This window comes from Plecotus auritus, assembly GCF_963455305.1.
Source record: "Plecotus auritus genome assembly, chromosome: 3".
Classification (NCBI taxonomy): Eukaryota; Metazoa; Chordata; class Mammalia; order Chiroptera; family Vespertilionidae; genus Plecotus; species Plecotus auritus.
The window spans coordinates 129,884,885-130,029,063 of record NC_137772.1 but is presented as its reverse complement, the minus strand read 5'-3'; the positions used below and the strand labels follow the sequence as shown (position 1 = coordinate 130,029,063).

The 144,179-nt window shown below is 44.7% G+C and overlaps 2 protein-coding genes across 3 annotated transcripts; one reads left to right on the top strand and one right to left on the bottom strand.

Annotated features, from left to right (window-relative positions):
- Positions 1–50,117: 50,117 nt before the first annotated feature.
- Positions 50,118–54,178, bottom strand: FBXL14 (F-box and leucine rich repeat protein 14). Of its 2 annotated transcripts, none has more exons than XM_080660822.1 (2): positions 52,129–54,178; positions 50,118–50,777 (listed from the first exon to the last, which is right to left on the bottom strand). In XM_080660822.1, exons 1-2 carry the CDS (start codon positions 53,325–53,327, stop codon positions 50,714–50,716), a joined length of 1,263 nt encoding a protein of 420 aa, XP_080516948.1. In that variant the 5' UTR covers positions 53,328–54,178; the 3' UTR covers positions 50,118–50,713. The 2 variants fall into 2 exon arrangements, with proteins under 2 accessions (XP_080516948.1, XP_080516949.1); XM_080660823.1 differs by having other exon boundaries at positions 52,134–54,178.
- Positions 54,179–62,270: 8,092 nt separating this feature from the next.
- WNT5B (Wnt family member 5B) lies at positions 62,271–140,963 on the top strand. Its single transcript, XM_080662915.1, has 5 exons — positions 62,271–62,409; positions 104,700–104,848; positions 106,808–107,055; positions 111,769–112,061; positions 139,502–140,963. Exons 2-5 carry the CDS (start codon positions 104,769–104,771, stop codon positions 139,958–139,960), a joined length of 1,080 nt encoding a protein of 359 aa, XP_080519041.1. The 5' UTR covers positions 62,271–62,409; positions 104,700–104,768; the 3' UTR covers positions 139,961–140,963.
- The last annotated feature ends 3,216 nt before the right edge of the window (positions 140,964–144,179 follow it).

Sequence of the window (144,179 nt, the reverse complement as noted above, 5' to 3'; positions counted from 1 at the left end):
GACTAGAGGCCCAGGGCATGAAATTTGTGCCCTCTCGCAGTCTGGGAGCCCTCAGGGGATGTCCAACTGATGGCTGAGGCCTGCTCCCCTAAGTCGGCAGTCTCACATCCTTAGCACTGCCACGGAGGTGGGAGAGGTTCCTGCCACCGCTGCTGTGCTTGCCAGCTGTGAGCCTGGCTTCTGGCTGAGCGGCGCTCCCCCTGTCTGAGCTCACTGACCACCAGGGGGCAGCTCCTGTGTTGAGTGTCTGCCCCCTGGTGGTCAGTGACATCGTAGTGACCGGTCATCCTGCTGTTCGGCCGATTTGCATATTAGCCTTTTATTATATAGGATAGTTGACTCCTTTTACCACTTCACCCTTCCCCCACTTTGTTTCCTTTCTGGAAACCACCATTCTGTTATTTGCATCTATGAGTTTATTTTGTTAGTTTGTTACTTTTTGCTTTATATTCCACATATAAGTGAAATATCCTGATGTTTTTATTGCACTTATATTAGGCTGATTGATATTGTCACTTACGTTCCTAAAATTTAGTTAATTTGTCTTTTCCTTCAGATTAGATTATTTTTGTTTATTTGTTTTTGTGTTAATCCTCACCCTAGGATATTTTTTCCCGTTGATCTTCAGAGAGAGAGAGTGAAGGGAGGTGGGATGGGGGGAAGAGAGACATAGAAAGAGAGAAACATTGATGTGAGAGAGGGACATCGATTGGTTGCCTCTCGTACATATCCTGACTGGGGCAGGGATCAAACCTGCAACCCAGGTATGGGCCTTTGACTGGGAATCAAAGCTACGACCATTCAGTGCGTGGGCCAATGCTCTAACTATGGAGCCACGCTGGCCAGGGCCCAGATTAGGTAGTTTTTATTGGTGTGTCTTAATGTTCACCAACTCTTTCTTCTACCATCTCCAGTTTGCTGTTAAGATTATCCAGTGAGCTCTAGCCAGTTTGGCTCAGTGGATAGAGCGTCAGCCTACGGACTGAAGGGTCCTGTTCGATTCCGGTCAAGGGCATATGCCCTTCAGTTTGCAGGCTGACGCTCTATCCACTGAACCAAACCAGCTAAGGCTCCCCTGAGATTCTTTATTTCCACATTAAGACCACATTTTTATTAAGTTATCTGAACATAGTTGCCTTTAATGACTTAAATATACTTATAGCTTCCTCAGAATCTTTGTCAGCTAAGTTCAGCATCTAGGCCATGTCAAATTTAGTTTATTTTGACTAATTTTTCTTAAATTTTCCCTATTTATTTTTTGCCTAGTGATTTTTTATTGAATAATGGGCATTGTGATAATGTATTTTAAAGATTCTGAATGTGTTGGTTCTTGTTTTGGCAGACAGTTAAGTTACTGGTTGATCACTTTGTGCTGGTGTTGGCTTAGTTTGACACTTGGATAGTGTAGATCTGTAAAAAGCACAAACTTTAACTTGGCAGGACTGACTCCATCTTTCCTGCAGATCTTGTCAGGGCTTGGTTTTCGTTTGTATGAAATTGGGTCCAGAAGAGGTCTTACTCAGGGGTATGGTCTTTTCTCCCAAGGCATGTCTCAACTGGATTCCAAGGATGGTAACTACCACTTACTTTTTAAATATATGTGACAGTTCATTGAGATTTAATTCACATACCATACAAGTCAATCTTTTAAAGTATATAATTCAGTAGTTTTTAGCATATTCACAGAGTTGTATAATCATCACAACAATCAATGTTAGCACATTTTCATCTTCCTAAAAAGAAACACTGGACCCACTGGCAGTCACTCCGTTTCCCCCCAACTGCCCTACCAGTTCTAAGCAACCACCAATCTACTTTCTGTCCCTGTTGCCTATTCTAGACATTTCATAAAAATAGAATCATACAATATGTGGCTTCTTTCACTTAGCGTAATGTTTTCAAGGTTAATTCATGTTGAAGCATGTGTCAGTACTTTCTTTCTTTTTTTTTTTTTACATCCTCACCTAAGGATATGTTTATTGATTTTAGAGAGAGAGGAAGGAAGAGAGAGAGAGAAACATGGATGTGAGAGAAAAACATAAATTGATTGCCTCCCTTATGTGCCCTGACTGGAGATCAAGCCTACAACCTAGGTATGTGCCCTGACCAGGAATTGAACCTGCAGCCTTTTTGGTGAATGGGATGGTGTTCCAACCAACTGAGCCACCTGGCTGGGGCTTCATTTCCTTTTATGGTTGAATAATATAACACCTTTTATTTATTCTTTCACCAGTTGATGGACATTGGGGTTGTTTCTACTTTTTGGCTATTATGAATAAGGTTGCTATCAACATTTGTGTCCAAATTTTTGTGTGGAAATATGTTTTCTTTTTCTTCGGCATATACTAAGGGGTGGAATTGCTGGGTCATTTGGGAACTCCATGTTTAACCTTTTGAGGGACTGGAAGACTGTTTTTCAAAGTGGCTATACTATTTTACATTCCCACCAGCAGTGTATGAGGGTTCTGATTTCTCCACATCTTTATCAACAGTTATTATTATCTGTGTTTTTTAATTATAGCCATCCTAATGGATATTGCTATGGACTGAAATACGTACCCTCTCCGCCCCCCCCCCCCCCCCAATTTACATGTTTGAGGCCTAACTCCCAATATAGTGGTATTTAGAAACGGGACCTTTTGAAGGTAATGAGGGTTAGATAAGGTCATAAGGATAGAGTCCTCATAATGGGATTAGTGCTGTTATAAAAAGAGCCAGTTTTTTCTCTCTCGTCTGCCGTGTGAGGACACAGTAAGAAGGTGGCTGTCTGCAAACTAGGTAGAGAGCCTTCACCAGAACTCAGCGATCCTCGCACATTCATCTTGGACTTCGAACCTTTAGAACTGTGAGAAAATAACTTCCTGTTGTTCAAGCTGCCCGGTCTATGGCATTTTGTTATGACAGCCTGAGCAGGTTAAGACAGGATGAGAAGTGGTATTTCATTGTGGTTTTGATTTGCATTTTCCTAATGGCTAATGATATTGAGCATTTTTTCATGTGCTTATTGGCCATTTTTATATTTTCTTTGGTGAAATGTCTATTCAGATCCTTTCCCCATTTAAAAAATTGGATTATCTGTCTTTTGAGTTGTAAGAATTGTTAATATATTGTAGCTAATCATATATATATATATATATATATATATATATATATATATATATTTGCAAATACTTTCTCCCCTTTTATGGGTTACTTACTTTTAGATGCATTGTTTGTGCCACTAAAGATGAACATTTGAAGCATGTTAAGTGGCTAATACAGGTCTCTGAGGCATCCTGCGTTAGGTATGGATAGAGGAAGTGACCTCAACATCTTTAGAAAATCCAGTCAAACCATGATAAATCGACAGACTATAAGTCTTCATATATTTGGTGTATTTAATGTTATTTTCTTGTATAATAAGTAGTAATTTTTACTAATTGATGAAGTACCAGGAGCTCAGAAACCCCTTCCTTTGGGACAAATGACTTGTGCATGCAAAACCCATCTGGCAGCGGGCTTGTTGAATGGGAACGTTGGCTGAGTGAGGCATCTAGTGGTTAGAGTTCAGGGATCTTTGGGATGTTCAAAGGCCATAGTAACCTGAGCTTTATGCCCATCATGTCTTTGCACAGTTTTAGAAGCTTAGGGGTGAATGAAAGCCCTCTGAAAACAGAAGTAAACTATTTGGAGTGGAAACGTGTATGTGTTGTGACAATTCTTCTCTCCCTTCTCCCAAGATACTACATGGTATGCCTTTCTTTTTCTTTTTCTTTTCTGTATGTTAATCCCCACCAATAATTTTTCCCCACTGATTTTTAGAGTAAAAGAGAGGGAGGGGGGAGAGGGAGAAACATCAATGTGAGAGAGACACATAGATTGCTTACCAAGAGAGGCCAGAGATCAAACCTGCAACCCAGGTACGTCCCTTGACCAGGAATCAAGCCCATGACCCTTCAGTGCACGGACTGACGTTCTAACCACTGACCAACACTGGCCATGGAATGCCTTTTAAATGCATGTGAATTGAAGTTTATTTAGTTTTGTATTTAATGATACTGCTTAAGATAATTGGAGATAACACAGAATTCTTACTGAATATTATCATCTTGTTAAGTATTCTGAAAAGTATTTCTAGGAGTGTTTCAGTGGCATGTCTGGCATTGATGGTGAGTCAGGTCTCCCATGCCAGGCTGTTCTTTCCATCAGCGACCAACCTTGTCATGGAAATCATTTCACCAGAGCAGGTGATAATATGATAATGCTTTGCATGTGTGTGTGACCTCAAGTAAATCACTTCATTCTGCCATCTGCCCGTTTGCGTGGTGGTAAGAATGCTTTGAGGTGCTGGATGAAAGATGAGGCAGATGAGTCCTGACTTGGGGAGATCTGGACTCGAGAACTGCTGTCTGATTTTGGGCTAGGGCCGTGGTCGGCAAACTGCGGCTCTTTGGCCCCTTGAATGTGGCTCTTCCACAAAATACCACAGCCTGGGCGAGTCTATTTTGAAGAAGTGGCGTTAGAAGAAGTTTAAGTTTAAAAAATTTGGCTCTCAAAAGAAATTTCAATCGTTGTACTGTTGATATTTGGCTCTGTTGACTAATGAGTTTGCTGACCACTGGGCTAGGATTTCCCCTTCATGAGTAACAGTTTCTTCAGGAGCTGATGTGGGCCTGCGACTTTAGTCAGGTGTGGTGAGGACCAAGGGAAATAGTAGATGTGAGAGACCTTGAAATTACCCTTGTTTCCACAAATTCAACAGATCGTAGGAGCTGCTGGTCGGGTGGAGTTTTGGTGCCTTGTAATCAATTGCCCACATCCGAATGGGCAGTAAGAGAACCAGGAAGCCTGGGACAAGGAATGTGGGAACTTCGCACTTGGGGCTTGTGCAAGGTCTCCAATCTGATGGTATGTGGGGGCCCCAGATAGTCTCTATACAGTCTTGTTTACTAAACTTTCTTCTCACATGTAACTTGCACCAATGACTTCTGTGGTCTCGGGAGATCTATGAGTCCTGTGTTCTTAACTTGCTGTCATTTCAGAACTGCCGGGCTTGTCAGCATGCAGCCTGGCGGATCCATTGAATCCTCCTGGACTTTCTCCTGGCTGTTTCCCTGGGGACACATTTTCTGTCAGCCACCCCATATTAAACATACACACATGCCTCAGGTTCAGGATTTAGAGGGTACGTGAGGTGAAGTGAATGAAATGAATTCCTGTGGAGAGACGTTTCCCTCCAACATACTCCGCACTTTCTCCAGAAGGGATCTTTCTCCAGAGGAGGAATAAAAACCCTTTTTAGGACAGATAACTGGGAAGTGTGGCTCACGCCCAAGCCATAGCTAAGTGTATACGATTGGGATTTTACTGTGGGTGGTTGTAACAGAAGTCACCCCGGGTATCCTGAGACACAGCTGGGCCAGTTCTGCACTGCCCTGCAGAGCTCCCGCCGTGAAGGTGCATGTGTGGTGGTGGTTGTGAAGGAAGCTTGTGTTTCCACAGGGTGAAGGGAATTCGCCAGTCACCTGCGCAGAGGCCAGGCTGCCGCGGCGGCGAGTCAGGGCGTTGGCTCTGAAGCAGTGACAGTGAGCTGCTGGCTGTCCCTGAGCCCTGCACCTGCCTTTCCCCGTGGGTGTGTTCGTTTCAGCACACCGGTGATTGACCCGTTTGTTCACGCTGCCTTCGCTTGCTTGGGCGGCTGGGGATGAGTGTCCTTGCAGAAGAGTTCGCCTTGCCCTCCAGAGCTGAGCTGGGCACTCAGATCAGTTTTTGCAAAGGCTGAAAGCTCAGCAGTAGCTTATTAAGTCTCAGACTTCCCCAGGGTGCTGATGGCTCAGAGGGCACCTCTTGGGTAACTCTTAGCCACCTCTGTCCAGGCTGTGCAATCAAGCATCTTTTCTTCTTTTTATTTCCTTTGGTGCCCTTTTCCTACCATTCTCTTCAATGTGGCAAGCACAGGGTTAGCTACTGAAAATGCCAATGATGCTGCAATGAGAGGGGTTCTTTGGTAGAAATTATTTAATTCAGGAACTATTTATTCACTGTTGATTTTGTGGCAGGATGCTATGTTAGGTTCTGCTGAATACACACAGGACTAAGGCGTAGTTCTTGCCTGTAAGGAGTTTATGTTCTACAGGAGATATAAAAAGAAAAAACTACCCAAATTCCTGTCCTATAGGGCAGAACCATTTACTAGCTCTGAGACCTTGGGAAAGTCACTGAACTTCTCGCTGCTTCAACGTCCTCATCTCTAAAGGGGGTTATGAAAGTTCACCTTGAAGAGTTACTGTGGGGTTATTTAAGAATGAAATAAAAATATTTTGCTTTCCATTTGTGTGTATCTTTTCAAATGGCTACTAAGTTGTTGGAACATAAATACTTATTAAGTAGTTTAGACTTGACCACTTACTAATTGGAACTATTAGGTATTTTTTGGCTTAGGGACCCTATGAAAAAATTGCTGAGATGTTAAGCTTGACATGAACAAATTCTTTGAGTCTCAAATGCCTTTGGTTTTATGCTATACTTTTATTTTCTATATGTAAAGAAAGAAAACACTGCTAATTACTTATAATACAATGCCTTTAAGATAGTCCTGTGAGCCCTGGCCGGTGTGGTTCAGTGGTAGAGCATTGGCCCATGCACCAAAGGGTTGTGGGTTCGATTTCTGGTCAAGGGAAGCAACCAGTCGATGTGTGTCACTCTCTTCTCTCTCTCTCCCTTCTCTCTCTCTCTCCCTTTCCCTTTTTCTCTTTCCTATCCCTCCCTTCCACTCTCTCTAAAAATCATTGGGAAAAATATCCTCAAGTGAGGATTAACAACAACAACAACAACAAAATAGTCCTGTGAAACATGAATTTATGCCAGCCTGTCTTTGCAAATTCTTTCATCTGTTCCAAGGAATTTGTCCATTTCTCTTGCCTCCGGTTACAGTCGTTTGTCCTGTGATAAGCGTATCTTAGCAAGGAGCACCCCTACTTCATCTGCCTCTGAGTATCTTCCTTTCTTTGCAATAAAAGATGGATTTTGGTCATTCCTCTGATGGACATTTTATTTACTAATGTAAAATGCATATTCTGTTTGCCTGCCTTTCTGTGTACCAAAAACGTGTTTTAATGCTAAATCATGGTGTCATCTTCTTAAAAACTTTTTACATGCCAATTAAACTTGGTGTGTGTAGTGCCAGCAATTACTCAACTGAAGTGACAACAATGTGAACAACTATGACCAAGTTCTTGTCACTCAGACGTAGTATGTCAGGACTGCATATTTGCATCACTGGAATTTATTTGGCAGCCAGCATTGACGTTGGATTCAGATTTCAGAGTCGCTAACTATGATGAAATGTATGCTTGAGTATCATCTTGAGTGTCAACTTTAGTTGCCTGATGGTGGCCTCTTAGGACTGTGTGTGTGTGTGTGTGTGTGTGTGTGTATATGTTTTTAAAAAAATATATATTTTATTGATTTTTTACAGAGAGGAAGGGAGAGGCATAGAGAGTTAGAAACATTGATGAGAGAGAAACATCGATCAGCTGCCTCCTGCACACCTCCTACTGGGGATGTGCCTGCAACAAAGGTACATGCCCTTGACCGGAATCGAACCCGGGACCCTTCAGTCCGCAGGCCGACGCTCTATCCACTGAGCCAAACCGGTTAGGGCAGGACTGTATATTTTGTTAAGAAGAATTGTGAGACTGAGTCTGGGCTCAGCATGTTTGTGTCTTTTGATTGCCGTCTAGTTATGTAAGAGGAAGGGGAGACCTGTGCGTGAGGATTTGCCCTCCGAGGAATAGAGCATGGAGGGCATGTAGAAGGCCACCGGAATAGGGGTCAGAGTGGCACAGATGGAAGAGACAGCACAGAGGCAGATGTCACAAGACTTGTCCCCTAAGTAGGCCTGGGCGGCGCTGTTGCTTTAAGTCTGGCTGACTGGGACATGGCTGTGGCACTCATGTGAGTAGGTAAGCTAGGGGCTGGATTGAAGGGGAAGTGGATGGATTCATTGTTGGATGTGGCAAATTGGAGGGTTCTAGTCTAACCAGGAAGTTGTAATTGTGGCACTGAAACGTCTTTCAGGCAGCTTGGCGATGAAGGACAGAAATTGGGTGGTAACTTGAGGCGGATAACAGAGCCATGGAAGAATTGAAGGTGCATTGGAAAGCAGTGCACATGCTCGGGAGAGGAGTGTGGTGCGAGCAAGGTCCCAGCAGCCTCGGAAGGGAAGGCATGGAGAGCAGAGGGTAGGTTGTAGATACTCATTCAGTCGGTGGCAGGGTAAGGTATTCAGTAGCCCTCCTGTTTCCTTCCTTGTCACCCTAAGGTTATCTGATTTTCCTCTCCTTCCTCCTGTGGTCCTGCTCTGCGTCCTCACTAGCCTCTCTTTACTTGTACTTTGTTAAGGTACCTTCCTGCCCGTGGCCCCTGAGGACACAGGTTTCTTTCACTTTGAGGCAGAGGCTAATCTCATGGCCTCCTGATCCCTAGCTCAACCTTTCCTGGTGCCTAGAGGATTTCTCTGAAACTGCCTCATACTTTCCAAACGTACTTTCTTCTGATGGAGGTTTTCCTGGCTTTATCTTTCAACCCCATTTTCCCTGCTCAGGACTACTTCTTTTTCCCACCCTGTGTTATTTCTCTTCTCACTTGTGGCTCTCTGGCCTCCTGCTTGACCCCTCATTGTCCATCCTTGTCATCACACCCTTTCATAAAGTCGCATCCCACTTCCAGTTTCATTATCTTCTTAGAATAAGTGGTAGTATCCATGAAACCCAATTACGTTGGTTCCTCTGGTTCCAGCTCAATGACTTATTTCCTATCCATAGAGCGATGAATGCAGTGGCTGAGAGGTGGGCTGGGAGTTGTCGAGTCCAGCACCTTCAACATGCGTTCCTCTCTGGAGGTGACTAGGTATTTGGTGAAAAAAAAGGAGTGAGTGATCAAATAAGTTTGAGAAATGTTGTTTTCAACCAAATTAAACACTTAGTGTGCGCGCACGTGCGCACACACACAGAACTTTAATGTTTCACATGCAACATAAATCCCCCAGGAGAGTGAGTGTTTCCCACACTTATGTGACTATGGAACCCTCTTTGTCAGAGGAAGTCACTGAGCTGATCCCTCTATTTAGTAGATGAGCAAACTTGCAGTACTGAGAACCCAGCGTCACAGAGGCCATTCATCTCAAATAGCCTCCCGTGACCACATGCTACGCTGTTGATGTTGTGAACCTTTAACAGTGCGTTCTGCCGTAGTTTTAGCTCTGTTGTGACCTGATGCCGAGGCAAGTCTGTTCTGAACTTTCCCAACTGAGAATGAGAATTAGATACAGAATCTGGTGTAAGACCCGTTTACAGGGGACACAGGAGAGCCACTGGCCCTCCTGAGTGTGGAGTAACGAGCCCTTCCTGCTCAGACTGCCCGGTGTGGGCTGTGGCTCATGCTCACCCTGCTGTTTGCACGGCCCTTTCACCTTGGGAGCCCGTGGGACAACCACATTTACTGAGGTTCACTCAGAACTGCCCTCTCTTCCTGCCTCGCTGACCTCCCTGGGCAAGGCTGCTTTCTCCTCTCTGCTCTCAATGACACTTACACACTAAAATTCTAACACACAACTACTACTTTTCTTCCATTATTGGTTTCGGTTGTCCTTCAACAGACTCAGTGAGGGTTGGCCTGAGTCTGTGCCCGTGGCAGCACAGTGCTTGACTCAGAGCTGGTCTTGGTGAGTTTGGTAAACGAGTGATCCTTCTCCGGTGAAACTAACTGGTCAGAGGAAACTGCAGGAAAGCCTTCAGTGTGGGAAGTCCATGCACGCCTTTCAGCCAGAAAGGGCTTTGAGGAAACACACGGAGGAAACCATCAGACTGACAAGGGAGGGAAAAACTCTTCCAGGTGCAGGTAGAGTGAAAAAGGAAGACATTAGAGACGTGACAAGGAAGAAAGGAACAAAGAAGGCAGAAGAAATTATTATCCTGGGCAGAGTGGGGAAGTGAGGGCAGAGGAGCAAAGGAGTGCAAAGAGGGGGTGGAAGGCTTTGAAGGGGAGATGTGGGGCGGGAGGCCTTGCCGGCTGGGGAGGCTCAGTGCCCATATGGCCTCCAGCTGCTGGGTGGGTCTCTGGCCAGTCCCTCACCCAGATGTTCGCTCAGTGCCCAGGCCAGGCTCTGGCTGGCTCTCAAACATTTTAGTAACGGAAACCATCTCAGAGGAGGCTGTATTTTCAGCCAGGACTCCGATCATCCAGATGGTTACTGGGCGGTGAGGCTCAGATGGCCAAGGAGAACCGAGTTCTAATTCTGACTCCCTCCTGACAGCCATCCTTCCAGGGCACATGGTGCTGTGTGTCCCGGGGGAGAATGGTAAATACTACACAAGGGGTTCCACTGAAAATCGGTATGCCCAAGTGTCAGTAGTGGTTCTTTCAGTGCTATTGCTTCCCATTTCTTAGTTGTATTTTCTAATATTTCTGGATGTGAACATGTAGTAAAGTAAAACATAAACATTATATTTAAAGATGCAAATGCTAATGAGTTATAATAAAAACTTTATTTTTTTTTGAAGTATATTTTTATTGATTTCAGAGAGGAAGGGAGAGGGAGAGAGAGATAGGAACATCAATGATGAGAAAGAATCATTGATTGGCTGCCTTCTGCACGTCCCCTACTGGGGATCAAGCCCGCAACCCAGGCATGTGCCCTTGACTGGAATTGAACCCGGGACCTTTCAGTCCGCAGGCCCATGCTCTATCCACTGAGCCAAACCAGCCAGGGCTATAATAAAAACTTGAAAATATGTAGTATGAACTGCAATAGCAACTCATACCTATTCTCTTTACTTGAATTTGACATCAACTTAATGACAGAATCAGTCAGTTAACTTCATATCTTTTCTGTGTGTTGTAAGAAAATTTAGAATGCCAGCTATTAAGACCAATGTTAATAGTTAATCAGCAGTCACATGCCATTTAAATGAAATGACAGGCTCCTAGCTGCAGTCTGAGTTTGGTCTTTCTGAGAGGGCTGTGGTGGGAGTTTTGCTTTTGTGGCAGTGACAGGGAGGGAGCCAGCAGGAGAGTCCTTTTTCCTCCCAGATGACGGGCAGTAATTCCTAAACCCCTGGGACATTGTGTCAGCTTCATTTTATCCCTGAGTGTCCAGCATAAGAACCTGCTACACACAAGTTCACAGTAAAAAAAGGCCTGCATGTGCCTTGAGATCTGTGGGGTGCTGCCAGCTGTCAAACTGGGCAGCAGAAAGCAGAACACGTCCCTTCCCACATAGTATCTGGTGGCACGAGAACTTGGCCATTCACTGAGCTGAAGGAGCTTTATGTTCTCACAGGGACTCATGGAAGAAGACCTTCAATGTTTGCAATTACCTGATAGGTTCACAAGCATTGTTATTTTTTCATTATGATAAAATGTACATGACAAAATTTACCATTGTAACCATTTTTAACTATGCAGTTCGGTGACTTTAAGTACATTCATATTGTAACCATCAATCATCACCATCCATTTCCAGAACTTTTCATCATCCCCAACTGAACCTCTGTACCTATTAAACACTAACTCCCCATTCTCCTTTCTCCTCTCCCTTGCCTCTGGGAACCAACATTCTACTCTCTGTCTCTATGCATTTGACTACTCTGTGTATCTTACATAAGTGGGATCACACAATATTTGTCCTTTCGTGTCTAGCTTATGTCACTTAGTATAATGTCCTCATGGTTCCTCCATGTGTCTTTGTATGTATGCACCATATTTGCTTACCTAGCACCCATCCATGGAATACTTTTTTATTGATTTCAGAAAGGAAGGGAGAGGGAAAGAGAGATAGAAACATCAGTGATGAGAGAGAATCATTGATCGGCTGCCTCCTGCATGCCCCCCACTGGAGATCAAGCCTACAACCCGGGCATGTGTCTCTGACTGGAATCGAACCTGGGACCCTTCAGTCCGCAGGCCAATGTTCTATCCACTGAGCCAAACTGGCTAGGGCTTTAACCTGTTTTTAAACTACCCGATAATGTGCCTGTCTTCTCCATTAGACTGTAAGCTCCTTGATGATTTTTTTTTAAATCTTTGTGCTTCTGATGCAGTGCCAGCTGGTGAATAAAGTATTGGATGAATAAATAAATGGATGAGCTGACTGGTGCTTTGATTTGAATATTTGTCCAAGAATCAGAACCCAGCTCTTCACCTGATTTTCTAGGTAAAATTGAGCTACAAGTCTTTATTTTTTGAGACTTTTTATTTATGACATTAGGGAGGTAATATTTGCTACTAGATTATTTACTTGATTCAACACTCTTGGAACTTTTTTTTTTTTTTTTTTTTTTAAATATATTTTATTGATATTTCACAGAGAGGAAGGGAGAGGGATAGAGAGCCAGAAACATCGATGAGAGAGAAACATCGATCAGCTGCCTCCTGCACACCTCCCACTGAGGATGTGCCCGCAACCCAGGCACATGCCCCTGACCGGAATCGAACCCGGGACCCTTCAGTCCGCAGGCCGACGCTCCATCCACTGAGCCAAACCGGTTTCGGCATTCTTGGAACTTTTTAGGTTAAGGTTGCTATTGAAACACTCAGATTAATGCTAACACTTTGCCCCAGAACCTTTACTTGCATTTAAGAAATTCAATTTGCAACAGCATGGATGGACCTAGAGAGCATTATGCTAAGCAAAATAAGCCAATCAGAGAAAAATAAATACCACATGATCTCATTCATTTGTGGAATATAATGAACAACATAAATGGATGAACAAAAGTAGATCCAGAGACAGAGAAGCATCAATCAGATCGTCAAACCTCAGAAGGAAGGTAGGGAAGGGTGGGGGTAAGGGGGAGAGATCAACCAAAGGACTTGTATTCATGCATATAAGCATAACCAATGGACACAGACACCGGGGGGTGAGGGCATGAGCGGGGGGCGGGGGAGCGGTTGGGGGAGCAATGGGGGTAAGGACACATATGTCATATCTTAATCAATAAAGAAAATTAAAAAATAATAATTAAATTAAATTAAAAAATGAAATTCAAAAGCTGCTCCATTTAAAACCATTCAAGATTTGTCATTGATTTATGTTAAAATAAAGACTCGTTATTATATGGAAATAAAATATCTTGAAACATGCCCAAACTGGCGAAGCTAGGTCCTCCTCCTCCTGGAACTCTCTCCTGTCTTCAGCACCACCAAACGTGTCTATGTTCCTCTCTCTTTCTCTGTCCTCCTCTGAGACCCTACATTACAGTGAGTCTGCCTTTACTTCTCTCTCTTTTCATGTAATTTTTCTAACTGCATTTAATCTGTTATCTCTACATGGATTCTTCCTAAAACTTAAACTCCGGCCCAGACTTCTCCCCCAAGTCTCGCTTCTGTGCCCCAGCTGCCTCTAGATGTCTTTCTGAAGAGGCTCACGTGGCTGAGACTGAACCTACATTTCCTCCCACATCCCACCTTCTCCCCAAGAATCGATCTTTACTCCTCTTTTTATCCCCAACATCTCATTAATTACTCAGCAAATGTGCATTGATACTGGATGACACTAAATGAGGTGTGTCAGGCACAGTTCCAGGTGCATAATTAGCTGGTGGATCTAGTGATTCAGAACATCAGTTGCCACGCCTCTGATACGCAATCTCTAACAGCCCTTTGCCTCTACTCCCTTTGCCATCACATTATGGATTAGTTTCCTAGGGCTGCAGTAACAAAGTACCACAAACTGGCGGGCGGGGGGGGGGGGGGGTAGGGGAAGGGGGCTTGAAGCAACAAAATGGATTGTGGCACAGTTCTGGAAACTGGAAGTCTGAAATCAAGGCATCAGCAAGACTGGATCCTTCTGAAGCTTTGAGGGGCAGTCTGTTTCAGGCCTCTGCCCTAGCTTCTGGTAGTTGCCAGCAATCTTTGGTGTTCCTTGGCTTGTAGATGTACAATCCAGTCCTCCACTTCACATGGCTTCTCCTGTGTCTCTTCACATTGTCTTCTCTCTGTGCATTCTGACTTTGTGTCCAAATTTCCCCTTTTTATAAGGACACCAGTCATATTGGATTAGGGCTCACCCTAATGACATCATTTTAACTCTATTACCTCTAAAAAGACCTTATTTCCAAATACATTCACATTGTGAATGAATGGATGGGTGGATGAAAGGAAGGAAGAAAATCATGAAGTTAGTCTCAAGTTACCTTGCCAAACTCATGTACCATCATTTTCATTCAAGCACTTTGTCCTCCTGTCAAATATCTGGGTTGTGTTCTCCATGCTGTTCCCTTTCTCAGTCTCCTCAAATTCAGATTTTAGCCCTCATCCAAGGCTCAGCTCAAGTTCCACTTCCATGATACTAACTGATGTTTGCCTTTCCTAACTCTCATTACATGTGACTGGTGCCGTTTCTGTGGCATGCTTGGCTTCAACTTTGTGTTACAGGAACTTATCACAGAGCTTTCCTGTTAAAATTGATCTTACAGATGCACAAAGACCAAGATATCTATATTTGACGAGTTGGGGACATCTTAAAAATCAGGACAGGCCCCTGAGCCCCACACTTGGAGATTCTGATACACAGCTGAGACTAAGAACCACTCATCCAACCCAGCCGCCTTATTTTACTTACGGGAAAACTGAGCTCCAAATTGTTATATGACTTGCCCAAGGTCACATCATTTGTAGCAGAGCCATCCAGTGCCATGGTTCTCTTACCCTTTCAATCAGATTTAAGCAGTTGAGGAACACAGTCTATAACTCACTTGTTATCCTTGCAACCTTATGTAGACCAGCAGTGTACTTCACTCAAGAGGAGCAATTCACAATGAGTGTTATTTTTAGTGACTGGACTAGTGGCCATACTGAAAGCTCCAAGAGAACAGGTATCAAACCTGGTTTTGCTCATTTTTATTTCTAGCACCTAGCACGGTGCCTTACAAATATCAAGGTGCTCAATTAATATTGGTTGAATGAATGAAACATCTACTGTGTACCAGACACTATAGTAGATGTTATACATATATCATCTCATTTAATTTGTCCAACCATAATTCTGTAAAGTAGGTCTCAGTATTCTCATCGTTTTACAGATGAGGAAACTAAGGACCAGAAGTTAGGTTACTTGGTCAAGGTTACGCAACAAATAATTTGCGTAACTGAGTTTTACAGTAAACCCCAGAGCTCTTTCTACAGCGCTGCAGGATTTAAATGCTTTCGTGTTTTGTTCAGAAAGCTGTAGGTCACTCCAAAACTAATAGAGTGCAGAGGTATTTAAAAGCCCCAGATGTTTGGTTCTCGACTCTAACTTAGCGTCACTGCTCCACGAGGTACTATAAAAGGTTGTTCTACTGGAAGTTTCATTGTGTATGTTATAGAACACGCAGTACTCTTACCACTTGCATGCTTATATGTATATGATGCAATATTGTCAGAAGCTTTCCAAGTATTTCATCCTCTTTTCCTTGTTTTTAAAGTGCCATTAAAGTCCCCCTCCTTTTGTGGGGCACAAGTGCCAGAACCGGGGCAAGCTGAGTTCAGAGAGTGTGCCAGCATGAACTATTCTAATACCATTTTTCAAATGTGAGCTAATGGTTGAGAAACCTGAGCAGGGGGTTCGAGTTGGCCCTACCCACCTAGCCCTCTACCCAGATCGCTGGTGCGGTGAGCGGGCTCCATTTGAACCAGAGGCATTGCATGTCAGGGACTCATTGTCTAGATATGACGGGGCTCCCATGCTAACTGTCAGGCATAAAAGGAGACCTGAGAAACCACAGCTCAGAGGCAGAGTTTCAGCTTTGTCATCTGAAATGTTTCTGTTACCTTTTTGTCTTTCCAATTTGATGTTTTGCTTGGATCCTGGCCTTGACTTTATACGCCATGTAGACAATTTCCTCGTTCCTGTGGCCTCCTTTTCATTGCTGTTGCTTCTGCAACCAGTCTTTTCTGAACCTCAACATCTCCCCTCCTCCCAGTCTCAGTGGTGTGGGAATGTGTAAGAGGGAGCCCCCCCCCAACAAGCTTTCACAGAGTCTGATACCTCTACCTCATCCTTCCACACCTGCTTTCACCCTGACCTTGAATTTTTCAAGTATGTACATGCATTTCTTTCAAGTTCTTACTTATCTTCCCTTATTTTAAAAGGCTTTGAACATAATTACTTTTTAAAAAAATATATTTTATTGATTTTTTACAGAGAGGAAGGGAGAGGGACAGAGAGCTAGAAACATCGATAAGAGAGAAACATCGATCAGCTGCCTCCTGCACACCCCCCACTGGGGACGTGCCCGCAACCAAGGTACATGCCCTTGACCAGAATCGAACCTGGGACCCTTCAGTCTGCAGGCTGACGCTCTATCCACTGAGCCAAACCAGTCCCGGCTGAACATAATTACTTTAACTAGAGGCCTGGTGCATGAATTCGTGCAGGGGTGGGGTCCGGCCAGCCCACCTCCATTGGGCAGATTGGGGCCGATTGGACCGGCCTGTGAGGGGACGCAGGAGGTTGGCCAGCTGGCCCGCCTCCGATTCAGGTGGGGGGGCCTATCGGGTGGGGCTGGCCAGGGGGAGGGGCCACAGGTGGTTGGCTGTCTGGCCCCGCCCTGGTCGAACTCGCTGTAGAGGGGACAATTTGCATGTTATATAGGATAAGGTCTCTGGTCTTATAAATAACCGAGGAGTCCTTACTGACCAAGCTGGGATCACAGAGTCCACTCCCTGGGGCTGTGCTGCCAGGACTTGTCCCTTCTCTGTGTCATCTCTGACTACCTGGTGACACTACAAGAAGTGTGGGAGTAAACTCCTCAAGGGTCTGGGGAATGGTGTCCTAGTTGGATTTTATAATATGGTGAGGGACTTGGAAGCCACCTACCAACTGAGTTATTGAATCTACCAGCATGAGGACAGTATAGGGAAAAATCTTTTTATAGTAAAATCCAAGACACTATCCAAACACTTTAGTATAATAAAACTCTAGCTGATTACATCGTACTGATGTAGACCTGGGTTTGAGTTTTTGGTTTTTTAAAATTATTGTCGTGATATGTGTTTAATGGAATCTGATCTATATTACTTCTGCCAAGAGGCATTCAGAATTAGCAGTTGGAATTAATGTGGTACAAAGAACTAAAAACTTCTCCTCAGGAAATGAACAGGAAGGAGTCTTTAATGAAAGCATAGAGTCAGTAATTTTTGTGGCTTAATATTGCCATATGTGATTCTATAGGTTCAAATAGATTCTCAAAGACAAGGTGTTATAGCAAAAAGAGCAAAGGATTAAGCATCAGGAAATGGTGTGCCCCTAACATGGAGGGGCTGAGCTAGATAAGTGGTTTTTAAGACAGAACTTTGAGACAGTTCTTACTTAGGGGCCAGGGTGGAGGTCCCTTTCCCTCCCCAAGTATTACTTACACAAATGTTTTTATTTCTTTTGTTTCAATATACAATTTTAATGGGAAAGCAGAGTTCTAGATCTTTGAAAAAAAGGTTTAAAACCACTAGACTAGAGAAATCACTACCCCGAAACGTTTGTGATTCAACATATGGTCTATGGTTTCCAGATTCAATCCCTGGCCCCAGTCAGGGTGTGCGTGGGAAGCAACCCATTGTTATCAATCTCTCTCTCTCTCCCTCCCCCCATCCTCTCCCACTCTCTCTAAAAATCAGTGGAAAAAACATCCTCAAGTCAGGATTAACAACAACAAAATAATCAATACAAGTTCTACCACTCAAATTGTCTTTCCACCGGATGGTGATCTTAGGAAGGCTCCCTACCGAGCCCAAGTCATCCAGGTTTAGCATGTAGGGAAGTTCATGCCCAAGGACCCTTATACTACAGGCCAAACCAGAAGGTCCTCTGGGTAATAGGGCGATGATTCTTATCAGTCTTTGGCTAAGTCTGGGCTTAGGCAACCGTTTCTAGAACAATCAAAAGAGACAAAGTTCTCCAAAACCTTGGCCTTCATGGCCCAATTAAGGCAGGCCTGGTAGAGAGCTTTGGAAGAGAAAATCAGATTCCATCTGCCTGGACTCCCTAAGCTGTATAGTACGGAATTCAGTCTCTGTGGCTATGAAATCGGGACCAAGAGAATTTGATCTCATCAAATAGACGTCGAGTAATTTGAAATGAAGCCATGAGAACTGTGATGGATGGGACAATTTCTGCTTGTTATCAGTTGACCTCTTCTTGATGTATGCTGTTTTTGTCCCCAGTGATTCTTCCTTTGTCCCTGCACAGGATGACCCACCACCAGGAATTTTCTTCCATACCGAGGAGGCGCAGCCATCACTGCTCAACCAGCTTGGTTTGCCTCCTCAGCCTCCTTCCATCTCTTATCCCCAGTCTGCTTTAAATCTTTATTCTTTCTTAAAGTATTTCCTGACTCATGGAAGTGAAATGAGCCAACTTAGTTTATGAAACCAGGAAATTATCCCTCTGGAATAGAGAGAAAGCAGACAAAACAAGAAACAACAACAAACCCAAACAGAATATGTAAAAGGAAGACATATATATTCTATATTGTTCCCATTAAAATGAAAACTCCCTGGAGAAAGAAGTTGCATCTGTGAAATGTGTAGTGAATTTCTTTCACATATGGACACTTGGTAAGCATTATTAATGAATGATAATGATTTGTCAAGTGATTGAAACTGTTTCTGGCAAGGAGCGGGGAATGAAATATGGAGACATTCCTACATCTCAGGGGAGAATTGCTGGACAGATCATCCAGATGTGTTTTCTTTGGGGAGCTGTGAATTCCTTGTGTGTCCAGCTATTGCTGTGTAATCATAGTTTGCTTTCTCAGAAATATATACTACTAGAGGCCCGGTGCATGAAATTCATGCACGGGGGTGTGTGTCCTTCAGCCCAGCCTGCACCCTCTCCAATCTGGGACCCCTCAAGGGATGTCCGACTGCCCGTTTAGGCCCGATCCCGGAAGGAGCGGGCCTAAACAGGCAGTCAGACATCCCTCTCACAATCCAGGACTGCTGGCTCCCAACCACTCACCTGCCTGATTGCCCCTAACCGCTTCTGCCTGCCAGCCTGATCACCCCCTAACCACTCCACTGCCAGCCTGATTGATGCCTAACTGCTCCCCTGCCAGCCTGTTTGCCCCTAACTACCCTCTCCTGCAGGCCTGGTCAACCCTAACTGCCCTTCCCTGCAGGCCTGGTCCCCCCCAACTGCCCTTCCCTACAGGCCCGGTCGCCCCCAACTTCCCTCCTCTGCAGGCTTGATCGCCCCCACTGCCCTCCCTTGCAGGCCTGGTCCCTCCCAACTGCCCTTCCCTGCTGGCCTGATCGCCCACAACTGCCCTCCCTTGTAGACCTGGTCCCTCCCATCTGCCCTCCCCTGCTGGCCATCTTGTTGTGGCCATCTTGTGTCCACATGGGAGCAGTCATCTTTGACCGCATGGGGACAGCCATCTTGTGTGTTGGAGTGATGGTCAATTTGCATATTATTATTTTATTAGATAGGATAGAGGCCTGGTGCATGGGTGGGGGCTGACTGGTTTGCCCTGAAGGGTGTCCCGGATCAGGATGGGGGTTCCCTTGGGGCATGGGGCGGCCTGGGCGAGGGTCCTGTGGTGGTTTGCAGGCTGGCCACGCCCCCCGGCGACCCAAGTGGAGGCCCTGGTATCTGGGATTTATTTATCTTCTATAATTGAAACTTTGTAGCCTTTAGCGGAGCCAAGCCTCCTGCTCACTCTGTGGCCGCAGCCATTTTTGTTGGGATTTACTTATCTTCTATAATTGAAACTTTGTAGCCTTAAGCGGAGGCCTGGGCCGGCCAGGGTGTGCGGAAAGCTTGGCTTCCTCCATTGCTTGGGAAACCCAAGCCTCCTGCTCTCTTTGTGGCTGCAGCCATCTTGGTTGGGTTATTTGCATACTCCTGATTGCCTAGTGGGCGTGGCTTGTGGGTGTAGCGGAGGTACGGTCAATTTGCATATTACTCTTCTATTAAATAGGATCATTATATATATCATCATTGTATGTATATACATGAACATACATATGCACATATATATGTAATTAAAGCTTGCTTCCCTGAGGTCTCTTTGGGCTGGATAGCACAAAGTATAGCTCTGAGACATACTTTTAATAATGTAGAATAATTATCTTGGATAATATAATCATAATAATTATCCTAAAACATTTTCATAAGGGTAGGGTATAAAGAATATATTAAAGCCATGACTGTTTGCTCAGTGGTTAGCACATCAGCCTGTGGACTGAAGGTCTTGGATTCAATTCCAGTCAAGGGCACATACCGCAGTTGTAGGCTCATTCCCCAGCCCCAGTTGGGGAAGGGGGGTTGGCATGTAGGAGGTAACCAGTTGATGTCTCTCTCTTTCATCGACGTTTCTCTCTCTCTGTCTCTCCCTCAGGTGAGGATTAACAACAACAACAAAAAGAATACATTAAAATTTTTACAGAACTATAAGGAAAAGAGGGGTGCATCTTTCTTTCATTACATGCTGATATAATCAGTGTTATCTTTATATGCATATGTATGTGTATTTCTGGAGACTGTATGATGTAAGTCACAGGAATGAGAACATAAATTCATCTATCTCTTTGTCTTGCCTTATCTTTCTTCTCCTTTTCATTTTTCTTTTGTTTCTAGGTTGAGGAAAGGGTGCTGGTTGTTTATGTAGATTATTTGTGAGGTGAGGGAACTGCTGGTCAGGGAGTGGGAGAGTGAGATAGGTAAGGGAAGGCAGCCAGTAAAGGGCTGGTTGCCAAGCCGGTTACCACTGGGACCTCAGCCGGGGTAGAACACACCCCACGGGCTGGAGTGGTTATATACCAACTCATCGGCTGAGGGCTGGCCCAGAGAACATTAATTCTGGTGCTTAATTCCTATCAGGATGAGCAGGGAGAGCTTGCAGAGACACAAGAACTGGTGTTAGAAGTGGGCTTCTGTGCTCTCAGTGGTGGCGATGAAAGGGTTTGGGTGGACACAACGGCATGCTCTACAACTGCAGAACATATTTGTTGAGTGGAGGTTTACTTCACTCCTTATGATTCCCTATTCTGTTTCTTGGATCTAGTAGCAAGACTTATGTCTAGTATTTTATCTAGTTTTCCAAGGGGAAAATGTGAGGCAAGGGATGGTTGGGTCAATCAAGCTAAGCCAAGGACTAAATGAACAAAGCAAGACAGAACCCATTTTGGGCCCTGGCTGGTAGCTCATTTGGTTAGAGCCAAGGTTGTGGGTTGGATCCCTGATCAGGGCACATATAGGAATCAACCAATGAATGCGTAAATAGATGGAACAACAAATCAATGTTTCTCTCTCAAAAATAAAAAATAAAAAAAAATAGAGCTCTGGCTAGTGTGACTCAGTTGGTTGAAGTGTCGTCCCATACACCAAAAGGTGGTGGATTCAGTTCGTAACCAGGGCACATATCCAGGTTATGGGTTAGATGTTTCTCTCTCTCTCCTCTCTCCCTTTGCTTCTTTAGAAAATCAATATAAAAATAAGTAAATTAATCTTTTTTAAAAAGGTAGAACCCATTTCCTACCATTTCTGCCTATTTTAGCCTGAGCAGACACTAAATATTCAATAAAGTTTTGATGATATGCATGGAGACCAAGTGGTATATTAATTCTCCTCGGTCTCCCTTGACGTTTTACCCTTTGGTGGTCTCCCAAGTGGTGGAGGTAACGACCAGAAGAGTGATGATGGCAGGGGGCAGAGGACAGACTGCCAGTGCCGCCTACCTCAGCCCCCTCCCCCTCGCCTGCTGACTCTTGTGTGAGAGGTCACTGCAAAACAATGGCAAATTAAATATGCCACTATTGTCAATAGTCTTCACCATGCGTGACATTTATCATTAATAATCAATAATTGCCATGACTATTTGACTAGACAGTGCTCTGATCACTATTTCAGAATCTTGCATATATCTTGGATTTTTAGCTGTACCTCCAAAAGCCCATTTTTGTATGGCAATAGTTGTGAAACAGTTTTTTTAATCAGCAAAGCTTAAGCAACATAGCTCACCAATTGCACAAAATGATATAATACTTTTTAAAAGGCTACCTGAAATATTTTAATCATATACACTGGCCAGATTATTATGATTTCTGAACACATAATAATCTGGCCACTCAGTGTATATATACTATATATTAGAGGCCCGGTGCATGAATTCGTGCATGGGTGGGGTCCGGCCAGCCTGGCCAGGGCGGGGGGTCATGGGCAGTTGGCCGGCCTGCCTGCTGGTCGAACTCCTGGTGGAGGGGACAATTTGCATATTAGCCTTTTATTATATAGGATATACACTGAGTGGCCAGATTATCATGCATTCAGAGATCATAATAATCTGGCCACTCAGTGTATATTGTTTCTTTGAAATGGTTACCTTGGGACAGGGACATAGCAGATATCAAAGAGTGACCTTTTAATAAACCTGGGTTTTTAATAGATTCATCACTTAGGTTAGTGCAAGATGTCCCTGTCCCACTTGGGATCATTATTAATAGCCCCTCTGCCTTCTTCAAGTAAGAATCACTGAGCCTAAAGGGCAGAGTACATAACTTCTAGTCCACCTGCTACACACCAAGCACTTCCCTGAGTGTAGGGGTTACCTAAATGAAGACAGTCCCTGTACTTCAGTCACTTGAGGCCTCACTACCCCAAGCCAGTATTTCTGTAAGTCAGAAGTTCCTAACTGCCAAGGGGATTTGAGACCTCACCATGTAGGATGGGGAGAGATGGCTAAGACTGTGGGAGATAAGAGAAATGGCCCCCAAATTTGCCTGGGGCAGTCAGGAAAGGTTCATAGAGGTAGAGAAGAAAAAAAGGAGGATTTACAGGCAGATAGCGATGGAGCATTTTAGGTGAGAGGATGCAAATTCAGTCAGTTCTGGTGGAGGGAACATTTTTTATAACAACTTCATTGAAATGTAATTTATGTGCAATAAACTGGTCTCATTTAAAGTATACAATATGGTGAGTTTTGACAAATGTATATCCCCATGAAATCATCCCCTTAATCAAGATACAGAACTCTTTTTCCTCCTGAAGAGTTTCCACCTTTACAGTCTGATGGAGGGAACATTTTATTTTTAAATGTATCTTAATTGTTGAAAGTATTATAGATATCCCCCTCTTTTCCCCATTGACCCCCACCTACCTTCCTAGGCCTTCACCACACTATTGTCTGTGTCCATGGGTTATGCATATATACACATAAGTTCTTTGGTTAATCTTTCCCCACCCACCCCCACCTTCCTTCTCAGATTCATCAGTCTGTTCCATGCTTCCATGTCTCTGGACCTATTTATTCTTCAGTTTATTTTGTTCATTAGATTCCACATATGAGTGAGATCGTGTGATACTTTTCTTTCACTGACTGGCTTATTTCACTTGGCATAATACTCTCCAGGTCCCTCCATGCTGTCTCAAAGGGTAAGAGATCCTTCTTTTTTTACTGCTGCATAGTATTCCATAGTGTTAGCTATTGTAAATTGTGCTGATATGAACATAGGAGTACATATATTCTTTATGATTGGTGTTTCAGGTTTTTTAGGCTATATTACTAGGAGTGGAATCACTGGGTCAAGTGGCAGTTCCATTTTTAATTTTTTGAGGAAGCTCCATACTGTTTTCCATAATGGCTGCACCAGTATTCATTCCCACCAGCAGTGTACTAGGGTTCCCTTTTCTCCACATCCTCCCCAAAACTTGTCATTTATTGAGAGAAACAAGATGGCGGCATAAGTAAACACCTAAACTGCTGCCTTGCACAACAATTTCAAATCTACAACTAAAAGACAAAACGGACATCATCCAGAACCACAGGAAGGCTGGCTGAGTGGAAATTCTACAACTAGAAGGAAAGAGAAAAGCACACTGAGACTCAGAGGAGCTGCAGAAGGCAGAGATATGGAGGCGTGCGCATGGAGAGGGCTGGCAACTGAGTGCGCGGCTGGCTTTTTCAACTGGGAGGGAGACAAAAGCTCCTGACTGCTCTGAACTCCAGTTCCAGGCGAGACTCTGGGGACCCAGACTCATTCGGGGAGAAACTGGACTGTCTGGCAGCTGGTGAAACTCGAGGGCGGCTTTCTCTCAGAGGTGCTTGCAGCGATTACCGTGGGACACTGAGACCCAGAGGCCTATTAGGGCAGGGCTGACGGAAAGCCATTGCTGTCTGCTCCACCCTGAGACTCCGCCCCATTCAAGCTGAGCACAGAGGCTTTTGCAAGTCTTGTCTCATAAGAGTGTCTCCAGCACAGAAGTTCTCCCAGTGTAGACACAGCTGATCCTCACAGCCAATTGGCCTGGAGGTCAATTCCTCCCAGTGATACCAACAGCAATCAAGGTGTAACTATACAACAAGACTGTGCACACAGCCCACAAAGGGGTGCACCAAGGGTGTCCACCTCAGGTAACTGGGGAGGCTGAGCCACTGGGCCCTATAGGATAGCTAGCACACAAAGCCACTCTATCAACTCAGGGAAGCAGCCAAAATGCGGAGACAAAGAAACAGGTCACAAATGAAAGAAATGGAGGAAAGCAAACGACTGGATATAGAGTTCAAAACCACGGTTATAAGGTTTTTCAAGAATTTTCTAGAAAAGGCCGATAAATTTAGTGAGACTCTCGAGGATATGAAAAAGGACCAACTAGAAATTAAGCATACACTGACTGAAATAAAAAATATTATACAGAGATCTAACAGCAGACTAGAGGATTGCAAGAATCAAGTCAAAGATTTGAAATACAAAGAAGCAAAAAACACTCAACCAGAAAAGCAAAATAAAGAAAAAAGAATCCAAAAATATGAAGATGGTGTAAGGAGCCTCTGGGACAACTTCAAGTGTACCAACATCAGAATTATGGGGATGCCAGAAGAAGACAGAGAGCAAGATACTGAAAACCTATTTGAAGAAATAATGACTGAAAACTTCCCCCACCTGGTGAAAGAAATAGACTTACAAGTCCAGGAAGCGCAGAGAACCCCAAACAAAAGGAATCCAAAGAGGACCACACCAAGACACTTCATAATTAAAATGCCAAGGGCAAAAGACAAAGAGAGAATCTTAAAAGCAGCAAGAGAAAAACAGTTAGTTACCTACAAGGGAGCACCCATACGACTGTCAGCGGATTTCTCAACAGAAACTATGCAGGCCAGAAGGGAATGGCAAGAAATATTCAAAGTGATGAATAGCAAGAAGCTACAACCAAGATTACTCTACCCAGCAAAGCTATCATTCAGAATTGAAGGTCAGATAAGGAGCTTCACAGATAAGAAAAAGCTAAAGTTCATCACCGCCAAACCAGTATTACATGAAATGCTGAAAGGTATTCTTTAAGAAGAGGAAGAAGAAGAAAAAGGTAAAGGTAAAAATTATGAACAACAAATACTTATCTATCAACAAGTGAATCTAAAAATCAAGTGAATAAAAAATCTGATGAACAGAATAAACTGGTGAATATAATAGAATCAGGGCATAGAAAGGGAGTGGACTGACAATTCTCGGGGGGGAAGCGGTGTGGGGGGTGCGGGAAGAGACTGGACAAAAAGCGTACACCTATGGATGAGGACAGTGGTGGGGGGTAAGGGTGGAGGGTGGGGTGGGAACCGGGTGGAGGGGAGCTATGGGGGGAAAAAAGAGGAACAATTGTAATAATCTGAACAATAAAGATTTATTGAAAAAAAAAGAAAGAGCTGAGAACCGAAAAACAATAATTATGTATAACAGGATATGTACAAATTAAATTACAAAATTTTTATTTAAAAAAAACTTGTCATTTGTTGATTTGTTGATGGTAGCCATTCTGACAGGTGTGAGGTGATACCTCATTGTCGTTTTAATTTGCATCTCTCTGATGATTGGTGACTTTGAGCATTTTTTCATATGTCTTGTGGTCATCTGTATGCCCATTTTGGAGAAGTGTCTATTTTTAGGTCCTTTGCCCATTTCAAAATAATAATTCTTTATTGTTGAAAGTATTACATATGTCCCCTTTTTTCCCCCATTGACCCCCTCCAGCCTGCCTCCCCGCCCCGCCAAGGCCCTCACTACCCCATTTTCTGTGTCCATGTTCCTTTGCCCATTTTTTAATTGGATGTTTGTCTTTTGTTAAGTTGTATTAGTTTCTTATATATTTTGGAAATTAATCCCTTATCAGATGTATCATTGGCAAATATGTTCTCCCATGCAAGGGGCTTTCTTTTCATTTTATTGATTGTTTCTTTTACTGTGCAAAAGCTTTTTATTTTTATGTAGTCTCATTTGTTTATTTTCTCTTTTGTTTCCCTTGCCCTAGGAGATGTATCAACAAACATAATGCTACAAGAGATGTCTGAGATTTTGTTGCCTCTGGTTTCTTCACATGCCCCCCGCCCACCCCGCATGTAGGCTAGTTCCTTTTTAAAAAAAAATATACTTTTATTTATTTCAGAGAGGAAGGGAGAGGAAGAGAGAGAGAGAGAGAAACATTTATGATGAGAATCATTGATCGGCTGCCTCCTGCCCCCTACTGGGGATTGAGCCTGCAACCTGGGCATGTGCCCTTGACTGGAATGGAACCCGGGACCCTTAAGTCTACAGGCAGACACTCTATTCACTGAGCAAAACCAGCTAGGGCTCTTCTAGGATTTTTATAATTTCACAACTTACATCTCTTTGAGTTTATTCTTGTGTATGGTGTAAGTTGGTGGTCTAGTTTCATTTTTTTTGCATGAACCTATCCAATTTTCCCAGCACCATTTATTGAAGGGACTATCTTTACTCTGTTGTATGCTCTTGCCTCCTTTGTCAAATATTAATTGAGCATAATGGCTTGGGTTGATTTCTGGGTTCTCTGTTCTGTTCCATTGATCTATATATTTGTTCTTGTGCCAGTACCAGGCTGTTTTGTTTACGGTGGCTTTGTAGTATAACTTGATATCTGGTATTGTGATCCCTCCAACTTTGTTCTTCTTTCTCAAGATTGCTGCAGCTATTTTGGGTCTTTTTTGGTTCCATATAAATTTTTAGAGTATTCTAGATCTGTGAACTATGCTGTTTTTATTTTAATCGTGATTGCATTGAATCTACTGAGTACTTTGGTAGTATGGCCATTTTAATGATGTTAATTCTACCAATCCATGAATACGGTATATTCTTCTACTTGTTATATCTTCCTCTGTCTCTTTTTTTCAATGTCCTGTAGTTTTCCAAGTACAAGTCTTTTACCTTCTTGGTAAAGGGTATTCCTAGGTATCTTAATTTTTTTTGTTGCAATCGTAAATGGGATTGTTTTTTTAGTTTCTCTTTCTGCGAGTTCATTATCCTATCTAATAAAAGAGTAATATGCAAATTGACCATCACTCCAACACACAAGATGGCTGCCCCCATGTGGTCAAAGATGGCTGCCCCATGTGGACACAAGATGGCCACCACAAGATGGCCAGCAGGGGAGGGCAGTTGGGAGGGACCAGGCTTGCAAGGGAGGGCAATTGGGGGCAATCAAGCCTGCAAGAAAGGGCAGTTAGCGGTGACCAGGCCAGCAGAGGAGGGAAGTTGGAGGCGACCGGGCCCGCAGGGAAGGTCAGTTGAGGGGGACCCAGGCCTGCAGGGGAGAGCAGTTGTGGGGGTGACTGGGCCTGCAGGGGAGGGCAGTTAGGGGGGACCAGGCCTGCAGGGGAGGGCAGTTAGGGGTGACCAGGCCTGAAGGGGAAGGCAGTTAAGGGCAAACAGGCTGGCAGGGGAGCAGTTAGGCATCAATCAGGCTGGCAGGGGAGTGGTTAGGGGGTGATCAGGCTGGCAGGCAGAAGTGGTTAGGGCCTTCAGGAAGGCAGGCAGGTGAGCAGTTGGGAGTCAGCAGTCTTGGATTGTGAGAGGGATGTCCGACTGCCCGTTTAGGCCCGATCCCGATAGGTAGGATCGGGCCTAAACAGGCAGTCAGACATCCCTCGAGGGGTTCCAGATTGGAGAGGGTGCAGGCTGGGCTGAGGGACACACACCCCCATGCACGAATTTCGTGCACCGGGCCTCTAGTTGGTGTATAAAAATGCCATCAATTCTGGGTGTTGATTTTGTATCCTACTGCATTGCTGAATTCATTTACTAAATCTTATAGTGTTTTGGTGGACTCTTTAGGGTTTTTTATGTACAATATCATGTCATTTGTGAATAATGAGAGTTTTACTTCCTCCTTTTCAATTTGCATGCCCTTTATTTCTTCTTCTTGTCTGGTTGCTGTGGCTAGGACTTCCAGCACTCTCTATCTATATAAAACCCTAATATGCAAATAGACCAAACGGCAGAACAACCGAACTGAACATCTGAACAATTGGTCACTATGATGTGCACTGACCACCGGGGGCGCACGTGAAACATGGTGGGCGGTGGCCATGGCAGGATGGTGGAAGTGAGTGGGGACGCCAGACCAAAGCAGGGCACTGGTTGCTGTCATCGGGGCAAGCCTCTGGTGGTTACTCAAAATTCTTTGCTCCCCTGCACTGCGGTCCTGCCCGGCACTTGCACCTGCTGCCGGCATCAGCCCAGCTCGCATCTGCTGCCGGCTCCCAGTGCTGGCCCTGGCCCTGATTGCCCCTGTGGGCTTCTCCACCTCCCCCTGTTCCTGAGGGGCAATTGGGGTAGCAGATGCCACTCACACCCGCTGATGGCGTCGGCCCCGCTGATGGCGCCGGCTCCAATTGCTCCGCACTGTCAGCGGGTGTGAGTGGGGCCAGCGCCATTAGCACATGGGAGTGGTGGTGGTGGGAGCGGGGCTGCTGGCAGACTGGGGACCTGGGGCTGTGGTGGGTAGGGCCAGGCAGGGGCGCGGAGGATGGGCTGAGACCCGCCCCTGTGCCCATCGCAGCCTTGCAACCCATAGTTCCTTTCAAGGTGCACGAATTCATGCACTGGGCCCCTATTGTTGAACAGGAGTGGTGAAAGTAGACAACGCTGCCTTGTTCCTATTCTCAGGGAAATGATTTTAGTTTTTGCCCATTGGATATGATGTTGGCTGTAGGTTTGTCATATATGGCCTTTATTATGTTGAAGTATGACCCTCTATTCCCACTTTGCTGAGAGTTTTATCAAAAATGGGTGTTGGATTTTGTCAAATGTTTTTCAGCATCTGTTGATATGATCATGTGATTTTTGTCTTTCATTTATTGACTAGAGGGGTGTGTGTCCCTCAGCCCAGCCTGCACCCTCTCCAATCTGGAACCCCTCGAAGGATGTCCGACTGCCCGTTTAGGCCCAATCCTGGTGGGATCAGGCCCAAACGGGCAGTCGGACATCCCTCTCACAATCCAGGATTTCTGGCTCCCAACTGCTCACCTGCCTGCCTTCCTGATTGCCCCTAACTGCTTCTGCCTGCCAGCCTGATCACCCCTAACCACTCCCCTGCCAGCCTGATTGATGCCTAACTGCTCCCCTGCCAACCTGTTTTCCCCTAACTGCCCTCCCCTGCAGGCCTGGGTCCCCCCCAACTGCCCTCCCCTGCAGGCCTGGTCACCCCTAACTGCCCTCCCCTGCAGGCCTGGTTCACCCCAACTGCTCTCCCCTGCAGGCATGGGTCCCTCCCAACTGCCTTTCCCTGCAGGCCTGGTTGCCCCCAACTTCCCTCCTCTGCCGGCTTGGTTACCCCTAACTGCCCTCCCCTGCAGGCTTGATCGCTCCCAACTGCCCTCCCTTGCAGGCCTGGTCCCTCCCAACTGCCCTCCACTGCTGGCCTGATGGCCCACAATTGCCCTTCCTTGCAGGCCTGGTCCCTCCCAACTGCACTCCCCTGCTAGCCATCTTGTGGTGGCCATCTTGTGTCCACATGGGGGCAGGATCTTTGACCACATGGGGCAGCCATCTTGTGTGTTGGAGTGATGGTCAATATGCATATTACTCTTTTATTAGATAGGATAGAGGCCTGGTGCATGGGTGGAGGCCAGCTGGTTTGCCCTGAAGGGTGTCCCGGATCAGGGTGGGGGTTCCCTTGGGGCATGGGGCGGCCTGGGTGAGGGACCTGTGGTGGTTTGCAGGCTGGCCATGCCCCCTGGCGACCCAAGCTGAGGCCCTGGTATCTGGGGTTCATTTATCTTCTACAATTGAAACTTTGTAGCCTGGAGCGGAGCCAAGCCTTCTACTTGCTCCGTGGCTGCAGCCATTTCTGTTGGGATTTATGTATCTTCTATAACTGAAACTTCGTAGCCTTAAGTGAGGCCTGGGCCGGCCATGGTGTGGGGATATCTTGGCTTCCTCCATTACCAGGGGCAACCCTAGCCTCCTGCTCTTTCCAGCTTCATGGCTGCCGCCATTTCTGTTTGGGTTTATGTATCTTCTATCATTGAAACTTTGTAGCCTTGAGTGGAGGCCTAGGCCAGTAAGGGCAGGTGGAAAGCTTGGCTTCCTCCATTGCCAGGGAAACCCAAGCCTCCCTCCTGTGCTCTGTGGCCGTAGCCATCTTGGTTGGGTTTATTTGCATATTCGCTCCTGATTGGCTGGTGGGCATGGCTGGTGGGCATGGCTTATGGGTGTAGCGGAGTGATGGTTAATTTGCATATTACTCTTTTATTAGATAGGATTTGCGAATATTGTACCAGCCTTGCATTCCTGGAATAAATCCCACTTGGTCATGGTGTATGATCTTTTTAATATATTTCTGGACATGATTTGCTAATATTTTGTTGAGGATTTTAGTATCTATGTTCATCAGAGATATTGGCCTGTATTCCTCATTCTTTGTAGTCTTTATCTGGTTTTGGAATTGGGGCTTTGAAGTGTTCTTTCCTTTTGGATTTTTTGGAATGGTTTGAAGAGGATAGGTGTTAGTGGTTCCTTGAATGTTTGGTACCAGGGCTGCAGAGAACATTTCAATGCAAATAATGTGCCTCTTTGCATGCAGGAACATTTTGATCTGATCATAACGCTAGTTATTACACTTTTGGCTAAAAAAATTTTTTTATTGATTTCAGAGAAGAAGAGAGAGGGAGAGAGAGATAGAAACATCAGTGATGGGAGAGAATTATTGATTGGCTGCCACCTGCACACCCCCTACTGGGGATTGAGCCCCTGACCTGGAATCAAACTGTGATCTCCTGATTTATATAATAACGCTCAACTACGGAGCCACATCGGCCAGGCTACTTTTGGTTATTTTGGTTGCTAAGATGCAACAGGCACCCTCAACTGTCCTTAGGTATCAGCCCATCTGGTACTTAATGAAGTCCTACTGGACCACCTGGTCCAGGGGTCCTGCCTTCATCCCCAGAGGAGGGCTCAGTGTGTACAGGCCAAGGTGTGCCAGGAGGAACCACGGAGGCAGGAAGGAGCAATTGAGGAATTGTGTTCAAGGCAGTGATTGAACGTTAGCTTTGTACATTAGGACAATCACTCTTAGAAGTTATAAATGATGAGGATTGACTTAGGGCAATGGTAGGGTGCAGAGGAAGATAAAGAACTTGGAATCCAGAAAGCAGAGCTTATAGGCTGGGATGCGCTGGTTGGGCATGGGTTTAATGAGACAAAGGGAAGAATCAGACATACGTAACTCCCAGATTGTTTGGTCAACCGTGGGTTGCCTTTTATAAAGGCTGTAGCTTATTTGAGCAGGTAGAGTAGGTTTGGGGAAAAGTGTTTCGCTTTAAATGTGTTAGGTGGGACAGAGAGTACAGTTGTCTAACAGTTGGGCCTGTGGGTTCAGAGGTCTGGGCTGAACATAGAAGGATCATCAGCATTTGAGTGACACTTCACTCAAGAACATTTGTTCAGAACCTCCCAGTGTGCAAGCAACAGTGCTAGGAAGGCGGTCACTGACCCTAGACCAGTTTAGGTCCTCTTACTTGGGTTCCTCACCCCCAATCTGTACAGGTACTTCTATCAAAATATTCATCACATATTATGGAAATGATTTCGTGATTGTTTGTCTTTCCCACAAGGCTGTACACTTTGGGAAACTGGAAACAAGTTTCATTCACTGCCATATCCTCAGCCCCTAGTACAGAGCTGGCATCTGATGGAAACTCAATACATACTTTTATACTTGTCAGTTGCATGCCATCCTGACCTCCCATGACCAGGAGATCCATCTAGGGAGAGGGAGTAATGCAAAAAAGCATTACAATGCAGCCTTGGCTGATGTGGCTCAATTGGTTGGGCATAGTCCTGTGCACCAAAAGGTTGCCAGTTTAATTCTCAGTCAGGGCACATGCTTGGGTTGTGGGCTTGATCCCCAGTAGGAGGCATGCAGGAGGCAGCTGATTGATGTTTTGCTTTGACATTGATGTTTTTCTCACTCCCTCTCTTTACCTCTTTCATATATATATATATATACACATATATATATATGTATATATGTATATATGTACATGTACATGTACATATACATATACATATACATATATATATATATCATAATATATAAAAACCCTGGGTCCGTCACATCCACAACGACCGGTGGCTTGATCAACCGGAAGTCAGTCCTACAGTCAGCGCTAGGTTGCCGTAGTGACCCAGCACTGACTGCTGAGGGGGCTGTGAATCAGGCCCAGAGAGAGGCCTGAAGAGAGAAGCAGGGTCTGATCCGTAGCGTCTGTGGCAGCTGTTGATCAGCACTTGCCTCTCTCTTTCTCTCTGGGCCTGGCCAGCAGCCGTGCCTCCATTTCTCTCCAGGTCTCCACTGGGGCTGCTGATCAGCCCCACCTTTGTGATCAGGCCCCGTTATTAGGCCCAGAGACGCTGACTGGCATAGAAACCAACCAATCAAAACCAAATCTGGGTGAAGTGTGAGGAGCCAATGGCTGCCTAGGAGGTGGAGCTTTTGACACTGGCATAGAAACCGACCAGTCAGAACCAAATCTGGGTCAACTGTGAGGAGCCAATGACTTCCTAGGAGGCGGAGCTTTTGACGCTGACTGGCATAGAAACGAACCAATCAGAACCAAATCTGGGTGAACTGTGAGGAGCCAATGGCTGCCTAGGAGGCAGAGCTTTTGATGCTGACTGGCATAGAAACCGACCAATAGGAACCAAATTGGCTGGCAGAGGAGGGCAGTTGGGGGCAAGATCAGGCCTGCAGGGGAGGGCAGTTGGGGGCGAGATCAGGCCAGCAGGGGAGGGCAGTTAAGGATGATCAGGTAGGCAGAGGCAGTTAGGGGCGATCAGGCCAGTAGGGGGGGCAGTTGGGGGCGATCAGGCTGGCAGGGGAGGGCCGTTAGGGGCGAGATCAGGCCAGCAGGAGAGGGCAGTTGGGGGCAACTAGGCCGGCAGGGGAGAGCAGTTTGGGGTGAGATCAGGCCAGCAGGGGAGGGCTGTTGGGGGCGAGATCAGGTTGGCAGGGGAGGGCAGTTGGGCGAGATCAGGTCAGCAGGGGTGGGCAATTGGGGGCGAGATCAGGCTGGCAGGGGAGGGCAGTTAGGGTTGATCAGGCAGGCAGAGGCAGTTGGGGGCAAGATCAGGCCGGCAGGGGAGAGCAGTTGGGGGCAAGATCAGGCCAGCAGGGAAGGGCATTTAGGGGTGATCAGGCAGGCAGGCAGGCAGGCAGAGGCAGTTAGGAGCGATCAGGCAGGCAGGCAGAGGGGTTAGGGGCAATCAGGCAGGCAGGCTGAGGCAGTTAGGGGCGATCAGGAAGGAAGGCAGGTGAGTGGTTAGGAGCCAGCGGTCCCAGATTGCGAGAGGGATGTCCGACTGCCATTTTATGCCCGATTCCACAGGGATCGGGCCTAAACCGGCAGTCGGACATCCCCCAAGGGGTCCCCGATTGGAGAGGGTGCAGGCTGGGCTGAGGGAACCCCCCCCACTTCGTGCACAAATTTCGTGCACCAGGCCACTAGTGTGTGTGTGTGTGTGTGTGTGTGTGTGTGTGTGTGTGAGTGGCCAGATTATTATGATCTCTGAATGCATAATAATCTGGCCACTCAGTGTATATCCTATATAATAAAAGGCTAATATGCAAATTGTCCCCTTGACCAGGAGTTCAACCAGCAGACAGGCTGGCCAACTGCCCGTGTTCCCTCCCCCTGGCCAGGCTGACCGGACCCCACCCATACATGAATTCATGCACCCGGCCTCTAATATATACACACACATACACACACACACACACACACACACACACACACACACACACACACACTGAGTGGCCAGATTATTATGCATTCAGAGATCATAATAATCTGGCCACTCAGTGTGTGTGTGTGTGTGTGTGTGTATTAAAAATTTACAGTGCAGTGCCAGGAGTGCTAATACCAGAGCCTCAGACAACTTGTTTTGGGGCCACACAGGAGAAACTAATAGAAGATTTTTGGAGTTCATTTGAGTCAGGCCTTGAAGGGTAGGAAGAATTCTGCAATCAAACAGGGAGGGAAGAACATTATAGGCCTGGGGGTACAACATGCACAGGTCACAAAAAAGTTGCGAGTAATGGGATATTGAAGGCTATTGTAAATAGTTGAGACTTTATTGTTTATGCAAAAGCTAGTGAAGGTTTTTAAGCAGGATAGCAAGCAATATGATCTGGTTACATTTTTAGGAAGGAATCTCTGGGGATAGAGTAGAGAGTTTGGGAACCCCACCCCCCTGAAAAATGCATTTCTAGCAGGCACACAGGTAAATCCTATGCAGGCCATCGAAGACCCATCTGAAGAAGCAGTGGTGTGAATGAGGCGCTGGATAAGTTAAAGCTGGTGGCAGAAGAGGTGCCTGCGGAGGCAGGGACAGTGAGTGCAGTTGAGAGCTGAGAAGTGCCACATCAGCTGGGTAGCAAAGGAGTCTTTAGAACCTTCTCCTGAGGCATATGCAGTTCAGGGCCTCTAGGATCCCAGAGCATCGGTGATAATAAGCCACACTAGGCCTTGTGCCTGAGCTGAAGGTTGGATATAGGCAGAGAGCTTTGAGGACATAGCCATGTGCATCAGCAGGGTCCTGCCTTACTTAGGGACTGGGTCCGGTCACAGTCCCTTAGAAAGGTTTTGGTAGGAGTTCTTTGGGAAAGTTGGGCCTTCTTTTACAAGTCATCTTTGATGAACTTAATAGTGTATTTCAAAAAAGTACTTTTTGGCCAGTAATGATAAACAAGTTGGTCCTGAACTGGATGGGAAAGGTCTAAACTCATCATTTGAGTACAACAGTACATAACCAAAGTATCTCGGGTTGTCTTTTATTTGCCCTTTAAAAATCTGTACAAACAAATGTGAACAGACTCTGGACTCTAAGAATAATATTTCCTAGGGACATATATAGACAGATAAGCAAAACCCCAAGGAGAAAGACTATTAAAATGAAAATAAACAGCCCCCACAGCTTTATCCTCTTTTGCTCACTGGGATTCCTTTATTTCACTTGGAGATAAAAGTAGTTCAGTTTCTCAGGAGATGCTGATTAAGAGCTGAACAAAGAGAAATCCCTTCCTTCCTTCCTTCCTTCCTTCCTTCCTTCCTTCCTTCCTTCCTTCCTTCCTCCCTCCCTCCCTCCCTCCCTCCCTCCCTCCCTCCCTCCCTCCCTCCCTATCTATAACTCTTTCTCTGGCTCTGAATATTCTAGCCATAAGCATAGATCTTTGTGTATGGCTAGGGTTAATGGTACTTAGAGTAAATACTGACACGGTGCCCACAGGATCCCCTGGGGGAAAAGTCCTCCTCCTCATTGGTCAGTGAGAATACTGTGCTCGCAGCCTCCAGTCTATCAGTGCTCAGTAGGACTCTCCTCTTCACCCCAGCACACTGAGTCCTTGCTCCTGGAGTGGCAGTTGGCGCCGGCCCATGCTCTGTGTCCGTGTCTGGAGCTGACATTCATGGGAGCTTACGAAGGCACCTGGTGGCTTCTCAGGAGGCAGACAGTGAGTGGAGTGTGTGCGACTGGTTTTCATGTGTACGCTAGAGGAAGCATGATGAGGGGTCCCATCTCTGTGGCAGTGTCTTTGAGGAACTGTCTGTGCTTAGGTCCTGGGGAATCATTGCAGAGTGGTCTGCAGGTTGGGCACAAACTTTCTCCCTTTGCAGGATCTTGGGTGGAAAAGGTCCTGTCTCGGGCGGGACTTCCCTGGCTGTGAAGCCTGCCGGCGTTGGTGTCAGCGATGAGACGCACATGACAAATCATACGCAGCCCAACAGGTTTTTTTCTGTTTACATTTAACTAGTTTTGAACAGCAGGAGGAATATTTCCTTAAATATTTCCTTTTCTTCTCACAGACTCTTTTTCTAATAAAACAAAATTACTGGACATGAAGCAGAAAATAATTTGAATACAGGGATGGGCAAAAAGTAGGTTAATAGTTGAATACAAGTAAGTAATACAGTAATTAATAAATAATACAAGAATAAACTCATACACACAACTGTAAACCTACTTTTGCCTACCCCGGTATTCACGTACGTCAAGGACTTGGTCTGGTTAGACCTCCCTTGGAAACTTTTAGCTTGTGCTACGCTGATAAAGTCCAGACAGGCTGAGCTGACTGACGGGCAAAGGCCGGTTGGCAGTTCCAGTGACTGGGGGCAGGGCGGGGGGCGTGCCGGCCATTGGGTTCGTGTAGCCCCTCACTCAGTACCAGTGGAATCAGGTTGAAATTGACAACTAGGGAGCCTGGAGGAGGTGGGGGAGAGACCATGAGGCCAGCGTTCAGGCTTGGAATAGGATCGGGGCTGTCACCCTCTGGGGAAGTTAGCGGGAAATTAGTATTGTGTTTATATAAACCTTGGTTTTGCCTCCTTATCCGCCACTGGCTGGTTCCCTCCTGCACTGAGAACTTGGTAAAACAGCAACCCCAACTTGTCTTATGTTTTTGTTTTTTTTCTAAAACACACATGGGACACACTCCCATGGGCATATCTAGATTACAGGCTGCGGCGCAGATGAATCAGGCTGTGGGTTGGGAGCAGTTCCCAGTGAAACTCTGCTTCTTTCTCTCTCACTCAAGAAAGCAGACCTCTACAAGTAAGGGTAAGACGTTCCTCTGTATCGCAGCCCTGGCACAGGACTCCAGTCTGTAACAGATGCCAAATAAATATTTACTAAGTGGAAGACAGCCTTGAATCCACATGAATTTGCGTTTTTAAAAAGTCATTCATAAACTCTAGCATTTTAACTATTAGTTAGCAATTATTCCCAATAAACCAGCAAGATTTTGTGATTGTGAACGAGGGTTGATTGGATTGGTCAAAAGGAATATTTATTTGTTAGCATTTTTATAAGCTCCTAAATTAGTTTTAACTCTATAACTGATAGAGCCAAGCACAAGCTTATCAGTCCTGCCACTTGACTGTCGGCACTATGTAGATAAACTCACAGGGTTCCCAGAGAGGAACTTGAAGAGATTTCTTAAGCAGGAGACCTGGGGAGAGATATTTTTAATGTTGCCCAGTTACCATAGATCCATTGGGAGCTTAACTTAGGCTGACAGATGCTTAATTTCAAGATACTATTCAAGTCATTATAAGATTCTGTACCAGACCCAAATTTGGGGCATTTGTCACCATTGTTGGCCACTCAAAGCTGAAGTTGGGTCCAAATGGACCCAGCCCACTCTGTCACCTGAGGCATCTCAAGGGAAGGAAGTGGTATTTCATGAGGACTGAAGGGCAATTTTGCCTTGTCATTCAAATTTTTCTATTCTGGATGATTGTTTTTAATAAGAATTTTTTTTGAAATAAGGGTTTATGTATCACCATTAAGAACATCCTTAAATAGGCAGGCATATTTTAGTAAAAATTGTATTTAAAAACTGTGATGTAGAAATTGCCAATCATTACAATAATGACAATTATCACTCATCTGGCCTCCATGAGCTTGGAAGATTGGGAGGTCCTGGGGATGAATTTGGAGGGCAGCTCGGGGGAAGCAGAGAGCAGCCATTCCTGGGAGAGCTTGCAGGTGTTAGGCATGGAGATGGCTGCCTAGAGAGTTAGGTGACCCAGACAAGTACGTGCATGAGTGAACAGAGAATTTCAGAAATACTCAGTGATGCAACAGAGGCAACTTGAGCAGGAGCTGGGTGTAGCCTTTGGTTATCAAGAGCATGAAATAAGGAGCTAGAAAAAGTACTACAGAGAAGTGAGGCTCCCTTTCTCCCTGTAGGTGACCCCACTTTGTGCAATCTGGAGACAAAATATTGCATATCTTTTTTGTGGACTCAGGGGCATTTCCCAACTATTTTAGGTATGCCAATTGGACACAATGAACTAAGGACTGATAGCATTTCAACTTCAAGATATAATTTCATTCTCCCTTTAGACCAGGGGTGGGCAAACTTTTTGACTCGAGGGCCACAATGGGTTCTTAAACTGGACCGGAGGGCCGGAACAAAAGCATGGATGGAGTGTTTGTGTGAACTAATATAAATTCAAAGTAAAGGAGCAGAGGGGAGAGCAAGAGAACCCTCCGCTCTTTTGGCTCCGCGGGCTGGATAGAACAGCCGAACGGGCCGGATCCAGCCCGCGGGCCGTAGTTTGCCCAAGGCTGCTTTAGACCCTCAATAAAATTTTCTTAGTTAATTTGAAATGGAAATCCATACTTCATACTTCTTAATTCTATACTATGTTCATCTTGTTTTTTGAATAGAAAATTAAGGAAGTTGGTCTTAAGTTGGTTTTTAGATACCTGTATGATCTAATGAGAGTCTGAAAGATGTTTACATTCCAAAGTACTAAAATTTCCCACTGCCCTGAAAATCTGAGATGCATTGTTGTCACTATTTTATTCAATTATTGCTTCCAAATTACTATTTTACTCTTTCCCAAATTGTCGTTGGTAGGAAGAATGACTTCTGAAACAAATGGTTTTTTGTTTAATATAGTTTGTAAAAAGGGCAGAGAAGTATTAGAATATTGATGAACACCAAAATAGTGGTGATAAGTAAATAGGCAGCTGAGCAGTGACACAGGAAGTGTGTCCAGAGAGAAGCTTGGAGCAACTCTCCTGTAAGGCAGACTTATCTCAAGTCGGGCCCCAGTAGAGGTAGTCCACTGTGTCCTTTGATGCCCTTGAATGTTTCAGTTCATCTTTCTAAAGAAGTATAGCTTCATCTAAAGTAGGATGAGGTTTATTCCCTCCTGGAGAAAGCTGTCACCACACCTTGATAAACAGCAGAAGTGATTCAGCAAACCTCTCTGTTATTATTTGGGAAGAGGACTCCAGGGGATCCACCCTCACTTGCTTTTTTGGGGGCAACTATATGGTTCCTTCCTCCAATAACACCCACCAAAAGAAGTATGAAGGTCAACATAATAAAGTGCTAACACGATATTTGCATTAAGTATTAAATGTAATATATTAAATGTAGTAAGTATGCTTCTCTCCATCCAGTTCTCAATTGTTTAGGGCAGTGGTCGGCAAACTGCGGCTCGCGAGCCGCGGTTTGCCGCTCTGTTGACTAATGAGTTTGCCGACCACTGATTTTAGGGTTCTTCTGAGGGAAAACTGAAAACTTAATAAGGTAAATATGTCAATGAAGTATTCATACAGATGAAAGCAGACTAGAGTTGGTGTTTTGGAATTTTTAGGGTGTTTTTTTGTTGTTGTTTTGACCAAAGGTATATTAGGGACTTTGAAGAAAGCTTGGTATTTATTTTGAAATATATGCTGACTTCTAACTTTCAGAGCTGAACTGCCTAATCCTTGATCATCCCAGAATGCATTTAGGAATTTGTAATCATTTCCTTTTTACTGGGTATTTGCATACATCACTAACCAGGTGGTTTTAGAAGAATGAGCAGTCTATGTGCTGAAAGAGAATGATGAGAACTTAGGACCAACCTGAAATGTTCATCATTATCAGTTAATCCTTCATGAACATTCGTGTATACATGACATCAAAGATGGTCCTTCATGGTACACAGAGAAGATAGACTCCCTCCCATAGTGCACATTTTTAAACAAAGATTCCAAATCCTATATAATAAAGAGCTAATATGCAAATGGTTGTCACACCCTCATGCCATAATGGCTCGGACACTCAACACTGGGGAGAGAGGAATGGAGACCAGCCAGGCTGTGGCCTGGGAGAGGGACAAGCCGCCCTCCCCACTGTCCCGGGTGCCAGCGGCTGGGGCTGCGGCCCAGGAGAGGGACAAGCTGCCCGCCCCATGGTCCCAGGTGCCAGCGGCTGTGTCTGAGCCTGTGGCCCAGGAGAGGGACGAGCCGCCCGCCCCATGGTCCCGGGCTCCAGCTCCTGCAGCTGCAGCCCAGGAGAGAGACAAGTCGCCTGCCCTGCGGTCCAAGGTGCCAGCACCTACGGCTGTGGCCCAGGCGAAGCTGCCTGCCCATGGTCCCCTGCAGCTGCAGCCAGCCCAGGTGAAGCCGGCCTGGGTCCTGGGTGCCTGTGGCCGGCCAGAGGGAGGGAAGCCCGGGTCCCGGGTGCCTGCAACTGGCCAGAGGAGGGAATCCTGGGTCCTGGGTGCGGGGCGAGGCAGAGGTGGTTAGGGGCGATCAGGCCAGCAGGGGAGCAGTTAGGGGCAATCAGGCCAGTAGGGGAGCAGTTAGGGACGATCAGGCAGGCAGGCAGAGGTGGTTAGGGGCAATCAGGCAGGCAGAGGTACTTAGGGGTGATCAGGCAGGTAGGCAGGCAAGCAGGAGTCATCAGTCCCAGATTGCAAGAGGCAGTTGGACATCCCCGGAGGGGTCCTGGATTGGAGAGGGTGAAGGCCGGGCTGAGGGGAAACCCTCCCCCCCCATGAATTTCGTGCACCAGGCCTCTAGTAGGGTAATGAAAATTGTTGGCATTTTATATTTTTATCCATGTTTTACATTAGGAGTTTCATGGGTATTTGCTCAGTGTTGAGGGGAAGGGTCAATGTGTACAAATAAGACGAAGGATATCTGGCAAGATTGGGAACATGACCTTTTGCCCTCCACAGCCTGGGAAGCCTTACTGAATGCCCTCAATCTTAGCAGTGTATGGACGCGGTGCAAACTCTCCCCTCTGCATTCAGAGCCGGGTTAGAGGTTAATGAATGAGTGCTCTCCCCACACAGGAGATCCTGTTCCATAGTGGGTTTCTAAATAAGAGCTTAAATGGGGTCAGAATATGACCTGCATGTTGCTTCCAAACTCTCTAAATCTTTTTGAAGTGATGGTGTTCAAAGATGACATCCTTCCACCAGAGAAGGAAGAGATGAGGCTCTTGTGCTGAAGATCTGGGCAGCTACTGCTGGCTCAGTATGTCTCAAAGCAGGGCCACATGGGAAACAAAGCAGGGGGAGGTCCTCGCTGCCCCCCATTCTTCTCTAGTAATCCCTTAAAAAATAATTGCAGACCCAAACCTCTGGCCTCCAGCACATTTTCCACTTGATTAGAGGCCTTTGTGAGGTAGGGAAAGACCTGCAGACTTGTACATTGTGCAGAGGCCTGAACTGTCCAGCTGGGATTTTTTTCCATCAAAAGGGGATTTTAGTAAAACCATTATCAGGGGCTTAAAGGAGAAAAGCTGTTGAGCTGCAAGTGAGGGGGAGATTAGCATTAGCAGGTTTGTTTTGGGCACTAGTGGAAGGGTGGGAAGGTATTTGTAGCCCCGTGCACCAAGTGCCTTAGTTTCTCTGCAGGTTCCTGGCAGGTACCGAAGTTCCAATGGACACAGGGGTGGGAACGAACGGGCTTGGGAATGGCACAGGCGGCTTAAACTCTGGGCCACCAAGGAGAAGGAAAGCCAAATCAGGGAGGATTGCAAGGTAATGTGTGAGCCCTGTTTGGTGGTGTGTAAGAGGCCATAAGACTTGCTTCATTACAGATTATGTGTGTCCATGTCACCTGAAATCCCCCCACCACAGCCCTCTCTGTGCCCCTCTTCACTCTCCACAGGCGGCAATAGGAAATCAAGAACCCCAGAAGTGGCTGGTTACCTTAAGAGAGCAAATGGATGCCTGTGTGGCACCTTTATTTTTGTGAGGGAGGGACTGAGAAGACAGAGGAAGGTTAAGAAAACAGCAGCAGTGGCCGCCCAGTCTGCAAATAAGCGTTCAGGCGGTGTGGATTTGCGACTGTGCTCTCGGGTGAGGCTTTGGGGAATGTCACCGAAAATAGAATCTCTGTCTTCTTGGGATGACAAGAGCTGTCAGTTATACCTTCTGGGACAGGACGGAGTGTGGGAGCCTGAGTTGGCGGTGGTGTCGGCCACTGGAGCGGACTGCTGCCTGAAGGGCCTGTGTGAGGGTATCGCTCAGAGCCTGCCCTGGGAACACTTGCTTTCTGTTCCTCCCTGTAGACACTGTCGTCCTTGCGTGTTCCTGTGAAAACGGGATGGTGGGTAAAACACAGTGTTCATCCTGATGGCCATGAGTGCATTGGAGCACCGGTGGCTGAGGTGGGGCAGCAATGGCTGCAGGGTCTGAGCAGGACATTTCGGTCTGTGCTGCCATCATCCCCCCACCCGTTCCCTCATCACAGGTTCACCTCTGGCCAGCCTGACGGCTTATTGGTCAAAATTAGTGTCTCAAGTCAGATTCAGACAATGGAAGAAAGAGCGTCTGTCTTTTTGAAAACATGTGCATGCCCAGGCGAGCTGTTCTTGAGACTGCAAATCTAAGAGCAGCCCTCCCAGTTCACCCTGAGGACCACTTTTAGGCATGGCTGGTGGTTCCCGGTCCCCACTCTCTCTCACTTAATTTCATGTGCTGTCTTTATCCTCCTGGCTCCTCCGCCAGCCCTGTGCTTCCTCCTCCTCTGCTTCGTGTGGAATGATAGATACATGGTCTCTTTTTCATTCCTCTTCCTCCTCTTTTCTTTATTGGGGTTGTTTTCCCCAAATCTGTATTCATTTGGCATGGTCACTAACAGTGGCATAGTGCAGCTGGGGTGTCCATAAAGCACCCAGGGACTTGTCTGCTTTTGTAAGACCTTCATGGATGGTGCCAGGAATGGTAATTTGCTTTATGTCTGGGCCCTGAGTTCCAGAAACTCATCCTTCCTCTTCTCTTGTTCTCTAACCAGAACCGATCTTTGTACCACGGAGCTAATGAGCTGTGCCTCATCCAGCTAATACAGCTTGGTAGGAGTTGCCACAGGGGATTTCCATCTTCCATCTTCCACCTTTTTATTCCATATTTGCCCCAACTGCCCTTTGGGGTTCATGCTTTGATTCCCTGAGGCTAGGCAACTGAGCTGCAAGAGGGCAAGAGCCCAAAGGCCTTTCCTCCCTCATTGTGTATTTTATGGAATCTGGCCAAGTTGGCTCGGAAGTTTTTCTCTTTAATTCCTGCTACCTTTTCCTAAGGTCTGTGTTCCATAGGAGGACTTTAAAGTGAGCAACCTTACTTCTTTATCAGGGCCCTTAATCATTTTCGGTTTCATAGATACTCTTAGATTTTATAAAGATGTTTCATCTGGGCAATAAAGATACTAATTTTAATAATAAAAGATAGATACACCTAAAATTTTAAAAATATTTTTGTTTTTCCTCAAAAAATCTTTAGAATTTTTCATCACAGACAATACACTTTCTGTTTTTTGTAATAAACTAGCACTTTTGCTCTTGCTATTAAAATTGGTATCTTCAGGTATGACTAAACATTTTCCCCATTTGTTCCCTCATACTTCCCAAATATGACAATCTAACAGGATTTGTATGAGATGTCTTTAAGGAAAATGAGCTGATGTTTCATCCCCATGGCTACCAAAGCAGAGAGCTGCTGGCTACACCCAGAACCTTTATGAGGGGGCTGCATCTGTTAACTTGCTCCAAAACACAAAGTGCTCAGCACCTAGGTTCCTTTGAGTAGTGTCACTGAGGTCTGAAAATTCCATTTCATCTTTTTGGCAACACGAAATTCCCTTCTGTTAAGTCTTACACCCTGGGGAAATTCTTTTTTGGGGTGTGAGGCAGGAGACTGGAGGTGGCCGCAGGCATTTGTTGGAGGGAGGAGGCTGTAGCGCCCCACTGGAAATAGCCAACTCACAGACAATGCTGCCACCTGCTGACAAAACACAGGATTTGCAGACTTTTTGGATAAATAAATTGCACTTTCCATCTTCCACATTGAGAAACAAACATTTAGTTTTGCATTCACTGTACATTTTCTTCCTCATAGTGGACCCTAAAATTGTCTTAATAACCTTGAGGTAAAGAAAAATACAAGGTGGGACTTCCAGCTCCTGATACTGATGTGGGCACAATTCATAGCTGCATCACAGTGGGAGGGTGAATTGTGTGAGCGGGTGGGAGGGTTTTTTTGGTTTTTCTTTGGGGAGCGGGGGATGGGAGAGGTCCAGGAACAATCCAGGAGACAAAAATGATTTTCCACCCCTGCCTCTCAATAAAGTGTAGTGCTTGACCTCTATATCCTAACTTGCACATACACATTTTTATTTCTAAAGTAAGCAGTGATGAGGCTGTGTGCTGAAATCGTGTCATGCTTACGGTGGTGAATTTCTGCAGTTCCTCTTGTGATTGCCCTGAGAATGAGACCTGCATGTGTGGAAAAAGATAGGCCAGCTGCCTTCCTTTGGGTTACGCTGTTCTGATTGTCGCCATTTGACTCTGAACTCAAGTGCAGACGCCAGCTAGAGTTGGGAGAACCAGTCATCTCTTCCAGGCTCAGAAAATGTGAAGGCCTCCTTTCCTGCCTTCAACAGCGAAGCTACAAGCTTCATGAAACTCAGGAGACCACAGAACGTGGCTACACTGTTTTTATAGATTCCTATAATAGTCTAAATTTGTGCACTTGAAATGAACTAGAAGAATTGGAAATTGTCACTTTAATTTTGTCATTTTCATATTGTTTGCTAGTCCTTTTGGGGGGGTAGTTCACAAAAGTGGGCTTTGAGCTATGAAGCTAAGGTTTAAAACACTGAAGGCATCTAAGAACATTAAAAATTTGAGGGGTTTAACTATTGTAATCCCTTCCTTATTTTACCCATCTGTCTAAATTTAGCCTCGGTGATTTTACTAGATTCTTAGGAATGTCAGGACTCGCCCTCCTCCCCACCCCCCATTTAGAGACCACTTCTCAAAAAACAAACTGGAAGCAGGAGGCAGCTATTCCTGAGGTAAAGATTTCCTAAAGATAAATATTATGGACTAGAGGCCCGGTGCACGAAATTCGTGCATGGGGGGGGGGGCGGGTCACTCAGCCCGGCCTGCACCCTCTCCAATCTGGGATCCCTCTCACAATCTGGAACCACTGGCTCCTAACCGCTCACCTGCCTGCCTGCCTGATGCCCCTAACTGCTCCCCTACCAGCCTGATCCCACTACCTATCTGCTCTTCCCTGCTGGTCTGATCCCCCTAACTGCCTAACTGCTCCCCCCCTGCCGGCCTGATCCCCCTAACTGCCTAATTGCTCCCCCCTGCCGGCCTGATCCCCCTAACTGCCTATCTGCTCTCCCCTCCTGGACTGATCACCCGTTAAACTGCCTATCTGCTCTCCCCTTCTTGCCTGATCCCCCTAACTGCCTATCTGCTCTCCCCTCCTGGACTGATCCCCCTAACTATCCAAAAAGTCTGCTCTCCCTTCCTCTCCACGCCCTTTGGACCCCTGGCGTAGGCATGCTGAGAGCGTTCTGCCGCAGCCCCGCCTCCATCCTCATTGGTCGTTAGGTGACAGCGTCCCGGACAATTTGCATATTCCTCTATTACTAGTATAGATGTTTCAATGATTTCCAAGCCATATTGAGTAATTCCACACTATTTATTAAAAAAATTAATCTGGTTTCAAAGATCTATTTTCCCACTGTCTAATTCCATTAACTTGGATCCATGATGAGTCGTAATTATTGACAGACAGCTGTGTGCTAGACCTGATCCTTCTGGAGTGTGGATTACATAAATTGAGGAGTAATAAACATAAGAGGCTGCCTAATATTAACAAATCAGACCCTTTTACTCTTACTAGACAAGAGGGATTTGTAACTAAAACATCTGTGAAGTCAAGCCTTTTTATCCTTGCATGAAAATAGTGTTCCCACACTCAATTCTACTTTATAAAAGGATTGCGTGATATACACTTGTAAATGTCTTAAACGTGTGTAAGTTCTTAGCTTTGAGGCTATTACAAACCCAGACTTCCAGTGTTTGTACATCACATTATTGTTTGTCACAAAGCAGTGTTTTAGAGACTAGTTTAAGACCTCTGAGGATAACAAGTGACAGATTTGACACTACTAACTACTTGGGTAACCTATAGTCCATTTACTAACTTGCACTAGTTTTTGGCTTCTTGAATAGCCCTATATATAATGCTTGCAAAACATGTATCTGTGTTTGCATAATTTAATGCTTACTAAATAGTAGTAACTTTCAGCATTTGGAGGTTTTTTTTTACTCCCAAAGAAAATATGCTCTGGTTCACCACTTTTCTGAAGCAAGGGATTAGGACAGTGCTTTGCAATGTCTCAGGGAAAGATCAAAGAGCTACCTGCATGTCAATCAGTCTTGGATGCGGTCATTAAAGTCTGGAGCAGCCCTGGTTCTGATACTGACTCTTCATATCACCTAGGCAGGATCTTTTCACCCTTGCCAAGCCTCTTTCCCCATTTATGAAATTAAATGTACAATCCCTGCCAGATTTGGGAAAACAAAAACTGTGAGACAGAGAATTTAGTGTTATGACTAAATTCTTCCAGCAGACCACATTCACATCCCCAACACAGTCTTACCTGGTTTCTTTGCTGCTTCTGGAGATCTCATTCTTCTCTTCTTTGTAATGGAGACTATTTTCCACTCTCACAAAAGCAAACTTACAAGAATATGTGGCATTTGTCTTTCAAACAATTAAAGTGCAAAAGTAATGCAGTAATAAAAGCTTGCCTTTTTAAAAAAAAAAAATGTACACTTTTTTTGGGTTAACAAACAGCAGGCAGGGGAATTCCGCTTCTACTCGGTTTTATTTGAGGGGATGCTAAACATACCCCAGCTCCAGTGTTGCGCAGTTGAGATCTCAAGCTTACTTTCTCATGCACCTAGACTAGAAGACTTGGCTTTACATAGCACCAGATGTGCTGGGTGGGTGTAGGCAGCACCACCAGGTGAAATCAGAGCAATCCTTGGAAAAGAGAAAAAGACTGAAACGGATCATCTGTGGACATTTAAATTTGCCAGTTGTCTAAAAATACCCCTTTTTTACCCAAGACTGAGAGTATACATCTGATCTTAGTCTGAGTGTGCACTTACCTTTGATAAGGTCTAAATTATTCATAGTTGGCGCTGACCCAAGTATGAATGTTTCCTGTTTCACAACATTGTTTTCAAAAGATTTAATTTGCTACCTAATATTTGAACACATACGTGGATGAAAGTGAGATAAATGTGTGGTCTAAGCATCAGCTTAAGTTTGAAAATAGCCCCCCCCCCCCCCCCGTTTTTTTTCCAATTCCGATCTTGTGCTTTACATATGATACACATTATTTAATAATAAAAAGCCTCACCCCTGACTCCTCAGGGGTTCACAGTGGCACAAAATTTAGGTCTTGCCCTCTAGTAAAGGGATGTAATTAACTTTTAAAGGGAGCAATGTTTGATGCAGGGAAGAGAAAGCCAACAGAGGGGACAACTACTAGATGGCTTTCTACAGCCCCCGTCCACAGCAGAGCAGCCAGGGGCTCTCAGGGACTGGGAAAAGCTGGTTGTCAGAAGCTATATGAGGTCTTGGTTTTGTTTCACTAATCTGATGTTTTACTCAAAAGACTCTTATACTTTGGAAACAGTGGTCGCTGGAGGCCCCTACTCTTACCCCTTTGAAAACCTGGGGCAAGGGTAGGGGCCTTCTGTAAGCCCAAGTGAAAGGTTTTCCACCCCAAGACCAGCATCTACCTAGTAACCACTGCAGGAAGCAGCAGGATTTGGGTAAAAGCCAGTCTTCAATTTATATATCATGTGTCCTTATTGAAGACAGTTCTTACCTTTATAAAGAAACTTCCTTAAAAGGAACATTTGCTTCTTCAGGTCCTTGCTGTTGATTTAAATCATGAAAGAATATGATCAGGATGTACTGTAAGTTAGGCAAGCATCCTTGGATGTACTGTAAGTCAGGCAAGCATCCTTGTCCCTGTTAGCAAATGTGGAATCAATCAAATGGGCCCTCCCCCGCCTTAGGACTGAGGAATTCAGCAGGAAGGAGTCCATAGCTGAGAGAATTATGTAACACGCCCAGCTCTTAGCTAGAGGCCCACCATGGTCCTTAGGGGCTGAGAAACTGTCTGAACCCCAAGTTAAATTTATAAATAATCTTTTCAATACAGACCTTACAGGGCTACTGCCCGATGAGACTTAGAAAAGAAAGGTATGTGGAACCCTGTCTTAACTACTACCCGAAGATTTTCTCTTGAGGTTTATTAATATTAGATGATAAAGTTTATGGACTTCCTATTTTGGTTTTTCAGTTCTGAAGTTTTAGCAAATACCTGAACCAGGTTTTTTCTGTTATTCTTAAAATTACCCTTGACTTTTTAACTTTTGTACCACCCACAAAATATGTATCAACTCATTTTCTTTAGAAGCATTTTCCATGCTTGTAGGTATGGTGGAGATTGAACCCCGTGTCCTGCAGCATAAGCATGTCCACACTGTTTAAACAGCTTCCCCTCCTGTGAGGTTTCCTACTGGGAACCAAGGTATGATAATGACAACCTCCGCATAGAGCAGAAGGGAGGTGGACTTGAGACATGGGCCTGGTTTGAGTTCTGGTCCCCTTAACCAGTAGTGGGGTGACTTAAGGGGAATAGTATACTTTATTGGAAAATAGCATACCTCTTTCAGCAGGTTGCTTTGAGGACTAAAAGGAGAAGTACTATGCAAAGCACATATAGGTTCTCAATACATATTCCTTTTCTTCTATCCAAAAAGGTTGAGAGGTAAGTTAACCTAGCCAGGGGTGGGCAAACTTTTTGACTCGAGGGCCACAATGGGTTCTTAAACTGGACCGGAGGGCCGGAACAAAAGCATGGATGGAGTGTTTGTGTGAACTAATATAAATTCAAAGTAAAGGAGCGGAGGGGAGAGCAAGAGAACCCTCTGCTCTTTCGGCTCAGAGGGCCGGATAGAACAGCCGAACGGGCTGGATCCGGCCCGCGGGCCGTAGTTTGCCCACGGCTGAAGACTGATGAAAGTGGTTTATTCATCTTTTCCAGAGACACTCCAAATATATTAAGTATGGCTAGTTCAGGATGAGGACACTAGGCTCATGATCTTTAACTTTCAAATAGTAATTTACCAACCTTTTGTCAAGCTTGTATTTAACCTTTAAAGTAAAAACCAAACAAAACAGAGAACATAAAACCCTTCTAGTTACAGTTGGTAGGATTATTTGGGGTATTAAAATGAAGACTGTGAGCACAAAGCCTAGGACTTAGAAGGTGCTCAAATTTTTATTGACAATCTGTACAGCCATGCAGTCTCTTGGAAAAAGAAAACCAGTTGAAGAACCTATAGTTTATGTGACCTTCATGTATAGTAGTGTCAAATGCTAAATTAGAAAACTGACCCTAATTCAGAATCCCTACTTCAGACTAGGGTTCACACTCCCCCCGCACCCCCTCCCGGCAGTAAGTACTGTAACCTAAAAGGGAAGAGAGCCACACCTTCCCCAAAGAAAAGGAAGATGGATTTAGTGTCAGGCTCAATTAGACCCAATTATGATGGTTCTTCAGAAAGGAACAATGCAGCTTTTGTGATATGCTCAAGCAGAAGGCTTGGACATTGTACAAAGCAATCTTATCCAAGAGAAACCGGGTTCTAGCTCTCTTCCTGGAAAGAGGTGCTTATCAGGAAAGTTTTATACCACTCTTCAGCTGTTGCTGGGATCGGTACTTTTTGTTTAAAAAAATTTTTCAGAAACAACTATGAAAGATCTATGTGAACCAGGAATATAAATTACTTCGCTGTTTGAGCAGCATTTATATTCTTCCATCTCCAAAGCCCAACCACAGAACGTCAGATTATTTAGTTATTGTCTATCAAAGGGAACGCTTTGCTAAAATTGTTGGTTTTCACTTATCTGCCCCTAAATAGTCTTAAGAACCCTCACACTCAGCGTTGGAAGTGCTTAAAATGCAAATGTGCAAGAACTCCTGGCTAACCTCCCCATCCCCCAGCAAAGTGCTCAAATACAGCCAGGCCTGGAGGAGAATGTTAAAAAGAGGGGTTGAACTGCCCTCCTCCTCTCCCTAGGACCCTCACTCACACAGAGATTCAGTATGCATGACTGAGCCAGCGAGCAAGGAAGCAGGGACAGCCCTCTTTTAACTTTTCTGAACAATGGCTTCAGTTCCCTTCAGCCTTCACCATTTCACATCCTCCCCACACCCACTCAAAGTGCCAAGAAACCTATCTTTCTTCCCCACTTCCATATCTCACGACCTGTTTTTTGAGCATTACCCCTAGATGTAATTTCCACCCAAAGAAAAATTGGCTATTCTGAGGAAACTGACTCTTACAAATCTGGTTTTTAAAAAAGTTTCATTTGTTCAGTTTCTGTAAATTTCCATTTTGTTGACAGTTGAAAACCAAATTATATAAATCTCCAATCTCACCATATTTCTAGAAACAAAACATTTAGATGTCAGTAGTAAACCTTATACAGAATACATTTTTAACCATGAGCTTACTCATAGCACATAGGACGCACCGAAGTCTATGTCTTATTTCCTTTTACTTGAAAGCACACAAACAGCACCTCCGACTTTGGCATGTACCCAAACACACTGCCTTCAAAATAATTCACAGATACAAGGGGGGTTTTTTTGGTGTTTTTTTTTTTCAAAAACATACTTCATATTTCCTCTTTTATTATATAAATATCAGTTTAACCTTTTACTGTAAGAATATAAACGTTTTAAGAGGATCTTTGTTATTTATACAAATTCACAAACAGTACAATTAATTGATAAAGGTCTCTGGGTTTCTTTTAACTCCATGGTCTCGAATGTTGCTGTGGAGGATTCTAAAAAACAAACAAACAAACAAAAAAATCCAACAAAAATATACATCCTACTGAAAAGCGATTTTTTTAAAGCCACAAGTCCCAACCCCCACCAAAATAAAGTCATCTACTCCTCCATTTAGAAACAATTTTTAAAACCCACAAACTCCCATTTTATTAACAGAACAGAGATAAGACATGAATTTCAGTCTCCTCCCCTTCACATTATAGCCCCAGGGGCTCTGCGGGCCAACTCTGCTCCTCTGCTTCCAACAGGAAGCCTCACTGTATGACCTTTTTTGTGAGGAAACCTGGAAGAGGGTGAGGGTAGGGCAGAATTTGCATATATAATAATAATTTTCAAGACAATCTGCATCTTAAACAAAACAGTCCAACTCTCATTTCTCCCACACATTTGTGCTATAAATTAAGTCAAGATTTAGGAACGTTGTTGGGCTCTCAAATCCCAATGGACAAGAAGAAAAATAATTATAGCCAAAATGTGGAAGTGGGACATACTGGATGGATGGGGTGGGGAAGAAGCCAAAACAAAAAAGACAAAATCCAATGGGCATCTTTCCAGTCTAGGCACAAAAATGTTTTAGTCTCAAAATATCTCTCTTGTAGAATTCCAGGGCTTCAGAGAAAAAAGTAAACTAAAACGAGGTAGCCAGACATATATATATATATATAAAATTTATATATATATAATATATAGAATATATTCAGCAGAAAAAAAGGACCATGACTTCAAATCTCTTAAAAAAAGAAAAAAAAAGGACAATAAAAAAATGAAATGAGCATGAATAGCAGAGTACTGTAAAAAGAGAAATGATGAGAAGAGACTGGGATTAGCTACAAAGTGGAAGAAGGGTGAAAAGGCCGTTGTAGTTGGGTTTGATTTCATACATTTCAAAATAAAAACCAGATCACAGTATTCAAATGAAAGCTTAAGTGAAGGCAGACATTTTCTTCAACTCCCCAGGGCCAAAGGACTAGTTACTCCCCACCCCCACCCCCATTTTGAAATGCAACGCAGTGGGGATACAGTAGCTCAATCGGCCCCTCCATTCCCCAGTAGAGAGAAGTGGATAGGTAAGTAGCTGAGTCTCTTCATCCTCAGGGAAAAAGAGAGGGCAGTACGGTAGGGGTAGCAGAGGAACCCCCAAAAGCAATGAATGGACATGTAAGCGGGCAGGGATGCTGGAGGACGGAGGAGAAAATGAGCCTGAGGCTTCGTGTCACTGTCCCATCTCATCCACTGCAATGATCTACGAATAAGTGTGCATGTGGAGTTGAGAGTGCAGGGAGGGTGGTGGTGACAGGATGATGAAGAGAGCGGGACAAGGGGAGTTGATGCTGCCACCCTCACCTGACCTTCTCACTGTCCGTCATCTGCCAGAGTCCCAGGTTGAGTACCTTGAGGCAGGGCAGCTGTGTGATGCGCTCCAGGCCGCGCTTGGTGATTCGGGTACAGCCATACAGGTCTATGCCAGTGAGCTGGCTCAGGTGCTCAGCAATCAGCTCCAGGCCCTTGTCGGTGATGCGCACACACTGCCCTATGTTGAGCGTGCGCAGCCCGTGCATCTGCCGCACCATGCGGTTGATGCCATCGTCACTGATATGGCAGGAGCAGAGGGAGAGAGACTTGAGGCCGTCCAGCCCCTGCGCTATGTAAGCCAGACTCTGGTCCCCCACCTTGTCACAGAACGACACATCCAGTCCCGAGAGGCGCAGGCTGCCCATGGCCAGATGCATGATGCCCGTGTCACTGATGTTATCGCAGGAGCGCAGGTTAAGGCTGCGAAGGCTGCCCATGTGCGACAGGTGCAGGAGGCCTGCGTCGGAGATTCCTCCGCAGAAGCTGAGGTTGAGGAGCCTCAGGCCCGTCAGACCCCGGGAGATGTGCTTTAGAGAAAGATCGGTGAGCTTCTGGCAGTCCTGCAGCGTGAGCTGCTCCAGGCCCAGGCAGCCTTCCGCCGCGCTGCGCGTCATGCCGGCCAGGTGCCCGATGCCCACATCCGAGAGGTGGCGGCAGCTGCGAAGATTAAGGCTCTTGAGGCGCTGCAGGCCCCAGGCGATGAGCAGCAGGCCGGTGTTGGTGATGTTGCTGCAGCCCCCCAGCTCCAGCACCTCCAGGCCCTTGAGGTACTGGGCTATGCGGCCCAGGCTGCTGTCGGTGATCTGCTTGCAGAGGCTCAGGTTCAGGGCGCGCAGGGAGCTGATCTCCTGCACAAACGCGTGGCCCAGTCCGTTGTCGGTGAGGTTGTAGCAGCCACTCAGGTTGAGGCTCTCGATGTTGGCCATGCCCTGGATCACGTAGCTGAGGCTGCGGCGGAGGCTCAGGATCTGCACCCGGCGGATGCCCCGGGCCTGCAGGCTGGGGAACAGCGACGGGTTGGCCCGGCGCAGGTGCAGCTTGGCCTCCACCCCCCGCCACACCGACTTGTGGTAGGCGGCGTCCCGCCAGGCCGTGCACACCTGCGCCGCGCGCCCCTTGTCCCGGACGTCCAGGTAGCCAAAGATCATGGCCAGCAGCTCGGGGAACAAGCACGAGATGTGGGTCTCCATCTTCCTCCTCCCCCCTCCGCGGAGCCGGGGGGAGGAGGCAACGAGAGCGGTTCGCCCCGACCGCCGCCGCCGCCGCTGCCTGGGGCCCAACGGACGGCCCCTCCCCGCCTTCCGGCTCCGGCCTCCGCCGCCGCTCCTCCTCCTGGTCCGTCCGTCCTTCCTTCCTTCCTTCCTTCCTGCCGGCTTCGCCTCCCTTCCCTTCCCTCCCCCCGCCCCGGGCTCCGCTCGGTCCTCACATCCCGGGCGGGGAAGGCGCCCTCACTCACTCCCGAGCCGGCCGGGCCGCCGTGCTGCCGCCTGGGGTCTACCCACGCCGCGCTCGGGCCACGCCGCTCCGCCCGCGCCGCCTCCGCTCCCACGCCCCCTGCCGCATCCTCCGCCTCCTGCCACGGCCACTGCCACTGCCACTGTCGTCGTCGCCGCCGCCGCTCCGGGCCGGCGGCCGCGCAGGGCCCGGGGTCTGCGCGCTTGGGCTCCGGGCGCCGGGGAGGCTTCCTGCTGCCTTTGTCTCTCGTCCGCTTTTCAAAGCTCCCAGCCCGGGCCGCCCGCACTCCGCCGCCCAGGCGGGGGGACCAGGAGGCCACTCCGGGCCACTGGGCGCACGTTCCTTCCCCCCGCCGTCCGCGGGCAGTTGGGAGCTGCCGGCCCGGCAAGGAGGACGCGGCGGTCGGGCGGCCGGAGCGCGTCTCGGCGCAGACCCGGGCGAGCAGGCGGGCCGCGCGGTGGTAGCGCCCGGGACTGACCTCGGCGGCACCGCTGGGCGCTGGGCCTCCTCCCTCGTCTTCCCCCGCGCGCCGCGCAGTGGTACGGCCTGCGCTGCCGGAACTGTCGGAGCCGTTACCCTGGAAACCGAGTTCTGCCTCTGGTCGCGGCCCGAATTTTAACCCCGTAGGCACCGCCTGAGAGCGGCTGTCGGCAGAGCCCTTCCCCACCCTTCTCGTCACCCCACAGCCGCTTTGGAGCCAGTCCCTTTCTGGGCCACGCACCAACCCTGCGCCTTCTCTTTTCTTAGATGCTGACGTCTGCACAGCCTTGCCCATAGTTTACCCCAATTCCTGACCCGCTTTACACCTTCTCCCTTTATTATCCCCGGCAAGACCCTCCTCCCAGTAGCAGTGCTCAATAGTCAGCACCCGGACCCCCCTTCCTTCTTTTTTTTACTGTCCCTAATGCCCCTTAACACGTCTCTGTTATCACACCCTCAGTTCTCCCCAATAGAGTAGTTTACGATTCCTTTCTCTCTAGTCTTTGCCCTAAATTATGGAGAAACTCAGCTGCACTTATTTATACCTTAGCTCGACACTGACCCTCTCCAGTCCTCATTCTAAGCTTATTTACTACTACTTCCTTACAGCACGGGTGTTTCCAGACACCGCTGTGAGAGTGACTCCCTTAGTGCTTTGTACAACAGAACTTCCCTACACTTCTGCTCTTGCTGCTGCGCTCTGAACTGTCGGAGTACTCCCGATGCCCAGGCACATACTCAGCTTGCTTTGTAGTCAGAAGGCAGCAGCCTTGTTTTATGATCTTTTCTTTCTCATCAGCCTCTTAAACTGTATATAAACTGTAGGGCCCAATTATGCTGATAGTCAATATATTTGTATGTGCTAACACAGATTTACTTCTTTATAAGCTAGAGCGACTATTGGGCTTGGTTAAGATGCTCCAGCAAATGTCTGTTAGTTTATAAACTGTGTTTTATGGAACCAGGGCAATGTTCTATTCTAAAATGTGGCTCCTGGGTCTTAAATGCCCACATCAGGGATAGGATTTCAGAGATTCGTGTTAAGTACCCCCAGACTAAGAATTTTAGAATCAGAGAAAATGATCCTCTATATTTTTTATGAATTTATGGATTCAAGATACAAGACAACCCGATTTAGTTATCAAAAAGGAAAATGGTTTTATTGATTTTTTGAGGACCTGAACAAAATTTTGAATATGTTCTGTACTCAGCATATAAGATTGATAATTTTTAATTGATTTCAGAGAGGAAGGGGGAGGGAAAGACAGAAACATCAATGATGAGAGAGAATCATTGATCGGCTGCCTCCTGTGCACCCCCCACTGGGGATCGAGCCTGCAACCCAGGCATGTGCCCTTGGTCAGAATTGAACCCGGGACCCTTCAGTCTGCAGGCAGACGCTCTATCCACTGAGCAAACCGGCTAGGGCAGATTGGTAACTTTTGACCACTTCTCTTTTGCCCAAGAAACCAGTGCTAGACCAAGCACATACCGAATCACTAATAGGCATAGGACATTTTAGACCCCACCCACCTCTCTTCCTGAATCAGGAAATGCAGAAGTGAATATTCTCACAAGTTTGCTACCTCACCCACATTGCACATGGTGTGAGGCCATAGGTGTGATATATATATATATATATATATATATATATATATATATATATATATCTCCTTTCTGAAATAATAGACTGTAATGTTAGTCATTCAGATTATTCCAGACGTGCTGTGTCATAAGTGTTACAATTCTGGGCTATACCTGGGCAAATACTCTTTTCCTAGAGTGTATCTAGGCTTATTGTCTCAATCACTTCTGCCTAAAACGTTTACCTTGAACTCTACGTGAAAAGTCACTTTTGTTGTTGTGTATATGTAGCTATGTTTGTGTTTATGTCAAGTTCTTAATCCCAAACACCTTAATCCTACTGAACACAAAACAAAGTGATAGGACTACCAGGGGGTTCAGGGTGGGGCCAGTGGCACTGACCTTAAGAGAAGTTTAGCAGTTTTTCCTCCACTAGAAAGGCTCTTATTCTCAAGTCTAAAGAGTCATTTAAAGGTGCCTGGAAGCACTTTCGAAAGAAGTTGGCCACCCGGTCCTAGATCTAGAGTTGAACTCTAGAATTGTATTAATACAGAGCTTTTTATTTAAGGCATTCAAGCAAATATTACAAGGATTTTCAGCAATATGATTATTTTCACATTCAATAAATAGGAAAATAAACATCAGGAAGCATCTAAGAAAACGAACGTTCGTGAGGAAAAAGAAGTGTGGCATCAAATGAGCCCTATGTTTTTTGGAGACCTGGTGACTTTATTGAGGAAATGACTCTTCTTTCTGGGTCTTAGTTTCCTCTGACTTAGTCCTGCTGTCGCCTCCACCCTGGGAATATGCATTGTTCCTAATGCTGGCTGGAGATTAGGAACGTTTTCATACGCAGCAGCTTCTTGGGGGTTTTGGTTTAGGCTCAGATTTGAGGCACAAAAACAGACGGTATTATGGGCCCGAGACTGATGGTCTGGAAAAGACATACACCAATTAGAAAGTCCTGGGGATAGCTGTGAATATTTTAAGGACAGGTTGAGATTTTTGTATATGATTCAACAATTTGCAACCAGAATAAAATTCTCTGAATGAGCTACGGACTTCTGTTAGACGCAGAAAGGATAGCCCTGTGTAGAAAGTCAATCCAAAATTTTACCAAGAATTTTGAAAAAGTTAGATTTTCAAATAGGGTGTGTTTTTCACCTGGTTGAGGCCTGGGAAAATTGAGAGGCTAACCCAAATATCATGATTCCTTATGGATGTATACTTCCTAATTCAGAGAGGGACAATCTGGCAGAAAAGGTCAAAAGAGATCTGTAAATTTTTAAACTCCTCATTCAAAAATATACACTGAGTGGCCAGATTATTATGATCTCTGAACGCATAATAATTTGGCCACTCAGTGTGTGTGTATATAACCTTTCCACTGAGCCAGTGCATGAATTTATGCATGGGTGGGGTCCGGCCAGCCTGGCCAGGGGAGGGGACATGGGCGGTTGGCTGGCCTGCCTGCTGGTCAAACTCCTGGTCAAGGGGACAATTTGCATATTAGCCTTTTATTATATAGGATATACACTGAGTGGCCAGATTATTTTGCATCCAGAGATCATAATAATCTGGTCACTCAGTGTATATAGTTGACTTTTGAACAATTCAGATTTGAACTATGTGGATTCTTTTTTTTTCCAATAAATATACAGTTAACCTTCTGAATCCCTGGGTTTTGCATCAGAGTATTCAACCATCCACAGTTCTAAAACAGTATTTTCAGTCAGCAGTTGGAAATACACGATGTCAACTGTGTGCATTGTTCTATACCATTTTATATAAGGGACTTGAACATCCTCAGATTTTGGGACCCGTGGGGGTCCTGGAACCAATCCCCACGCCCACCCCATGGATACTGAGGGACTATAGTCAGGTTTGGGGGGAGTCAAAAGTTATAAATGGGTTTTCCACTACGTGAAAGATGGCTCCTAAATCCAGATTGTTTAAGGGTAAATTGTATATCCAAAAATAGTGGCCCAGAGACTACCTGGTGGGTGCTGGATTAACTCTTTGTGTGTTTTGTATTAACTCTAAAGTATGCATGATATAATGTCTGCTACATAGTAAGTACTCTGTAAATGTTCAACTGAAATGAATGAGAACAATAATAATAATATAATACCTTTATGAAAGACTTCATACATATCAAAACTTCTCCAGGAGTTCTGGAGTTTATGAAATGGTTCCTTTTCAACTTCAAGATTTCTTTAGAGCAAAATTCTCTGTATTCTTAGTATTTCTAAACAGGAGAGTATCTTGGGCATCTCTTTTCTTTTTTAAAATTTTATTGACTAGAGAAAGAGAAAAGACGGGAGAGAGAGGAAGAGAGAGAGAGAAACATAGGTTTGTTGTTCCACTTATTTATGCATTCATTGGTTGATTCTTGACCAAGGATTGCTTAATGTGCCCTGACCAGGGATTGAGCCCATAACCTTGGCATATCAGGATGACTCCCTAACCAACTGAGCTATCCAGCCAGGTCAGGCATCACTTGATTAGAAAATATTAAAGATAAGAGAGGTGAGGACTTGATCCATTGACTGCATATAGAAGATATAAGCAGCAACAAAACCCTCCAATAACCTGATTTAGAAATGGGCAAAGGACTTGAATAGACATTTCTCCAAAGAACATATAGAAATGTCCAACAAGCAAATGAAAAGATACTCAACATCAGTAATTGCAACGGAAATGCAAATCAAAACCACAGTAAGATATAACTTCAGCTCTAACCGGTTTGGCTCAGTGGATAGAGCGTCGGCCTGCGGACTGAAGGGTCCCAGGTTCGATTCTGGTCAAGGGCATGTACCTTGGTTGCAGGCACATCCCCAGTGGGGAGTGTGCAGGAGGCAGCTGAATTGATGTTTCTCTCTCATTCATGTTTCTAACTCTCTATCCTTCTCCCTCTCCCTTCCTCTCTGTAAAAAATCAATAAAATATGTATATTTTTAAAAAAGATATAACTTCACACCCATTAGGATGGCTACTATTAATACAAGAGAAAATAATGATTGATGAGACTATAGAGAAATTGGAACATTGGTAAACTATTAGGTAGGAATGTAAAATGGTACAGCCACTGTGGAAAACAGTGTGGCAGTTCCTCAAAAAATGAGAGCTATAGATGATTTATAATCCCACTTCTGGGTATATACCCAAGAGAAATGAAAGCAGAATCTTGAAGAGATATTTGTACACCATGTTCATAGAAGTACTATTCACAATGCCCAAAAGGTGGAAGCAACTCAAATGTCCATTGATGGATGAACAGATAAATGTGGATTACACTGAGTGGCCTGATTATTATGATCTTTGAAAGCATAATAATCTGGCCACTCAGTGTATGTGTGTGTGTGTGTGTGTGTATACACACACACACATACACACACACACACATTAGAGGCCCAGTGCATGAATTTGTGCATGGGTGGGGTCTGGCCAGCCTGGCCGGGGGCGGGGCTGAGGGAACATGGGTGGTTGGCCGGCCTGCGTGCTGGTTGAACTCCTGGTTGAGGGGACAATTTGCATATTAGCCTTTTATTACATAGGATATACACTGAGTGGCCAGATTATTATGCATTCAGAGATCATAATAATCTGGCCACTCGGTGTATATAGTGGTGGGCAAAAATAGGTTTACATTTGTAGAGCATACAAAACAGAGTTTATTCTTGTATTATTATTTATTTATTATTTGTATTTGTCATTATTATTTTGTATCCTTGATGCTGGTAATTTAACCTACTTTTGCCCATCCTGGACATGGTGTATTATTCATGCTTAAAAAGGAAGGAACTCCTGTCACATGCTACAGCAGGAATGGACCTTGAGGAAATTATGTTAAGTGAAATAATCCAGTCACAAAAAGATAAATACTTTATGATTCCATTTATATGAGGTGCCTAAGTAGTTAATCCCATACAAACAGAAAGTGGAATGGTGGCCTCCCAGGGGCTGAGGGAGGGAAAATGGGGAGTTGCTGTTTATTTGGTATAGTCTCAGTTTTGCAAGATGAAAAAGTTTTGGTGATCTGTTGCCAATATATTTAATACTATGGAATTGTACACTTAAAAATGGTTGAGCCTTGGGCAGTGTGGCTCAGTTGGTTGGAGCATCGTCCCATACACCAAAATGTCTCGATACAATTCCTGGTCAGGGCACATACCCAGGTTGCAGGTTCAATCCCCAGCTGAGGCACATAGGGGAGGCAACTGATCATTTTTTCTCTCTCACATCAATGTTTCTCCCTCTCTCTCTCTCTCTCTCTTTCTCTCCCTCCCTCCCTCCTTTCCTCTCTCTCTAAAGCCAATAAAAACATATCCTCAGGTGAGGATTTTTTTTAAAAAAAATAGTTGGTTGGCCCGGGCAGCGTGGCTCAGTGGTTGAACATTGACCTATGAACCAGGCAGTCACTGTTCGATTCCCTCTTAGAGCACATGCTGGGGTTGTGGGCTCAATTCTCAGTGAGGGGCATGCAGGAGACAGCCGATCGATGATTCTCTCTCATCATTGATGTTTCTCTCTCTCTCCCCCTCTTCCTGAAATCAATAAAAACATATTTTTTAAAATTTAAAAATAAAAAGATTGACTTATTTGCTCAGTTCACCCTTCTCTGACAATAGAGCTTGGTGTTATACATCCAGGCAGCGATGGAGAAGAGGAGCCGTTCCGGGATGCCTGACCCTGGGAAGGCCCGTTGCAGGGGTGGCTTCCATGCATGTCTCCCTTGAGTGCCTGTGACATGAAGGCTCCTTAGCACACCTCTGTTTCCAGAGCAGCACTGTGAGCTGAGTTCACACCGGACTTGGAGTCTGAAGTTGTGCGTTGGAACCTTAGATCTCCCATTACAGCTGCATGACTTACCGCACAGTGGCTTAAAGTCTTCGAACGTCAATTTCCTCATCTATAAAATCAAAGTTGTTCTTGTCATGAGAATTCATGGAGAAAAAAAATCCCCAAGAAAGGAAGGTCCATATGTAGAACCTGCTACATAGTAGGGACCTAATAAATGTCATTTTGTTTTTCTCTTTTATAAATGTGCTGTGAAAAAAACACCACACAGAAGTGCCCCAAATTGTACAAATATACATTTTCTGTTAGTTAAACATTTTTTAAAATACATATTTTATTGATTTTTTACAGAGAGGAATAGAGTTAGAAACATTGATGAGAGAGAAACATCAATCAGCTGCCTCCTGTACACCTCCTACTGGGGATCTGCCTGCAACCAAGGTACATGCCCTTGACCAGAATCGAACCTGGGACCTTTCAGTCCGCAGGCCCACACTCTCTATCCACAGAGCCAAACCAGTCAGGACTAGTTAAACATTTTTAAACGTTATTTCCTGTTTTTAAGAAATGTGCAGGTTAAAGGAGCGGAAACGTAGCAAAAGTGCAAGAGCGTGAGAAAGTCATCTCTCACGGAGAGCCGCGTCGGCCTCTCTGCGCCTCATTTTCTCCTCTGTATGTCAGAAAGAGGAGCACGTCCCATTCAGGCACCGGGAAAGAGTCCCAAACTCTCCTGCCAGACACTCATCCGTGCCGTTGCCTTTGACCTGCGTTTTCGCTACCAACTCTCACACTCTCCTTGGTGTAGAGCAGGGATTCGCAAAGTTACCAGGTACAGATGCATCAGAACAACTGCGAAGGCACCCCAGGCAGAAAGTGTGGGGCTGGGCTTGAGAATTTGCATTCCTAACAAGTGAAGCTGACTACTGACCTGGGACCGCAGCACTGAGAACCACTGGTTAGAGCAATCTCCTGCTACCCACGTTTCTTTCTCCTGCTTAAAACTTTTGTTAAATTATACTTCAAGTCTTTTCCTTTTTGGTAAAAATAGCATAGAAAGAAAACACTATTTTTCTTCCCCCTAGCCCCTCCCCCCTCCCATCTTTTGTCTTTTAGAACATAAGCTCCTCTGGTATGAAGACTGAATTTTTTTCCCTTGTAATATAATGAAAAGAACATAGGTTTTTTGCCAGACAGATTCTGGGTTTAAAAATTCTCCTTTTTTTCCTTTTTAAAAATTTTCTTCATTTTTTTCTGTTGGGGTTAAAATCTTGACTCTATCTCTTACTAGCTCTGTGACTTTGGATAAATTATTTAGCTAGTTGGAGCCTTCGTTTTCTTGTCTGTCAAATGGGACTAGTGATTTTCATATCTTGTGCGTTTTGATAGGATTGAATGGGATAATGTGTGTAACCTCCTAGTGCAGTTCCCAACCATAATGAAAATAGCTAATTTTACTGAGCATTTATTGTGTATTAGACATTCTTTCAAGGTCTTCACATACATGAATTCATCTATTCTTTACCACAGCTAATCTCCACAACATATGTTTTCATTATTATCTCCATTTTACAGAAGAGGAAATTGCGACATAGAGAGAAGTAACTTGAACTCAAGGACAAACGTCTGGCTGAACAGGAATTTGAACTCTATAGTGTACATCTAGAGACCACATTCTAAACCACTGTGCTTTGCTGCCTTAACAATGTAAGTTTAGGGAGCATTTGAGATCTTGCTCCCTAGCATATGTTATCAGTTTGGCTCATTTAAACGCTCATAAAAAATTCTCTATAGGTTTGTACAGTCCTTATGTTGATGTTTACTTGGCATAGTTGGCAAGAATTCTGAGAAGCCCACCCAGGACCACCCTGCGGACCCAGACCCCATGCTAGGTACAAACAAGGGACCATTGTGCCCCATGGGCTCCCTGCTTCGCATCGCATCGTGTGAAGTTGGGTGAGTTTATCTCAGAATCCCCAGCCTCCTTGCTTTAAATGGTTTTATTTGAGCTGTTCTTAGAAAATCCTTGAGGTGGTGGGAAGTGTTGCAGTGCTGGGGTATTTAGGCGACTGATAGTCTTTGTGGGATTGCCTGAGGGAATTTCCTCTGGTCCTAAAGCAGGGGTGGGCAAACTTTTTGACTCGAGGGCCACAATGGGTTCTTAATCTGGACCGGAGGGCTGGAACAAAAGCATGGATGGAGTGTTTGTGTGAACTAATATAAATTCAAAGTAAACATCATTACATAAAGGGGTATGGTCTTTTTTTTTATTTCAATGGTTTTGTTCATTTCAAGCATTTTAACAAGAATAATGTAAACACTAATTATTATAATTTGAAACTTCAAAAAATGGAGGAATCATAGCACAATAACATACCTTATATTGAAGATGGCAAAGGCAAAATAAAATTGCCTAACAAAGGAAAGGTACAAAAGCCTTTCAAATTAAACTTAAATATAATAAAATAATTTAAAACTAAAACAAATAGAAAAGAACAAAATGTGTAAACAGTAAATTAAACATTTTCTTTAGTGCAACTTCCAAATTATGCCCGGGACGTAGATGTAGATGGCAATGTAGACTGGGTTGAAAGGTTTTTGGTCTTTAAAACATCAGCTTCAGTGGGAACAGTGTTGTTGGTCTCCTTTTTAGCTAATGCTCTGATACTGTGCTCTCCAGGGGCGTGTCTCCCTACATCACCACGATAAGGTGTCTACGCATTCCCAGGGTGATGTCGGGGGACGCGTCCGCGGGCATTACAAGGAGCCTCTGGAAGATTGAGAGGTTGTTCCTTCTACTGAATGGGCGGATATAAATCTGCCCACTCAGAAGAAGGAGATGCGGCTGTGTTTCCCGACGTTGCCATGTTAACACTGCTGCTGGTGAAGGAGCGGAGGGGAGAGCAAGAGAACCCTCTGCTCTTTCGGCTCCGGCTCCGCGGGCCGGATAGAACAGCGGCCATAGTTTGCCCACGGCTGTCCTAAAGGGATAGTCACTGCATTTGGCTCATAAGGAAATGTGCATGAAAGGGCTGGTTTTTCCTAGAAGTTTGTTTCGACTATAGATCTCAAAATTAACATGGGCAATCATGCCACTGAGGCTGACAGGCCCCACAGCAGTCAGCCTCCAATTAATACTAAGATGGCTGAGATGAGGATCCTTTAATACTTTTAAATTAATTTTTGCGTGCACAATTACAAAAAGCCCGCTATAAAAGTAGGCAGAATGAATGGAAAACATATTTAATTGGTCTCTCGAAGCTTCAAAAAGAGGATAAATAGATCAATCTATGATGTCATTTAGGTGTTAACCCAATACTTTTCAGGTATTAAAATGGCTATCCTTACTTTAAAGGGGGGAAGGTCATTTGACTAGACTGGTCAAGGACAGAGATAAATTGTAAGTGCCTCCAAAACAAAATTTGGATCCAACTGTTCTCTCTTTGTGTCTGTGTATGTCTATATATGTATGTTGTAAATGTGAGATAATTTTATACCTCTAAATGGTATTGTTAAAATTAAAAGCAAGTGCTTGTAAGGAATGGATATTTGAAATTCTCAGAAATATAGAAACTAACTGAAATGCTTTTCCAGTTCATCTGTGATTAATTGCCAGTGATAAAAGTTAGCTTAAGTTTGTGGGTTTAAGTAAAACAGACATGTTTTTATTTTGCCTGTATTTTACAAAAATATGTCCATGTTAATAATTGACTTTGATGTTTATGAAAAAGTGTTTTCATTAGACATTGAGGTTTTAAGTGTTAAAATCTCAATATATGTAGGAATAACTTTGCGATGTATCTGAAGGCCCCTGGAATACCTCAAAATTTTTGAAATTTTATGAAAACCATTGTAACATAAGTGAGGAAAACTTCTAGGGTATATTGTCTGTGTAAGCAGTGGTTGTTAATTAAATGAATAGATGGGGCTATGGGAAACCCAAGATGGCCACTTGGTTCTTCCCTATTCCCTTGCTCCCATTTTTTGGTATTTGCATTCCTTCATGCATCATAACCTTGGTTCTTCCTTGCTCCCTGCCTCCCCATTTTTCAGTTTTTGCATTCCTTCATGCAATAATGTACATTTAAGCTGAATTTAGAGAAGGAACTTATGAGCTGACATTATTGAAAGAGACATCTTATACTATTGTCAAGGTTTGATAGAATCACCTCAAGAAAATGCCAATTTGGTAACTGCTGGAAGGAGGTACTGGCTGGTACTTTGTACCTTTGTTGAGCTTTCCCCCCATCCAGCCTACAGGTACAGGTGAGCCACCAAATCTGAGTCTACATAACCTGACTAACACTGTCTGTCCCACCTTTGTGATTCCCTGAGATCTCACCCCACCCAACTAGCACACTTGTCCAGACCTCTTTCAGCAGCTGTTAAACACAAGCAGCAGCCTTAGCCCATGCTGTGGACTTCCATAAAATCTCTTCAATGTCCACAAACCCCAAACAAGCAGCTGCTGGCCTTAGTGAGCCCTGTACCTCTTATTAAGTGGTCCCAAGCATTGCACTACTGGAAGCTGGCTGTGGTTTGCAGCATATCCTCTCCTAGGCATTTCCAAGCTCAGCACAAGTAGCTACCAACCACAGATCACTTTGTAGCTCCTATGAGGTGGCCCCAGGCTGGGCACAGGCAGCAGTTGACCTTGGCCTTCACCAGAGCCCCTCCCAAGAGGCCACAGAACAAACACACCCAGTGGCCAGCTTCACGCCACACTAGACCACCACCCAATTAGCTGTCCAAATGATACAAGCAAAGGGTGGACTTGGCAGGTAGCAGAGCCTCTCTAAAGCAAATTTTGCTCAGTGGGGTCAGCTCCCACAAAATAGCTTGTCTGCCATAGTCACAGCCAATATTCATAGTCAGCCTGAGGATCAATCCCACCCACTGATGTGTCAACAGCAATTAAAAATCAACTACAACAGGAGAGCACACACAACCCACACAAGGGACACCCCTAGAAGACCCGGATTAGGTGACCAGGGAGACTGCCACTGGCTGCCACAGGACATCTACTTCATAAGGCAACCAACCATGTCAAGACTGGGAGACACAGTGGATCTGCCTAATACATAGAGACAAACACAGGGAGGCAGCCAAAACGAGGAGAAAAGAAACATATTCCAGTTGAAAGAACAGGACAAAACTCCAGAAAAATAACTAAACAAAATGATACTGACTTCAAAACACTAATTATATGAATGCTCAATGAACTTAGGGGAAGAATAGAGGAAGCCCTTGAGAACGTATACAAAAAGAGAGAAACCACAAAAAAGACAAATCACTCAGAAATGAATACAATAACTGAAATGAAGAATATATTAGATGGGATCAACAACAGATTATAAGAAGCAGAGTATTGAATCAGTGATTTAGTATACAAGGTAGCTAAAAACACCCAACTGGAACAGCAAAAAGAAAAAATAATGTAAAAGTGAGGATAATTTAAAGGACCTCTAGGACATCAACTGTACCTACATTCACATCATAGGGGTGCCAGAAGAAGAAGAGAGAGCAAAAGGAATTGAAAACCTATTTGAAGAGCCGAAACCGGTTTGGCTCAGTGGATAGAGCGTCGGCCTGCGGACTGAAGGGTCCCAGGTTCGATTCCAGTCAAGGGCATGTACCTTGGTTGCGGGCACATCCCCAGTGGGAGGTGTGCAGGAGGCAGCTGATCGATGTTTCTCTCTCATCGATGTTTCTAGCTCTCTATCCCTCTCCCTTCCTCTCTGTAAAATATCAATAAAATATATTAAAAAAAAAAGAAAAAAAAAGAAAACCTATTTGAAGAAATAATGACTGAAAACTTTCCTCCCCTGGCAGAGGAAATAGACATACAAGTCTGGAGCCCACAAAGAGTCTCAAACAAGGCAAACTCAAAGAGACCCACACTAAGACACATCATAGTTAAAATGCCAAAGGTTAAAAACAAAGAAACAATCTTACAAGCAGCAAGAGAAAAATGGTTAGTTACCTACAAGGGAGCTTCCATAAGACTGTTAATTGATTTCTCAATAAAAACTTTGCAGGCCAGAAGGAATTGGCATGAAATATTCAAAGTGATGAAAATCAAGGACCTACAATCAAGTTACTTAATCCAGCAAAGCTATCAGAGCTTCCCAGACAAAAAAAAAGCTAAAGGAGTTCATCACTATCCAAACCAGCATTATAAGAAATGTTAAAGGAATTCTTAAGAAAAAGAAGGGAGAAAAAGATTAAAAATATGAATAATAAAGTGGCAATAACTACATACCTATCAATAATTACTTTAAATGTAAATGTTTTAAATGCTTTAATCATAAGACATCAAGTGGCTGAATGAGTAAGAAAACAAGACCCATATATATGCTGCCTACAAGAGACCCACTTCAGATTTGAACACACACACTGAAACTAAAGGATGGAAATGAAATTTCATGAGAATGAGGGGAAAGAAACGGGTAGCAATACATATATCAAACAAAATAAACTTTAAAACAAAGACTCTGAGACAAAAAAGGATATTTCATAATGATAAAGGAGCCAATCCAACAAGAGGATATAACCCTTATGAACTTTTAGGCACTCAATGTAGGAGCACTTAAATATATAAAGCAAATTTTGATAGACATAAAAGGAGAGATCAACAATTACATGGTAAAATAAGGGACTTTAACAACGCATTGATATATTGGATAGGTCATTCAGACAGAAAACCAACAAGGAAACTGTGGTCTTAAATGACATTAAACCACATGGATTTAAATGGTATTTTTAGAACATTTACCAAAAAGCAGCAGAATATACTTCATTTCCAAATGCACATGGAACATTTTCTAGGATAAACCACAAAACAAATCTCAAATATAAGAATATTGAAATCATATCAAGAAATTTCACCAATCACAATGGTATGAAACTAGAAATTAATTACAAGAAGAAAACAACACACAAAAATAGGGAGACTAGCCAAAACCGGTTTGGCTCAGTGGATAGAGCATCAGCCTGCGGACTGAAAGGTCCCAGGTTCGATTCCGGTAAAGGGCACGTAACTTGGTTGCGGGCACATCCCCAGTAGGAGGTGTGCAGGAGGCAGCTGATCGATGTTTCTCTGTCATCGATGTTTCTAACTCTCTATCCCTCTTCCTTCCTCTCTGTAAAAAATCAATAAAATATATAAAAAAAAAATAGGGAGACTAAATAACATGCTACTAAACAATGAATAGGGTAACAGTGAGATCAAGGAAGAAATAAACAGATACCTTGAGACAAATTAAAATGGAAAGAAAGCGGCCCAAAATCTATGGGACACAGCCAAAGCAGTTCTAAGCGGAAATTCAGAGCAATACAGGCCTACCTCAGAAACAAGAAAAATATCAAATCAGCAATATCAAAAGGAACTAGAAAAAGAACAGCCCTACCTGGTTTGCTCAGTGGATAGTGTCAGCCGGAGGACTGAAGGGTTCTGGGTTCAATTCTGGTCAAGGGCACGTACTTCAGTTGCTGGCTCAATCCCTGGCCCTGGTTGGGGCTCATGGTTTGGGAGGCAACCAATCAATGTGTCTCTCTCACACTGATGTTTCTCTCTCTGTCTCTCCCTGTTCCTTCCACTCTCTCTAAAATTCAATGGAAAAATATCCTTGGGTGAGGATTAAACAAAAAAACAAAAAAAAACCAAAAAACAAAGCCCAAAGACAGTAGAAACAAAGAATAAATATCAAAGTGAAAATAAACAATACAGAGTAAAAAAATATATATACAAAAGATCAATGGAACCAAGAGCTGGTTCTTTTAAAAGATAAACAAAATTGATAAATCTTTAACCAGATTTATTAAGAAAAAAAAGGGAGGATCCAAATTAATAAAACCAGAAATGAAAGAGGAGAAGTAACAACAGACACTAGAGAAATGAAATGCAAAGGATTTTAAGAAAATACTACAAATAATTATATGCCAACAAATTGGACAACCTAGAAGAAATGGATAAATTCCTAGAAACATACAATCTTCCAAGACCGAATTAAGAGGAAACAAAAAATCTGGATAGATTACGACTAATGAAATTGAAGCAATAATTTTTTTTAATTTAATAAATCTTTATTGTTCAGATTACTACAATTACTCCTCTTTTTTCCCCCATAGCTCCCCTCCAGCTGGTTCCCACCCCACCCTCTGCTCTTACCCTCCCCACTGTCCTCATCCATAGGTGTACGATTTTTGTCCAGTCTCTTCCCGCACCCCCACACCCCTTTCCCCCCGAGAATTGTCAGTCCACTCCCTTTCTATGCCCCTGATTCTATTATATTCACCAGTTTATTCTGTTCATCAGATTTTTTTATTCGCTTGATTTTTAGATTCACTTGTTGATAGATATGTATTTGTTGTTCATAATTTTTATCTTTACCTTTTTCTTCTTCTTCCTCTTCTTAAAGAATACCTTTCAGCATTTCATATAATACTGGTTTGGTGGTGATGAACTCCTTTAGCTTTTTCTTATTATCTGTGAAGCTCTTTATCTGACCTTCAATTCTAAATGATCACTTTGCTGGGTAGAGTAATCTTGGTTGTAGGTTCTTGCTATTCATCACTTTGAATATTTCTTGCCACTCCCGTCTGGCCTGCATAGTTTCTGTTGAGAAATCCGCTAGCAGTCATATGGGTGCTCCCTTGTAGGTAACTAACTGTTTTTCTCTTGCTGCTTTTAAGATTCTCTCTTTGTCTTTTGCCCTTGGCATTTTAATTATGATGTGTCTTGGTGTGGTCCTCTTTGGATTCCTTTTGTTTGGGGTTCTCTGCACTTCCTGGACTTGTAAGTGTATTTCTTTCATCAGGTGGGGGAAGTTTTCTGTCATTATTTCTTCAAATAGGTTTTCAATATCTTGCTCTCTCTATTCTTCTGGCACCCCCATAATTCAGATGTTGGTACACTTGAAGTTGTCCCAGAGGCTCCTTACACTATCTTCAACTTTTTGGATTCTTTTTTCTTTTTGCTTTTCCGGTTGAGTGTTTTTTGCTTCTTTGTATTTCAAATCTTTGACTTGATTCTTGTGATCCTTTAGTCTGCTGTTGGATCTCTGTATAATATTTTTTATTTCAGTCAGTGTATGCTTAATTTCTAGTTGGTCCTTTTTCATATCCTCGAGGGTCTCACTAAATTTATCAGCCTTTTCTAGGAAATTCTTGAAAAACCTTATAACCGTGGTTTTGAACTCTATATCCAGTCATTTGCTTTCCTCCATTTCTTTCATTTGTGACCTGTTTCTTTGTCTCCTCATTTTGGCTGCTTCCCTGAGTTGATAGAGTGGCTTTGTGTGCTAGCTGTCCTATAGGGCCCAGTGGCTCAGCCTCCCCAGTTACCTGAGGTGGACACCCTTGGTGCACCCGTTTGTGGGCTGTGTGCACAGTCTTGTTGTAGTTAAGCCTTGATTGTTGTTGGTATCACTGGGAGGAATTGACCTGCAGGCCAATTGGCTGTGAGGATCAGCTGTGTCTACACTGGGAGAACTTCTGTGCTGGAGACACCCTTATGGGAGTAGACTTGCAAAAGCCTCTGTGCTCAGCTTGAATGGGTTGGAGTCTCAGGGCGGATCAGACAGCATTGGTTTCCCGTCAGCCCTGCCCTGATAGGCCCCTGTGTCTCAGTGTCCTGTGGTAATCGCTGCAAGCACCTCTAAGAGAAAGCCTCTCTTAAGTTTTGCCCACTGCCAGACAGTCCAGTTTCTCCCCGAATGAGTCTGGGTCCCCAGAGTGTCTCCTGGAACTGGAGTTCAGCACAGTCAGGAGTTTTTGTCTCCTTCCCTCTTGAGAAAGCCAGCTGCGCACTCAGTTGCCAGTCCTCTCCGTGTGCGCGTCTCAGTACCTCTGCCTCCTGCAGCTCCTCTGAGTCTTAGTGTGCTTTTCTCTTTCCTTCTAGTTGTAGAATTTCCACTCAGCCAGCCTTCCTGTGGTTCTGGATGATGTCCGTTTTGTCTTTTAGTTGTAGTTTTGAAATTGTTGTGCGAGGCGGCAGTTTAGGTGTTTACCTATGCCGCTATCTTGGTTTCTCCTCTGAAGCAGTAATTTAAAGAAAAAACAACACCAAAAACTCCTATACAGGCGAATTTTACCAAATATTAAAAGAAGAAGGACTAAGTCTAACAGGCAGCTGGAGGGTGGCGACAGGTGGAGGCAGGTGGAGGTGGATCTCGTCAAAGTGCTTTGGGACCTTTGCTGACCTGCCCCCTGGTCCAGACTTGGTGCATACCTTGGTCCTTCCCACATGCATGCAGGCTCAACAGAAGCAGCCACAAATGGTGGATTGCTTGTAGCTTCAAGTAGATTGCCAAGTGCTAGTTGTAGGCAGTGTCTCGCATTTGCCTGTGCCAGAGTCCCTACCAAGAGGCCCAGAACCAACACACCCAGTGGCCAGCTTCAGACAGCATCAGAGCAGGTTCCAATAAACTTCACAAGCGGCATATCCAAAGGGAGATCTCAGGAGGCACCAAACCTTGCTGAGGGTGAATTCTGCTTCATATGGTCAGCACCTGCACAGCAGCTCACACGCTGTGGTCGGGGTTGAGCCTCACAGTCAGCCAGACTGAGGGTTGATTCCATGCATGAATCGGTCCAAAGCAATCAAGATTCAATTATAACACAATAGCTAAGATTTGAAAACAGCCCAAGTGCGCATCAGTAGATAAGTGGGTAAAAAAGCTGTGGTACATTCACACCATGGAATACTGTGCAGCAGTAAAAACGAAGGATCTCTTACCCTTTGAGACAGCCTGGAGGGACTGGAGAGTATTATGCCAAGTGAAATAAGCCAGTCAGAGAAAGACAAGTATCACATGATCTCACTCATATATGGAATCTAAAGAACAAAATAAACTGATGAACAAAATAGATCCAGAGACATAGGAGCATGGAACAGACTGTTGAATCTCAGAGGGAAGGTGGGGTTGGGTGGGTAGGTGGGAAGAGATTAACCAAATAACATGTACGCATATATGCATAACCATGGACATAGACAACAGTATGGTGAAGGCCTGGGGCAGGGGAACAGGTGTGAGCTAGATGGGGTCAATGGGGGGAAAAGGGGACATCTATAATACTTTCAACAATAAAGATAACTTTTAAAAAGAATCAATTATAACAGCAGGGACCACATAAACCACATAAGGGACATTTCTGGAAAACCTAGCTCAGGTGATCAAGGAAACTACCACCGGATTGCACAGAACAACTACTACATGAAGCCACCCCACGAAGACTGGGAGTCATAGCAGATCTATCTAATACATAGAAACAAACACAAAGAGGCAGCCAAAATGGGAAAATAAAAAAAACAGGTCCCAAATGAAGAATAGGAGAAATCTCCAGAAAAAGAGCTGAATTAAATGGAGGGAAGCAATTTATCAGAAGTAGAATTCTAAGTAATGGTTATAAGGATGTTCAGCATGACAAAGGACATAGAAACCATAAAAATGGACCAATCAGAAATGAAGAATATAATATCTGAAATGAAGAATACACTGGAAGAAATAAACAGGTTAGAGGAAGCAGAGGATTGAATCAGTGATTTGGAAGACAAGGCAGGAAAAAAACACCCAATCAGAGCAGCAAAAGGAATTTAAAAAAAAAATAGTTTAAGGGACTTTTGGGACAACATGAAGTGTAACACATCAACATCATTGGGGTACCAGAAGGAAAAGAGAGAGCAAGGGATCAAGAACCTATTTGAAGAAAAAGACATCTATCATCAATTTAATCTAAAAGTCAAAGTAAGTAAATAAGGAATCTAATGAACAAAATGAACTGATGAATAAAATAGAACAAGAGGCATGGAAACATGGAACAGCTTGACGAATCTCAGAGGGAAGGGGGAGAGAGGTAGGAAGAGATTAACCTAAGATCTTAAATGCATACTAGAGGCCTGGTGTATGAAATTTGTGCACCGGGGGGGGGGGGGTGTGGGTGTCCCTCAGCCCGGCCTGCACCCTCTCCAATCTGGGACCCCTCGAGGGATGTCCGACTGCCCGTTTAGGCCCGATCCCAAAATCCAGGACTGCTGGCTCCCAACTGCTCACCTGCCTGCCTTCCTGATTGCCCCTAACTGCTTCTGCCTGCCAGCCTGATCACCCCCTAACCACTGCCCTGCCAGCCTGATTGGTGCCTAACTGCTCCCCTGCCAGCCTGTTTGCCCCTAACTGCCCTCCCCTGCAGGCCTAGTCACCCTTAACTGCTCTCCCCTGCAGGCCTGGTTCCCCCCAACTGCTCTCCCCTATAGGCCTGGTCCCCCCCAACTGCCCTCCCCTGCAGGCCTGGTCCCCCCCAACTGCTCTCCCCTGCAGGCCTGGGTCCCTCCCAACTGCCTTTCCTTGCAGGCCTGGTCGCCCCCAACTTCCCTCCTCTGCCAGCTTGGTCACCCCTAACTGCCCTCCCCTGCAGGCTTGATCGCTCCCAACTGCCCTCCCTTGCAGGCCTGGTCCCTTCCAACTGCCCTCCCTTGCTGGCCATCTTGTGGTGGCTATCTTGTATCTACATGGGGGCAGGATCTTTGACCACATAGGGCAGCCATCTTGTGTGTTGGAGTGATGGTCAATATGCATATTACTCTTTTATTAGATAGGATAGAGGCCTGGTGCATGGGTGGGGGCCAGCTGGTTTGCCCTGAAGGGTGTCCCAGATCAGGGTGGGGGTTCCCTTGGGGTGTGGGGCGGTCTGGGCGAGGGGCCTGTGGTGGTTTGCAGGCTGGCCACACCCCCGGCCACCCAAGCAGAGTCCCTGGTATCTGGAGTTTATTTATCCTTTATAATTGAAACTTTGTAGCATGGAGCAGAGCCAAGCCTTCTGCTTGCTCCGTGGTGGCAGCCATTTTTGGGGGGATTTATGTATCTTCTATAATTGAAACTTTGTAGCCTTAAGCAGAGGCCTGGGCCAGCCAGGGTGTGCAGAAAGCTTGGCTTCCTCCATCACTGCGGGCAACCCTAGCCTCCTGCTCTTTCCAGCTCTGTGGCTGCCGCCATTTCTGTGTGGGTTTATGTATCTTCTATTAGTGAAACTTTGTAGCCTTGAGTGGAGGCCTAGGCCGGCAAGGGCAGGCGGAAAGCTTGGCTTCCTCCATTGCCGGGGAAACCCAAGCCTCCCTCCTGTGCTCTGTGGCCGTAGCCATCTTGCTTGGGTTTATTTGCATATTCACTCCTGATTGGCTGGTGGGCGTGGCTTGTGGGTGTAGCGGAGTGATGGTTGATTTGCATATTACTCTTTTATTAGATAGGACTAGAGGCCTGGTGCATGAAATTCGTGCACAGGTGCAGTACCTAGGCCTGGCCAGCGATCGAAGTGCGAGCATCTGGCTTGGAAGGGCAGGTCCCAGCTGACCTCTGGGACCTGGGCAGCACCTGGGTCCCCGGGCCCCCCGTGCACCCCCTCTGCCTGAGTCATGGCGCCTGAGTCCCCACACAGAGATGCGGTGAGCGTGGCCGGACGCTGCAGGCCAGGGTGCAGCGTGGGCCTCTGGGCCACCCAGCAGCGCCACATGGAAGCCAGGCGGGCAGTGCACTCTCTACATGGGCAGTGCACTCTCTCCAGCCCCTGCGGTCCCTGTGGCTGCGGCCCCGCTCACCCAGAGACCCTTGGCGTTGGGGGGAGGGGGCGCGGGGGAGGTAGCAGGGGGAGTGAGAGCAAGCTTGGCAGACACCCCACATTCTCACTGCACCTCCATCTCCATCACCCCCACCCCCAGGTAGCCAGCAAGAGGTCACAGCACGTCGCTGATGCTCGCCATGTTCTGCACTGCCCCCTGGTGTTCAGTGTACATCATAGCAAGCGGTTGAACTCCCAGTCGAACTCCAGGTTGAACAACTGCCTGAGGGGATAATTTGCATATTAGGCTTTTATTATATAGAATTACATTACAGACACAGATAATAGGGTGGTGAAAGCCTAGGGCAGGGTGGGAACTGGGTGGAGGAGGCCAATGGGGGGAAAAAGGGGGACATCTGTAATACTCTCAACAATAAAATTTTTTTTTAAAGAACTGAAACAACAATTCTCAACTCTTGGATATCTAGGATTTACCTGGGAACATGCTTCTTTAATCAAAGACTCCAAAGTTTTAAAACTCCTTGAACAAAAAAGTATAAATTCCTTTAAAAATCTTTACGAAGCTCAGCAGGCATAGCTTAGTGGTTGAACATCTACCTGTGAACCAGGACATCACGGTTCGATTCCCAGTCAGGGCATATGCCCGGGTTTCAGGCTCAATCCGCAGTGTGGGGCATGCAAGAAGCGGCCAATCGATCATTCTCATTCATCATTAGTGTTTCTAGCTGTCTCTCCCTCTCTGAAATCAATAAAAATATATTTTAAAAAATAAAATAAATGAAAATGGCTTAAATACTTTAATCAAAAGTCAGGATAGATGACGGGACAAGAAAATAAGACACATATATATGCTGTCTCTGAGAGACTCACCTCAGACTAAAGGTAAAGGGATGAAAAAAGATGTTTTATATAAATGGAAAGGAGAAGAAGGCTGGGGCAGCAATACTTGTACCTGACAAAATAGACTTGAAAGCAAAGGCTATACTAAGAGACAAAGAAGGACACTACATAATGATAAAGGGAACAATCCAACAAAAGAATATAACCCTGTTAAACATTGATGCACCCAACATAGAAGAACCTCAACATACATATAAAGCAAATATTGATGAACATAAAGGGAGAGATTGACAGTGATACAGTCATAGTAGAAGATTCTAACACCCCATTGACATTAATAGATAGATCTTCCAAACAGAAAATCAACAAGGAAACAGCAGCTTTAAATGACACACTAGATTAGATAGATTTAATTGATATCTTCAGAGCATTTCATTCCAAAGCAGCAGAATATACATTCTTTAAAGGTGCAAATAGAACATTTTCTTTTTTAAAAAATATATTTTTATTGATTTCAGAGAGGGAGAGGGAGAGATAGAAACATCAATGATGAGAGAGAATCATTGATCGGCTGCCTCTTACACACCCCCCATGGGGGATTGAGCTGGCAACCCGGGCATGTGCCCTTGACCAGGATCAAATCCGGGACCCTTTAGTCCGAAGGCAAATGCTCTATCCACTGAGCCAAACCAGCTAGGGCCAAATGGAACATTTTCTAGGATAGACCCATGTTAGGACATAAAACAAGTCTCAATATATTAAAAAGACTGAAACCATATCAAGCATCTTCTCTGACCATAATGCTATGAAACTTAAAATCAATCACAAGAAAGAAACTGAAAAACACACAGAGATGTGGAGGCTAAATAACGTTATTAAATAATGAATGGCTTAACAATGAGATCAAGGAAGAAATCAAAACATACCTTGAAACAAATGATAATGCAATCACAAAAAGCCAAAATCTATGGGACACAGTGAAAAAGGTCCTAAGAGGGAAATTCATACTACAGGCCTATCTCTAGAAACAAGAAAAAACTGAAATAACAATCTAACTTTATGCTTAAAAGAACTTGAAAGAGAACAACAAATAGCCCTTGCCAGTAGTTAAAGCGTTGGCCCCCTCATCAAAGGGTCGTGAGTTCAGTTCCCAGTCAAGGGCACATACCTGGGTTGCAGGTTCAATCCCCAGCCCTGGTCAAAATAAGTGGGAGGGCAACCAATTGATGTGTCTCTAAGACACATCGATGTTTCTCTCTCTCCACCACCCCCCATCCATTCTCTCTAAAAATCAATGGAAAAAATACCCTCGGGTGAGGATTAACAAGCAAAACAACAAATTTAAAAAGGACAGCAAACAAACCCCAAAGTAGTAGAAGAAAGGAAATAAAAATCAGTAGAAATAAATGAAATAGAGTCTAGAAAAACAACATAAGCCCTGGCAGGTGTGGCTCAGTGATTAGAGCATCAGCCTGTGCACTGAAGGATCATGGGTTTCACTCCTGGTCAAGGGCATATATCTGGGTTGCAGGTTTGATCCCCAGCCCTGGTCGGGATGCATGGGTGGGATGGGTGAGGGAGGCAACCAATCGATATGTCTCTCACATTATTGATGTTTTCCTCTCTCTCTTTCTCTCTCTCTTCTTCCCCCCCTCCCTCCCCCCCTCTACTCTCCACTCCCCATTTCTTCTCTTCCTCCCTTCCACTTTCTCTAAAAATCAAGGGAAAAAATATCCTTGGGTATTAACAACAGAAAAAAATTGCAAAAGATCAATGAAACCAAGAGCTGGTTCTTTGAAAAGATAAAAAGATTGACAAACCTTTACCAGATTCATCAAGAAAAAAGTGAGGGCCCAAATAAATAATATCAGAAATGAAAAATAACTAACAACTGACTCCACAGAATTACAAGGGATTGTAAGAAAATATTACAAATAACTATATGCCAAAAAATTGGACAATCTGTATGAAATGGATAAATTTCTAGAAACATACAATCTTTCAAAACTAAGTCATAAAGATTCAGAAAATCTGAATAGACAGATTACAATGAATGAAATTGAAGCAGTAATAAAAAAAACTTCACATGTGAATTTTGCCAAGCATTCAAAGAACTAACACCTATTCTTTTTGTTGGTTTGTTTTTAATATGTTTTTTAAATATGTTTTTTTTTAAATGGATTTCAGAGAAGAAGGGAGAAGGAGAGAGAGATTGAAACATCAGTGATGAGAGAGAACCATTGATTGGCTACCTCCTGCACACCTTCTACTGTGGATCGAGCATGTGCTCTGACCAGGAATCAAACCATGACCTCCTGGTCCATAGGTTGATGCTCAACCACTGTGCTACACTGGCTGGGCTAATATGTTTTTTATTGATTTCTTAGAAGGAGAGAGTGGAAGGGAGAGGGAGAGAGTGCTAGAAACATCGAGAGAAACATCAATCAACTGCCTCCTGCACATCCCTTACTGGGGATCAAGCAGGCAACCCAGGCATGTGCTCTGACAGGAAATGACTGCCTGGTGCACTCAACAAACTGAGCCACACTAGCCAGGCACATCTATCCTTCTTAGACTATTCCAAAAAATTCAAGAGGAGGGAAGACTCCCAAAGTAATTTTACAAGACCATCATTATCCTAATTTCAAAATCAGATAAAAACTCTATAAAGAAAATTATAGATCAAGATCCCTGATGACAATAGGTGCTAAAATCCTCAATAAAATATTAGCACGCCAGGTCCAGCAATACATTAAAAAGATCAGACAGCATGATCAAGTGGGATTTATTTCAGGGATTCGCGATTTATACAATATCCAAAAATCAATAGACGTGATACACCACATGAACAAAAAGGATAAAAAATGTATCATATCAATAGATACAGAAAAAGCATTTGAAAAATGCAGCATTCAATTTTTTGAAATATTGAATTATTTTTTTAATCCTCACCTGAGGATATTTTTCCATTGATTTTTAGAGAGAGTGGAAGAGAGAAGGAAGACAAAAATATCGATGTGAGAGAAAAATATCAATTGATTGCCTCCTGCACGAGCCCTGACTAGTGGTACATGCCCTTGACTGGAATCAAACAGGGACCCTTTGGTCTGCAGGCCAATGTGTTGTCCACTGAGCAAACCAGCTAGGACGCATCCATTTTTAAATTAAAAACTCCAAGCATAGTGAGACTAGAGGAAACATACCTGAACATATATGACAAACCCACAGCTAACATCATACTCAATGATGAAATGTTAAAAGATCAGGAACCAGAAGGGATGTCTACTGTCACAACATTTATTCAACATAGTATTGGAAGTCCTAATCACAGCAATCAGACAAGAAAAAGAAATAAAAAGCATCCAAATTGAAAAAAGAGAAGTAAAGCTGTCATTATTTGCATATGACATGATACTATATAGAGAGAACCTCAAATATTCCACCAAAAAACGATTACAACTGATAAAATGAATGTAGTACAGTAGCACAGTTCAAAATTTCTATTCAGAAGTTGGTTGTCTTTTGGCCCAGTCAACGTGGCTCAGTGGTTGAGCATCGACCCACGAGCCAGGAGGTCATGGTTCCATTCCTGGTCAGGGTACCTGCCTGGGTTATGGACTTGATCCCCAGTAGGGGGCATGCAGGAGGCAGCTAATAGATGATTCTCATCATTGATGTTTCTATCTCTTTCTCTTCTCCCTTCATCTCTCTGAAATCATTAAAAAAAGAAAAAGAAATTGGTTGCCTTTTTATACAACAAAAATGAACTATCAGAAAGAGAAATTAAGAAAACAATCCCATTTATAATTGCATCAAAAAATAAAATAAAAGTCAAGGAATGAATTTAACCAAGGAGATGAAAGACCTCTACTCAGCAAATTATAAGACATTAAAGAAAGGAATTGAAGAAGATACAAATAAATGGAAGCATGTATCATGTTCATTGATAGGAAGAATTGACATGATTAAACTGTCTATAGTACCCAAAGCAATCTAAAGATTCAATGCAGTCCCTATCAAAATACCTATGGTATTTGTCACAGAACTAGAATAAATAATCCAGAAATTTATATGGAACCACAAAAGACCCTAAATAGCCAAAGCAATTTTGGGAAAGAAGAATAAAGTGGAGGTATCAAGCTACCTGATACCAAACTATACTACAAGGCCATAGTAATAAAAACTGCATGGTACTGGCATAAAAAACAGGCACATAGATCCATGGAACAGAATAGAGAACCCAGAAATAAACTCACGCCTATATGATCAATTAATCTATGACAAAGGAGGTAAGAATATACAATGGAGTAAAGACAGTTTCTTCAATAAATGGAATTGGGAACACTGGACAGATACATGCAAAATAACCAAACTAGATCCCTTTTTTATACCATATCCTATCTAATAAAAGAGAAACATGCAAACTGATCGTACCTCTGCTACGCCCACAAGCCACGCCCACCAGCCAATCAGGAGCGAGTATGCAAATTAACCCAACAAATATGGCAGTGGCCACAGAGCTGGAGAGAGCAGGAGACTTGGGTTGCCCCTAGCGATGGAGGAAGCCAAGCTTTCCGCCTGCCCTGGCCTGTCCTGGCCTCCGCTCAAGGCTACAAAGTTTCAATTATAGAAGATAAATAAATCCCAGACACCAAGGCCTCCGCTTGGGTCGCCAGTGGGCATGGCCGGCCTGCAAACCACCACAGGCTCCTCGCCCAGGCTGCCCCACGCCCCAAGGGAACCCCCACCCTGATCCAGGACACCCTTCAGGGCAAACCAGTTGGCCCGCACCCATGCACCAGGCCTCTATCCTCCTATCTAATAAAAGAGTAATATGCAGATTGACCATCACTCCAACACACAAGATGGCTGCCCCCATGTGCTCAAAGATCCTTGCCCTCATGTGGACACAAGATGGCCACCACAAGATGGCCAGCAGGGGAGGGTAATTGGGAGGGACCAGGCCTGCAAGAGAGGGCAGTTGTGGGTGACCAGGCCAGGAGGGAAGAGCAGTTGGGGGGGACCAGGCCTGCAAGGGAGGACAGTTGGGGGGAATCATGCCTGCAGGGGAGGGCAGTTAGGGGTGACCAGGCCGACAGAGGAGGGAAGTTGGGGGCGACCAGGCTGGCAGGGAAGGGCAGTTGGGGGGGACCCAGGCCTGCAGGGGAGGGCAGTTAGGGGTGACCAGGCCAGTAGGGGAGGGCAGTTAGGGGCAATCGAGCCAGCAGGGGAGCAGTTAGGTGTCGATCAGGCTGTCAGGGGAGTGGTTAGGGGGTGATCAGGCTGGCAGGCAGAAGCAGTTAAGGGCAATCAGGAAGGCAGGCAGGCGAGCAGTTGGGAACCAGAAGTCCTGGATTGTGAGAGGGATGTCCGACTGCCCGTTTAAGCCCGATCCATCGAGATCCCCATGCGTGAATTTCATGCACCGAGACTCTAGTACAAGAATAAACTCAAAATGGACTAAAGACTTAAATGTAAGACCCCAAACCATAAAATTCCTAGGAGAAAACATAGGTAGTAAACTCTTTTACATCACCCTTATTACTATTTTTTGATGTCTCCTCTCCTCAAGCAAGGGAAACAAAAAATTAACAAATGGAGCTATATTAAATTAAAAAGTTTTTGAACAACATAAACTGATAAACAAAAACAGACCCAGAGACAGGGAAGCATCGATGAGACTGTCAAACCTCAGAGGGAAGGTAGGGGAGGGTGGGGGTGAGGGGGAGAGATCAACCAAAGGACTTGTATGCATGCATATAAGCCTAACCAGTGGTCATGGACAACAGGGGGGTGGGGGCATGCGTGGGGAGGGGTTTGGCATGGGAATGGGGGGATGAGGACAAATATGTGATACCTTAATCAATAAAGAAATTAATTGAAAAAAAAGAAAAGAAAGAAACAACAAAAAAAGAAAACCAACAAAACAAAAAGACAAGCTACTGAATTGGAGAACATATTTGCCAATGATACATCAGATAAGGGGTTAATATCCAAAATATATAAAGAGCTTATACAACTTAACACCAAAAAAATAAAAAATCCCTTTGGAAAATGGGCAGAGGACCTGAATAAACATTTCTCCAAAAAGGACATCCAATACAGATGGCCAATAGACATATGAAAAGATTCTTAAGGTCACTAATCATCAGAGAAATGCAAATGAAAACCACAATGAGATATCACCTTATACCTGTCATCAGCAAATCAGCAAACAAGTATTGGCAAGGATGTGGAGAAAAAGGGACCCTCCTACACTGTTGGTGGGATTACATATTGGTGCTGCCACTATGGAAAACAGTATGCAGTTACATCCGAAATTTAAAAATAGAACTACCATATACCTAGCAATTCCACTTCTGGGTGTTTATCTGGAGAAAGCCAAAACACTAATTTGAAAACATATATGCACCACTGTGTTCATTGCAGCATCATTCACAACAGTTAAGATATGGAAACAACCTAAGTGTCCACTAATAGGTGATAGGACAAAGAAGATGTGGTATATAGATACAATGGAATATTACTCGGCCATAAAAAAGAATGAAATCTTACCATTTAGGACAACATGGGTGGACCTAGAGGGTATTATGGTAAGTGAAATAAATACGACCGAGAAAGACAAATACCATATGGTTTCACTTATATGTGGAGTCTAGAAAACAAAATAAATGAACAAACAAAACAGAAACAAATTCATAGATACAGAGAACAAACAGATGGTTGCCAGATGGGAGGGGATTGGGGGGCTACATGAAAATGGTGAAAGGATTAAGAAATACAAATTGGCAGTTACAAAACAGTCACAGGGATATAAAGTACATAGGGAATATAGTCAATGCTATTGTAATAACTATGTATGTTGTCAGTGGTACTAGACTTACCAGGAGATCACTTTCTAAGTTATATAAATGTCTAACCACTATGCTGAGACTAATATAATATTGAATGTCAGTTGTAATTGAAAAAAATAAAAAAGAGTAAGATAAATTCCCTTCAAAAACTGCAAAAACAAACAAACAATAAAAACCTTTCCCCCAAAATAATAGTGAAGGAGATTCACTGTACTGTGAGCAGTATTGGGGTCATGGTGAGATGTGGCTTTCATTTGAAACACTTGAAGGCCCTGGTTGATTTGCTAGCCAAAGTAGGTCAGTATTTGTGAGCATGCGTGCGTGTAGAGAAAGTAGGAGAGTGTCTTGTGAGTGTGCGTACTGTGGGTACCTATGCTGCCAATTCATTTTATGCCTCCAGGCCCACAGCTGGATCCTGGCTGACGCTGGCCTTGCCTGGTCCCAAAGGAATGTGCTTGTGTGTAATTATGTCACCCTCTAGTGGTTACTTCCCTGTGAGTCCTTTATTCCTGAAACAACCCACTGTTGGTGTCAGTGCCTCTCTTCAAAGGAGATTCGGTGAGCAGAAGCTCAGGGAGATGTTGGCTGGGAGGGGCAGTGCTGGGAGGAGAGTCTGGCCAAAGGCAGGGTGGGAGTGGCAGGTTCTGAAGAGTGGGGAAAGTGCTACCACAAATAACGATTAGTCTACTCCTGGCCAGAGAAGAAGAGGAAGCAGAAAGGGCAGAACTTTTGGAAAGAGGGGAGGAAGGAAGATGTTTCAAGTGAGGCTCCTGCGTATCAGTCTTTATCAAGCGCCATCATATGCTGTGGGACGGACAGTGAGCACAGTGGAGCTCTTTCCAGAGTTTCAGTACGGAAAGCTCAGACGGGAGTGGAGAAGGAACTTATAACCGGTTTCAATCCTCTTCTCCAAAGGAAGTAGGCACAGACCGTGACTGACAAAGGCTGACTAAATTCTGAACGTTCAGGACCCCGAGTGGAAAGCTGACTTGACTGCTTCTCCAAGGCCGGAGGGGGTGTTCTCTCTGCCAGTAAAGGGCATCTTTAGGGGAATCCTCAGAAGTTTGGCATATCCTGATAAACATTCAAAAGGCAAGGAGGGGATCGAGATCAATCTTACTGAGACCTGGTTTGTAACTCCACATCAGGCCTGGGACTCTGTTGCCTAATAAGCCTTGCTGGGTCATTCCCTTTGTGAAAAGGTGCTGGCGCTGAACCAGGCTCTGCTGGCAAGTCCCACTTGGATGAACTGAGCATTTACATTTCTTACATAACGGCAGGCCCAGGGGAGGGTCAGGGACCGGCTCTGTTGGCAGAGTTCACAGCCAGGTCCCCTTTTCTGCCAAGAGGACAGGGTTAATGGTTTTAAAAAATCCAGCCAGAATCTCAAGGGGGTAAAAAAGCAAAGTCCCATCCTTGCTAGTGTTAACTCTTCACACCCCAGAAAAGATGGTTATGAATAAAATCCATTTCTATAGGTTGTGATGCTGCTCCTTCCCTAAATACCCATTATCCCAAAGATAGCACTAGCACATACCCAGCCCGGCTTTTCTCCCTGGTGGGAGGGCCATGAAAACCCTGTTCACGTTTTTTCTAAAGGTGGAACAACTTGTCTCAATCTGGAGATGTAGCATTTTGTGATTGTCTGTTGTTTACTTTTTATGTTAAAGCTTCAGTTACTGTTTAAGGCCAAAAAGTTCAAATAACTTAAGTAATCAATGCCTGGTGTTGTAGCTATCAAAAATCCTTGATTTTGCTGGTTTACAGAACTTAAACTGGAGTTTTCAACATTTTGGCATAACTTAGTAATTAGGTGACACCATCTCTTCAGTGCTTTGAGAGCTTGGTGTAGACATTTAATGATAACGCTGTTGTTGTTTTTTTTGTTGTTTTTTTTTTGCAAATAAAGAAAAGGCATAGAATAAAGAAGTGACTTTCTCAGGGTCATGGCAACCATGGAGATGGAGTGCATCTTTCCTGTGACCTGCAAAGCATCTCTGAATGCCCTCGTTCAGGATTGCCATTGAACTTGATGCTCCAAAAAAAAAACTCAGGTGCAATTGGAAAGGTAATCGGACAGTGGCAGAAGTTTGATCACTTATGCTACTGAGTGATTAGTAATTAATATAACTTCATTAAAAGAGGAGAAGTAGGCATTTTAAATAGCGTGATTATGTGTCACCCAGGCATGTTAGTGACTGTGAACGTGCTATTTGAAAATGGAAAACATCTTTGGGATCCATTGCAAAATGGGATCTTAGTTCTCTATTTTCCTGATTTTATATCTCTAAATTTAAAAAGGGTGGCAGACTTTGAAAAATAAGATATAAGCTAAGAAATTATCATAGCTGGTAGAAGCTGCATTGTGATTTCATCGGCAGCCTGCCTTAGTCGGTACCATTTCGCTATAGAAAGGGTGCGTTTGCTTCCTGATGCTATACTTAATATCATATTGTGCGGTGTAAACGTGGTATTTATTAAAACACCCTGTACGGTGTCAGAAACTGTGATAGAAAGTTGTGATTACTACATGAATCAATACGCTAACTAATATTTCTCTGTGTTGTGTAGTAGGAGATAGGAAGTGCTTAAAATTGAGCATTTCTTAATCCTTGACCAATGAAAATAATTACATGGTTAACATTAGCATCTTAAATTATCTGTGGCTTTGGGAGAGAGCTATTTGTTCAGTTCCATTGCATGGATCATGTTCCAAACGGGGTTTTTGTTTGTTTTTCTTTTCTTTTTTTTTTTTAAAGTGTTTTTATTGATTTTAGAGAGAGGAGAATGGAGAGGAAGAGAGAGAGAGAGAAACATCAATGTGAGAAACATCAATTGGCTGCCTCCTGCATGCCCCCTACTGGGGATGGAGCCCTCAACCCAGGCATGTGCCCTGACCAGGCATCCAACCAGTGATCTTTTGGTGCATGAGAGGATGCTCAACCAACTGAGCCACACCGGCCAGGGCTGTTTTGTTTTTCTTTTCTTTTTTTAATCTTTATTGTTGAGAGTATTACACATGTCCCCTCTTTTCCCCCATCGACCTGTTTTTCTTTAAAACAATGATTTTCAACCGTTTTCATCGCTTGGCACACAAAAACTAATTACTAAAATTCTGTAGCACACCAAAAATTGTATTTTTTGCCGATCTGCCAAAAAAAAAGTATAACTTTGATTCATTCACACCAGATAGCTACTGTTATGGTTGGCGACTGTTGTCATTTTTAAATGACAATCTAAGGGAAAAGAAACCAGTGCCTCTGACTAAATAGTCAGGTATTGCATGTTTTAAAAATCCTTGCGGCACACCGGTGTACTTGGCACACCCGTTGAAAATCACTGCTGTAAACGAAAACCAAGTTTTATCTTTCTATCCTGTTCATTTAAATTCTAAGACAAAGTTGGAAAAGGAAAACTTGAAGACCTAAAAATAACAGTTACCACTCTTGTTTTACCATGGAAAAGAAATGGCTCACAAAGAATAACAAGTTGGAGGGAGTTAAGTTTGTGGTATGTTATGCAAGACAAAGTATCCAGATTACATATAAATGTTAAACTGCTTCACCCCCTGTTCCTAAACATAAGGATGCAAATTTATGGCAACAGTAGGTGGAAGCCTGAATGTTTTCTTCAACATTTCTTAAATGTCGGGGACCCTGAAAGATTCCCTAAACAGGTAGAAACATCTATCCTGAATGAGTGTGCCTTCTAGGAGAATGCTTCTGAGATCCTGCTTGAGTGGACCCCATCAAAATAAAATCAACAACAAAAATAAAACAACTTTTGAAAGACATATTAGAGATCCAGGGCAATTAGGAATCCTGTTCCTGCCTTTCTCTGCAGTTTACCAGTTTGGTTTGTTTCATGGTTAGATGGTACTTGATCCGGGTGGTGGTGTCGTGGGTTTAAGATTTGTGAATTTTACCCTGTTTATGTCTTGGTGTGTTTTTCCAATAAAAAGGTTGTTTGTTTGTTTAAGTCAGAAGGGTTTTGATGGGTCAAGGGAAAGTTCACCTCTATGCATATAGATGATCACAGGTCTATTTACTCAACAGGCTAAGCAAACAGGTTGAGAGTCTGTCAGAGCTGCTGCCCAGAATGTAACAAGGACGGGAACTTGGCCCCACCCTTCAGCCCTGCCACCCTCTCTGGTCTGTGATGGCCACTTCCTCCCTGGACCTTCCTGGCCTGGCAGCTCTCACTGCTGAACTAGGGGAGGATTTTGCCTTTCTCTTCACCTGCAGGCCTCGGCTCTCCCCCATCCTTTTGGTATAGTGTATGCAGTCAGCACTCAATAAGTCTGCACTTTCATTCTGATCGTTTTTCTTTGGTTCCATATGTGTTGGGTGTGGGGAGCAGAGTGGGAGAGAAAGGGAAACGGGAGTTTTTTAAAGACTATCTAAGGTCAGTGAGTCTGTCATGGGAGCGGCCTGGGATTGGGCAGGAGCTGGGATAGAAAGCACAGGCACTGCTGTGTTTGCCTCAGTCTTTGAGAGTGTTTTCCTAAGCAGAAGTGCAATAATGTTATCATTTGCCGCACACCATTCCATGCTGCTCCCTACCAGACCAAATCAGGTCACATTATCTTGCTGTGTAATGCTGTACTGTTTTCCGTTCACTTTTTGGTTGTTGATACTGGCTTTTAGGGTTGGGTGTGTGGTTTCTCTCAATACAAACATGAATACATTTTACCACCAAAATTTTCCTAGGAGTCTGGTCAGTTTTAGCTGGAAATTGTTATCAGGATGCGTTTTTACATTCCTGTTCTTGCTTTCCTCTGGGGGTGCCGCCTGTAGCGTGGGCGCTCTGTGGTGCAGAGGCTGTGCTACATAGCAGTGGGGAAATGCAGGTCTCCTGTGCAGCCAGGAAGGCAAGGAAACCATGGTAAAGCTGAGTGCCATCCACGCACGTTGTTTGCGGTCTAGCAGAGCTTCGAATCCAGCTGTCTTCGCCTAACTGCCATCCTGACAGTGGCCCCCACAGCACATGAACCTTTTGCAGGAGATCAAGAGTGCTCCTCCCTTCTCCTTGTGCCAGGGGCTGAGGTCTGGCCGCACTCCTGCTAATAGTGTTTTCTTGATTTGAAGTCGGGGCGCTGGCTGTGGGGCATGTTTTGTAGAGGATCCTCGTTAAAATTTCCATGTTGGTTTTTTTTAAAAAAATGTTTTTAAACTAAATTTCTAAATGCTTTTAAAACAAACAGTATTGTTTTATTTTGCTGATAGAATGAACCCAGATGGCAGGAGAGAGTTGTTTTTTCCAACTTTTGAATCGCTGCACATGCACTGTCACCTAGACAGAAGGGTAAAGTCAGGACAGTGTGTGGCCACAGAGCACGGTCAGGCTTGGAAAAGCAGCAGAGCCAAAAAACGCCTTCCGTTTCAACACTGCTGCTCTCTGTGTGACTTTAGCGCATATCTAGTTACAGGTTTTCTTGGGTGAAAACAAATCTTTGCGCTGGAGTTAACCAGGCAAAACCAGTGCCACCCTCGCCAGTTGATTTTGAGGGCCTGTCTGCCTCCCACATTAGCAGCGCTGCTTGTTTAGGGCTCCTCAGTAGAATCTTTATCCTTGGAAAAGTAGAGGGAGGCTCAAACAGCCTCATTGGATTTCCAGGTCCTGAGTGGTGTAACCCCTTTGACTTCTCAACTGAGAAAATTAGAGGCGGCTGTCACAGAAAGAAACTAAATATGGAACCCCATAATGCTATGCTTGCAGCCACTTTTATTCCATTGAATGTAACACATAATGAAAGGCAGGCATACTCTGGGAGGCACAGAGCTGACTCAATGGCAGGAGTCCTACAGTTCCATCGGTTGAGCTGGTGACAGTTCTGGGCAAGATACCTTTGGCCTCTTTAGTTGCCAGTGGTTGAAAGATGCAGGCAATACTATCCCCCCCTGTGGTCCTACTGCAAGTGTTAAAACTAAATGACCTATGAAAGGGGAAGTACAAATGGCTAATAAACATATGAAAGTGTGTGCCCTCACTAATGATCAAAGAAATGCAGTTTAAAATAAGAGCATTTTTTACCTATCATGAGAAAATACTTTTTTAAATGATACTATCCAAACATCTTAACTTTTGTCATGTAAAACTAAAATCTAGTCTAGTGTTTTATTAGGCTTTACTTTCATTGAAGGTTGGAAAGTTAAAAAAAAAAATGATTTATTTTAAAAGAGTCATAAATTGCTCAATAACTTTAATGAGCCAACTGGGTTGGTCGGCTAATCAATAGATGCCAGAGATGTTAGGACTGGAAAAGACTAGAGAACTTGTATGGTTCAGCCTTCATTCATTACCAGAGAAATCGGGGCCCTGCAGAAGTTACGTGACTTGTCTAAGGTCACACAGTTGTGAAGAGCTGGCCCGCTTCAGTAGAATGTGATGTACTGATGTTTAGGTCTTGCTGTAGATGAGTAACTTAATATGGGATTGAACTTCCTTTTTTAATACCTCAAGGCATTTGAGCTTTACTGTCTCTAGACAGACCAAATGTCATAGACCTCAAAGAACAGGAATTCTGAGTTGTTTCTTCATTCAATCTGTCCTCCTATGACTAAGTGGCTGGACACCTCTATATACTTTTAATGAGGATAGCAGTTCGCCCACAATTGAAGTCCTTTGATAGTCTTAATTAGAAACCACTTTTTGAGCAACTGCAAATAAAAATAAGGTGCTTACAGTCGAAAAGAGTTATATTTTTTAAGTATGCAGATGAGCAATAAAGTAGAATAAGGATTGTAAGAGTTTGTACCAGTTAAGTAATAAACACCCAAATGTAAAATGGGCTCTAAAACTAGCCCATGTATAAACCGAAATGCATGTTCCTGATTGGCAGGCAGTTCTCCAAGTGGTAATTCTGGGACCTGGGCTTTTTCCGTGTGACTCTGTCTTTAGCCCTCACTTTGAAAGCTGTCACCCCATGCCGGCTGGCATGGCTCAGTGTTTGAGCGCCGACCTATGAATCAGAAGGTTACAGTTTGATTCCCAGTCAGGGCACATGCCCGGGTTGAGAGCTTGATCCCCAGTAGGGGGTGTGCAGGAGGCAGCAGATCAATGATTCTCTCTCATCATTGATGTTCCTATCTCTCCCTCTCCCTTCCTCTCTGGAATCAATAAAAATATATTTAAGAAGAAAGAAAGCTGCCACGCTGACCTGCATCCGACTGAAAGATGGAGAGGGAGCACGGATGACTGCTTATTGGAGGTTTTTATGGGCCAGGCTTAGAAGTTGCAGACATCGTTTCTTCTAACATTCCATCAGGAAGAACTCATGCATAGGCCCACATCTTAGTGCGAAGAGGCTGGAAAACGCAGTGACTATCGAGGGAGCTCAGCCACAGATAGCTTTGATGGTCCACAGTGGGAAGGCATCAGATGAGGGTGAAGTAATTCTTGGACAAATACATATATACTCAGGAATGCAGAAGTTATTAATAATTAGTTCTGATATTAACTATACTTATTAATTTGAATAAAGGTATTTCTGCTATCTCATCCGAGATGGTATATGTACTTCCAGCTGTTTGTTTTTCTCAGTAGTGGAAACTCTTTCTGATCAATGGCACATGTCTGCAAGATGGCCATGAAGATCAAACCTGCTCCAACCATTGAATGCAGCCTTGGAGATGAGCACAAAAATAATGGGCTCTCCCCAAAGCCACATGCAGATATATTGCCATCGATATTCTTTATTTCCATTCAGTATTGACCAAGGCCAGTGGTCTGAGGGCCTGACTGGTGATTGGTTCCCACTGCTAGCATTTGTCATTCCCAGGGCTGTGAAGTGCACAGACCACACCTCCTCCACTCCTCTCCATTCAGATTGATAGTGTTCTGGTTCTGCCCTTACCGCGTTTCTGCTGGATTAGCTCTCCCAGCTGGGTTCCCAACCTTAAACTCTCACTTCGTCATCGTTATTGCCAGCATTTTGTAAATGCAAATCTAACCATGCCTCTCCTGTTTTAATGCCTTGCATGGTTCCTGCAGATTGCAGAATGAAGCCCAAATTTCTAGGTGGGGCCTCAAGGTCTCCCATGAAGAGCTCACATAGGAATGTCCTACTTCACCCAGAATTAATGACTTTTGTTTTTCCTTGAATTTTGGCTTTTATTCTCTCTGTGTGCTTTTTTTGGTAGTTGAATTTTGGACATGAAATTGATTGTTATATAATGTTCTTGTCATTCTCAAAATGAGTTGTGTGTTTTCAGGCCTCTGCACCTTTGCCCAATAGAAGGGCCTTATCTCCCTCAGTGGGAATCTTGCTTGTCTTCATCAGGACAAGTTCAAATACCACCTTCATTAGGAAGCATCCCCTCCTTTGAAATGAGTCTTTCTTAGTACTAATAATTGGATACAGTTATTAGTATATATGTATATATATACTAATTCTGAGTATATATGTATTAGGATAACAATTGGTTATCCTAATACATATATACTTGTTTATCCTAATACATTCCTGAGTATATATGTATTAGGATAACAATTGGTACCTTCATTATAACATATCACTCTGCGAAATATAGTAATCTCATACGTGTGCCTCACCCTTACAAGATTACAAGAATTCCTCTTAATGGACTTTGAGTAAGACATAATAGATGCTCAATAATATTTATTGACTTGAATTAGAGTTAAAAAAGAATTCCATTTAAATCACTTTCTGGCATTCTCACTGAGTAGTAATTGTGAAATTGCTACTTTTTTCTGAGTAGTAATTGTGAAATTGCTACTCATTTAGTTCTGATAATGGGAAATTACTCCCAACTTCATCACAGTGTCTACTTTGCCTAATTAAGGTTGTCATTGGCATAGAAAAGGTTATTTTCCTGGCCCATAGGTGGGGTGTTTATCCTGGGCCGTGGCTTCCAGAGTTAGTTGCTCTAACCCAAGTGCCTACAGTATTTTGCATGTTATCTCTCTTATAGCTGTTATTACACCAAACTTAACAATAGATTTTGGTTTTGTCTGAGTGATGATTTGTTTTCTTGCCTGGCTTCCACTTGGGATCAGCACCGTCAGTAAACGCTCTATGATGAGGGAAATGTGTTCTCCAGAACAATAGCCACTGGACAGAGGTAGCAGTCGAGCTTTAAAAATGTGGCTGCTGCTACCGAGGAACTGAGTGTTGAATTTTAGTTCATTTTAAACTTAAATAGCCACATGTGGCCAGTGGCTACCGTCATGCTGGAGAGCAGCGAGACACCGAGTTCCTAGAAAAGTAACCTCTTACTAATTTTTGTAATCTTGTGCTAGGTGCTCAGTAGGCCCACAATAAACAGTTGTGAAATGATGAACATTTAACATTTATTGAGTGGCTGCTGAACGCGAGATGCTCGCCGGGGCCATCTGCGTGTTAGCTTCATTTCCCGCAGAGCCCTCGCTGAGGCAGCGCAGGCTGCCAGGTTTGGCCTCCATCCCTCCCTCCAGCCTTTACCGGGAAGGCAGGCAGCCATGGAACCATTTAGCAAGAGGGTTGGGAGCCCCGTGAAGAGGCCTGGCAGAACCATAAAGGAAACAAAAGAATCTCAGCGGTGAACCAAACGCCTCTGAAACCTGCCCAGGCCTGAATTTGGTGATCAGGCTTTTTCCTGAGCAGCCACAGAAGTCATTTTATCCCCTGAATCAAAACCTGTGAGACCCACAATCCTGGTCTGAAGGCTGCTGGCAGTGAGTAGTTTTGGTGAAGGAAATGTGAGTGTCTTGGTACTGGCGTGGGAGAGATGCAAAGAGGGAGCCAGCTTGGCTTTGAATGTTCTCACCTGCGAGGAAGGAAGTGGGCCTGTGCCTGAGAGGACTGGACTTTCTGCCCATGGTTTTCACGAGAAAGCTGCTTGGCATGCCTTCCCTCTGAAGGCTTAGGAACGCCTCCACAGCACAGTGCAAGAGTCAATTTGAAACGTAGGGACAACAGCTAGAGAGAGCAGATAGAGACTCAGGTAACTTAGAGTAACTGGGATCGTCCCAAATAAAAAACCAGGTGTCATCACTGCATGAGCAGCAAGTTACAGGGAAAATGAGCTTGCCATCTCTCCTTTCCCACTGGGCATGGGAGCCCATCTGGCCACAGTCATTCTTTGCCATTTCCCCAGGTGTACCTGACGGGTGATGGCTACAGGACGGTCTCTGGCACGCAACATTTACGACATCTGTGGATCCAGAGCTGCTCATCTGCTCTTCTTTTCACTGCAGTGTGCATCTCCCACGGTTTATAAAAATGAAATAACGATCCTAGTTTTCCAAATGGAAATTGCTAATTTTTTAAGCAGAGGGTTGGGAGCTTTCATAGATTTCAAGAGAGCAAGAAGACTAGAATAAGATGAGGTAATAACTTCTCATCCAAACCTAGTTCCTAGGATGGAATTACAGAATTGTTTTAGAAAAAGAAGAATCAGTCTGCTTTCAGAAAACCCCGTATGTGCAAACCCAGATTTATAAATAGTTTCGAGTGATTATTCAGATAGTAAAATGACTATTATCTGTGCAATGTAATTGTAATAGAAAATGCCTATATTAAGTTTCCTTTAAATAACAGAGTGACGTACATAAAAGCCTTTGGGTACCAGACGAGCAAAATGAACGCATAAAGCAGCTAGGAGAAATGCAATAGAGAGCTTCTCCTCCCCGCTCCTCACGAAAGCATTCATATTCCCAAAATTTTTTAGCATTGTGTTAGTCAGTGAGATTTAGTTATCCACCAGTGGTGATCCCTGATTTTTTTAAATAAGATTTCCCAAGTACCTTTTTTATTGAATTTATTGGGGTGACATTGGTTAATACATTTATACAGGTTTCACGTATACAATTCTACATCCCCAGTTACTTTATTTTGATTTATCAGGATTCAGGAGAAGGGAAAATCCCTTTATGTTCTGTACAGAATAAGACTTCCAGTGGCATTTTCCTTGGGACCCAGGGAGAAAACTGCGTTTGCAAATAAAATCAGGAGGACTCAGCTGGGATCTGCCGCTTCTGGGACCTGGCGTCCTGGGGACTTGTCTGCCAACTGCTCTGTGGGATTTGTTTAGCAGGGTGTGAGTCAGCCACTTCTCCGGGCACTAGGAGCTGGAGACTTGGGAATCACTTTTCTCTGAAACATTAAGAACTAGGTTTTAGTGTGGAGGCCTCAAAGTCTATTTGTATGTCCCTCAAACCCTGCACTGTGATTAGGTTGCTTTGCTCTGTGCTCCCCAAATTGTGGGGAATTTACCACTGTAAACAACAAACACATATCTGAGGAAGGACGATTTTGCATCTTCCTTGAGAGCCAGAATTAGAATCTCATCACTCCTTCATCCCCACCCCCAAGGCATTATTTCTCCATCAAGCTTGAGAAACAAGGAGAAAAGACACCAGCTTTTTGAGAGAAAAGGGCTGCTGCACAGAGGTATGGAAGCTGGGCTACTCCCTACAAAAAAACCCACTTTTTAATTTTCATCTTCACCAGCTGTCAGAAAGTAGAACACACGGAGGAGTGCTGTGCCTTCAGGCTAAGAGGATTCATGTAGCAAAGCGGGGAAGGAAGAACTAGAGAGACCTAGAGACAGAGAAAAACCCTTGGGAGAGATCATTAAGGCTGGCAGGGAAAGGCTACGTTAATTGAGCTGAGAAGAAAGGTGAGCATCTGGGGATTCTTTTAAGAGGTTACGGAATTTTCTGCTACATGATTGCATTAATCTTTGGTCACATAGTTTTACGGGAAAATAGTATCTATGGAAAAATTCATGTAAGAAACAGCTAGCTACAGAACAAAATAGTAATAGCTGACAAAAAAAAACCCCCAAAAAACACAAATAAATAAAGAGAGACAGAGGTGGTTTTGCCAGGTCCTCATCTCCTGGTGTGAGAAGAGAAGAAGCAAAATGCTGAGCTGCCTCCTGGCATGGTCCTGGCGGCTGCTGCTTCATGTGTAGTTAATCTGGCCTCGCGCTCCTGGCGAGTCCTGTGTGGTTTGTAGTGAACCCCGCGCTTCCCATCAGCCCCCCCTGCTCTCAGATAGTTATCGGGTGTGGCTGTCTCTGTACCTAAATTTCCTAGCATGCGTATAAAGCAGAGGTTTCTTTTCGGATCTGAGCGCCCTTTTTTCAGCCCCCTGCAAAGGTCATGTGCCCCATGAGACTGTAGGTGTACTTTCCACTGAGGAGATATATAAAGATCCCCTCAAACCGTTAGGTATGAATAATAAGACTTTTTCTCATTTTAAGATGTTTTTCTTGTGTAATGTAACACATACAGAAAACTGCATAGAACATATATATGCACATCTTAATAAATGGTTTTGAAGTGAATCCCCATTTACCCATTACACAGATTAAGAAATAGAACATTGCTGGCCCTCCAGAAATTCCTTTATTGCTCCGTCCTCGCCACAATGCCCTCTTCCACCCTTGAGGAAACCACTCTCCTGACATTTAAAAAAATTTTTTTTATTGATTTCAGAGAGAAAGGGAGAGGGAGAGACAGAAACATCAATGATGACAGAGAATCATCGATTGACTGCCTTCTGCATGCCCCCTACAGGGTACCAAGCCGGCAACCTGGGCATGTGCCCTGATTGAGAATCGAACTGTGAACTCCAGGTTCATAGGTCAAGGCTCAACCACTGAGCCACACCTGCCAGGCTCCCCTGACATCTACAGTAATCATTTCCTTGCTATTCTTTATGGCTTGACCACCTACAAACGGATTCCTAAACAATATAGTTTTGCCATAAATGGAATCATCCTATAAATTAAAAGCCTAATATGCTAAGTGTCCGACTATTCATTTGACTGTTCGACCAGTCACTATGACATACACTGACTACCAGGGGGTGGACGCTCCACCCAGAAGGTTAGCTTGCTGCTGGGGTCTGGCAGATCAGGACTGGGCGAGATGGGCCAGACACGACATGGAGCCCTCCCGCCGTCCCTCCCCGGTCCCAATCAGTCGTGCACGGGTGAGGTCCCTCAGTCTGGCCTGCACCCTCTTGCAATCCAGGACCCCTCGGGGGATGTCTGAGAGCCAGTTTCGGCCCGATCCCAGCAGGCCGGGCCGAGGGACCCCACCGGTGCATGAAACTGCACTGGGGCTCTAGTAGTTTATATATTCTTTAGTGATTTCTTTCTTCAACATCATGTTTGTAAGAGTCATGCATGTTGTTGCATGTTACGGTAGTTCTGCAATGTTTCGTTGTGTTACTATATCACAATGGTGGATGGATCTGTGTGTTGTTTACAGTATGAGACTGTGGACAGCTGCTGCTCTGATGTTTGCTGGTGTCCAGAGCAGCTTCTCCAGGAGAGTAGAATGTCTGCATCATTACGAACACTTTTAAAAAAATTTAACAGCTTTGAGATACAATTCACATACCGCTCAATTCACCTGTTTAAAGTGTACAACTTAATGTTTTTATTATTATTATTTATTTTTAAATATATTTTTATTGATTTCAGAGAGGGAGAGAGATAGAAACATCAATGATGAGAGAGAATCATTGATTGGCTGCCTCCTGCACACACCCTACTGGGATCGAGCCTGCAGCCCAGGTATGTGCCCTTGACTGGTATGGAACCCGGGATCCTTCAGTCTGCAGGCTGATGATCTATCCACTGAGCTAAACCAGCTAGGGCCTTAATGGTTTTTAATGTAGTCCTAGAGTTGTACAATCATCACCACAATCATCAGTAGCACTTTTAAATGAATTAGTATTTTATTAATTACAAGGGACTACATACATGTAGGCCATCAGAGTGGAAGTAGATGGACATATTTATTCATCCGAGAGGGGGTGCTTGGTTTCTATATGTTCTGTGGTTCCATGGCTCCCAGAAGTCTTTAGTTAAAGGCATTGATATGTAGAAATTTGCCATTAACATACATATACGTACTTAAACAATTTAGTGCTATAATTAATCACATATTCTATAGATGGCTTTATGATAGTGTTTCTCAATTTTTCCTGGGCATCAGAATCATTTAGAAGGCTTGTTAAAACAGATTGCTAAGCACCACCCTCCAAGTTTCAGATTCAGTAGGTCTGGGTGGACCTCGAGAATTTGTTTACCTAATCAGTTTCCAAGTGATAATGATACTATTCGTCTGGGGACCATACTTTTGAGAAACCTGGTAAGCTGGCTGTTACCTTGGAAATTAGAGAACCAAGTATGGAAGGAGATCAGAATGGGACAAAAGACACAATTTGTTGGAGGGAAAAGAGGGCAATTAGCAGGCTCTTGCAATAGCTCAGAGTATGACAGTTGGAATAGAGAATAGTGAATAAATTTTAAAAATATTATGGAAACACACTCAAGAGGCCTTGACAATTGATTTGACATGGAGGGTAAAGGAAAGGAAGGAGTTAAAATGACACCAAGATTTCAGTCCTGGATCAGGAAGAGAATTGGAGCACAGAGAATAAGCGGGACTGAATAATCAATCAGCATCTGAATTTCTATACTTCTTGGCTGTCTAGGAAGATTTACTCAGCCATCATTTTCATGGTCAGAAGATGACTGATCCCGTAAGCCGATGGTCCCATTCCTACGTGATGCCCCCAGAAACTAGAAGCCTATGACCATGGGAGCTTTTTCTGGACAATTGATATTGAATGCTCAGTAGGAATTTAGAGGGACTACATGAATAAAGGGGACATATGTAACACTTTCAACAATAAAGATTAACAAAAAAGAAGAATGATTCTGAGAACATTGAAAATTATCAAAATCCTTTTTCACATATTGCAGTATCTCTCCTATCCTTCAAATTTTCTCTCTTTTTTAAAAATCCTCACCAGAGGATATGTGTTTGTGTGTGTTTTTTTAACTTTTAAAAAAAATGAGTTTAGAGAGAGAGGAAAGGGGAGGGAGAGAGTGAGGGAGAGAAAGAGAGAGAAAGAAAAAAAAACCATCCATATGAGAGAGAAACATTGATCAATATCAATCAGTTTTCTCTCACAGGTACCCAACCAAGGATTGAACCCGCAACCCAGGGTGTGTGCCCTGATCGAGAATTGAACATATGACCCTTCAGTGCATGGGAGAACGCTCCAACCAACTGAGCCACCCGGCCAGGGCGAAGTTTTCTCTTTGTGACCAAACCTCATCTTTATGTGAAATCCTTCTTGCTCTTTCTCTCCTATTTAAAGCCTACACATTCGTTAAGTCCTCACTCCAGTCCTACCTCCTGACTATGACTGCTCCCTTGGACTCCTCAGGCACTTCACCTGTCCTGCGTTTCAGAGTATGTTTTCCACTTCCCCTAGCTAGACCAAACCACCTCTAGGAGCAATGTCTTCGACCTTTTCACATTATAGTATAACTAGAGGCCCGGTGCATGAAATTCGTGCACCGGGGGGAGTGGGGGTGTCCCTCAGCCCAGCCTGCACCCTCTCTAATATGGAACCCCTCGAGGTACGTCCGACTGCCCGTTTAGGCCCAATCCCTCTCACAGTCCAGGACTGCTGGCTCTCAACCGCTCGCCTGCCTGCCTGCCTGATTGCCCCAACCACTTCTGCCTGCCAGCCTGATCACCCCTAACCACTCCCCTGCCAGCCTGATCGATGCCTAACTGTTCCCCTGCTGTCCCGATTGCCCTAAACTGCCCTCCCCTGCTGGCCTGGTCACCCCTAATGTCCTCCCCTGCAGGCCTAGTCACCCCCAACTGCCCTCCCCTTCATGCCTGGTACCCCCCAACTGCCCTCCCCTGCTGGCCTGATCGCCCACAACCGCCCTTCCCTGCCGGCCATCTTGTGGCACCCATCTTGTGTTTACATGGGGCTGGCCATCTTTGACCACATGGGGGTGGCCATCTTGTGTGTTGGAGTGATGGTCAATTTGCATATTACCTCTTTATTATATAGGATAAGCAGGATTAGAAGTCGAAGAGTTCACGTGTCTTTGAAGAAAAGGTAGAGACTGAACTGGGTCTTGGAATCTCCAGAATCTCAACTAATATCTGATATTAGATTCCCAAATAAGGGAATACATCAGTAGAAGCAGTTTTTTTGCTGGTCAATGGGCTGGGCCATATGGAAGCCAAAGGACTCCTTTGTCTCCATGACAGGCTGACCTTGGTGGCCTGTGTCCTATATCCTGGAGAACCAGAGAGGGCTATTCTCTTTTTCAATCAACAAATATTTATTGAGCACATACTAGGTACCCTTGGACACTATCCTAACCACTGGGAGAAAATAGTGAATAAGACCATTTGCGGAGCTTATGAGGAAAGAAACAAAAATACAAATAAACATGCCAAATTATGCCACGTTATATTAAATGTGGCAAAAACATGCAAGAAGCTAGGGAGAGAATGACAGAGGTGGGGGCCTGCTTTAGATTGAATGGTCAAGGGAGGCATCTTTGAGGGTGTGCCCGTAAGGACAAAGAGCCTGATTTGCACAGAGAGAGGGCAACCCCTTCCCAGAAGTCAGCAAAGCACAAAGGTGTGGGGTGGTAAGGACGGATGGATAGGCAGGCAGTTTGGGGTCTCTGGAGCCCAAAGTGAAAACCAAAACAAGATGGAAAGGTTGGCAAGGTCACATTTTGAAAGGACTTGTGTAATGTGATGGTGTTTGGTTTCATCCTTTGGGAGATGGGGAACCTCTGATACGCATAAACAGCAGCTCTCTAAAACTGTTATTCTATCTTAATTCCTCCAGCCTTAAGCAGCCTGTCATCATTTTGGTTGGGAGAAGTCTGGCTTTCTTCCCCCACTGACAAGGGTGTGTGTGTGTGTGTGTGTGTGTGTGTGTGTGTTTATACCAGTAACTTTACAATCAGCCTGGTGGTGGTTGTTGTTTTTTAAATTAACGTTGCTTTTTGTGCTACTTCCTTTGAATTAGGATGTTGTTATCTGATTTACCTTTTTTTTCAGTGCCCCTGACTAAATAGGTATTGCATGTTTAAAATTTTTTTAAAATTTATTTATAGAGAGAAGAAGGGAGAGCGAGCAAACCATCAATCAGTTGCCTCCTGCAGGCACCTGACCAGGGATCGAACCCACAATCTGATTATAAGCCCTGACTGGGAATCAAACCTGCCACCTTTTGGTGTAGGAGACAACGCCCAACCAACTGAGCCATCTGGTCAGGGCTGATTTACTGTACTGCTGTTCACAGCCTTAGCAATAGGTCAATAGTGAAAAGAAGAAAAGCAAGGCAGGGGGATTGTTATATTCCAGGGACAGGGAAGAACTACCAGGGATGTGATGTATTTATCTCTGTTGGGGAAGAGTAGAAAGATCTGGAATCCAAGCCAGGGTCAACCATTCAATTGCTGTCTGAGCAAGCTACTTAACCTCTTTACACCTTGGTTTCCTTGTATTCAAAGAGAGGGTAATAATGTCATATGCCACATAGAATTTTGGTGAAGATTAAATTAGAAAAGTGGATGTAAAACACTTGGTTCAGTGCATGTAGTACGTGCTCAATAAATGTTCACTAATATCAGGTATGTCACTGGTTATTAACCAAGAACCGTTTATTACTGCCTAGTATAACTATATTGGGCACATGGGACATAGATGGAAAGTAGAAAAAGTAAGTTTGCATCTTTTTTTTTTTAAATATATTTTATTGATATTTTACAGAGAGGAAAGGAGAGGGATAGAAAGCTAGAAACATCGATGAGAGAGAAACATCGATCAGCTGCCTCCTGCACACCTCCCACTGGGGTTGTGCCAGCAACCAAGGTACATGCCCTTGACCGGAATCGAACCCGGGACCCTTCAGTCCGCAGGCCGACGCTCTATCCACTGAGCCAAACCGGTTTCGGCTAGTTTGCATCTTTAAGAAACTTCTGATTGTTGGAGAAGTAAGAAATACACACAGCTCCAAGACAGCATGTCTGGGAGAGGGTGGTGCTGAGTAGATACCTGTACTCATAAATGCTAACGGAGTCCCAAGAAAGTGGAAAGAGTTTCATGGTGTTGGGTTAATCAAGGACAGTTTCAAGGAGGAAGTGAACCATGAGCATGGACTTGGAAGTAGTTTAAGGTTTGGATTGCTGGAGAGGAGAACGCCTCTTGGGAAGAGATCAGAATGAGGTCTTGTGGGGAAAGCAGGGTTGTTCTAGGAGCAGGGGGAGGTGCGAAAAGAGGCCTGCATTTGGAAATCCAGGAGAAGACCACGAGGGAAGTGAGGCCAGGCTGGGAAGTTTAGGATGGTTAAAGAACTGAGAACCACTGCAAGTTTTCAAATGGAAATATTATGATGTTCAATCTGTATTTTAGGAAGACCTGTTGGAGCTATCTGGGTTAGATAGCTGTTCTGCTGTTGAGGTGTAAGGAGGGTGAACACTTACTTGGAAATAGGGAAGGAAATGAGTGAACGTGATGTACATTTCAGGAGGTATTAGTGAAGATCCACAAAGGGTCTTTCTCTGCTCTTTATGGTGCTGGAGATGAAGTGAGCAAGGAAAGAGAAGACTGGGATGACAGCTGTCATTACTGCACCTCCTCTCTCCGTCCCTACCCCATGGAGATACTTTAACAACAGGCAAGTACGTTATGGCAGTGGGAGTTCACATAGGGAAGCATCCCCTTTCCAGACTGCCAGGGCTGTTCACCTTGCTATGCCAGAAAGGTTAACAAAAGAGCAAGTGCATTTTTAAATTTTGCATTCAGTAGCTCTTCACTGGGTCACCCAGCAAGAATTAGCCAGTGGCAACCGTGAGAAGGCTCCCATCCAGCATCTTGGTTATTTCTTGGTAAGTTTCTAGGTTTGAGGGTGCCTATCTGAGGCAGGGGGACAGGTGTGTGATGGGACACCATTTTCTGTGTGACTCATAAGCGGCGTAAGTCCTGAACACCCAGTGGTGGTTTTTGTGAGCAGAGCAGCTAATAACCCTTCCAAGCCCTTGTCCTGTGGGTTGAGGTTTTCTTTATAGGCACAGTCTGCAGTGTGTGTGGAAAGCACAGAGATACCTCTTTAAGGATGGATTTGCTGGGGTCTCAGCTCCACTTGTCCAAGTCTCTCTCCTTGGTCTCCTATCTCTGGGCTGGATGACCACAGCCCCATAAGGAAATGAAAATTGGTAACTGAGTCCAACCAGAAAAAGGACGAGAACCTGGAGTTCCTGTTTTCAAATACGCAGCCCTTTGGTTGTGCTGGTAGAGCAGGCGGTGCGTCTCAGCCAGGACCCAGGACTGCCACAGGGGTTGGAGATGTGCAACAGGGCGGTCCCCCGCTGCCTTCCATCTACATAGTGGTTGGGCAGAAACTTCCCACTGCGGCTTTCCCCAAGGACCCAACGTACTGTAAGTTTTTACCCCTTATTCTTTTAAAATTTTGTATTGACTTTATTGGGGTGATATTGGTTAATAAAATTATATAGGTTTCAGGTGCACAATTCTATAATATGTGATCTGTTTGTGTGTTCACAATCCCATTTATCCCTTCTTTACCCTCTTCTACCTCCCCCCTCCCCCCTTTCCCTCTGGTAATGCCCATACTGTTGTCTGTGTCTATGAGTTTGTGTGTGTGTGTGTGTGTGTGTGTGTGTGGTTTTTGTGTGTTTTTTTTTGCTTAATCACCTTTTTCACCCAGCCCCACTCCCCACTCCCCACTCCCCTTTAACAGTTGCCAGCCTGTTTTCTGTATCTATGAGTCTGTTTCTATTTTATTTGTTTGCTTATTTTACTCATTAGATGCCACACATAAGTGAAATCACATGGTATTTTTTCTTTCTCTGACTGGCATATCACCCCTTATTCTTGATTCTAGTCTCCGCTTGATTTTTTTCTCATAATATTCACAGGACCTAACATATTATGTACAGTTGATCGCTGAAAAATATGGGTGTGAACTGCGCAGGTCCACTTATACACAGATTTTTTTCAATAAATACTGTAAATGTATTTTCTCTTCCTTATGATCTTAATAATATATTTTCTCTAGCTTATTTTATTATCAGAATATAGTATACAATACATGTAACATACAAAATATGTGTTAATTGACTATTTATGTTCTTGGTAAGATTTCTAGTTAATAGTAGGCTATTAGTAGTTAACTTTTGGGGGACTCAAAAGTTATATGCAGATTTCAGACTGGGTGGGGGGTCAGTGCCCCTATACCCTGCCTGAATTTATTTGTTCATTGCCTATCTCTGGCACTTAGAGCAGTAACTGGGACACATGAGGCCCCTAGTGCATATTGGATTAATGAATTTATTGAACAAAAGAATGGCTGAATGAAGAAGCAGAGCAGATGCGTCTAATCAGCCCATGCGGGCCCTGTGGAGGGTCCCGATGGAGAATGTTGCATCTCCCCAGCCCTGCAACCTCCCATTCACTACCAAAGAAGAGGCCCTGGATTCTCTTGTACTTAACTGTTTGGTGGCTCTGAAATGACACCTTTCATAGGAAAGAGAAACTATTTAGTTTTGGGGGGAAACTCTGGTTATTACAAAGGCAGCAAAAAGAATTCGCCCTGCCTTTGGGATAATTACTAGACCCATTTCCCCACACAAGGAACAGTCTCCCCTGGTTGAGACCTGCTGTGAAACTCAGCAGTGGCCCACAAACAGGGCTTCTGATGTGTCCTACTCATTAAGACCAAGCCATCAGGCCCCACACATTTTCCTTCCTCCCCAGTCCCACTGAGGCAAGTTTCCATTCTGCCCACACTCATGAAACCAGTCACCAGCATCCACCTTTCTCCTCCCAGCCCTGCCTGAGGAAATTAAAGAATGTAAATGAGGGTGGGCGGGGGCGGTGGTTGGTGACCACTCAGAGGGGTGGCCTGCATCTGGAAGGCAGAGAAAGAGGCCACCATACATGCTAGAGTTTTTTTCTTTCTTTTTCAAGTTTTTAAAAATCTTTTTTTAATGAGAATTTGATGGAAAGCACAAGTTGGTAGGCGGCTGCTGGGAGTGATCCTGTCTTAGTTGATGTTTATGTTTATAAAGCACGGAGGGGCGGGATTAGCAGCGCTTGGAAGTTTGGCCTTAGCTCACCTGTCAGCCTGGCACTGGGGTGTCAAAGCCACAGTGACTGTTAGCTGGCACTGACTCCCGTCCTTGGCTCAGAAACAGTGGCTCCCAGTTTGGCCTCGGCTGCACCTAGGACTTGCAGAGCCAGAGAGATTTCACAGGGGCCTGGTGAAAGGGTGTGACAGAGTGAGAGACACTGGTGTGAGGGGGAATCCATGGGGATAAGAAGTGACACCAGCTGGAGAAAGAGCTCAGCTACCTGGATGGGAATGTGTGAGGATGTGTGTCGGTGGGAGTAGGGGTTTTGCAGGAGGTGTGGTGGTGGGCTGGCCATGTGGGTAAGAGGGAGGGGTGGGGAGGGAGGAGGGCCACAGGGAGTAGGGGCAGCTCTGACTCTTGAGTCCCCAAGAAGGACTGGTAGGTGGAGCTGAGGATGTTTGGACAAGGAGATTCTTTGAAGCTTTTCTCTTGTCCTCCCTACTCTGGACCTGGTCCCTCCCCTCCATAAAGCCATTAGCTTCTGGTGCCAGCCCTATCTCTGCTCCATCTCTCTTGGTTCCAGTCAGTGCATTCACAGACCTTCTGCCCTCAGGGACGGGGAGGATTTATGGGGGGTAGAGGTTAGAGGGGGAGGGGGCATCCTTTAGAGGAGGAGAGGTCTGTTTGGGAAGTAGGGTGTGGGGAGCTGTTAGTCCGCTGGGCTAGAGACGGGATCATTTCCGAGCTAGCTCTGCATGACAAAGGGGAAGGAGCAAGTTTTTTCTTTGATCTGCCCCCTGCCGACCTCACACACCTGCCTGTTGATGCCCCCACCTCAGCTAAGACCCCACGGAGAAAAACCAAAAGGGGGTGGGGATAGGCTGTGGCCCAGCTTCCCTGGATCTAGCTCAGGCCACTTTCCTCTCTTTGTGGCCCCAGGACAAAAAATATCTGCCAGGCTGATGACCCAAAGCACCTGCCGCCCCCTCCCGGAGAGCCTGGCGACCCAGAACTGCGCGGTGAGGTGGGGGTGGGGGCGTTGGGAGCGTGTGTTTGTGTGTGTAAGGTTGGAGGTGTTAAGGGGTAGTGGAAAGAAGACTCACTAGGACTGAGGGGTCACGCCCTGGATGAAAGCTACGGGGGAAACGGGGTGAGGGTGAGTCGGAGGGGCGTGTTTTTACAGACTTGCTCCAGGATCCAGAAGCTGGATTTTCTGTAGGTTTTCAAGGACTCCAGGAAAGGTGTTTGCGGGGAGTACAGGTAGTTACAAAAAGCTGCGGGAGGCAAAGATGCAGGAGGCTCTCATGCCACAAGGGAAGGGGTTGTTGCTCAGCACAGATGTTAGAGGCTAAGGTTGCAGATGAGGAGCAGGAGGTGCTCCCATTCTGCTGTAGGTGCTGCTGGGACACAGGGCCCCTGAGCACAGGGTAGGGATGAGGGCACCCAGGTAGGCACGCCCCAGCCTCCAGAGCTGTAGGGCCCCGGCTGGCTGTAGACTTTTCCATTTCTCAGAGAAGTTGCCCTGAGAAAGTGAAAAGTCCTTGCCTTCTCCCTACTATTATTCCTGGTAAACAACTTTGGGGATTTGGGAAACTTTTGAGTGAGAAGGTTACAGATTGAGAGGGAAACTCCTGTTTGGCTGTCAAGCCAACTCACCAATTGTTTTTTAGCCCCACAAAAGAGCCTGGTGGCCAGAGACATACACCTCTGGCAGGCGTGAGAGGTAAAGAGGAGGGCGATGGGGTGGTTCTCGCTCTGGAAGGGCAGATGTGCGTTGCACAAATGCTGCATAGCACATGCTCTGTTCTTGAAGTAGTGTGTTTTCGTTTCTCTCTTCTAGTTTCTCAGCTTGTATTTCCTTTGGAATTAGGCCTCGAGTGGGGTCTTCACAATTTGGGGTAAGAGACATCAAGGCAATCCTATGGTGAGATGAACAGTAAGAAATGGAGGTTGGAAAGAGGCTGAATTTCTTTGGGAGAGCAGAAAGTGATGTTAGATCCAGCCCAGAGCTCACGCCCCTGTCTCCTGGTCCTCCCCTATCTGTTGCATTTCCACATTGATTCTCCCTCCATTTCTGTTTTCTCAGGGAGCCCAGTTTTGGAAGTTGGCAGTCCCAGGGGTCCTTCCAAGACCCTGGGGAGGGCTGAGGCCGACCATGCCAGGCCTGCTGCTGCTCGCTGCTGCTGCGCTGCTCTCCAGCTGGGCTCAGCTCCCAGCCGAAGCCAGCTCCTGGTGGTGAGTGAGGGGCTGAAGTCCTACTCTACAACCTACGCCTCCTTTGGTAATTGAAATGTGGGGAAGGTCACGGTGGGTCGTGATCATTCCTTTATTCATAGGAATCCTAAGGCCCTCTTTTATCCCAGGAAATCTAGCACAGCCCTTTTTCTCTCTCAAGCCCCCAGAAGTAAAGGTTCCACAGGATAAAGGGTTAGTTCATTTGGCTTTTTCTTTGATCCTGTCTGCATTCCCCTTTTCCTGGCTCTACCACCATTTCTATGGGTGGTTAAAAATATCTCTTTTGTTGCTATTGGATGATTTTTATTTATTTTTTTGCTTGTAGGGGCAAGGAGAGTAGAATTTCTATTTTATAAGTCTGAAGACAAGATGAGGGATTTGTAGGATCATGTGTGTCTTTCTTTTTGTGTTTTAAAGACTATTGTCATTGCCAAGTCAACATGGAAATGGCAGGCACTCACCACCTGTTTTGCACAGACTGTGCCCTGCTCAAATTTTTACTCAGATGACAATTGTACAGCCTTTTCGTCTAACTTAACACTTTATTGTGTCTGGTGGATGGTGAGCCAGAGGGAAAGCCCTTGAACTGATAAAGAGTGGATTAGGGGATGTGTGGGTCAGATACGGAAGTGGAAACATTTAGAATATATTGCCATGCATGTAAATTGGATTAGATTTTAAAGGCATACGGGGACGTTCTAGTTAAGGGGATGTATTGCTTTCCATCACACATCCTGCATTTAGGCCAAAGTGAACGAATCTTTCCTACTCTTGGAATAAGTCATGTGCTCTCCTGTGGGCTCTTTTTGCCCTCTGCCTCAAATGAATATAGCCTGCCCTGTCTGCCTCCTTCTCCTCCTGCCCCACTCTCTCTAAGAGCCAGCTCACACTCTGGCCATCTCCTTATAAACACTCCTCCCAGCCCAGGCTGCGTGGCTCAGTTGGTAGGAGTATTGTCCCACACACTGGAAGGTCTGGGATTCTTTTCCTTGTCAGGTTCACCCCTGGCTTCAGTCGGGGCCCGTGCAGGAGGCAACTGATGATGTTTCTCTCTCTCTCTCTCTCTTTCTCCCTTCCTTCCCCTCTCTCTAAAAATCAATGAAAATGTCCTTAGGTGAGGATTAAAAAAATAGAAATTTAAAATAAATATTTTTTTAAAAAGCTCCTCTCCCAGCTGTAAGAACTCTTCCTCTATCTCAGTGGTTCTCAACCTTTCTAATGCCGTGACCCTTTTTAATACGGTTCCTCATGTTGTGGTGACCCCCAACCATAACATTATTTTCGTTGCTACTTCATAACTGTAGTTTTGCTACTGTTATGAATCGTAATGTAAATATCTGTCGCGACCCACAGGTTGAGAATTGCTAGCAGGGTCGCCTAAGACCATCAGAAAACACAGATATTTAAGTTACGATTCATAACAGTAGCAAAATTACAGTTATGAAGTAGCAACGAAAATAATTTTATGGTTGGGGGTCACCACATCATGAGGAACCGTATTAAAGGGTCGTGGCATTAGAAAGGTTGAGAACCACTGCTCTATCTGATCACTCTGGATCCAGAAGCTCAAGTCTGTCTTAGGCATCTGATATCTCACGTGTCACCTGTGCTTGTGCCTCAGTTTCCCCAATTTTCTTTATTGATTTTAGCGAGGGAGAAAGAGAGACATTGACGTGAGAGAGACATGTCAATCTGTTGCCTCTTGTAGGCACCCTGACCAGGGATCGAACCCATAACGTAGGTATGTGTCCTGACGGGAATTGAACCCATGGCCTTACAGTACCGGATGACAGTCCAACCATCGAGCCACATTGTCCAGGGCTCCCCAATTTTCTTTTCCCAGCCCTCATTGCACAGTCTTACTCACAGAAAGCACTCAATAAATGTGTTGGATGAATGACTTACTGCTGCACACAGGCATGTGCTCACCCCTTTCCCCTTTCTGAATCGCTGCTGTAGGTCGTTAGCTATGAACCCGGTGCAGAGACCTGAGATGTTCATCATCGGTGCCCAGCCTGTGTGCAGCCAGCTTCCGGGGCTCTCCCCGGGCCAGAGAAAGCTGTGCCAGTTGTACCAGGAGCACATGGCCTACATAGGGGAGGGAGCCAAGATGGGCATCAAGGAGTGCCAGCACCAGTTCCGGCAGAGGCGGTGGAACTGCAGCACCGTGGACGACACCTCTGTCTTTGGGAGGGTCATGCAGATAGGTAAGTAGCCAGAGACATGGCTTGGCTGAAGGAGCTGTGCTCACCTGGCCTGGGTGCAAGCATGCTCTCCCAGGACAGGCAGAGAGAGCCCACTTGAGTGTCTAACTGGGTTTTCTCGTGGCTTGGAATTGGCCTGCGAGGCGAGGGGAGGGGAGATGCATGCAGACAGCGGCGTCTCAGAGGATGTTAGCCACACAGCTCAGTGCTCGGCTAACCCTCTCTTCCAGCTTCGCCCTGTCTGGGCAGCCAGTGTGACTCACTCTGGGAAGGGCTCAGAGCATCTGAGTTGAGTTAGAGAGAATTGGGAAGCCGCCCACCACCAGTGCCCTTTGTCTCACACAGCACAAGGGCCTCCTTTGAGAGCCTTGCCCTGAATGTCTGTAAGCTTTTTGCCTCTTTCACTTGGACCCTGAGAGAGATAGAAACTTTGGGCCAAATTGGTGATAGCTGTCATTAATCCAACCCAGATCCAGTCCTGGCTTTTTCACTGAAAGGGCGGGGGTGTGTGTGAAAGTGGGGGCAGGGGACAGACTGAAGAAGAAAGATGAGAGGGCCACTCTCCCCAGATTCCAGCTCTCTCCCCTCTCCCACTCCTGGTCTAGGATTCTTTCACTGCCCTATTGCTTAGATGGAGGTGTGATCTGGGGTCTAATTGTTTTAGGTCCTTTTGAAATGCAATTCTCCTCTCCCTGGCAAGAAATTGAGAAATCCGGCCTTATTCTACTGGGTCTTATCCCCAGGGCCATAAAAGGAAGGTGTTAGAGTACTGAAGTCCCTATCTCACATTCTCTCAGAACAGCTTCCCCTCAAAAGACATTCTGGAGTTACCCAAGGCTGCAGTTTTCCCAAAGAATGATTTTAGCAACAGGGAGTTAGGGAGTTGAGATTCCGTTCCCCTCTATACTTGGCAGCCCCCCCCCCCGCCCGCGCCCCCCGCCCCCCCCCCACCCCCGGCTTGACCTCTTTCCTCTCCCTCCCCTACCACATATTGAGAAGTAAGGACCAGGAGAAAGTACACTTTGAACCTTACTTCTCTCTTCCTTCAGTGTCAACTCGAGATTCACAAAAGGATGCTCATGTTCTCATGACAGTCTTACTGGGCAACTTTCCCAAAAGAATGGACTTGAGGGTTAAGTGCGATTTGGTGATAATTTATCAATTCTTCTCAAATATACTTAGTATCTGTCCCTTCTTCCTAGTAAAGATCTTGATCAGCAGCACCCTCTGTCCTGGGTTTCCGGTGAGGGCACAAGGATGGCCCGAGCATAGAGAGAGGCACCCCCTAATCACTTTAAGGGAATAACCTAATGTATGCCTGATGTTGGCCAGATCCTTTCCATGTGTTGTTTTGTTTGAGTGAAGGCCAAAAAGTGAGGCTTTACTTTTTTACTTTAGAAAGAGAAGTGTTGGCAGGAGTAGAAACTCTGCTGGGTACAGGTTTGCATGGTGGGATGGCTTGTGAAAGCAGACCCTATCTGTCTGCTTTATTTTCACCATTCCTTTTTGTAACTTCCCAGGGAAGCTGTCCTCCATTCCTCCCCTGGTGAGTCCTCTCACTGCTGGCTTGTGTGTGACTTCCCAAGATCCCTTCCTTCTTTGAAGCGGCTACAGAGCAGCTCAGGGGGAGCCTTTGGCCGTTCACCGAGAGGAGCATGGAGGTGCCTTCCTGACAGTTGGAACAGAGAGGGCGTAATATTATCCTCCTGGCTCCTGTCGTCCTACTAGGAAGGTCTTTTTAGTAGCTGCTGGTTTAACAGTCTTTTTCCTTGATAGGATTTGAGTTTCCACTCTGAATTGTTTCATATATAGGCACCCTTCGCCCACACTTACCCATTCTCGCTGTCTGAGAAGAGCACTAGAAGCCTTACTTACCAAGCTTACCCGAGACCCACATGCTGCCCATGAAGGCAGAGCCACTGCACTCAGGCCCAATGAAGCCCCAGCCCAAAGAGGCAGAATGACTGCACGAGACAGCTATTTCACCCAGGACAGGTTAGGGTCCCAAGCCATGCTGATGGGCGAGGACCCTCAGAGTGCGTAGTGCCTGCGATATCACGCTCAGCCTCAGGTACCCTATTTTAAAAGGCAATTCTGAGAGGGGTGACTCAGCTCTAAAAAACATGTTTGCTAAAGAATGGAAGAAGAAATCAGACATATGTAGCTTGGAAAAGAGAACGAATAAAAGGCATCTTAGTTGTTTTCAAATACTGAAGGGCTGTCATATGGAAAAGGGATTAGATGGTGCCTCTCCAGCAGGCAGAAGTTCTAGGGAAGCCTATTTCAGCTTAATATAAGAATGCTCTGGTGATTAGAGTCACTACAGAAGGGGGAATGGGTTGGTTGCCTTGAGAACCCAACCCACTTCTCTGAGGAATGCTATAGAAAGAATGCTCACACTGGGTGGAATGTGGCTCTGGACTGCAGCTTCAGAGGCTCCTTCCTGCCCCAGGAGCCAGGTCAGGGGAAGACGCCCCATTCTGGGAAGACTTCTCAGGCATGACTCCCTCCTGCCTAAGAGCCTCTTACATCCTGGGAGCTCAGGCTCATAGTCTGACTCCCCCAGACCGGATTGGCCCTGGTCTCTGGCAGTGGTTCAGCGCTGATTCAGATGTTAAGCCCGATCGCTGAGTCATGGGTGTGACTTCCTACATCCCTGGGTTTTCTTGGGCTACTCCTAGTCCACTTGGGCTACTCCTGACCAGAAGCTGGCCCCTGGTTAATTGAGAAAAACTGATTTTCCCGTGTGGTCTGGTTGCAAACTTCACTGTGTTATGCCTAGATAATCCAAACGTAGGGTAAGGTGGAGATCACTCTACCTACTAATTACAGACTGCTTCCCTCTCCGCCTGCCAAGACAGAATTGTGGTATGTCTTCTTCTGACCGTGGAGAGCAGAAATTCTGTCTGGTTTAATAGCTGAGATCAGGATTGAATCTCAGTTTCCCGCTAAAAGCCACTCTCTTCCTTCCATTACTGAGTTCATATGAATGTTATTTCTTATTTCTTTATTGAAATATAAAGTAATATACAGTTCAGTGTATATTCACAAGATTGTGCAATGAGCACTACTATCTAATTCCAGAACCCTATAAAGAAATTGCATACCCATTAGAGATCACTCTTCATTTCTCTCCCCTTCTCCCCAAACCCTAGGTAACCACTAATCTTTCTGTCTTTATGAATTTTCATATTATGAACATTTCATATAAATGGGATCATATGTGGCCTTTTATATGAGGTGCAGTATAGACACAAAATGCTGAGTGATCACTTAGCATAATAATTTCAAGGTTCATCCATGTTCTACCTGTACTTAATTTTTTAATACAATATGTTTTTAAAATATGTTTTTGTTGATTTTTAGAGAAAGAAAAAGGGAGAGAGAGAGAAACATCGATGTGAGAGAGAAATTTCAATGGGTTGCCTTCCGTATGCACCCCAACCGGGGATTGAACCTACAGCCAGGTATTAAACCCACAACCGGGTCACGTGCCCTGACCAGGAATCGAACTGGCAACCCTTTGGTGCATGGGATGACACTCATCCAGCTGAGGCACACCGGCCAGGACTGTACTTTATTACGTTTCATGGCTAACTAACATCCCATGGTACGGATAAGACCACCTTTTGTTTACCACATACCTGCTGATGTACAATGTGAGTTTTTTAACATTTTGGCTTTTATGAATAATGTTACAATGAACATTCATGTAGAAGTTTTTATGTAGACAGATGTTTTCCTTTATCTTGGATATATTTTAGGAATGGAATTGCGGGGTCATGTGGTAATTCTATGTTTGAGGAGCTGCCAGACTGTTTCCAAAGCAGCTGTACCATTGAACATTCCCACCAGCAGTACATGAGGGTTCCCATTTTTCTATATTCCCCCCAACTTTTTAGCTGTCATTTTGATGATAGCCATCCATACTCATGTGTGTGAAGTGGTGTCTCATTGTGATTTTGATTTGCATTTCCCTGGTGGCTGAGTATTATTTTTTTGTAAACATTTTTATTGAATTAGAGCATATATCATGTGAGTTTTCAAGTGGTTCACTACAGCAATGGAGGAACACACACCGGCTTTTCTACTAGAAATGATCCGGGTATTTGAAGAGACCTGCTGAGGTCCCACAGATGTGGTTCCCAGTGCTTGGGAGTTGGGAGGCAGTGTGGACCCTGCGGAAGACCCGGAGACAGCTTGGGTAGTTCTGGGTGTTGTAATTCCAGTTCACTTTCTCCTCCTGCTCTCTGCCTCTGTCTAGCTAGATAATGGTAGCAATAAAAAGACAGAAGTGTGGCTCATAGAGTGAAAAATTGCCATCTGTAAGGGAGAGATTTTTGTGAGAATCGAGTCCTGTTCTTAGTCCCATGATTTCTATTCAGTCTCATTCTCTTGGTCTCAGGTGTTTCCTAAATTCCTCAGTGTCCACTCTCTCCTGCGTTGAGGTCTGCCTCCTAGGAATCTACTGGTCATCTAAGCTTCTGAAATGGATGTGGGGGAGTCACTCTGTTTGGTATATCGTAGGGCAGAGTAGGTAAAGTTCAGCTCAATATCAAGAGAAGTTTCAAACCATTGAAGTCATGCGAACTGAAAGGCCACTCCTGGGAGTGTTATGGCTGCGGCTGTGGCGGCATGGGTTTGGAGGAGGCAGAGGGGAGGAAGCCTCCACTAGAGAGTTGACCTCCTTCGCCCCCATCTTGCCTTGTCTTGCAGGGAGCCGGGAGACGGCCTTCACCTATGCTGTGAGTGCCGCGGGGGTGGTGAACGCCATCAGCAGGGCCTGCCGAGAGGGTGAGCTGTCCACATGTGGCTGCAGCAGGACAGCGAGGCCCAAGGACCTTCCCCGGGACTGGCTGTGGGGCGGCTGTGGGGACAACGTGGAGTACGGCTACCGGTTTGCTAAGGAGTTTGTGGATGCCCGGGAGCGGGAGAAGAACTTTGCCAAGGGATCGGAGGAGCAGGGCCGGGTGCTTATGAACCTGCAGAACAACGAGGCGGGTCGAAGGGTGAGCTGGACCTCGTCCCCCATCCCCACCCCTCCCCACACACCGCAGACCAACTGGGCTGTCCCTGGGCTGAGCTCTGAGATGTGACCTGGCCATGGAAGAAGGGGTTGGCCTGCTTAGGGAGATTCTTACAACTGCCAACCTAGATGCCCACATTATTCAACTAATCCCTTTCAACAGGGTCCATTGCCCAACGGGCACGTGCACTTGTCATTTTTTTAACCTTACTTATTTCTCCACAGTACATCTGTCCCTATAGGGCTTAGTTGCAATCTTATGATCAGAATTTCAGACATAAGGAATGGAGTTCTTGTCTTGACTGGCCCTCTTGTAATTTGAACAGATAGGATGAATGGAAGTTTAGGCTGTTAGACTTAGTCTAGGGTTTATGATTTTCTAATTTTATTGATTTTTTTTTTTTTTTGAGAGAGAAAGGGAAAGAGAGAGAGAGAAAGAGAGCAAGAGAGAAATGTGAGAGAGAAACACTGATCAGCTGCTTCCCACACACGTCCCAATAGGGGATTGAGCCCGAAACCTGGGTATGTGCCCCAACTGGGAATTGAACTCACCACCCTTTGGTGCACATGACCACACTTGAACCAACTGAGTCACACTGGCCAGGGCTAGGGTTTATGATTTCTTAAAGATTTAGGTAAAAGAGAGCTGACTTAAGAGCTGCCATCATACAATCCAGAAACCCAGTCCAAAAGCTCATTAGGTCTAATGGCAAACACTTGTGTGATGGGAGTTTTACACGTAAGTGGAAGTGTGAAGGACAAACCGTTCTTTGAAGGCTCAAGCAGATAGTCTCACCAATCACTTGTAAGATATGACGTTCTCTGAGCCTCACTTTCAGTAGAAACTGAACTGGAGGTTTAGAGGTGAGCTTGCTTTATTGTATGTGCAGAGCCTAACTGGGCCACAGCATTAGACTGCCTTTATGGTGTTCTGGGAGTCCATGCCTGCTCTGCCTGTACCTTGTTCATAAACACCCCACCTTTGGGCACATGCTCTGGACTCCTCTTTCCTGTGCTGTGCTGTGAGGCCCCTGCCCCAGGAAACTGGGGGCTCTCCCAATATAGCCATTGTGGGAGGAGTGTGGACTTGCACGCAGGTTTCCCTGTAGAGAGGTCTGAGTGCTGGTGGTGGGACACTCTTCTGACAGAGGGGCAGGGGGCCACAGACCTCTCACAGACTTCTTTCTGGGAGTGTTGGCCACACTCAGGTCTGTGTCAAGTCGGCTGACTCCGAGTCCAGGCCAGGGACTTTAGTTAGAGCAGAGACAAGATAATTGAAAAATGAGACCAGAGGCCTGGCCGGTGTGGCTAGGTGGTTGAGCATCAACCTATGAACCAGGAGGTAGCTGTTTGATTCCCGGTTAGGGCACATGCCTGGGTTGCGGGCTCCATTCTCAGTAGGAGGTGTGCAGGAGGCAGCCATCAATTATTCTCTCTCATCATTGATGTTTCCATCTCTCTCTCCCTTCCACTCTGAAATCAGTAAAAATACATTTAACAGCAGCAACAACAACAATAAAGAGAGAAGAGGTTTCTTGAGAAGAAATAAATACAGAAATTTAATGTTGGTTAATTGATGATTGGGTAACAGGATATGAATATATTTCTAAAAATGTGTTTATATATCAATTAAAAAATAAGTCATGTTTCATGGGAGTAAATGGGATTGGGAATGTGTTTTACATGAATCGGGATCTTGTGATGTTGGCTTGGTAGCACATGGTACACTTGTGTAGACTTAGCATCACCAATAGTGTGACATCACATAGAAATTAGAATTGGCCACTTGCCTGTGTCTTGCTTATATATTGCATATCCCGAGGCCAATTTTCTTTAGCCACATGTGGGTGTATGAGTGGTGGCATTGATCCATGGTGGTGTGAGAGGTCGTGATCAATACTCTGAACTGTGGTTGTTACGGTATAATCTGGGTCAGAGAGACCAGAACTGTCTTAGGTGACCATCCACTCTGCAGGCATCTGTGGGGTTGTCTCTGTCTCCAGGACTTCCTTTCTGTTCAGCAGTCTGTTAGGCAGTCCTTGCGCGTTTAACCACTACTGGAGAGAGATGGTGGAAAGGTTAAGATCTTCACTTTATCTCTCAAATGCCCAAATTTAATCCATTTGTCAGGATCTCAGATAGTAGTCTCTGCATCAGAACTGCATTATAGCATTTGTACTTTTCCTGGGGTATGGCATTCTCTACCTCATCTCATGGCCTGTAGGTTTCTGAGGACAGGGATCACCAGGTATGCACATGTGAATATGCAGATGAAAGTTCCCATATTGCTTCCTAGCAAGGGGTCAAATTCATGGAGGGCTGTTTCCTGTCTCTGCTCTGAGCTGTCCCTGGGGCATTGTGATGGATGTGGAGGTGACTAGGCATTCATCCTAATCTGGGCCCCATTTCAGTCACAGTCTTGACCCCACTTCTGCTGGCTCCTCATTTTATTGCCCTTAATTGTCTGTTTGTTTGTACTGGGCCCTTATCTTGGCAGCCCCTTCCCTTCCATCTGCCTCATCTGCAGTCACTTACACACCTTCCCCTGTCTGTCTCCCTGTCTTTGGCCCCCCTTCCTCCACTTCTACACCTTTTTTATAGCGCTTTATCTCTCCCTTTGCCTCTATCTGCTCCAGGTTGGGAATTCTTTTTTCTCTTTTAGTTGAATTTATTGGGATGACATTGGTTAATAAAATGATATAGGTTTCAGGTGTACAATTCTATAATACATCATCTGTATATTTCATTGTGTGTTCACCACCCAAAGTCAAGTCTCCTTCCATCACTATTCATGCCCTCTTTACCCTCTTCTACCTTCTCCCATGCCCATTTCCCTCTGGTAATCAGTGGCGATGAGGTGTTGTTTTTTTTTAATCTTTATTGTTGAAAGTATTACTTATGTCCCCCTTTTTTGCCCATTGACCCTCTCCAGCCTGCCCCCGCCCTCTACCCCAGGCCTTCACCACCCTATTGTCTGTGTCCATGTGTTATGCATATATGTATACAAGGTGTTTGGTTTATTACCTCCCCCACCTTCCCTCTGAGATTCCCCACTCTGTTCCATGCTTCCATGTTTCTGGATCCACTCTGTTCATCAGTTTATTTTGTTACTTAGATTCCACATATGAGTGACAACATGTGATATTTATCTTTCTCTGACTGACTTATTTCACTTAGCATGATACTCTCCCAGTCCCTCCATGCTGTCTCAAAGGGTAAGAGATTGTTCTTTTTTATTGCTGCATAGTATCCTATGGTATAAATGTTCCACAGCTTTTTTATCCACTTGTCTACTGATGGGCACTTGGGCTGTTTCCGGATCTTAGCTATTATAAATTGTGCAGCTATGAACATAGGGGTGCATACATTCTTTCTGATTGATGATGTTTCAGGTTTCTCAGGATATATTCCTAGAAGTGGGATCACTGGGTCAAATGACAGTTCCATATTTAATTTTTTGAGGAAGCTCCATAATGTTTTCCATAATGGTTGCACCAGTCTGCATTCCCACCAGCAGTGTACTAGGGTTCCCTTTTCTCCACATCCTCACCAGCACTTGTCATATGTTGATTTGTTGATGATAGCCATTCTAACAGGTGTGAGGTGATACCTCATTGTCGTTTTAATTTGCATCTTTCTAATAATCAGTGACTAAGAGCATTTTTTCATGTGTCTCTTGGCCATCTGTATGTCCTCTTTGGAGAGGTGTCTACGGTATTTAGGTCCTTTGCCCATTTTTTAATTGGATTGTTTGTCTTCCTTTTGTTAAGTTGTATGAGTTCCTTATATATTTGGAATATTATCCCTTTATCAGATTTATCATTGCCAAATATGTTCTCCAATACAGTGGGCTCCCATTTCGTTTTGTTGATGGATTCCTTTGCTGTGCAGAAGCTTTTTATTTTGATGTGGTCCCATTTATTTATTTTCTCCTTAGTTTCCTTTGCCCTAGAAGATGTTTCCATAAACATATTGCTACAAGAGATGTCTGAGATTTTTCAGCCTATGGTTTCTTCTAGGAATCTCATGGTTTCACGATTTACATTTAAGTGTCTTATCCATTTTGAGTTTATTCTTGGTGTAAGTTGGTGGTCTAGTTTCATTTTTTTGTTGTTGTTGCATGTATCTGTTCAATTTTGCAAACACCATTTATTGAAGAGACTGTATTAACTCCAATCTATGTTCTTGCCTCCTTTGTCAAATATTAATTGAGCATAACAGCTTGGGTCAATTTCTGGAGTCTCTGTTCTATTCCATTGATCTATATGCCTGTTCTTGTGCCAGTACCAGGCTGTTTTGATTATGGTGGCTTTGTAGCATAACTTGAAATCTGGTATTGTGACTCCTCCAACTTTGTTCTTCTTTCTCAAGATTGCTGCAGCTATTCAAGGTCTTTTTTGGTTCTACATAAATTTTTGGAGTATTTTTTCTAGATCTGTGAAATATGCTATTGGTATTTTAATAGGTATTGCATTGAGTCTGCAGCTTGCCTTGAGTAGAATGGACATTTTAATAATGTTAATTCTACCAATCCATGAACATAGTATATTTTTTCACTTGTTTATATCTTTCTCTATCTCTTTTTTCAATGTCCTGTAGTTTCTGACTACAAGTCTTTTACCTCCTTGGTTAAGTTTATTACTAAGTATCTTGATTTTTTTATTGTTTTTGTTGCAATGGGAAATGGGATTGTTTGTTTAGTTTCTCTTTCTGAGAATTCATTATTGGTGCATAAAAAGCCATTGATTTTTGGGTGCTGATTTTGTATGCTGCTACATTGCCAAATTCATTTATTGAATCCAGTAGTTTTTTTGGTGGAGACGTTAGGGTTTCTGTGTCCAATATCATGTCATCCGTGAATAATGAGCGTTTTATTTCCTCCTTTCCTATTTGGATGCCTTTTATTTCTGCTTCCTCTCTGTTTGCTGTGGCTAGGACTTCCGGTACTATGTTGAATAGGAGCGGTGAAAGCAGACATCCTCTCTTATTCCTGTTCTTAGGGGAAATGGTTTCAGTTTTTGCCCATTGAGTATGATGTTCGCTGTAGGTTTGTCATATTTGGCCTTTATCATATTGAGATATACACTCTCTATTCCACTTTGCTGAAAGTTTTTATCAAGAATGGGTGTTGTGAGATAAAAAATGGCGGTGGAGTAAGTGGATGCTACACAGACATGCTCCAAAAACCAAACTGGAGTTACAACTAAAATGCAGGAAAACTTCCTGAATAATCAATAGAAGACTCGCTGGAGAGAACCCAGACAACCCAGGACAGAAAGTGGAGACTGCATAGAGACTGGTAGGAGTGAGGTGTGAAAGGGCTGGCCGGGCTTTCACAGACAGCAACTGAAGTCCTGGAGAGAGATCTCAGCTGTGGGGGTTGCCACTGAGAACTCTGGGGTCTAAATCCCAAGCTGGGCCCCCCAGCAGAGAGCACCAGAACTGAGAAGGGTACTGACATAAAATCTGGTTGTAGAAAAGAAGCAGGGTTGCTGCCTGCCAAGGAGAGATGGCTGGAAATGCAGGCACCCTCTTAAAGCGCCAATGCACAAAATTCACTGAGGAGCCACTCACCTTGTGCTCTGGCAGAGGAGACTGGAGCTGTGTGAGCAGAAGCCAGGACCAGGGACTCACCAGTTAGAGCTCAAAAGGCAGACACCCCGGTTTCCTGTGCTGAGTCATTCCCTCACACTGTGGAGGACATTTTTCTCACATAGGCATTAGCTCTACAGGCATCTTTGCCTGGGGGGAAGACAGATGACACACCCTATTGGAAAACACCTTGCCCCATGGTGCAGAGTTTCTGAGGCCCAATAAGAGACTGAGAATAACAACAAGCCTTCAGGCAGAATTACCCCACACTGTTGCAAAAAACTTAACACACCTGGGGACAATTGCCTGCAGGCAATCCTATATAATAAAGAGGTAAGAGGTGACATGCAAATTGACTGTCACACCCTCACACAAGATGGCCACACCCATGTGGTCAAAAGATGGCCACCACAAGATAGCCAGAAGGGGAGGGCAGTTGTGGGTGATTAGGCCAGCAGGGGAGGGCAGTTGGGGGCGACCAGGCCAGCAGGGGAGGGCATTTGGGGGCAACTGGGCCTGCAAGGGGGGAGAGGGCAGTTAGGGGTGACCGGGCCTACAGGGGAGGGCAGTTGGGGATGACCATGCCTGCAGGAGAGAGCAGTTGGGGGTGACCAGGCCTGCAGGGGAGGGCAGTTGGGACGACCAGGTCGGCAGGGGAGGGCAGTTAGGGGTGACCAGGCTTGGCAGGGGAGGGCAGTTAGGGGTGACCAGGCTGGCAGGGGAGGGCAGTTGGGGGCAACTGGGCCTGAAGGGGGAGGGAGGGCAGTTAGAGGTGACTGGGCTGGCAGGGGAGAGCAGTTAGGGACAACCGGGGCAACCAGGCCTGCAGGGGAGGGCAGTTGGAGGTGACCGGGCCAGCAGGGGAGGGCAGTTGCGGGGGGGACCAGGCCTGTAAGGGAAGGCAGTTGGGGGTGACTGGGCCAGCAGGGGAGGGCAGTTGGAGGCAATCGGGCCAGCAGGGGAGCAGTTAGGCGTTGATCAGGCTGGCAGGGGAGTGGTTAGGGGGTGATCAGGCTGGCAGGCAGAAGCAGTTAGGGGCGATCAGGCAGGCAGGCAGGTGAGCAGTTGGGAGCCAGTAGTCCGGGATTGTGAGAGGGATGTCACAAGGTTTAGGACCCATCCCGGTCAGCCATCCCCCAAGGAGTCCCACATTAGAGAGGGTGCAGGCTGGGCTGAGGGACCCCCCCCCCCCCCGCCAGTGCACCAATTTCATGCACCAGACCTCTAGTTCAAGAAAAAATCCTATCACTCTGAATACAGAGGTGGTCTCAGGAGGCTTTGAGTCTTTGCCTGATGTAGTTAGAAAGAAACAATGTTTCACACTATCCAGCACTAGAGACTGAGAGCAAATATACCTAATACATAGTCACAAACACAAACAGGCATCAATAATGAGTAGACAAAGAGACTTCCCCTTAGGGGAAGCTGAGGATCCAATCAGTGAATTAGAAGATGGGGTTGAACTCAATCAGAGAATCAAAAAGAAAAACAATTAAAAATAGGAGGACAGCTTAAGGGAGCTGTGGGACAATGTGAAACATAACAATATTTGAAAAGCAGGAGTGCCAGAAGAAGCAGAAAGGGAGAAAGGGATAGAGAAAGTGTTTAAAGAAATAATGGCAGAAAATTTCCCTAACCTGGTAATGGAAAAAGCCACACAAGTTCAGGAGATACAGAGAACTCCAAGCAAGAAGAACCCAAACAGGCCTATGCCCAGAAACAACATAGTTAAAATGCCAAAAATTAAAGACAAAGAGAGAATCTTAAAGGCAGCAAGAGAAAAGCAAACCGTTATCTACAAAGAAGCTTCCATAAGGCTGACACCTGATTACTCATCAGAAACTCTACAGGCCAGAAGGGAATGGCATGAAGTCCTCAAGCTAATGGAAAGCAAGGATCTGAAACCAAGATTACTATATGCAGCAAGGCTATCATTCAAAATAGACGGCCAAATAAAGAGCTTCCCAGACAAAAGAAAAGGCTAAAGGAATACATCACCACCAGGCCTGCATTACAAGAAATGCTAAAGGGACTGCTGTAATGAGGAGGAGAAATAGAGAGAGAAACCTAGGCATACAGAATTAAAATAGCAAAAATAAGTACCTCTCAATAATAACCCTAAGTGTAAATGGATTAAATGCTCCAATCAAAAGACAAAGGCTAGCTGCATGGATATGAAAACATGACTCAACTATATGTTGTCTACAAGAGACCCACCTCAGAACAAAAGACTCACACAGGATGAGAGTGAAGAGATGGAAAAATTTTTTCCATGCAAATGGAAAAGAAAAAAAGCCTGGGGTAACAATACACATATCCAATAATATAGACTTCAAAATGAAGGCCATCACCGGAGACAACAAAGGTCACTACATTATACTAAAGGGATCAATCCAACAAGAGGATATAACCCTGGTAAACATATATGCACCCAGTACAGGAGCACCTAAATATATAACAAAATATTTCTAGAGGACTTTAAGGGAGAGATCAACAACAATACAGTCATAGTAGGGGACTTTAACACCCACTGACTTCCACTGGATAGATCTTCCAGACAAAAAATTAACAAGGAAACAGTGACTCTAAAGGCCACACTGGATCAAATGGACTTAATTGACATTTATAGAACATTTCACCCCAAAGCTGCAGAATATACATTCTTCTCAAGTGCACATGGATCATTCACAAAGATAGACCACAGGTTAAGACACAAAACAAGTCCCTACAAGTTCAAGAAGATTGAAATCATATCAAGCATCTTCTCAGATCACAGTGGAATGAAATTAGAAATCAACTCCAATAAAAACACCTCAAAACATTCAAACACATGAGTGCTAAATAGCATGTTGTTAAACAACTAGAGGCCTGGTGCACACATTTGTGCACCAGTGGGGTCCCTTGGCATAGCCTGTGGGGATTGGGCCAAAACTGGCAGTCCAACACCACCTGCCGCTCCTGTCTGCCACTCCTCATCCCAGCCCAGCTGTGCCTGCCTCTGCTTGGTAGGCTCACTGCCGCTCTGCTGCAGTCTCTGGGCTGCGGCGGCCAGCCATGAGCCCTGCTTCTGGCACCCGTCAGTCAGCTGAACAGTACTCCTGCTGTGGGAACACACTGATCACCAGGGGCAGCTCCTGTGTTGAGCATCTGCCCCCTGGTTATAAGTGCACGTCATAGCGACCGGTCGTTTGGCCGCTTAGGCTTCTATATATATAGACTAGAGGCCCGATGCACAAAATTCATGCAAGGGGCTTGGCCCTTGCAGCCCTGACTGCCTCAGCTGGCCCTCGCGACCCCTCACAGCCTTGGCCGGCCCTCACAGCCCTGGCTTCGTCCAGAAGGTTGTCCGAATGGTCATTCTGCTATTAGGTCTAATTAGCATATTAGCTCTTTATTATATAGGATAATGAATTCTCAGAACGAGAAACTAAACAGTTCCATTTAGCATTTCAACAAAAAATTAAGATGCTTAAGAATAAACGTAACCAAGAAGGCAAAAGACCTGTACTCAGAAAACTACAGGACGTTGAAAAATGAGATAGAATACTTTCAACAATAAAGAATTATTTTAAAAAGAAAAAAAAAAAGAACTCAGTAAAGGAAGAGAAAAAGAAACAGATTTTTTAAAATGGGTGTTGGATTTTGTCGAATGATTTTTATGTGTCTATTGATATGATCATGTGATTTTTGTCTTTCAATTTGTTTATGTGATATATCACATTTATTGATTTGTGAATATTGTACTAGCCTTGCATCCCCAGAATAAATCCCACGTGGTCACGGTGTATGATCTTCTTAATATATTGTTGGATCCAATTTGCTAATATTTTGTTGAAGATTTTAGCATCTATATTCATCAGGAATATTGGCATGTTATTGGCCTGGTTTTGGAATTAGGATAATGCTGGCCTCATAAAAAGTGGTTGGAAATGTTCCTTCCTCTTGGATTTTTTCGAATAGTTTGAGGAGTATGGGTATTACTTCTTCTTTGAATGTTTGGTAAAACTCCCCTGTGAAGCCATCGGGACCTGGGCTTTTGTTTGCTGGGAGTTTTTTGATTATTGCTTCTATTTTCTCAGTTGTTACTGGCCTATTCAGGTTTTCTGATTCTTCCTCATTCAGTTTTGGGAGACAGGGTTTTCCTAGGAATTTGTCCATTTCATCGACATTGTCCAGCTTGTTGGCAAATAGTTCATAGTATTTCCTTACAATTCTTCATATTTCTGTGATGTCAGTGGTTACCTCTCTGCTTTCATTGCTAAATTTATTTATTTGAGTCCCCTCTTTTTGTGTCTTCATGAGTCGAGCTAATGGTTCATCAATCTTGGTTATCCTTTCAAAGAACCAGCTCTTGGTTTCATTGATTTTTTTTCATTGTTTTTTAGTTTCTATGTCATTTATTTCTGTTCTAATCTTTATTATTTCCTTCCTTCTAGTGCTATGAACTTCCCTCTCAGGACTGCTTTTGTTGTTTCTCAGAGGTTTGGGTTGTTGTGTGTTCATTTTCATTTGTTTCCAGGAAGTTTTTGATATCGTTCTTGATCTCATTGGTAACCTATTCATCTATATATATAAAAGGCTAAGTGACCAACCATACGTCCATCTGACTGACTGACCAGCTGGTACATATGACACGCACTGGCAATTTAAAAATAAACATTGACTCGCACATGCGTGATACATATAAAGGTCTCTCTGGTGCCAATCACATTCTTGTGTTTCAATCTGTCATTGTCAATCATGAATTTGGTTGTTTTTCTTGACATTCTGAAGCTGAAAGTCTCATGCCAATAGTGTCTGAGACCAACTATTGGCACAACGTACCTCTGAAGCTAATTTTATTTCATTTCTGACACTTCTATTATAGAGAAAGGACAAATAGCTATATTAAAATATTTCTTCTAATTAATTTCCTTTCAATGTGCATGGATCCGTGCACTGGGCCACTAGTTGTTTAATAACATGCGATTTAGCATCCATGTGTTTGAATGTTTTTGGGTGTTTTTACTGTAGTTGATTTCTAATTTCATTCCACTGTGATCTGAGAAGATGCTTGATATGATTTCAATCTTCTTGAACTTGTAGGGACTTGTTTTGTGTCTTAACCTGTGGTCTATCTTTATGAATGACCCATGTGCACTTGAGAAGAATGTATATTCTGCAGCTTTGGGGTGAAATCCTATATAATAAAGAGGTAATATGCAAATTGACCATCGCTCCCAACTCACAAGATGGCCGCCCCCATGTGGTCAAAGATGGCTGCCCCCATGTGGACACAAGATGGCCACTACAAGATGTCCAGCAGGGGAGGGCAGTTGGGGGCGATCAGGCCTGCAGGGGAGGGCAGTTGGGAGGGACCAGGCCTGCAAGGGAGGGCAGTTGGGGGCAATCAGGCCTGTAGGGGAAGGCAGTTAGGGGTAACTGGGCTGGCAGGGAGGGCAGTTGGGGGGGACCAGGCCTGCAGGGGAGGGCAGTTGGGGTGACCAGGCCTACAGGGGAGGACAGTTAGGGACAACCAGGCCTGCAGGGGAAGGCAGTTAGGGGTGACCAGGCCAGCAGGGGAGGGCAGTTAGGGGCAATTGAGCCAGCAGGGGAGCAGTTAGGCATCAATCAGGCTGGCAGGGGAGTGGTTAGGGGGTGATCAGGCTGGCAGGCAGAAGCGGTTAGGGGCGATCAGGCAGGAAGGCAGGTGAGCAGTTGGGAGCCAGTAGTCCGGGATTGTGAGAGGGATGTCACAAGGTTTAGGCCCGATCCCTGTCGGACATCCCCCGAGGGGTCCCAGATTAGAGAGGGTGCAGGCTGGACTGAGGGACACCCCCCCCCCAGCACGAATTTCATGCACCAAGCCTCTAGTCTATATATATAAAACCCTAATATGCAAATAGACTGAATGGTGGAACAACCCAACACCAGTTGCTATGACATGTGCCGACCACCAGGGGGTGCACGCAGAACACGGCAGGCGTCAGCAGCAGGCGCCAGAGTGTGGAACGTGGCAGGTATCAGCCGCAGCAGGATGGTGGAGCAGGTGAGCAGGGACACCAGACCAAAATGGGGCTCCAGTCGCTGTCATCAGGGCAAGCCTCTGTTGGTTACTAAATATTCTTTGCTTCCTCACGCTGCAGACCTGCCTGGCACTCGCACATGCTGCTGGCGCCAGGCGCCGGCCCCGATCACTCAAAACCATCAGTGGGTATGAGTGGTGGCTGCTGACCCCGATCACCCCTCAGGGCTCCTCCACCTCCCCCTGCTCCTGAGTGGCCATCGGGGAAGCAGCCACCACTTTCACCCACTGACGACGCTGGCCCCACTTGCACCCGCTGCTGGCACCGGCCCCAATTGTTCCGCGCCGCCAGCGGGTGCTAGTGGGGCCAGCGCTGTCAGCACGTGGGAGCAGCAGTCAGGGGAGCAAGGTTGCCTGCAGACAGGGGACTGGGGACCGCAGCGGGAGGGTCTGGGCAGGGGTGTGGAGGATGGGCTGAGACCCGCCCCTGTGCCCACCACAGTCTAGTGGCCCACATTTCCTTTCAAGGCGGGAATTTGTGCATTGGGCCCCTAGTGCTCTATAAATGTCAATTAAATCCATCTGATCCAGTGTGTCCTTTAGAGTCACTGTTAGTTTGTTAATTTTTTATCTGGAAGATCTATCCAGTGAAGTCAGGGGGGTGTTAAAGCCCCTAATATGACTGTATTGTTGTCAATCTCTCCCTTAAAGTCCTCTAGAAGTTTTTTTATATATATTTAGGTGCTTCTTACGTCCAGCTGGATTGTGGGCTCGAATCCCAGTATGGGACATGCAGGAGGCAATTGATGAATGATTCTCTCTCATCATCTCATCTTTCTATCTTTCTCTCGGAAGTCAACAAAAATACATTAAAAAAAGAAGTATTTAGGTGCTCCTATATTGGGTGCATATATGTTTACCAGGGTTATATCCTCTTGTTGGATTGATCCCTTTAGTATTATGTAGTGACCTTTGTTGTCTCCTGTGATGGCCTTCATTTTGAAGTCTGTATTGTTGGAATATGTGTATTGTTACCCCAGGCTTTTTTTCTTTTCCATTTGCATGGAAAAAAATTTTCCATCTCTTCACTCTCATCCTGTGTGAGCCTTTTGTTCTGAGGTGGGTCTCTTGTAGACAGCATATACTTGGGTCATGTTTTCATATCCATGCAGCTAGCCTTTGTCTTTTGATTGGAGCATTTAATCCATTTACACTTAGGGTTATTATTGAGAGGTACTTATTTTTGCTATTTTAATTCTGTATGCCTAGGTTTCTCTCTCTATTTCTCCTCCTCATTACAGCAGTCCCTTTAGCATTTCTTGTAATGCAGGCCTGGTGGTGATGTATTCCTTTAGCCTTTTTTTTTGTCTGGGAAGCTCTTTATTTGGCCGTCTATTTTGAATGATAGCCTTGCTGCATATAGTAATCTTGGTTTCAGATCCTTGCTTTCCATTAGCTTGAGGACTTCATGCCATTCCCTTCTGGCCTGTAGAGTTTCTGATGAGTAATCAGGTGTCAGCCTTATGGAAGCTTCTTTGTAGGTAACGGTTTGCTTTTCTCTTGCTGCCTTTAAGATTCTCTCTTTGTCTTTAATTTTTGGCATTTTAATTATGTTGTTTATGGGCATAGGCCTGCTTGGGTTCTTCTTGCTTGGAGTTCTCTGTATCTCCTGAACTTGTGTGACTTTTTCCATTACCAGGTTAGGGAAATTTTCTGCCATTATTTCTTTAAACACTTTCTCTATCCCTTTCTCCCTTTCTGCTTCTTCTGGCACTCCTGCTTTTCAAATATTGTTATGTTTCACATTGTCCCACAGCTCCCTTAAGCTGTCCTCCTATTTTTTAATTGTTTCTTTCTTTTTGGTTTTCTGATTGAGTGATTTTTTTCAACCCTGTCTTCTAATTCACTTATTTGATCCTCAGCTTCTCCTAATCTTCTGTGTATTCCTTCCAATGTGTCCTTTATTTGTGCTATATCATTCTTTATTTCCATTTTCATAGTTACTGTATCTTTTCTCATGCTGTTGAGCATCTTTGAAATCATTATTCTGAAGTCTATATCTGATAAATTTCTTATATCTGTTTCATTTATCTCTTCTGGAGAATTCTCTTGTTTTTTCATTTGTGGGTTGTTTCTTTGTCTCCTCATTATTGATGCCTGTTTGCGTTTGTGACTATGTATTAGGTATATCTGCTACACCTCTCAGTTTCTAGTGCAGGACAGTGTGAAACACTGTTTCTTTCTAACTACATAGAGACCACTCTGCCTGGAGACTGATTGGATTCAGTCTTTAGTAGCCCGCAGGCAATCATCCACAGGTGTGGCAAGAGATTTTTCCATTGGGGTGGGACAGTTGCTTCTGCCTGAAGGCTACTTGTTATTCTCAGTCTCTTTTTTTTTTTTTTTTTAAATATATTTTATTGATTTTTTACAGAGAGGAAGGGAGAGGGACAGAGAGCCAGAAACATCGATGAGAGAGAAACATCGATCAGCTGCCCCCTGCACGCCTCCCACTGGGGATGTGCCCGCAACCAAGGTACATGCCCTTGACCGGAACCGAACCTGGGACCCTTCAGTCTGCAGGCCGATGCTCTATCCACTGAGCCAAACCAGTCAGGGCTATTCTCAGTCTCTTAATGGGCCTCAGAAACTCCACATCATGGACCAAGGTGTTTTTCAATAGGGTTGGTCAAATCTCTTCCCCCCAGGCAAACACCTCCTAGATAGCAGAGGTCTGCCTGAGAAAGATGACCTCCGCAGCATGAGGGAATGACTCAGAGCAGGAAACTGGAGTGTCTACCTTCTGAGCTGTAACCCCAGAGCTCCCAACCCTGGCTTTTGTTCACACTACTCCCATCCACTCTGCCCTCCCTCTGCCAGACATAAGGTGAGTGATTTTGCTCATGAATTTTGTGCATTGGCACTCTAAGAGGGTGTCTGCATTTCCAGCCATCTTTCCCTGGTAGACAGCAACCCTGGTGCTTTTCACAGCCAGATGTTATGTGTACACCTTTCTCAGTTCTGGTGCTCTCTGCTGGGAGCCGGGGGGGGGGGGGGGGGGGGCGGGGGAAGCAGCTTGAGGAATAGACCCCAGAGTTCTCAGTGGCAACCTCGCACAGCTGAGATAGCTCTCCAGACCCTCAGCTGCTGTCTGTGGGAGTCCTTCCAGCCCTTTCGGGCCTTCACCCTTCCTACCAGTCTCCATGCGGTCTCCATTTTCTATCTTTGGTTACCAGGGTTCTCTCCAGCTAGCCTGCAGTTGATTTTTCAGGGTGCTTTTTTTTTTTTTTTTTTTTTTTGTATTTTAATTGTAATTCCAGTTTGATCCTGGGAGAGTGTCTGTGTAGCATCCAGTTACTCCACCACCATTTTTAATTCATATGATGGTTTCCCCGCCTTAATCCTTCATCTTTTACACCCACCCTGCACCCCTCTTTCCACTGGCAGCTGTCTTTCTGTTCTCTGTCAATGAGTCTGTTTTTATTTTGCTTGTTAGCTTATTTTGTTCATTAGATTCCACTTATGAGTGAAATTATATGGTACTTGTAATTCTCTGAGTGGCTTATTTCACTTGGCATAATACTCTCCTGATCCATCCATGCTGTCCCAAAGAGTAAGGTTTCCTTCTTTTTTATGGACGAGTAGTATTCCATTGTGTAAATGTACCACAGCTTTTTTGTCCACTCATCTACTGATGGACACTTGAGCTGCTTCCAAATCTTGGCTATCTATAATAATAAAAGCGTAATATGCTAATTAGACCAGATGTCCTTCTGGAAGTCCTTCCAGACGACCTTCTAGACAAAGCCAGGGCTGCGAGGGAAGCCCGGGTCCCCGGTGCCTGGCAGTGGCCAGAGGGAAGCCCGGGTCCCGGATGCCAGAAGGAAGCCAGTGCTGGCAGCCAGGAAAAAGAAGGCCTACTCTTGCACAAATTTTGTGCATCGGGCCTCTTGTTGTAAATAATGCTGCAATGAACATAGGGAGTGCATATATTCTTTCAAATTAATGTTTTGGGGTTCTTCAGATCTATTCCCAGAAGTGGAATCGCTGGGTAAGTAAGTTCCAGGTTTAATTTTTTGAGTTAACTCCATACTGCTTTCCACAGTTGCTGCACCAATCTACATTCCCAGCAAGAGTGCACATGGGTTCCTTTTTTTCCACATCCTCGCCATTACTTGTTGCTTGTTGATTTATTGATGATAGCCATTCTGACAGGTGTGAGGTAATATCTCATTGTTGTTTTCATTTTCATTTCTCTGATGATCAGTGACATTAAGCATCTTTTCGTGTGTATATTGGCCATCTGTATGTCCTCTTCAGAAAAGTGTCTATGCAGGTCCTTTGCCCATTTTTTTATTGGATTATTTGTTTTTTTGGTGTTATGATTTAAGTTCTTTATAAATTTTGGATATTAACTCCTTATCAGATGTGTTATTGGCAAATATGTCCTCTCATTCAGTGGGGTTGTCTTTTCATTTTGTTGATGTTTCCTTGCTGTGCAAAAACGTTTTAGTTTGATGTAGTCCCATTTATTTTTTTCTTTTGTTTCCCTTGATTGAGGAGATATATCAGAAACCATCTTGCAACAAGAAATTTTACTGCCTGAGATTTTTCTGTCTATGTTTTCTTCTAGGATTCTTATTATTTTTAGTCTAATATTTAAGTCTTTTAACCCATTTTGAGTTTATTCTTATGTATGGTGTAAGAAGGTGGTCTAGTTTCATTTTTTTGCACATATCTGTCCCATTTTCCCAATACAGTTTATTGAATAGACTATCTTTACCCCATTGTATATGTTGCCTCTTTTGTCAAATATTAATTGAGCATAAAGGTATGGGGTTGTTTCTGGGCTTTTTATTCTGTTCCATTGATGTATATGTCTGTTTTTATGCCAGTACCATGCTATTTTGATTACTATGACCTTGTAGTATAGTTTGATATCAGATACCATCATTCCTCCAACTTTGTTCTATCTTCTTAAGATTGCTGTGGCTATTCTTTTGTGGTCCTATATAGAATTTTGGAATATTTGTTCTAGTTCTGTGAAATATGCTTTTGATATTTTGATAGGAATTGTGTTGAACCTATATATTGCTTTTGATAGTATAGACATTTTAATGGTGTTAATTCTTCCTATCCATGACCACGCAATATGCTTCCACCTATTTTTTATTTTCTTCAACTTTTTTCTTCAATGTCATAATTTTCTGAGTACAGGTCTTTTACATCATTTGGTTAAATGTATTCCTAGATTTTTTAAATGCAATTGTAAATGGGATAATTCTCTTAATTTCATTTTCTTTTTTTTAAATTTTGATAGTACATTTATTAAAGTTAGGGACAGTGAAACAAGGAAAGGCTTAGGATAGAAGAAGCAACAGGAAAGAGCCTAGATGGGGTTACTTTGGCTCACTGAACAATAAGTCACAGTGAAAGAAGTGAGCCAAGTTGAGGCTGCTGTCTCAGTGTAAAGTCAGAGAAATGGGGCCTTGGAGACAGGTTCAGGGGGGTAGCCCGGAGTGAGCAGCCAATGCCCATTGCTCTCCTGGTTGCAAGTCTGTGGGGTCCCTTAGAGTTTAGGAGAGGCATGGGCATGCTCCCAGGAGGGAGAACACACTTAGTTTCCTTTTCTGATAATTCATTACTGATGTATAAAAATGCAACTGATTTCTGGATATTTATTTGGTATCCTGCCACTTCACTGAATTCATTTTTCAGTTCTGGTAGTATTTTGGTGGAATCTTTAACATGTCATCTGCAACTAATGACAGTTTTACTTTTTCCTTTCCAATTTGGATGCCTTTTATTTCTTCTAATCTGATCACTGTGGCTAGGACTTCCTGTACTGTTTTGAATAAGAGTGGTGAAAGCAGACATCCCTGTCTTGATCCTGTTCTTAGGGGAAATTGTTTTAGTTTTTGCCCATTGAGTATGATGTTGGCTGTGGGTTTGTCATATATGGCCTTTATCATGTTGAGATATGTTTCCTGTTTCTACTTTTCTGAGAATTTTTATCGTAAATGGGTGCTGAATTTTATCAAACGCTTTTTCTGCATCTATTGATATGATCATGTGATTTTTATCCTTTATTTTGTTTATGTTCTGTATCACATTTATGGATTTGCAGATATTATGCCAACTTTGCATCCCCAGAATAAATCCCACTTGATGTATTTATTGCTGGATCTGGTGTGCTAATATTTTGTTGAGGATTTTAGCGTCTATGTTCATCAGGGGTATTGGCCTATAATTTTCATTCTTTGTAGTGTCTTTATCTGGTTTTATAATTAGGACTAGAGGCCCGATGCACAAAATTTGTGTAAGCATAGTCCCTCGCAGCCCCACCCACTGGTCATTCCGCCTTCTGGTCTAATTAGCATATTAGCTCTTTATTATATAGGACTAGAGGCCCGGTGCATGAAATTTGTGCACGGGAGGGGTCCCCTCAGCCCAGCCTGCACCCTCTCCAACCTGGGACCCCTCGGGGGATGTCTGACTGCTGGGATCAGGACTAAACCGGCAGTCGGACATCCCTCTCACAATCTGGAACTGCTGGCTCCTAACTGCTCACTTGCCTGCCTGCCTTATCACCCTTAACTGCTCCCCCTGCCAGGCTGATCACCCCTAACTGCCTCTGCCTGCCAGCCTGATTGCCCCTAACTGCCCCCCGTGCTGGCCTGGTTACCCCCAACTGCCCCTCCCTGCTGGCCTGGTCACCCCTCACTGCCTTCCCTTCTAGCCTGGTCACCCCCAACTGCCCCCCTGCCGGCCTGGTCACCCCCAACAGCCCGCCCTGCTGCCGGCCTGGTTGCCCCCAACTGCCTCCCCTACCAGCCTGGTCACCCCCAACTGCCCCCCACCAGCCTGGTTACTCCCCAACTGTCCCCCTCTGCCGGCCTGGTCGCCCCCACCTGCCCCCTCTGCCAGCCTGGTCACTCCTCTCTGCCCCCCTGCTGGCCTGGTCACCCCCAACTGCCTCCCCTGCCGGCCTGGTTGCCCCTCATGGCCTCCCTGCCGGCCTGGTCACCCCATGCAGCCTGCTGTTTGGTCATTTGGTTGCCTCTCACTGCCCCCCCTGCCAGCCTGGTCGCCCCACGCAGCCTACTGTGCAGTCGTTTGGTCGCCCCTCACTGTCCCCCCTGCCGGCCTGGTCACCCCATGCAACATGCTGTTTGGTTGTTACTATGAGGGCGTCCTGACCAATTTGCATATTACCCTTTTATTAGTATAGATGATGCTGGCCTCATAAAATGAGCTTAGGAGTCTTCCTTTAGAATTTTTTGGAATAGTTGGAGGAGTATAGATGTTAATTCATCTTTGAATGTTTGGTAATATTCACCTGTGAAGCCATCCAGTCCAGGACTTTTGTTTGTTGGGAGTCTTTTTTATTATTATTATTACTGCTTCAATTTCATTACTTGTAATCTATCTATTCAGATTTTCTGATTCTTCCTGATTTACTTCTAGAAGATTATATGTTTCTAGGAATTTATCCATTTTATCTAGATTGTCCAATTTGTTGGCATATAGTTGTTCATAATATTTTCTTACAATCACTTGTATTTCTGTGGAATCAGTTGTTACTTCTCCTTTTTCACTTCTAATATTATTTATTTGGGTTCTCTCTTCTCTTTTTAAATTTATGAGTCTGGTTAAAGGTTTGTAAATCTTATCTTTTCAAAGAACCAGCTCTTGGTTTCATTGATCTTTTATGTTGCCTTTTTAGACTCTATTTTGTTTGTTTCTTCTCTGATCTTTGGTTTTCCTTTTTTCTATTCACTTTAGCTTTGTTTATTGTTCTTTTTCTATTTCCTTTAAATGTAATGTTAGATTGTTTATTTGAGATTTTTCTTGTTTCTTGAGTAAGGCATGTAATGCTATGAATTTTTCTTTTAGGACTGCTTTTACTGTGTCCCACAGATTTTCATTTGTTTCAAAGTATCTATGGATTTCTTCCTGATCTCATTATTAACCCATTTGTTGTTTAGTGATATGTTATTTAGCCTCCATGTCTTTGTGTGTTTTCTAGTTTTATCTTGTGATTAATTTCTAGTTTTATACCATCTTGGTCAAAGAAGATGCTTGATATTATTTCAATCTTCTTAAATTTATTGAGGTTTGTGTCTATGCTAAAAAATGTTCCGTGTACACTTGAAAATAATGTATATTCTCCTGCTTTGGGTGAAATGCGCTGAAGATATAAATAAATCTATCTGATATAGGGTGTCATTTAAGGCCACTGTTTCCTTGTTCATTTTTTTATGTCAGTAGGGTGTTAAAAACCCCTTAGTATGACTGCATTACTGTCTGTCTCTCCGTGTGTGTGTGTGTGTGTGTGTGTGTGTGTGTGTGTGTGTGTGTGTTAATTTTTTGAGAAAGAGAGGAAAGGGGAGGGATAGAGGGATAGAGGGAGGGATGCTTCAATGAGAGAGAAGCATCACCGATCGGCTGCCTCCTGCATGTCCCATACTGGAGATTGAGCCTGCAACCTGGGAATGTGCCTGACCTAGAGTTGAACAGGTGACCTCTTGGTTCATGGGTCAATGTTCAACCACTGGGACAGGTGATTTGCTTTATACACTAAGGTGCTCCTATGTTGGGTGCATAAATGTTCACAAGGGTTGTATCCTCTTGCTGTATTGTTCCCTTTATCATTAAGTAGTCTCCTTCTTTGTCTCTTACTATAGCCTTTGTTTTAAAGTCTATTTTGTCAGATATAAGTATTGCCACTCCAGCTTCTTTTTCTGTTCCATTTGTATGAAATATCTTTTTCCATCTCTTTACTTTTAGTCTGTATGTATCATGTGTCTTTTGTATATATACTGGTCTTGTTTTCTTGTCCATTCAGCTCCCCTGTGTCTTTTGATTGGAACATTTAAGCGTTTACATTTAAAATGATTAGTATTATTTTTGTAAATGTATCTTTGTTGATTTCAGAGAGGAAGGGTGAGGGAGAGAGAGAGATAGAAACATCAATGATGAGAGAGAATCGTTGATCAACCACTTCCTGCATGTTCCCTATGGGCAGTGGTCGGCAAACTGCCATATGTGGCTCACGAGCCGTGGTTTGCCGCTCTGTTGACTAATGAGTTTGCCAACCACTGCCTTAGGGAAAAACACGTAAAAAACATTTTAATAATGCACTAATGTCTTTAACCTGAAGTCAAAACTTCTGGGTAAGGGTAATGCCTTACAGCAGTGGTCGGCAAACTCATTAGCCAACAGAGCGGCAAACCACGGCTCACGAGCCGCATGTGGCTCGCAAGCCGCAGTTTGCCGACCACTGCCTATGGGGATTGAGCCCACAACCCAGGCATGTGCCATGACCGGGAATCAAACTGTGATCTCTTGGTTCATAGGCTGATGCTCAACCACTGAGCCATACTGGCCAGGCTAAATAATTATTAATAGGTGCATTTTTATTACCATTTTATTCTTTTAACTCTGTTCCTTGGTGTGTGTGTGTGTGTGTGTGTGTGTGTGTGTGTGTGTGTGTGTGTGTTCTTCTTAAAGAAGACCCTTTAACACATTCTGTAATACTGGTTTGGTGGTAACAAACTCCTTTAGCTTTTTTTTGTCTGGGTAGCTCTTTATTTCTCCTTCAATTTTAAATGATAGCCTTAATGAGTAAAGTAGCATTGGTTGTAGGTCCTTGCTTTTCATCACTTTGAATATTTCATGCCCATATTTTCTGGCTTGAAATGTTTCTGTTGAGAAATCAGCTGAAGGTCTTATGAAATGTCCCTTGTAGATAACTAATTATCTTTCTCTTGCTGCTTTTAAGATACTCTCTTTGTCTTTAACCTTTGCCATTTTAATTATGTTGTGTCTTGGTTTGGGTCCATCTAGTTTAGAACTCTCTGAGCTTCCTGGACTTGTGTGTCATTTTCCTTCACCAGGTTAGGGAAGTTCTTGATCGGTAGGTTCTTGATTCCTTGCTCTCTCACTTCTTCTCATACCCCCGTGATGCAGATGTTGTTACACTTCATGTTGTCCCCAAAGTTCCTTAAACTATCCTCATTTATTAAAGTTCTTTTTTCTTTTTACTCCTCTGACTGGGTATTGTTGTTTATATTTACCTTGTCTTCCAAATCACCAATTTAATCATCTGCTTCACCCAACCTGCTGTTTATTCCTTCAAGTGTATTCTTCATTTTTGACTGGTTCTTTTTCATTGTTTCTATGTCCTTTTTCATGCTGTAGTATTTCTCACTAAATTCTTTGAGCATCCTTATAAAAATTATTTTTTTATATCTGATAAATTGCTTGCCTCCATTTCTTTAAGGTTTTTTCTGTGCTTTCATTTGTGGCATGTTGTGTTTTTGTGTTTTTTTTTAAATCTCCCCAGTTTGGCTGCCTGTTTGTGTTTTTCTATGTGTTAGTTACATAGAAATTATGACTGCTATGATTCCCAGTCTTGGTAGGGTGGCCTTATGTAATGAGTTTTGTGGGACCCAGTGATACAGTCACCTTGATCATCTGCACTGGGTGTCTTAGGAATGTCCCTTGTATGGGTTATGTGGACCCTCCTGTTTTAATTGAGTCTTGATTGCTATTGGCCTATTCATGCATGGGGTAGACCCTCAGGCTAGCTGACTGTAAGGATCAATCCCAAACACAGTGTACAAGCTGCTGTGCAGGTGGTGACCACATGGAGCAGAATTCACCTCAGCAGGGTCTGGTGCCTGCTGAGATCTCCCTTTGAATATAACACTTGTGACGCTAATTGGTTCCTGCTCTGATGTTGTCTGAAGCTGGCCACTGTGTGTGTTGGTTCTGGGGTCTCTTGGGAGGGACTCTGGTGCAGGCCAGTATCAGACACTGCCTATGACCTGTTTGAAGTTATCCAGCAACCCATAGTTTGTAGCTACCTCTGCTTGTCCTATGTGTTTGTGGGAAGGACCAAGCTGCCCACCAAGTCCAGCTTTTATGAGCACTGGGCTGGGGGCAGGTCAGCAAAGTCCCAAGGCACCGTGAGATCTACTTCTGTCTGCCTATTCCTGCCAGATGCCTGTTAGTCTCAGTCCTGAAAGAGCCTCTGGTGTTACTTGAGTTCCATGAGGTAGGTTCTCAATGAGTCACCAAGTAGGGGCAAGTGGTGTTCACCAGATATTACAGGTTCAAACTCAGTGCCAGTGCTGGGTCTGAGTCCACTCAGCAAATGTCCCAGGCTATACCAAGTCTAGCTGTCACCTACTGGGTGCTGGCACACCTATGTGGTGTGGTCTTGGAGTCGTCAGGGTGAGGCCAGCAGAGTTTATCAGGCCCAACCATATCAAAATTTGGCTGCATGAATGGAGAGCTCTGCACTGGTCATGCATACGAGGGAAAAATGGCCCCTGTCCTAGAGCCATACAACTCAATCTGTCCCATATTCTGCCAGGAACCCGATCAGCCTCTTGGGGCCACTGGGAGTTGGGAGGGTGGGGTTAGTTGATCTCTATGAGGGGGTGGTGCCAGTCAGGTTTGGGAGTAGGTGGGTGTGTGGCCTCCTGACCCAGAGTTACACAACTCAGTCAGTCCTGGATTCTACCCAGATCTTGGCAGAGTGGAGCCACCAGGAGTCTGGAGGGTGGGGCTGCCACAAATCCAGAGAGTGGGGCTAGTGGATCTCCCGTGAGGGGGAGGCACCAGTGAGGTTCATGGGAAAGTAGTGGGAAGATGAATAACTTTGGCCTCAGATGATGAATAATGGCTGAGGCCTATTCCTTGAGAAAAGGATAAAAAATGGACAAGAATTCCCAACCTGGGGGATCCAAGATGGTGGCAGAGTAGGTGGATGTCACATTCACCTCCCCCCACCCAAAGCCATAGAACTAAGTCATTGATGCCCCCTGAGTCTGCTTGACCTCTACACCCCAGCTCAGGCAGCTAACTCCTCAGCATGACACAAGCTCTCCAGGGTAGGGTGAGAGGGATTCCAAAGGGTGGAGCTGTTGCTTTTCCCTAGGCTGATGTTGTATGGTGGGGAGTGCTCCATCCAAGAAAGATGGGGTCTATAGTGTGGGAGGGGGACTCAGCACAGGAATCCTGTCTCTTTAGCTCCCTCCCCAGAGCCACAAATCCCAGTCTCTCCTCACACAACTCTAGTCTGCTCCACCCTCCCTCTGCTGGAGCCCAGGGTAAGTGTCTCAATGAGATTTGGTGCTTTGGCCCTTTAAGAGGGTGCCTATGTCTCTAGCAGACTCCCGTCTTTTCCTGGCAGACAGAATCCCCGCTGATTTTCACAGCCAGTGTGATATGGGCACCTCTTCCCAGTCCAGTGCTCTGGGCTGGGGAGCATGGCTTGGGACTGAGACCTCATGCTTCTCAGGGGAACCCCCAAAGCCTAGATATCCCTCTCAAATCTCAGCCACTGTCTGTGGCAGTGGGCCAGCCCTTTTCACATCTCTGCCCTTTCTACCAGTCTCACTGTGGCCTCTGCTGTAATCCTTGTTATAAGACTTCTCTTCAGATTGTCTTCAGTTGGTGATTCAGGTCTCTTGCTCTATATTTTGGTTGTAATTCCAGTTTGGTCCTGGGGGGAGGTGAATGTGACATCCACCTACTCTGCCACCATCTTGGATCCCCCAGGTTGGGAATTCTTGTCCATTTTTTACCCTTTTCTCAAGGAATAGGCCTCAGCCATTATTCATCATCTGAGGCCAAAGTTATTCATCTTCCACCTCTTCACACCTACATAAAAAAGTTCCAAAGGCCCTGGCCAGTGTGCTTCAGCAGTTAGAGGATTGGCTGGAGCACCGAAGAGCCCCAGGTTTGATTCTGGCACCCCACATGCAAGAGACAACCAATTGATGTGTCTCTCTCACACCAATATTTCTCTCTTTCTCTCTCTGTCCCTCCCTTCTACCCTCTCTAAAAATCAATGGCCCTAGCTGGTTTGGCTCAGGGGATAGAGCATCAACCTGCGGACTGAAAGGTCCTGGGTTTGATTCTGGCCACTTGCCCAGGTTTCGGGCTCAATTCCCAGTAGGGGGTGTGCAGGAGGCAGCTGATCAATGATTCTTTATCACCAATGATTCACTATCTCTCTCTCCCTCTTCCTTCCTCTCTTAAAACATATATTTTTAAAAAATCAATGGAAAAAATATCATCCGATGAGGATTAACCAAAGAAGAAAAAAGAAGGTCCACAGGAAAGATTAAATGGTGGCAGAGATGGAAAATTCCCTGAACAAGTATTTTACAACCAGATTTTTTTTGTTGTTGTTAATCCTCACCTGAGTATGTTTTTTCCATTGCTTTTCAGAACGAGTGAAAGGGAGGGAAGGAGTGAGAGAGAGGGAGAGAAAGAGAGAAAACATCGATGTGAGAGAGACACAGCGATTGATTGACTCCCACGTGTGGGGATCCCGCAACCCAGGTACATGCCTGTAACCAGGGATCGAACCCGTAACCCTTTGGTGAGTGGACCAACACTCACCGGCCACACCGGCCAGGACTTTTCAACCAGATTAAAACAAACAAACAAACAAATAAAAACAAACAAACAAACAAACACAGAATATCTATGATTTGACATCTTGACCCCAGAGTAAATCTTGGGAATATTTGCAAGAAATTCCTCTTTCCCTTTAAGATTCTCTAGTAACTCCATTTTAGATATTGATAGCAAGAGCAGTGGGTTGATACTGCCTTGTTACTCAAGGGCTTCCAAGCATTTTCCAGATAAAAGCTGCGTAATCTTTGTGACATTCCTGTCTTTACCATGTTCAGTCAGGTAGAAGTGAAGAAGGATTTAAAGAGGGCTTTGCCAGGGGCAAGATATAGAACTGAAAACATTTTTTAAAAACATTTTCTTGCTTTTCAGTAAGGCGGGGGGGGGGGCAAAAATTGGGATTCTCTCCTGCCCTGCCATTCTCCTACAAGAGGAACATATATTATCGATAGCAAAATATTTTAAAATACAAATACTATGTCTTACAATGTCTTGCTTTCTAGAGGAAGGATGGAATGAATGTCTAAATAGGTAGGATCAGTGACATTCTTTCTCTTGAATTTGTTTTACTAAAATTCCTATCCTTACTCTTCGAGGTCTTGCTTTGGACTCTTTTTCTCCAAATCTCCCTAAGTGTTTGTTCCCAGTGCAGATGCTTATCCTGTTTCCTTAGTCACTTAGCAGCAAGGTACACACTTTTAGGCCCTTAATGCTTCCTCCTCCCAGCAGTGCCAGATGCCTGACATCCCTGTCTAAGGACCATTTCCAGAGGAATGTCAGACTCCAGCTCAAACATGGGGATTTGTGCCAGAAGGATAATTGCAGGCCCTGTCTTTGAAGTGCCTGTTGGAATGGGGTATTGGTTCCTTTATGCCTTGGGCCTGGAGCTGCCAGCCAAGTGTGGCTGCCTTAAACCTTGGGGAGGAGCCTGCCTTCCTTCTTCACCCTAAGCTGTTTTTAAGCCCTAAGACTGGAGTGCAGAAGTGCTAGACATTCTGAGTCCCTTCTGGGTGGCCCTGAACAGGTTACTGAGGCTTTCTAGAACTTTAATTTTTCCATTATAAAATAGTGGGAATAATTCCATACCAGAAAAAAAGATCAGGAAGAGTTTGGACGATAGTAATATGTTTTTGTTTTTATTTTTTTTTAATATATTTTATTGATTTTTTACAGAGAGGAAGGGAGAGGGATAGAGAGTTAGAAACATCGATGAGAGAGAAACATCGATCAGCTGCCTCTTGCACACCTCCCACTGGGGATGTGCCCACAACAAGGTACATGCCCTTGACCGGAATCGAACCTGGGACCCTTCAGTCCACAGGCCGACGCTCTATGCACTGAGCCAAACGAGCTAGGGCCGATAGTAATATGTTGATGGGTAAGTTGTTTCTTGTACCTGCAATGGTCTCTGCATAGTACTGAATAAAGACATTATCTGGGGCCTCTTGAAAAGAAATACGAGAAAAACTCTTCAAAAATGAGTCCTTACTTAGTTGGTGACAATAGCTGTGGCATAGGAAAATGTTCTGCAGTGGACTTGCATTTTTATCCTGCCATCTGCAGTCTGGGCCTGCTGCCAGGCGGTTTAACACAGTGCATCAATATGGTTCCATTGGAAAGCACTCTGTAAGCCGCTTTCTGGTCTACTTTTGCTTTTACATTTTGATTTGGGATAGCCCAAGTTCAGATCCGCTCCACATTGTGTGGTTCAGTGACTTCCAGGGTGGATTTTATTTCAAATGAATCACCACTGTAGATGGACCTCTGCTGACCTGCTCTTCCACTGCGCCGGCCTCTCCCTCTTCCCTCCACTGTCACTGCCTCTCCCAGGGGTATCAGATATGATGTGGTCTGTGGTGAGGCTCCTGATGACTCTATGGGGTTAGTGACTATTGAATTCATAGGAGCTGTGGCAGGACTGGGAAAGCTTTGGCTAGCCAGGGCCTGCCAGCAGTTTCTGTTACAGATTTGTAATTTGACTGGATTCTGTTTTCTCACTTGTGCTCCACATCATATGAAAGCTGGACACATCTTGTTGGTTTTTATTTGTTTCTTTGAGATCAAGATAGAAATATCCCTTTTTTTTTCTTGACACATTTATTGTGACAAATTTCAAGTAATAAAAAATGGATAAAGTAGCAAGTGTCCCATGCCACCCTTGTCATGGGTCAGACTGCTGCATGCTCACTGGCATGTTTCTTCATAGTGCTCCTTTATTTGCTGTCAATCTGAGCAACTTAGGGTCCTGGAAAGATCTTTGTTTACATTGGAAGACTACTCCCCCTGCCCCCATCTGCCCTCTTCTGTACTTGGCCTATGGCCATTCTAGCCACCCTCTTGACATCTTCCATCAGGGACTCTCCTTATTTCCTTCTTTCTCCTCCCCCCAGGCTGTGTATAAGATGGCAGATGTAGCCTGCAAATGCCATGGCGTCTCTGGGTCCTGCAGCCTCAAGACCTGCTGGCTCCAGCTAGCTGAGTTCCGCAAGGTGGGGGACCAGCTGAAGGAGAAGTACGACAGCGCTGCTGCCATGCGCATCACCCGCAAAGGCAAGCTGGAGCTGGTCAACAGCCGCTTCAACCAGCCCACCCCGGAGGACCTGGTGTATGTGGATCCCAGCCCTGACTACTGCCTGCGCAACGAGACCACGGGCTCCCTGGGCACCCAGGGCCGCCTCTGCAACAAGACCTCGGAGGGCATGGATGGCTGCGAGCTCATGTGCTGCGGCCGCGGCTACGACCAGTTTAAGAGCGTCCAGGTGGAGCGCTGCCACTGCAAGTTCCACTGGTGCTGCTTCGTCAAGTGCAGGAAGTGCACAGAGGTCGTCGACCAGCACGTCTGCAAATAGCCGGGACCACGTCCTGGCCTCCTCCCCACTGCCTCACAGAAGATTATATATATAAATCTATATAAATATATTTTATATTTGTATAAATGAATGGATGGATGATAATTAAAAGATGAAAATGGAAAGAAAGCTTATTTAAGAGATGCTAGAGGTCTTTGAGGATTGGACTTTGCAGGTTCTCAGCTCCCAGTGGGTGGGACAAAGGTCTTTTTCCCTCCCTCCAGGGGAGACTCTCAGGATGTAGGGACTTGAGAATATTTGCTATCTATTCACCGTGGCCTTGAGGAGAGAGGTGGTGGGTAGAAGGAGATGACTTTGTCTGGAAGTCTGGAGTCTCTGTTGGGTACATGACTGCTCTGTAACTCCAGCCTGTGGGCCTAGAGGCCCTGTGGAAGGCAGCAGGAGCTCAGCTTAGACTTTGAAGTCTGCAGGGTCTTGCTCAGAATATTGACGGGTTCTGTGAGAGGGCCAGTGCTTTCCTACCTTTCCACTGTGTGCAGACCTGCAAAAACGAGGGGCAGTCCGATGCCATCTCTGACCCAGGACTACAAAGGGACCCGCACCTCCCTGGGCCTCTTTCCAATGAGAATGACTCTTCCGCCACAGTTCACTAGCTCCTGCCACAAGTTCCCTGCACCAGGAGGAAAGGGGCCATTTGGCCTGACATGTTAGGAAAGACATGGACATGGACTGAATGTTTGTGCCTGAGCTGCACAAAGCTGGGTGCGTAACCGTACTGAGTGAACATTGCACTGTGCTCCCACCAGGGAGAGGAACCTTGTGATGCTGCTGCTGTCACGTCCTCCATCAGCGGAGGCCTCATGAACGACAGGATGGGTAGCTGGGTCAGGCTCGGCTGGCCTGGCATGGTCTCTTCATCTCTGCCCCAGATGTACAGCTTCTCTCTGACATTAAATACCCTTCATTGAAGTTTTCCTCCCTTTCCTTATTTGGACACACAATTATCTTTCATGAGTCTCTTCTTATTTTTGACCTAATCCTTAGAACCCTGTTACACGGTGCACATATGGAAGAGGGTAAGGAAATGGAGACTTTTCAGAGCTCTAGTGTGGTGATCAGAGACAAGGATAGGAGAACGTTATCAGAATTAAATAAGGTCATGCATCTAAGTGCTGTTCCCAGGGACTAACACAAAGTTAAAAACTTAATAAACAGTAGCTATTCATATTACTGTTATGAACAAAAGGATTCAGAGATTTAAGTTTAAACCTCACGTTTACTTTCCCTTTCCCTTCCCCCTCCATTTATAGCCTACCAAGTTAACCCTGGTTTGTTTGCTGGGTCACTGGAAAAGCACAGGCAGTGGGGATGCTCTCTGCAGGATTCTGTGTATTGTCAACTCCAGTTTTGGACTCCAGTGGCTGGGGCCAGGAGAGAGAGTAAGGCAGAGCTCAGGGGTCCAGGAAGGGAGCTGTTATGTCCTAGAAAAGGAGGAAGGAATTACTAGGAGAGACATTGACCCAGGCTGCACTATGTGACCAGCCTTCAGGTGAGCCAGTAACCACATAAAGACACCTGTTTATTCTAGGAGAATGAATTTCCTGGAAAAGAATGGAATTAAGGAATTTTTAACTTGAGTTATAATAATACTGCAAAACAATCTAAAAGATACCTGCCTGAGAGTATCCATGGCTATATCTACTACTTGTATCTTTAGTATCTAAAGGGGAACCTTCTGACTTGACATCAAAGACTGAGGTGTAGATTATTTTACCAGTAACTGGTTTTCACACTGTTTTGCAGACTCCTATGGTCAAAATTTTCAAGAGGAGTGGTACATGAAAGAAAGTGATTGAAGTCAGCTGGCCTACAAAAGACCAAATCCATGTCCTTGCCTTCATTAGTTGGCATTTAACTAAATAAACTAACTGGCCACACAGATCAGCAGTGATAATGTAGGTTTTGAAACACTGGCTGGCATTATTGCTCTTTGCCACACCAAGTGGAGAGCATGGAGAGTCACCTTATACCAGGTGCTTCAAGTGTTTAAGAGCTGAAATCCAACTCATCCTTAGAAACTACAGGAAATTCGTTGAGAGGGACTTGTCCACAATCCTAAAATGTTACTTCTATGTTCGTTAAGGGAGATGGCCATCTTATTGTGTTGAGGTCTTCCTATGGCAAGAAAATGGAGTAAATTTTTAATGTTTCTTTCTGATGTGGGGAGCAAGTCATGTGTATAAATACCAATGTGATTGTTGCATCCACTGGCCACCAGGGTTAGAAAATATTCGATTTTTAAAATAGTTTGGGAAGCCCTAGCTGGTTTGGCTCAGTGGACAGAGAGTTGGCCTGTGGACTGAAGGGTCCTGGGTTCGATTCTGGTCAAGGGCACATATCTTGGTTGCAGGCTCCTCCCTGTCCTGGGCCCTGGTTGGGGCACGTGCAGGAGCCAAGCAATGGATGTGTGTCATTCACATCAATATTTCTCTCTGTCTTTCCCTCTTTCTTCCACTCTCTATGAAAATCAATGGAAAAATATCCTCGGTGAGGATTTTAAAAAACACACAACAACAAAACAAAACAAAAAAATAGGTTGGGAAGAAGTTATAGTTACTGTCACATGCTTGTTAAATCCTGGTGAACTGGCAGTTGTCTGCTAAGTGACCAGTAATGACATAGGAATGTGGCTGGAGAATATGGGGACCAACCTAAAAAAATGAGCTTCTACCCAGAACCATTGAATGTTAGAACAGGAAGGGAACATGACAGTCAGATCTCTAGCTCCTGGGTTTCAGATAAGGACCTCCAAATCTTGAATAGGTCCCAAACCTTAGGATGCTATAAAAATGCAGAGTCCTAGGTCTCCAACACTAGAAATTTTTATTCAGTTGCTCTGGGGTGGTGTCTGCACCTTTAACAAGGACCTGAGATAACATGCTGATGGTCCAAAGACTACACTACCTGTATACATATATGCATAACCCATGGATGCAGACAGTGGGGTGGAGAGGGCTTGGGGTGGGGATTGGCTTGAGGGGGTGGATGGGAGGGAAAAGGGGACATATGTAATACAACAATAAGATTAAAAAAATAAAACCTGGAAGTTCAAAAAAGAAAAAGACTGCACTGGACCTATTGTCATTAGAGCTAGCCCAAGATCAGCAAGGAGACAGGCAGTCAGGCCCTAATTCCCAACCCACTGGGCCACCCTGTGCACGATCCGTAGTCCCTGACATGTACTATTGTTAGCATGTAGTCTAATTGAAAGGTCATTGCATTGGATGTAATGCCTGGACCAAGTAGTCCTAGACATTGCAGGGAGCCTTCTGAGAAGGGAAAGGGCATCTTGGCACAGAGAAGAACTGACTTGCCCAGGGATGTTCCACCTCTGTCCTCTCCCTGGGACTGGTAGGGGGAGCCTACAGATCCATGATGAATATAAGTCAATATTTGCTTAGCTATTTGTCTGCGTGTATTCACCTCGTCTTCAAGATAAAATTAGGGAAAACGTATGCCTGACTATCTCCATCTAAAAGTAGATGGGAGGGTAGGAAGGCAGTCGCAGCCAGAGTGAAGATCAGGGCAGGCGACCGTTCATAAAGGCATTCTGATGAAAGTCTCAAGAACTTGAATTGAAAATCCTAACTTGCAGAACTCATTCAGTGGTCAGCCACTCTCCAATCTTTGAGGCGAAAAACAAAACTTGTTACTTGTATTAAAACTCCAAATTAGTTACTGCTTCTGAAATTTTGCCCTGCCTCCTATCTTAAATCATTATTTTCTTTTTAAAAATATTTTAATTGATTTCAGAGGGGAAGGAAGGAGAGAGAGACACACACACATCAATTATAAGAGGGAATCATTGATCAGCCGCCTCCTGCATGCCCCCCACTGGGGATCGAGCCTGCAACCTGGGCATATGCCCTGACCTGGAATCGAACCCTGACCTCCTCATTCATAGGTTGACACTAAACTGCTGAGCCACGCCAGTTGAGCCATTATTTTTTCTTTTTTAAAATATATTTTATTGATTTCAGAGAAGAAGGGAGACGAGAGAGAGAGAAAAAAAAACATCAGTGATGAGAGAGAATCATTGATTGGCTGCCTCCTGGACACCCCCATTGGGAGTTGAGCCCACAACCCAGGCATGTGCTCTGATTGGGAATCAAACCCTGGACCCTTCAGTCCACAGGCCGATGCTCTATTATCCACTGAGCCAAACCAGCTGGGGTGAGCTATTATTTTCTTACTTAAG

Coding starts and splice junctions, on each gene's coding strand:
- FBXL14 (XM_080660822.1), bottom strand. CDS start 53,327: ATGGAGACCCACATCTCGTGCTTGTTCCCCGAGCTGCTGGCCATGATC. Junction 50,778..52,128: donor ACGGACAGTGAGAAGGTCAG/GTGAGGGTGGCA, acceptor TTTGTTTTTTAG/AATCCTCCACAGCAACATTC.
- WNT5B (XM_080662915.1), top strand. CDS start 104,769: ATGCCAGGCCTGCTGCTGCTCGCTGCTGCTGCGCTGCTCTCCAGCTGG. Junction 104,849..106,807: donor GCCGAAGCCAGCTCCTGGTG/GTGAGTGAGGGG, acceptor TCGCTGCTGTAG/GTCGTTAGCTATGAACCCGG. Junction 112,062..139,501: donor ACAACGAGGCGGGTCGAAGG/GTGAGCTGGACC, acceptor TCCTCCCCCCAG/GCTGTGTATAAGATGGCAGA.